Source organism: Aptenodytes patagonicus, chromosome 1 (assembly GCF_965638725.1).
Source record: "Aptenodytes patagonicus chromosome 1, bAptPat1.pri.cur, whole genome shotgun sequence".
NCBI lineage: Eukaryota > Metazoa > Chordata > Aves > Sphenisciformes > Spheniscidae > Aptenodytes > Aptenodytes patagonicus.
In genome coordinates, this window is record NC_134949.1 from 168528480 (window position 1) to 168643381 (window position 114902).

The 114902-nt window shown below is 43.2% G+C and overlaps 2 protein-coding genes across 3 annotated transcripts; one reads left to right on the forward strand and one right to left on the reverse strand.

Moving 5' to 3' along the window:
* The first annotated feature begins 12791 nt into the window (after positions 1-12791).
* On the forward strand, positions 12792-50458 carry DZIP1 (DAZ interacting zinc finger protein 1). Its single transcript, XM_076337645.1, has 18 exons — positions 12792-13373; positions 18019-18103; positions 19666-19790; positions 22935-23096; positions 23838-23975; positions 25287-25349; positions 26605-26745; positions 29194-29242; positions 30579-30635; positions 37952-38011; positions 41092-41237; positions 41567-41762; positions 42125-42254; positions 42446-42496; positions 43331-43533; positions 43913-44043; positions 48965-49136; positions 49929-50458. The coding sequence occupies exons 1-18, from the start codon at positions 12792-12794 to the stop codon at positions 50009-50011; spliced, it is 2574 nt and encodes an 857-aa protein (XP_076193760.1). The 3' UTR covers positions 50012-50458.
* Positions 50459-51962: 1504 nt separating this feature from the next.
* CLDN10 (claudin 10) lies at positions 51963-113875 on the reverse strand. Of its 2 annotated transcripts, none has more exons than XM_076362137.1 (5): positions 113624-113875; positions 59369-59530; positions 59123-59204; positions 52941-53048; positions 51963-52327 (listed from the first exon to the last, which is right to left on the reverse strand). In XM_076362137.1, exons 1-5 carry the CDS (start codon positions 113835-113837, stop codon positions 52213-52215), a joined length of 681 nt encoding a protein of 226 aa, XP_076218252.1. In that variant the 5' UTR covers positions 113838-113875; the 3' UTR covers positions 51963-52212. The 2 variants fall into 2 exon arrangements, with proteins under 2 accessions (XP_076218252.1, XP_076218242.1); XM_076362127.1 differs by lacking the exon at positions 113624-113875 and adding an exon at positions 66256-66540.
* Positions 113876-114902: the final 1027 nt, after the last annotated feature.

Sequence of the window (114902 nt, forward strand, 5' to 3'; positions counted from 1 at the left end):
GAAAGGCTCCTGCAACCTGCAGTTCAGCACAAGAACTTAATTTACATGCTCTAAACTTGCACTTGGAAAAGCTGATCTTTGTCCATGGACTTGAAAGGGAGTGTGAAGGACCAGACTTGTTTAGGGCAAGGCTAGCCTCTGTTAACGCTTTCCCCTCCATATTGCCCTAACAAAATTCTGCACCTATGTCTTCGTTATATCTGTGATGGGAGAAGTACATTTCTGGTGTGGAATTACTTAGCCCTCTGTGCTATGACCTTGTGTGTAGATGCTATATAAAAATACTAGCTATGGCCTGCTATTTATACTGCTATAAATGTGCTTTACATAGCCCATTTGGTCTCATTTATTTTAAGCTTGTTGTAATACAGGTCCTCGAGTCTGCTTTATTCACTAAGCTATATCACTAGTTAATTTACCAACAGGACTGTGTTATATGTAGGACAGAAGTTGGAAAAGGGAAATTAGACATCAGAGTTTCCTTACACTTAAATTTATTTTAAATTTATTTTAATCAGGGGAATTATACTGTGTCTGCAACTTTTCTCACTAGCCATGGTAGCAACAACAAACTCCAAACGTCTCAAAACACATCCACTATCTCCTGCCTAACTTAACCTTCTGATACAATGAAGTGTCAAACAGGGAAGGAGATATTAGGAACCCCATTTTATGCTTTACCTTGACATTTTAGTGTCCCAATTAGAGTTAGCCGAGTAGCAGATACTTCGGGGTTTTTTTGTTTGAACCAGAAAAAGCCTAGAAATAATTCAAATTAAAACCTGATTTCAATTTGAAACAATGCAACCCAAACAGTATTTTTTCTAGTATTTTGATTTAAGATAAAAACGCGCTCTTGTCGATTTTGGGGGGGGGAATTCTTGACAGAAAGCAAAATATTTCATTTATTATGAAAACACATCCCTTTAAAAACATTTATTTTAATTTTTTAAGGCATAGAACATTTTTCAAATAAAATGCTACTCTGAAAGTCAAAAAACTTCACGTCAAACATTAGAATACTGTTATATTTCTGAAATAAAGCATTCTGTTTTGAAAATATATGGAAAATGTTAATATTAATGAACGCTCTTTTTTTTGATTGAAGCAATTTATGAAATTCAGCCTATTTTCATAATTAGTTTTGATTTCCCTGAAACTGTTTTTGGTTTACCTATCATTTATTACAAATATTTTTCTCAGCTCAACTCCGAGTTTCAAACCTACACGATAACTGCAAGCTGTTTGTTTCTCTCGAACGTCTGATTTTAAAAAATGAGAAAAACATCATTGACAAAGTACTGTGCCGTCACTGAAGGTGTTCGTTCCTATCTTATGTCCTGCCAAAACACTAAGGTCAGCAAAGCTCACACTTCCGAGAATGTAGACTGGAAGTTAGAGTGTGTATGTGTGCAACCTTACCTCTGCCTGCTCTAGCAGACACCTCCATACTCTTCCTTCCTAAGTGGAAGTTTCCTGCATCTCTTAAGCAATTATTCAAGCCATTGGGCAACAGAATACCCCTCGTGCACATTTTCACAAGCATGTAAGCCGTTGGCATGTGATGCCATCTAGCATTCTCTTTTACGCACCCACCTCTGAATCAACAGACTTCATTTATCCTCTAACTGCTAACAGCCCAAAAGGCAACAGAATTTGCCTTGCAGGTGCAGCGATGATGGCCTGAGGAAATGAGGCATCCTGCATCTCTCTTATGACCAGATATCCGGAGGCCAAGCAGAGATCATCTATATAGATACGTTGCCTCTCCTCACATTCACAGGTTTGCTCCAGCTAATCCTTCTTACCATTCAGTACAGCAATCTGCAGACAAGTGCAACGTAAGGAAGACAGCGAAGAGCTTGTGTACATCCTGCAGAGTGGCCGGCATGTTGATTAACTCTTCATATCCTTGTTTTCAGAAATTAGAGTTTTGCTGAATCCAGGACTCTCAGAAGTCCTGAAGGGGCACCAAGTTCTAAGGCATGCCCTTAAGTTTTGAGTATGAAGATCGACAACATTTGAAAAAAACAGGAAAGGGGAAACAGATTGCACTTGTATGCTTTGTGACTGAGGTTCTGAGAGATGGTGGTTCATTTTCCTGTTTCATACGGTTTATTTCTTGCCCACAAAAATGACTGTGTCCCAGTCAGTGTAAAAGTACAATGTAGTTGCTAGAAAAAGAACAAATATCTAATGTATGCCATTAAAAATTCACCTGGAGGTTGCTAAGTGTTAAAAACTAAGTCCTTGATTTGGTTTCAGTGTTCAGTGACCTTCCTATTGCTCCAGTTATATCAACGGTTTCTAAATACAAAAAGTTAAATACCACACGTGTCAGACGACGGGCAGTGGATGGTTCTTCTGAGTGCAAATGGCAGCTTGGCTGAGTGGAGCTCAGTGGGTGAACCCCATGGGTCGGAAGAGAGATATCTACCCTGCCTGGAGCTGCAGACCACCTGGAAGCAATGCAAATACAATTCCTGTTTTAGCACTGCGTCCCAAGCTCAATGACAGGGCTCTGGGGTATGCAGGCTGTTTAGTTAGAGCAGACAGTGAGCCAGGCCGAGGCTGACATCACTTGAGTTGCTCTGCTGAGTATCTACAGAGGCTCCTGGTCAATCTCCGTTTGGCAAAGGAATGGCCGGAGCCAAGGGGAATCGCAGTCATCCTGCCTGAGGTCCTGCCTGCAGCCTTCCCTCTCCTCATCACACAGAGTTACGTAGTGTGTGCCGTGAGACTCTTGGCCGTATGTAAATTATGACAGGTCAAGAAAGGGGTTTGAATGGTCAAGAAAGTATCCCTGTGCTAAAACTATGGTACCTGCAATTACCTTATCGTTCACATACTGGGAAAGAAGTTAACGGGAAGGCAAAAAGTTATCAGAAATGAGACAGCAATTTCAGGTTACACTCACCCAAGAAGAAGTGAAAAAGCTTCATGATGCTGTTCTCAGCATATGACTTAGGTGTTCACCACAAATAAGGCAGACAGGACGCTATAAAGATAATACCCATGTGTGGAGTAGATGAAACTCACAATCAGTGTGTTTGCAGACAGTTCTTTAGAGTTAAGTTGAATTCCGTGTTTGGGAGAAAGGAAGATAAATGAACTATGTGGCCGTCTCAGTAAAATCCAGCTAGACCTGTTACTTGAAGACAAACCTTTAAGAGAAACTGTTTTATTTGAAGAAAAGAAGAAGATTTAGTTGGAGAAGAGTCTGAAGTACCCAAAATTGAAAATTAAATATGTTAAACTACATGGGGCAGTGTATCTTCAAACTGCTTAATCACAGCTGGTGCTGTGTGTTGGAATGAAGGAGGCGGCACAGATGAGACAGGAGAGTGGCTCATCCTACCTTTCTTTTCTTTTAAATGCTTTGTTTTCCTGTGATAAAAATATATATGTAAAGAATTTCCTTAGGTAAACTATGTGATGGAAAGATTGAATGGATGGAAGTATTATAGGCATTAAAATTGTGCCATGGAGGGAGTTGGCAGGAAGGAAAAGATTAAATAAACTGAGAATCTGGCTAGAGTCATTATTATACCTGTACCGTGCTACTCAAGTCAACTTTCCACCAGAGTTAATGATTACTGGTATGCGTCACTCTGAGAGTGCTGCAAGAGAAAGATTACTGAAGAGTCTATTTCTCAGTTCCCCAGACAGTTTTTCCACTGCCCTCTCAAATTAAAACATCTTGTAGAACATGTATGGTATCCTCCTCCATTCCACAAACCACACAGATAATTTTTTCACTTAAGGCATTGCATCAGGACCCACAACCCCATGTCAGCCCCCCAGGGCTGTCAGCCCCTGCCACAGCAACACTGCTCCCCACAGTCTCCAGCTCCCCACAGCCCTGTCCTGCCCGGCCATGGGCCCCACCGAGCCTTGACCCATCCCTGTCAGGGGAGGTGCCCGATGCCCAGGGCTGGGGCTGCTCCGGTGCCCCCCGCTGCCCTGCTCCTGGCTGGGTGGTGGGATGGGCCCTGGCTGCCGGATCCTGCCCTGACACCCCATGGGGACCAGCCGGCCCACACTGTGCCCTGACACCCTTGCTACCCAGGACATTTCCCAAATAGCCATGGCCAAGATGCCATCGTATTTCACCCCACAATCAGAATAATCTTTCCTTTTTGTGTTCTCCGGTTGCAGGTACCCTCTATAAGCCTCACAGATACCTTGCTCCAATCAATAGCCTAGGTTTACTTCTCGCACTTTAACTCACTTTCCCCGTCCCATCTTTATTCTTCCTTACCTCTTCTCACCAGGTTTGCATAAAAATATTTCTACTTCCTAGAAACCTCAGTTCTTCCCTACTCCTTTTTCCTGAATTCTACCAAAAAAACCCCATATTCATCATTGCGCTGTGTCAAGAGAACATGGAAAATCCTCCTGGAACAACAGATCATATTTTCATAATAGTTTCATAAAACCATGACACACGCAAACTACCTCTAGAGGACTCTGTTAATTGCCAGAATCCTCTACATTAAGTAGAGGACTTAAGTTACAAACTTAAGTTTGTAAGTCTACAAACGTAGACTTAACATTATTTGATAAATTTGGACCACAAACTGGGAATGATCTTTATTTAAACCATTCCCGGCAGTAGGCTGGCATGTGGAAAATAATGTGTTAGTGCACAATAATGAGATGTACAGGCTAGAATAGGAAAAGTGTCTAAAATTTGGAGTGTGGCTGGGTAGGAGAAGCTGGGAATAAAACAATACAAGGGGAAGAAAAGGCTTTGAGTTAGGACTCTAGAAAGTCTTAAGTGCCTCAGTGCAAAATTTAGGTTCCTAAAATTCCCATTCAGCTATCATCTATTACTGTAAAAAAAGGTCGGTAGCTAACTGGAGAAGCTAGTATTTCACTGTCTCCTAGGCACCTAAAGAAAAAAATACACCACCTTGTCTGAAAATGCCCAAAGCACCATGTCTTCAAGAAATGAGCTGCTGAGAGTCTTTTTCAGTGCTTCATGGTGTACACAAGCTGGGCATACCTTAAGCTAGCTCACCAGAGGAGCATATCCCACATGTTCTCACAGTACGTCTGTTAAATGTGACAATTACTGAACTTCAGAAGGCGGCCAATGGAGAAAGTTTACTGTCTCTCAAGGCAGGAATTCGGAGGGTACATCACCTGTGCAGCTGAGTATCAGCTGAAACCTTCTTGGCAGACATAGGTGCACGTTTGATTTATGGTGATTGCACACCACTGCCTGTTTGTGCATGAACAGTAATCACCCGTCTGCTCCAGCCGGGCTGCTGGCTGTCCTAAACCTCCTGCGTCAAGTCATGCTGATTCGGAAAAGCTAAAATGTTCTTGGTCCTCTCCTAGTAATCTATGCACATTTTAGGAGAGTACTTTTGTCACCAAGCTATATGATATGAGGGGGGAGGAACCAGGCATTAATGTTGGTTAAAGAATACCTGCTCTTGCCAAGTGAGGCTGTACCAGTTACAGCATGTAATTAAAGATTAATCAAGCTCTGGAAGGAAGTAAGGGGGAAAGAATGAGACTCTCTCTAGCAGACAGGGTGATGGCCCTACCCTCACAGAACAGAAAACTTGGTTCTAGCTCTTGTTCCAAGGGCTGCTTGTGTATTTTATATTAAACAGATACTAGAATAAGCGACCAAGATCCAAGTGTTTCTGCGCACTTCGTACAGGTGTCCCCTCATCAACTGATGAGAATCTCCAACATTTTCTCACCCAGTTAGCATTTACTTTGATACAAAAAACAGCTTCAACAAGAGATCCTTAGAAGGCATGCTGAACAGACTATGGTGTTGCTGTTAGGGCATTTTAAGAAGGGCATGGGGTATAAAACTTGCTGCACTTGCACATCTTGCTTTCTAAGTGAGTGCTCCAACCATTCACATAATGTGCTCATCAACTCGTATTACATATTTGCCTCTAGGCCTGACCCATAAAGGCTGTGACTGTTGCATTGCTAGTTTTCAAAGTCCTCTCTTCATTATGTGTTACTGAAGGTTTACCACACTTAAAGCCTTGATATCCCCATCTTCTTCTGGCAATGCCTGCTTTAGTAGCCCAACAGGAGCAGATCTGCAGAAGCAAAAGTCAGTACTGAGGACCTGACATCCACATTTTACATGTGTTCAGGTTTTCCTTCAGACTAGCTCTAGCCTGATCCTCTGGATTGAACGCCCATTAGTGACTGGAGCACGCTGAGGTACCCTTAGGACATTAAAAACTGAAGCATCCAAATGATTACTTATTTTCTTAAAGCTGGTGTACGCAGCATATGTGCCCACATCAACACTGTCGCAACAGAATTTCATGGTTCAGGAAGGAAAGTTGGTGTCTTGGTAAGTCTCTGAGCATGCATGTTGAGAGCCGAAAGTTTTCCAGAGATTATTGCCTATGTAATTTGGAAAAAAATGGTGTCTCCCTGGCCAAATGGAACTCCTCAGTTAGGTGCTGTAAATGTGCAATGGTCACCTCCTCTGCTGAATTTGCCGGCATATTTTATATTAAATACAAATGTTTGAAATTTTCCTCCTTGCCACAAAGGCTGCGCAGCATTTATTTTGGAAAAAACACAATTCAAAACCTTACAGGGAAGAGGAAGAAAATTAGGAGGATCTGATGTAATCTGTAGCCGTTGGAATGATTCTACCTGCACGATACGATACGTATTGTCATTGAACCCAGTTCTCTTCACCTGACATTACTTAGGTTGAAATACCTTCAGGAAAGCATACTCCCGCCTTACCCGCGCACTGGAACTTGGTGTCCTCTTGCACACTTCAGGAAAACACTCGTGGAAGAGCCACCACCCCAACCCCCGCCCCCGCCGCGGGAGCTGGCGTTGCACTCACTGCGGTCCCCTGAGGTCCCCCCTCCAGCTCCGCGGGCAGGCGGGGTCCTGCCTCCGCCCGCGCCGCTGCTGCCCGCCCCGCCGCGGCTGGGGCTCCTCGCTGGGGAGTGCGCTCCTTGACAAGTTTAAATGTATTGTTTTCGGTGACTGCGTGACAAAAAGTGCCTTTAATGTCAAAAGCGAACCTTTCAAAAGCTTCTTTTAACTTCCTTTATATTTAAAAAGAAGAAGGAAAAAAGGCTGCTTTTGGTGGGAGAGGCTCGGGACGCCGCTCCTGGGCTAGGACCAAGACAAAGGACATCCCGCCTGGGCATAAACATCTGCCGGGCAGCCTTCAAGAACCGAGAGTCGGCGAGCAGCGGGAGAGCCCCCGCCTGCGCTCCGCAGCGCCAGCCTCGGCCCCGAGCCCCCCGCAGCCGCCGCCGCTGCCCCGACTCATCCTCCGCGGCCTCGGGGCAGCGGGAGGCGCAGAGGGGATGGGGACGGCGGAGGCGAGGAGGAGGAGGAGAAGGAGGAGGGGAGCTGCCTCCCTCTGCGGCACGGACCAGTAACCGCCCGGGTCGGGGGCGGGGAGCAGCCTCAGCCCCGCCACCCCCTCCGCGACTGGCGGCGGGGAACCGCGCTCCGTGGAGCGCCTGGTCGCCCCCCCCCCGCGGAGCAGCAGCCCGAGGTGAGCGGAGGGGCTCCCCGCTTCACCCCCCTCTCCCGCGCGGGGTCGGGCAGCCGTTGGGGCGCAGGAGGGTGAGGGGAGGGAAGCGCTCGGCGGGGCCTCTCCTCAGGGGAAGGCGGGAGGGAGCGGGGAAGGAGGCCGCTCTCCGAAGCGGAGCCGGAGGTTTTGGCTGAGAGATGGAGCCCGGCTTAGGGGCCTCCCGCAGGCCCGGCCCTGCTCGGCCGGCTCCCGCGGCACCCCGTCGAGCGCCCCGCTGCCTGTCCGCCGGGCCCGGGCCCGGCCTGCGGGCACAGCCGGGGTGAAACGCCGCTTTTCCCTTGTGCCACCCACCCCGGTGGGAAGGGGTGTCCCGGGGAGCAGGCCTCCTCCGCAGCCCACGACCCTCGAGTTACGGCGGTGCCACCCCTAACCGAGGGGGCTCGTGGGTGGGCGACAGCCCTAACTTCGGCACGGGCACAGCTGCAAGGATGGAGTAAATCTGACAGAAAGAGAGAGAGAAAGAGAGAGAGAGAGAGAGAGAAAGAGAAAGAGAGAGAAAGAAAGAAAGAAAGGTGATGGAAACCCGTACGGGCTGAGTCTGCCCTTTTTGATCACTTTGTTTCTGTCTTTCTGCCTGCATTGAGATACCTGGGCAGCTTGTGCCTCTCCTCAGCTTAGTGATGCACCACTGCCAGGTCACATTCAGTTAAAGCAGGTTTAGTTGGAACTGCATGAAATTCCATGTGGACATTGCTAACTAAATACATCGGTCGAGGAAAACAAGCATATCCACGGGTTTGGTTTAACTTTGCTGGCTTTAAATAAGGGGATTTTTTATTAAACCCATGCATCGGTGAGTTGAAGACTCTTATTGCATGTGTGCTTTTTCAGGCTTCTGCTTGACACACAAATTGGTAGTTTACAAAATTCACGTGTTTTCTATGTAAAGAAATTTCTCCTATGTCAAATAGAGCAGATTTTTGGGAGATAGATTTCATTATGTACAACTTAACAGTTCCTTTGACTAGGAAAAGTATCCAAATACAAGTTTTCAAGGTGTTTTAAGGAATTCGAGGCATGAACATTTTGGACAGTAGTCAGTATTTGAGCATTTTTTAAAAATCTAGCTGCTTACAAATAAAAGTGTAATTATACACTGTAAATGGAAGTGAGTCTGCAGTATATTAGAAATAGCTCTAAAGGACATTAGTGGCATATTTTCTTAATACTTCAGGAGTGAGAGCAGTGCAAAGTTCAGTGGTAAACCAGGCAGACCTATATTTGATATATATAAAAAATGTTAAATAAATTTCTTTGAAGGTAGCAATTGCTGGAGGTCCTGTTTGTGGAAAATGAGGTGGCAGAAATGTCACCTTTGCAGGAGAAGACTGCAGTGTTACAAACACCACACAGTATCTTTCTAAATTAAAAAAAATGTCGTGGTAAGTGATGGAAGAATCTGAATGGAAGATGTACTGAACCTTAGGTATTGCAGTAAAGGTTAAAGGTCCAAAAAGCAAGTTGTAGTGCCAAGTATTTTGGAAGATTGCCTTCCAGGGTGGCTCGTGCCAACAGGCAGGAGGGCTCACTGTCCTGCGTTCATGTTATTACCTTCTCTGTTCAAACTTCCAATACATTGAAATTAATTTTGTAGATTAATTAAACCTTGCGCTGGGCCTAGGTATGTTCTTGGAAAGGTTGATTTTCAACCTTTTTACAGAAGTGGGGAAGGCAGAAGGGTGTAACTTTTCTGTATGTGGATAAAGCAAGAGAGGAGTCCTTGTGGTTCTCTGTGGGTATGAAAAGACAGGCGTTTCCTCCAGCTTTCCGTTTGTGCGGGGGTAGGTGTGGGTGTGAAGGAATGGAGAGGCTGGTAAGAGTTGGACCCTGGGTTGCTGAAGGGAGTGATCTGAGACTGATCTGGGTCTCTCTGAAGGTAGCTGAGGGCTGGAGGAAATGCTTGGGTCTGTGCTGTGAAGCAGAGGTGTGTCCCACGGTCATTGTTTTGGGGTGCACGGTGGGTGCGCTGACTGCAAGGAAGACACCTCTGCTGCGGGTGTTCAGTACCAGACCCCCATTTCTTCCCATCAGAGGTCCATCTTTTTGGAGTGTGAATCTGCTATGTGCCCGGGTTTCCTATAGGAGGGACAGGGATGTGCAGCCTGCTCACCTCCTGACGCTGAGTCAGAATGTAGCCAGTGTGCATATGGAGCAGAGCTCATGGGAGGCACCACTGAGTAGATGTTCCAGGGGTTGCCCTGACCGTAGGTTGGATGTATATACAGGGGTGCATCAAACACAGCATAACCAGCCGGTCAAAAGAGGCGATTATCCCGCTGTATTCAGCGTTGGTGCACCTCACCTGGAGTACTGTGTGCAGCTCTGGGCCCCACAATTTAAGAAGGATGTGAAGGTCCTCAAACGCGTCGCGAGGAGGGCAACAAAGCTGGTGAAAGGGCTGGAAGGAATGTCCTATGAGGAGAACGGCTGAGGACCTCATACCCTTGCCTGGTTTGGAGAAGAGGAGGCTGAGGGGTGACCTCATTGCTCTCCACAGCTTCCTGAGGAGGGGAAGTGGAGAGGGAGGTGCTGAGCTCTTCTCCCTGGTATCCAGTGACAGGACGCGTGGGAATGGCTCAAAGCTGTGCCAGGGGAAGTTTAGACTGGACATTAGGAAGCATTTACCGAGAGGGTGGTCAAACACCGGGACAGGTTTCCTAGAGGTCCTGGGTCGATGCCCCAGGCCTGTCAGTGTTTAAGAGGCATTTGGACAATGCCCTTAACAACATGCTTTAACTTTTGGTCAGCCCCGAGTTGGTCAGGCAGTAGGACTAGATGATCGTTGTAGGTCCCTTCCAACTGAAATAGTCTATTCTATTCTATTCTGTTCTGTTCTATGCTATTCAACCTATGTCTGCTAATATGAGGGGAATTCAATGAGGCCAGGTTTGTAGGAAGATCCAGTGTATTTTATTATATCAATTCATGTATGTGGGAAAAGCAAACAAGCTTTTTTGCACAACAACCAACATAAAAACCTACATAAGACTAAGAGCTTGTAATTTGTGAGGGAAACAGTCCTTGCATTAGTGCATATAACAACATTGTTGGTATTTGCATGGAAGTAGATGTATGTTGTAATTAATAGTAGACATGTCACTGTTTATATTGGAAAAGGGCAATGTTAAAAATGTAGGTGAGAGGTGAGGTTCATTGCAAGTTCCTAGGAGATGAATGGAGGAAAATATTAAGGGGGAGCCTGAGGGATGGAGAGAAATTGAAAGGGGACAGAAGAGAGCTAACAGGATGGTTAGGGGTCTACAGCACAGGATCCACTAGAAGAGGTTGAGGGGGCTTGGGCTTGTTTGGTGTGGTGAAGAGAAGGCAAAGGCGCACTCTAATGGTGGCCTACACTTACTTGAAGAATAGTTGCAAAAATATCAGAACCATTTTTTCCTTGGTAGTGGCAGATACACGGTGAGATATTAGGAAAAATGTTTTCATCAGGAGGAGAGCACAGCCACACAACAGGTTGCCCAGAGGGCTCATGGACCGTTTGTTCATCCTAAAAGCCACAGGTGATGGAAACTAGTGTTGGTTGATAGCCCTGTGTTGAGCAGAAAGCTGGACTAGATGATCACCAGAGGTCCCTTGTGAACAACATTTCTGTGAGTCTATGATATATGATGTAGAGGAACCTATGGAATGGAGTGTATGATCAAGTATTTATTGTGTGAATGTGCTTGGAGATTCATGTATCTATGAATGACCAGGAGGATGAGAAACTGAAGCGCCCGTGGAAGGGACTGAAAAGCCAGGTAGGTATAAACATGGAACATGTTGGTAAGGCAGGGGCAGTGTAGGGGACTGAAATATTGAGAAATGGTAACAGGAAGAGCAGGTTTTTGGAGAAGAGTAGTAAGGATGAGTGAGGGAATAGGATAATTTTGTATGATGGAGGAGAAGGATGCTCCTGCCTGGGGACAGTGTTTGAAGCAACAGAGCAGGAGCAGGGAAATGGGAACACTGAGCTGGGGAGTACTAGGAATTGTGGTGAGGCAGGGAGATAGGTGCCAGTTGTTGGTTGCCTTTGAAGAAAAGTATTTGAGCACGGGATGGTGAAGTAGGTGACGTACACGCGCCATGAGATGCTTCGTGGGGATGAAGTGTTTGGGATTGGTGGAGCGAGGCAGGAGTGACAGGCAGACATGGTGAGGTTGTAGGGTTATATGGTTGTAAGAGGTGGTCTGGTGCGTGGTGATACCAGGCGGAGGTGTGTTGGTGTGATGAGTGAAGAGAGCATGTGGAAGCGGCGTGCAAAGGGTGTATGACTGTGTTAGGGTGAGGAAGGTGTGTGAAAGCACCTGGCAGGAGGTTGGTGTGCAGGCGTTGGGAGGGTATGGAGTTGCACTGGAGAGATTGCATGGAGCTACCAGCTGAGGCACACGAGGGTGCAGCAGCGCGAAGCAGATGTACAGAGAAATGGCATACATACCATATGCTGATGGTGGGGAGGTGACAGGTGTCACCACACCTGGGAGATGAGTAGGTGGGACTGGAGAAGGGCATGAACCAGCATGGGGGTAGAGGAGTGTAATGTCGTGGTACAGTGAGAAAGGTTTGTGAGTCAGGAGCAGCATGGAGGAGGGACAGGGCGGTGGGTGGGGAGGCACGTTGATGCAGTGAAGTGAAATGGGTCTACAGGGTGCCATGTATAGACTTCTGTGGTGAAGTGAAGGGAACGTGGAGAGAGAAAACATACGCTGTGTAGCTGTGGCAAGGGTCCATACACGTAATAGCGTAGCTGAGGACATATTTGTAGATGTGAGTAATGTGTGAAGATGGCAAAGGATGTATTGGTACGAGCGTACGGCGTCCCAGGCGGGGGGAGCACTGGGATCCTCCGGAGAGGGCTAGTTAGCATGACGCTGCCAGGAGAACGTGGCGGTGCTGGGGGAAGAAGACCGCGGGACGGGGAAGTGGACGGGATTTGTGCCGAGCACGGAGCCGAGTCCCCGCGGTGGGACACGGGTGCCGCGTGCCTGGGCGGCGTGGCGACAGCCAGCCCGCCGCCTGTCCCGGGGCGCCGCCGCCACCCTCGCGCGGGCCGGGCCGAGCGGGGCGCTGCGGGGCAGGGCGCTCGGGGGGGCGATGCGGCGGGGAGCGGCGGGGCGGGCCCGGGGCGGGGCGGCCGGGCCTCACTCCCGCCTCCCCCCCGCGCAGGCCGGGGCTGCCATAGCGACGCGGAGGACGCCGGCGCCGAGCGGAGCCCCAGGGACGGAGCCCGGGCATGGTGAGCGCCGGGGAGGGCGGGCGGTGGGGCGGGAGTGGGTGCCGGCCCGGGCTGAGCTATGTCTCTCTCCCGCAGCCCTTCACCGAGCGCGCCTACTACCCGCCGGCGGCGGGGGGAACCGGGGCCGGCGCGGGGCCGGCGCCGTTTCCCGCCTTCCAGTTCCGCGGCCGCCATGAGGGCCCGGACTGGCGGCGGCTGAGCGCCGTGGACGTGGGCCGGGTGTCGCGGGAGGGGGACGTGGCGGCCCTGCAGGAGCACCTGGAGCACGTCACCTTCTGCAGCGCCGAGCGAGAGCGCTGCCCCCACTGCCAGGGCCCCGCAGACCCGCTGCTGCTCAAGCTGCTGCGCCTGGCCCAGCTCTGCACCGAGTACCTGCTGCACTCGCAGGAGTACCTCAGCGCCCAGCTCGGCAGCCTGGAGGAGGCCCTGCGGGCGGCCCAGGCCCAGCGCGACCAGCTGGGCAAGGAGGTGGCCCACCGCTCGCAGGAGATCAAGGGACTCAAGGAGGAGTGCCGCCGGAGGAAGAAGATGATCAGCACCCAGCAGATGATGCTGGAGGCCCGAGCCAGCTACCACCAGGTGAGAGGAGAGGTCCTGGTGGCCCGGTCACCCACACCTTGCCAGCTCCGAGCCTGCCGGGGACAGGCAGCAGAGCAGCCCCACTCTGCTGGGGTGCAGTCGCTTGCTGGGCGAGAGGCTGGAGCTGCAGGGACCGGTGACCCTGCAAAAAGGGAGTGCATCGCTTGCAGGTGCTTCACTTCCCATCTGTGTTTCACAGACGTTTGGCTGGTATCACAGACGTTTGGGAGAGCGCTACATCATCTTTAACAAATCCTCTTTTTACTAACAAGTGCTCTTTAATCTTGGATTCGCTTTTGACACATCTGAAAGTGTCAGATACACAGGCATACAAAACCTGTGATAAACGTGTTACTACTTTCTGTTGCTGTCTCTCCTTGCCTATCAGCTACATAGTCAGAATACACACAGGGCAAGTACATCAGAACTGGTGCTAAGCAGTAACCTACCTGTCCGCTAGTTGTCACTTTCCTGCAGTAACGTTCTTCAGGCACAAAGTTTCTTCTTGTGTGTGTGACTCAGAAGTGACTCAGGCACGATGGTAAAGAGTCTTAGTGAGGTAGCTCATACCTAACTCCACAATAATCTGTTCCTTAAAGGTCTTCCCTAAGAGCCTTAGTACATTGCGGTTCTGACTCTCTGTGTCATGGCACTCTGGTTTTTTGGGAGAGGTTTTTGTGTTCTGGGTGTAACAGCTTGATTTAAAGATTTTTCAGCTTCAGCATTTTTCAACAGGTTTCAGGAATGCAGATTGCAGCTTCAAATGTAGTCTGAAGTCTAGAGAGTACACTGGACACAGATTTGACATGATTTCAGGCTAGCTCTTTGTGTCTATATGTTTAAAGTTACCGTTTTCTTCTTTTTTTTTAATTCTTGGGATACTAGCAGTCCTGATTGTTGAAATTCTCCTTAATCATGGAATAGTTGCAGTACAGAACAAATACAAGTTTTCTTATGTACAATCCTATCCCACAGTGTAACACCAATTTCAGCAGGCTGGCAAAGTTTAATTTTTTAAGACATCAGCTAACTTGACTCAAGTGTTTCTGTAAGGAAAAAGACACCTTATGCCCCAAGAGTAGAGCTATATGTATGGTAGACTTCATGGGAACCTTGTCTCAATGCATTCATTTGAATGTTAGTCTTAAGGACAAGCTGCTGATGTGGTATCATTTTGAAAAGCCTTTATGCAACTTACAGAGCAGTTTGTCTGTCCTGTGTGGCAAAAGAAAACCGATTGCATGCATGATTTTATGTGTAAACTTAAATAATTCTCACACTGTGATTGCCAGCTAAATATTACCAAGTTTTCCTGAAACATTTGTAGAATACAACTGTCTTGATGGAAGCTGAAGAACATGGTAGTGAACTTGGCTCATCACTAATCTTCTGTTCAGTGGCATTTACAATAAAGCAGAGATGGAAAGCTATTTCCCATTTTTAATTTAATTTCATATAAAGTAAACGTCTGCCCTCCCCCCTTTTTTCCTCTCTGTTAGTAAATTCTTGTCTCTAAAAGTTATTTAGGTTCTCATGGGAAAAGTGAGTTCAGGGAGTGACATTGAACAGTTCCTGCAGTTCTTACAGTGTTTTCAGGATTCTGAGTGTGAATGCCAGAGATAAATTAAACTCTTCCTAGGGTTTGTAAATGCAGGGCAGCAGTGTGATCTGCAAACAGTAATTGTGTGTTGTTTATCTGTGCCATGATCTTGGCTGATCTGCAGTGCCAGATAATAGGGATTTTGCTTGTGTTCCTGAGAGGGTAGTTCAGATTTCATCCACTTGGCTGTTTTGCAAACAAGCCTGTAAATAGTTACTTGTCTTTTTTAGTGGAGGCACACTTTATATCTAATGTAACCATGCTTTGGAATTCAGATTTAATGCCTTTAATCCACCACTAATGTAAGTTCAACCATGAAATATTATTATAAAATGGTACTGGTACCTACAAGTCACAAATTTGAGACTCGTTGGTCAATGCCTTCATCTGAGTAATACAAATTTAATTTTCAATAATAATTTTTCAGTTTTTTGATACTTTGTTCAGAAATGTACAGGTGTACTCTTAGCTGGGTAAAAAACTGGCTGGACGGCCAGGCCCAGAGAGTTGTGGTGAATGGAGTTACATCCAGTTGGCAGCCGGTCACAAGTGGTGTTCCCCAGGGCTCAGTTTTGGGGCCAGTCTTGTTCAATATCTTTATCAATGATCTGGATGAGGGGATCAAGTGCACCCTCAGTAAGTTTGCAGACGACACCCAGTTGAGCGGGAGTGTTGATCTGCTCAAGGGTAGGAAGGCTCTGCAGAGGGACCTGGACAGGCTGGATCGATGGGCCGAGGCCAACTGTATGAGATTCAACAAGGCCAAGTGCCGGGTCCTGCACTTGGGTCACAACAACCCCATGCAGCGCTACAGGCTTGGGGAAGAGTGGCTGGAAAGCTGCCTGGCAGAGAAGGACCTGGGGGTGTTGGTCGACAGCCGGCTGAACATGAGCCGGCAGTGTGCCCAGGCGGCCAAGAAGGCCAATGGCATCCTGGCCTGTATCAGCAATAGTGTGGCCAGCAGGAGTAGGGAAGTGATTGCCCCCCTGTACTCAGCACTGGTGAGGCCGCACCTCGGATACTGTGTTCAGTTTTGGGCCCCTCACTACAAGAAGGACGTCGAGGTGCTGGAGCATGTCCAGAGAAGGGCAACGAAGCTGGTGGAGGGTCTGGAGAACAAGTCTTATGAGGAGCGGCTGAGGGAACTGGGGTTGTTTAGCCTGGAGAAGAGGAGGCTGAGGGGAGACCTTATTGCTCTCTACAACTACCTGAAAGGAGGTTGTAGCGAGGTGGGTGTCGGTCTCTTCTCCCAAGTAACAAGCGATAGGACGAGAGGAAATGGCCTCAAGTTGCGCCAGGGGAGGTTTAGATTGGACGTGAGGAAAAATGTCTTTACTGAAAGAGTGGTGAAACATTGGAAGAGGCTGCCCAGGAAGTGGTTGAGTCCCCATCCCTGGAGGTATTTAAAAGACGTGTAGATGTGGTGCTTAGGGATATGGTTTAGTGGGCATGGTGGTGTTGGGTTGATGGTTGGACTCGATGATCTTAGAGGTCTTTTCCAACCTTAATGATTCTGATTCTATGATTCTACGAAATCTTACATTCTCATGCACAATGTAGGCATAAAGTGCACATTGTGTCTAACACTGTGAAAAGTAGTTGCAAGAATAATGTTACATAATTAAAAACCTAAATATTCCCTGTGTTAATCCTGTCTCCTGCAGTAAGAACTTTCTTTCACTACCAGCAAGTCAAACTGACATGAAGTTTGTGCTTGAATGGATAACATTATTTCACAGCCAATTTCATTCCATAAATCATGTGCAAACTGTTACACTGTAAGCTCCCTCTTGGTTGGCAGCAATGCTTTGCTACTGTACTATATCTCTTTACTTTGGGTTTTTGTTAGCACTTTTTTGCATTTGTCCAACAAAATTTGTCTTAATAATTCATGGCTTTAGTGTTTGCTGAAAGATATTTATATTTAATAGGATACCTGACTATCAGTGGCAGTATTTTAAATATTAGGTGAAATCTGGGAATTTGATGATGGTGGCAAGATCTTGAATCTGTTAAGTCAGTCTTTTACAGTTATATCACGCTGATGAGGAAAAAGGACTCAGCTGAGTATTTGTGGTTTGTTAAAATATATTTATTTGAAAAGAAAGTATGAGAAAGAGGTAACGAGCAACCCTACCTAAAGCGATTAGGGGCTTTGATTCACAGTCTTACTGCTATGTTGTAAAATCTGCAGATATAGCTCCTGTCCTTTTGATACCCATCTGTTTTTAATATTCTGAACGTTAGTGGAATGTACTTTGAAGGTGAACAAAAAAAATCTTTTAAAATGGATAGGATCCAAATTTGACTTAAAACATGACTTAAAATTCAAATTAAAAAATAACAAGTAAATTATAGGAACCATAATTGAAACAGCTTTATGCTTCAGAAGGATGCTAGGCAGCATACTAATGTATGTACATTTTCTTGCAAAATTCTGTACTGTTACCTTATTTTGGTTGAAATGTCTGAGCTTTTTACAGATCTATGGTCCTTCTAGTATTGTCATCTTACAATGTACATCTTCATACAATATATGAATAATATACATCTTCACTTATGTATACTCAAACCCATCTTTATTGTTTTTTCCAACTGTATGGTGCTCTCCTTTGCCGTGGTACAAGAGTCTTAAGAACACCTGAGCTGCTAGTTGGCTGGAGTCAGTGTGTATTGTGCTGAATAGTGTTGTCTTACTTTTTCCTTATACTTCTTTACCTACCTATATTCATCTCTTATCTGTGGTTTATATTGGAATTTGAACTTGCTTGGTCAGAGTCTTTTTTGTTCTGAGTTTGTACAGTGCTTAGCACAATGGGACTCTAGCCCATGACCATCACTGCGAGACATTAAATAACACGAATAACTTTACAGAAATCGGGCACTGTGAGAATTTTAGTCATTATTCTTGTGAAATGGAATTTATTGAAGTTACCTACTTTTGATGTCTGGGCAAAATGTAATAACCTGTTAAAAACCTTAACCACTATACTTACCAAACACGTTACTAATAATAACTAAAATGCTTTTATCTGGTTTTTGTAGTGTCAGTTTTGTGAAAAGGCTTTTATGAACTATTCCTTTTTACAAAGTCACATGCAAAGGCGCCATCCGGAAGAATCTCAGATTGGTATGTACTTTAATGTTATAAAAAAAATTGGGATAAATAGTTTAGAAAAGTGTAAATATAGTGAGGATGTGCAGTCTATGATTTTGTGTAACTGGGAAGAGTGACTTTCACGTTCCATTTTTAGGTGGCAGATACCAATTTGTGTGAATGCAAGCAACACTGACTGACAAAATCTATTGGGTGACATATGTTTCAGTCTCTGGAAAATAATTAACAAAAGATTGTATGCCATATTTACAGTACCTTTTCAAACTAGCATTCCCACTGAATACTTAGCCAGTAGCAGACTTGAAAGCACAGTTTCTCTTTAGGCGTGTGTGTTATGAAGGTGTGGGTAAACAGAACAAGTTGCGCTAAGGCAAATACATTTTGTGAATACATATGAATTATCAGTATAGAAATAATCCGGGTCACCTGAAATCAGTTTGAATAGGATCAGGCTGTCCTGAACTAAACTGACTGTAAAATATAGTGAGAAAAAGAAACTGTCAATAATAATCTAACTTCATGTATCTGTGATAATCTTAGTTGCTATACCACTAACTTACATACTTTTGTCTCTCTTCGTTGAAAAATGTTTAGTTTGAAAAACATTGCTCTCAAAGTTTGTTTCATTCATCTCTAAATTCTCTCCTTCCTGTTAGGTTGCATGCTTATGATTTATCGCTAAGGACTAACAAGTATTGACACATGGCAGTGATTAGAAATGAGTTCGGGGAAAAGAGTATTTGGGAGGAGAAAGAGCAGAAAGAGTCTAGCGAGGTCTAAACTGTAGCTTGTCAGGGAAATAAAACAGCAGGAACAGTGAGAGGGGTCTGAGTAAGCGTCTGAGGAAGCGTTAATATATTGGAAGAAGAAAGAAGCTGTTGTGCACTTTACACTTGATAAAAATGATAGTGGAAGGTGCTGCAGAACCAGTTGAACTAATTATCATATAAAGAATTAGTCTGAAATGGCTGTATGAGGGAAATACTCCATGCAGTTATTTCTGAAATAATGTTCTGCATGGTGCTCAGATTCCCAGATGATGGGCTAGTAAATCCTTGGTAAATTGATAAAATGTCTCAAGATTAAAAATTGTTATAATTTTTGCATATTTTAACATGTTTTATTACAGTGACATTCCCTCTGACTCATTCCAGATAAATAGAGTTGCATTCCAAATGGACTCCTTACAGAAGTTATGTAGAAAAAATTAAACCTAACAGAATTGAATAATTGAGGTTCACTTTGTCCTTCATATGTCCTTTTTTGAGCCTGTGTTGCTTAGATTCCTTTGAAATTAGATTATATAGTACTTTTTCTTGTAAATATTTCATAAACTGTTTCACATGTCAGTAATATCGGTATTTTTCAGTCTTTGCGGATAATGTTAGCAGTCCAGAGAACATACGCATTTATAAGCATCTTTGGAGAATCATGGTGGTGGGAGGGGAAACTATCTATGAGAGTCACACTTTATGAAGATGTTACTGAAACGCTATAGAAACACATTTGTAGTAAGTATCACATTTCCATAAATTACAACAAACATTTTTAAAATCTGTGTTTCTTTCAAACAGAACAGAAGAGGAAAGCAAAGACGGACAAATTGCAGGATGAGATTGATAAACTGAAGGAGCAGTTGCAGCTCACCAAGTCCCAGTTAGAGGCTGAACAACAGGCTAATATGGTCAGGTTTTCTAAGGTAATATGTACTAAAGAATACGAACCTCTCAAAAGAATTAGTACTTTGGACTGCATTCACTCATTTTGTAACTGGAACAGAACAAAAATGTATCTGCAGCTTGCGTGCCTGGCAGCAATGGTGCTTGGGCATTAGAGCATATCTTCCCCTCACCCCTCCTAATTTTGAACATCTGCTTTCTCCTTACTTTTGTTTTAGACATACTTTAAATGAATACTTAAGACAACATTTCTGTTAGCACTTGACAGTTCATAAGATAACTGTGGCCTATTATTGAAGCAGATAAAATTGCCTTGCTGCAGTGAAATATAAGCTATTTTTAATATGTTACTTTGTGATGATTAAATGTTTCTTATCTATGACTGTGATTTTATATGTGACTTTATAAACTGAGTAAGATTTATTCTTTGCTGTGAAGAACCTTACTGTCTAACAGGTGTAAAGCAGTCAAAGAAGAGCGAGTGAGAAGAAATAAAGCAGTCTAGGCTTTGCATGTTGGTCTTTAAATGCTCAGATTTTGGTTGACCAGAGAGCCAAAGCAGAAAGTAATCTTAGCTACTGCTGTGTGAATAAAAAACCTTAAACTAGAATGATTTAAAAGCAGTAATTATCTGTTTGTAATCACATGCAAGGCTTTGTTTAGGATGATATTAAGCCTTGTGGTAGTGCTTACTAGCTCATAAAGAGAAAAAAAGTCTCCAAGTTACCTGTTTTGGTGTTTTTAAAAGCTTGATAATTTCAGATCATCTCACAGTTTTCATTTCTGTTTGAGTAAATACATTCAGATAATTTGCTGTTGAAATAGGGATGGAAATTTTTTTAAAGGGGGGGGTTGTGATTCACTAAGGAGCAAATTCTTGGCATAAAAGACAAGATACTTCTAATGATTCATTTAGATGCTGATCTTGGTATTGCAGTTTGCCCTGTATCACATTCAAAAGCAGGGGTTTGTGGTTGTTAACATAACCTGTGAGAACCTTGTCTTAATATATCACCCAATATTCAGAACTTCTTAGTGGAGTTTGAGGACCTTCAAACGTAAGACCAACCATTAAGTTTGGAAAGAAACACTACATTTTTAATTTAAAGGGAATCAACAAAACATCGCTATTATTAATTATTTTCTTCCTTGTTTTCAGAGGAAAAGCTGGTCTTCTGTAAAACATGCAGTGTTTCTTTTCCTGAACACAGCTTCAGACTCTCCTTTTTTCAGTCGTCCTGTTCCCCTTCTCCCGGGACCATTCAGCTTCCTGGTTTTCTTCCATTTTCGAAAGTAACTGGATGACCAAATGAAAAGCATGGGTAGTTTCACCTAGGAGTGCAAGCAGGGTCAGAATAATGAGCCTTGGCCCTATGTGGACATCTGCTAGGTATTCTACTCTTTCATTCTGTGCCTCACTTTTGAGAGGTACATCTATAACATACTTCTCCTGCCCTTGAAGCATTGTTTTTCTTATGAGATGGAACTTGGAGTTTTCATAACAGTGCAGCGTAGATTTTTTGGTGCCTCAGGGGCCTATTTTGAAGTCACTTGTCCTGGCTGAGACTCCTAACTACAAGGGGACTGCCTGAAATGTCCTGAAGCTACAGCCTGCAGTGTTACACAACAAGAAGCTTTCAAAGCTTCTGTGTTTTTCTGGGATGTCAGGGAAGGTAGAAATGTGAAGTGTGACTGGGTGCAGTTTGTCTGCCATGACTGACATCCACTGTCAATTCAGGTATCATTATGTTGTTGTCTTTTGATTGAAAGATCAGAAGATCTTTCCCCTGTGTTTTTTTTAGGAGAACCACTACTGGAGGGAATTTGGATAAAAACTGTCATGCTTCCAATTCTTGGTCCCTTCTACTCCTTTGAGGTGGAAGGATACAGAAGACCTGTTCTTCATAAGTGTACAATGATTGCTTGTTATAGTTAGTCAGAGAACAAATTCGCAGTGAATGCTGTGATGGAAAGATGTAGGGGTTGCCTAAAAAGGGGGTTTATTCTGGACAGTGAAATGCAGGACTTTGAACAAGTTGAGGACTATACAAAAATGAGTGACTAGGTAATGGAATGGTAAAAGTAATTTAACAGATAAAGTGGGGTAAATGTATATGGGGAAAAAATAATTTTAACTTCATCTACAAAATGATGGGTTCTGAGCTGAGTGTTACTACTGAAGGGCAAGATCTTAAGGTTGTGATAAGTAGTTCCAGGGAAATGTCGGCCCAGTGGTTAGTAGCAGCCAGCAAAGGAAATAAAATATTACAAATTATTCTGAAAAATCACTGTGCAAGCCACAGCCTAAATACTGTGTGTAGGTCTAGTCCCTTCATCTCAAAAAGGATATGATAGAATTATAAAAGTTATGGAGATGGGCTACAGGGATGATCAGTCTGTATTTAGAATGACTGAGCATGCTAAGAGTTGTCAGTCTGAAAAAGAGACAACAGCTTGGTGGGGATGGAGGGTGAGATACTGATGTCCGCAAAGTCATGAGTTACATAGAGTGAATAGGTATCAATCATTCACTCTCTTTTTCGGTTCAGGGCCTAGCATCCATCAAATGAACCTAGCAGGAGCCAGATTCAAACAAAAAAAAGTACTTGGCTCTTCATGCAACTTGTAGTAGACCTGTGGAGCTCATTGGCAAAAGATGTTGCAGTTGCTAAAAGCTGACACAGCCACAAGGGACGACTGCAAAAGTATGTGAGGAGAAATGTATCAAAGGTTACTAAGTTTACAAAACCGTGTCAAGCTGAGGAAGTCCTCTGAGCTGAAAACAGTTGACAGCCTGGAGACTGTTAAGGAGAACGTGCACGTTTGCTTGCCCCGGTATTACCCTTTCCCACCTATACACTTATGGCCTCTGTGAGAAACAGGATGCTGAACTAGGTGGATCTTTGATACGACCAAGTAAGGTCATTCATGTGTTATTCAATGAAAAATAATGAACTACCAAAACTTCTTGAAGCGTACTTGTTTTGCTAGCAAAATGTATAGTTTGCTACCCCAGAAATCTTCAGAAACGGGTGGTTTTTCATGTTTTTTGACATCACAATGTTGCCCGTTGAAAGTGACTGCCTCCCACACATAGTTTGGGTGCCTGAATTAGTATTGCATGTGGGGAAAAATAACAAATAATGCTTTAAAAATAATTTCAGGAATGTGAACAGCAAAAATCAAAAGAAGAAGAAATTCTACAATCATTTCATAAATGGAAAGAGGAGGAAAAAGAGAAATTGGCTGATGAAATAGAAAAAGTGAAAGAGATGTTTATGAAAGAGCTTAAGGAGTTATCTTCAAGAAATTCAACATTAGAAAATGTAAGTGATTTAAATTTTCCAACATTTTAAGGCATGAATCCCTTACAGTAGATGGTAGTAAACTTCACATATTTGAAATGTGATGTAGTCAGCTTAGAGGTCTTCTTACAAAACTTTAAAAATAATGGTTACATGATAGCCATAATTGTATCTTTGTATATTGGTACTTTATTAACATAATTTCAGTTCATTTTTTTAATAGCATTGTTTTGGATGAATGAATTATGCCTTCAGCAACTGTGTCAATTTTTTCTTACTTCTCAACTTTTGAGTGCTTGTTTATGGATTAGTAGATATTGTTATTATTGCTGTCTGTTAGGTATCCTTATATTAATACTCTTATAACTGGCATGGAGGGGACTAACTTCTGCATTATAGTCCTGACAGCAGAACTGCATGTGTTTTCAATACATGCTCTGGAAATGCTTTCCAGAGTTTTGACTAGAAAGAGAATTGTAAAAGTATAGGTGGGTCAGAAAATAAATATGCACAGCATTACTAGAGCAGCTTATATTTTGTAGCTGCTAGTTCCTGTGTATATTTGCAAGGTATATTTATGTTAGATGTATATATTAATTATTACATGAAATTTGATAAATGCTGAACTCATGAGAAATGTGAGAAGTGTCTGATGCAATCTCTGTGTAGTTATGTTTAAAGTAGATTTTGTATTAAATGACAGTTTTATAAAACAAAATCTGTATACATATTTGGGTCTTCATTTTTCCCCCCGCCTTTTAGCAACTGTTAGAATTACAGAAGTCCAGTATGCAACAAAAATCCAATTTAGGGACGCTGATGGATAGCCAAGAATTTACAGAAGAGAAACCTCAGAGTCCTCAGGATTATCACAATGTGGTTAAACTTCTTGAAAAACAGGTAACACTGTAACTTAATGTATTGCTTTTGACAGACTGCTTGTGTTCTTTTCATTTTTGTACATCTCTGAGTAGGATTTTAAACCCGTAAGTAAAGTTCTCATCCCTCTCAATGTCTAAAATAGCTGTTTTTAAAAATTTACTACTATTTAGTACAATCTCTATAATGGAAACCAAGGAATTACTTTCCTTATCCTTTGTAAATAAATTGTTATTTATTTATTTATATTCTCTTATTCTTTATTGTTAAATATATTTAGCTTTACCAAGTAGGGTTGCAGTTCATTTCCAGAAGGCTCTAATAGATCATTTATGTCTGCTGATCTGTGAGGCCACTTATGGAAAAATTGGAATTTTCCAAGATGAAAAAAAATGTTAAGAAACTTTCTGCCAGGATTTGTCAACCTGTGGCTTTTGAGCCATATGAAGCACTCGAGCTTGTCAGGTGCAACTTCTGTACCAGGCCTATATCATCCGACGAGCACAGATGCTGGTGCTAGCGCAAATCTGTTGGACAATCCAAAGTCCCACCTATAGGAAAGACTGAGTTAGGAAGGGCCACTGAGGCCAAGGTCATTGCATTGCTCTGGGACTCACCTGCATGTCTGGGTTGTTCCTATAAAAAAAGAAAAAAAATAGTTGTGAGGCCCTTGAAAATACCCACAAACCTTTTTACTCTTTTTTTTTTTTTGACGCTTTGAGGCACGCATTATATATTTCATGGTTCTTGGGGTGTGAAGGTCTTTGTATACTGCTGGTATCATCCAGAAGTTTGGTCATTTCTGCTCAAAGATGTGGAAAACTTAGTGAGTTTTACTTTATGGTTTTTATTTATTCAAAGAAAATTCAGTTCACTCAAAAACTCATATATTAATACTGGGTTTTATCATCATTATGCAAAATACATTGTTAGTGAGTGCTTGAAATGACATTATTTTGGGGAAAAAAAACCCTGCTTTCACTACTCTTATTGTTAATACACAGAGACGTATCAAAATACATGTGTATTTCTCACTCACAGTCACTATATATACAAATCAAGGAACAAATACACAGTTTCTGGAGTGATTGGTAAGAAAACCACACTCGGATGCATAAAACATGCTGATGACTGTTCTAGGTCTTAAATACAGGGTTACTCGAGTTTCATATCATGAATAATCTTTTCAGTATTTATGCTTTATTTAGAAAAATAAAGCTGCATATATTGAACTAAATGGTAATGTGTTATCAACAGGAAATAAAGCTGCATATATTGAACTAAATGTTAATGTGTTATTAACAGGAATTAATATTGATTTCCTCTATGCAGGAAAGTAAGTGGACGTCTAGAATACAAGCCCTTCGTCATGACCATGAGACAGAAAAGTCCCTGGTAAGTGGCACAGCAAAACACTTAAACTAAAAGGAGACTTTTTCCTTATTTTCTTACCCTTGCAGTAGTTCTTGATATGCTATAATACATCTGTTAGATTAGAAAGCCTAGATCTCGAGAGTTTATAAGAGTGTGTCCTCTTAGACGTATTTATTATCTCTGTATTTCTGTTATGCTAGGATCTTAACTTTTCAGTTAACTCCAGGGTTGAAACGGAATTTATGATTTAAGAATCTGACAGACACCTGAAACTGTATCTCTCTTTTGAAGAGCTTACAACTAATTCTGTGAGCGCTGTATTACACAGTGTTTTCTGTGTCATGCGGATATGCTGGATAGTTGAGATGCAACTTGCCAACGTGTAGCTTCCATCTACCCTGTACCTTCTGCTACCATGGACCTATGGCATACGTCTCAGTCTTTTTTTCTTTTTTCTATCACTTCTCTGCTGCTTTTTCTGTTGTAGCTTTCTAACGCAGAATCTGTTCAGCTTTCCCAGGAAAAAACACCATGGCGTTTTATTTTGCATCAGTTTATGTATTTTACTATACAAAGCTTTATTCCTCAGATTTTTTTTATGTCTGCATTTCTTTTTAATCTCTTTCCTGCTTTGTTTCTCTTGCTTCTTTTCCTTTCATTTTCCTTTCATCTGCGTGACCATGTAAGAACTGAGCAGATCATAGTGGTCTGACCAATGCTTCTCCTCCTCTGGCAAGAAAGGAGTGGGGAGGAACCATGGAACATTCCCCCAAATGGATGTAGTTAATGGTACACCCACATACAGTGCAAGAATAGAATAAGGGAGGAGTAATGTAAGTATTACTTTTGGGGTGGTGCACCTAAAATATTGTTCCCTTTCTTCTACATTCAGAACTAATATATTAGGTTTATCATGCAAATTCACATCTCATCTCCTTAAAATATCATTATTTGACACTATAACCAAAACGTTTTTGTCGAGTCGTATGCTTTTTCCTGCAATCTTATTTTTGTGCAATCTCAGCAATGTGTTTGTGTGTCCCTTTCTTTGTATTGAGATTTAGGTAGTCTTCCTTGTGTAAATAAAAAGTGATGCAGACAACTGTTTCATAATATATGCAAGTCCCAATGAAATCACAGGAGACATTACGTTTTTGCTAAAAAAAAAAAGTGTTAAAAATATTGAAGCATGACACTTGCTTGTTTAAACTTTATAGCATTAACATATTTTATATAATATTAATATGAAGTTACTTTTCTTCTGATTGCTTTCTAGCTACTGTCACAGATTGAGAAGCTTAAATCATCAGTGAGAGAAGACCTGAATAAAAATAACACCTTTTACAAGAGGAGGATAGAAGAATTGGGGCAGAGGCTTCAGGAGCAGAATGATCTGATTATTACTCAGAAGAAGCAGGTCTGTTTTGTGAAGCACTCCATGTTTCAGAGAGCATAGGACATAGAGGAACATTTTACTGGCATTTGGTCTTTGATATATCTCTGGTTTTGTAGTTAACATTCCAAATTTGTAGTAGTATTACTGTAGTATTTTGGTTATACCTTGGGAATTATGTTGATAAATAAGAATAGATCTGGAAAAGAGACACAGGAATATAAACCAGGAATTAAAACACAATTTAGAAGGAAAGGATTAATAAACCAAATGTTTTTAATAAGTTCATCACAAAGTTAAAAGACTACTAGGTCGCAGTCATCAAAGACCTCTACAGATGAAAAATTTCTGATAGTGAACAGGATCTAATCTGCCACAAAATAATCATAATGAAATCTAATGTTTGAAATCTGAAAATACATGACTTCTCACATTAAAAATAAAGTATCATGTTTATCACTGTGAGGATAATTAATTAGATTATTACTGTATGAAATTTAATGAGCAAGTGCCGGATTCTCCACCTGGGACGGCATAATCCTGGTTATTCATACAAATTGGGGGACAAGAGGCTGGAGAGCAGCCCCGCAGAAAGAGATCTGGGGGTTTGGGTTGAATATGAGTCAACAGTGTTCCCTGGCAGCCAAAAGGGCCAACCGTTTCCTGGGGTGCATCAAGCACAGCATAGCTAGCCGCTTGAGGGAGGTGATTGTCCCACTCTGCACTGCACTGGTGCGGCCCCACCTTGAGTACTGTGTGCAGTTTTGGGTGCCTCAACACAAGAAGGACATCAAACTATTAGAGTGTGTCCAGAGGAGGGCGACCAAGATGGTGAAAGGTCTCGAGGGCAAGACTTAGGAGGAGCGGCTGAGGTCACTTGGCTTGTTCAGCTTGGAGAAGGGAAGGCTGAGGGGTGACCTCATCGCAGGCTACAACTTCCTCAAGGGGCGCAGCAGAGGGAGGAGGTGCTGATCTCCTCTCTCTGGTGACCAGCGATAGGACACGAGGGAATGGAATGAAGCTGTGTCAGGGGAAGTTCAGATTGGACATTAGGAAAAGGTTCTTCACTGAGAGGGTGGTCGGTCGCTGGAACAGGCTCCCCAGGGAAGTGGTCACGGCACCAAGCCTGTCAGAGTTCAAGGACTGTCTGGACGATGCTCTTAGTCATATGGTTTAGTTTTAGGTAGTCCTGCGAGGAGCAGGGAGTTGGACTCGATGATCCTTATGGGTCCCTTCCAACTTTAGATAGTCTATGATTCTATGAAATTATTCGTTTTGAAATGAATTGTTTTTTCTTAAAAATACGCTTTTGTTCAAACATAACTATAGATTTTTTGAGGTGATAAGTAGGTGAAGATCTGGGTGGTCTGGAGTTTAGACTATAGCATAATTATGCGGTCCTTACAACCTATTACTCTATTAGATGGTGCGTTCTTTACAAATCAACATCTGATTTTACACATTTTTCTTGAGATTAATGTTAAACCTATACTTAAGTGCTTAAAGAATTGGTAAGACAAATAGCTTTTACAGCTCCACCTTAACGAATTTGATAGCTGGAGCAATAGAGGACTTAATCCTAGACATATTACTTTCAGTAAAGTGACCTTTTAAAACAAAACAGTATGACCACCAATGTAAAATACGTTCAGAGGGACCTGAGTTTGGTGTTTGTGAAATACAATTGTGAAGACCTACATTCTCAATACCTGGAAACTGGAAGGGCTTGAGAAATAGCTAACACTTTTGTAGAATCCAAACAGAATGGACAATGAAATGAGGCACTACTGGCTATATCCAAATGGATAAATAAAAGAGGACCAGGGTCCAGTATCTTGTGCCAGCTCCAGCTGACATTGAGTGTGTGTCTATATGGTTTGGGTTTAGCTTCTGTTTTGGGAATTGGAGTGCAGAACATTGTTTTAATGATATGGGATTCAAAAGTTTCCTTTTTTCTTTACATCGAACTGCAGCCAGCTTGTTTCCTCTACACTCTCAGTTTTGTTCAGTGCATGTCTTGGGTCTCAAATAGACAAAACTGTACAGCAGACAGGAAAACTGTTTGTATATTTAAAATTGATGTGTAATTAAGTGTTTCCCTGGAGTGGAGCTAGACTTGCAAAATTGAACATGAATTGCTGAAGCAGAAAGTATTGAAACTGTAAGTGCTGAAGTGGCCCATAAGCCCACTCTCATTTCACTTTATAGCTTGTAATAACAGAGTATACAAAGCATGAGTTCACATAAGACAACAAACAGAAGTAAGTCTTCAGCATTCATTAAGCATGAATGAAATATGCATTAGGCAGTAGAACAGAGTTCCACAAAAGTAGTATTTTTCTCCCCAAATCATAAACAATAATTTCTGTTATGGAATAGTACCGAAACTAGGTATTTTGTACTAAATGTTCATTTCTAGATATTGTTCATTTACATTTGTAACTATTCATATATCCGTCTTTTCTCTTTTAGATAAAAGAATTGTCCACGAGATCAGTTGCAAGCATCAAACCATATGATGGTAAGTACAAACTGTAAGAAAAAGCAGATTTTGTTTCTGATTTCAGCAGCTTGGCTGAAACAAATGTTACAATTTATTAAAAAATACAGGCATCAACTTTACTAACTAAATGTTGAAATCAAATCAGTGGTGGCAATTTATTTGTGTTTCACAGGCTACCTACCTGTTTCCATGCCATGATTTTCAAAGTTCATGTTCTGCCGCTGTAAGAACTTCTAATGTACAAAGTTGATCACTTGGGTAGTGAAGACATGTGAAATATAACAACTCTGTTTTGTATTATGTAAACAACTTTTGGCTTTGCTTTATGAAGTGTAATTTTAATTGCTTTTTCATGCTTGACTGTCCATAGGCTGCAGAACTCACAAATGGGAAAATACTGAAAGAGTAGACAAAATTGATTAATTTGTCAGTTAAGATACAGCTGTTCAAAGAATTTTAAGAACTCTGCTATTTTTGTCATTGCAATGCTTTAACATCTGAAGTCCATTACAAATACCAAACCTGATAATAATAGTGTTTGAGGATGTAGTCCTGCACCACAAACACCCATGTAGTTGATGCCGCAGTTGCAGTGACTTGTAATAGGTTTATTGCAATAGATGATGACAGCTGGATTAATTCTAATCCCAGTTTGGAAACCATCTTGCTTTATTAGCAGGACATTGGCTTGAACTGAATCTAACAGCAGGGAGTAGGTTAGTTTGAGGAGAGCATAGTAATAATATGGCTGTATGGCTTCTCAACTGGAGCTGGTCGTATTCAGCCACACTGAAGGACAGACAAGTATGAGACCATGGCACACAAGCAAATTTGCTCTTAGGCCCCAAGCTGATCTGAGGAATGTAGAATTGATGTGATAAATCACTCCAAGGCTACATTCTATAAATTATATAGCTAGGGCTTGCGATAATTGATATGAAGTGTGGATGCAGCAGATCCTCTTCCGGGAATACCAGTGTTGATCAGGCTAGACTTGACTAAGTAGCTTTGGGCCAAGGCTTCTTCCCTGGGACACAAAGACAGCATGCAGACATGACCAAAGAGATGATCTGACTAGTGCAGGTTCACATTCCAGTTCAGTGACAATTTAGTTACTAGTTTCTTTTCCTGGTTCTAGAAGTATTAAAAATGTTAAGCATATCTAGAGATGTACTTTTATGTTGTGAAGTGAATTTTTACTTTGTAAACTGTTTGTTTATTTTTCCCCCATTAAAGCCAGAATTTGCATAATTTATAAATATGATTAAATATTGCTACATTTATGAATCTGTATTTGTCTGTTATTGTTTACTATAATGCATTTACATTATTTTTTACTCTTATGCTATTTTAGTGAACACTACTGTAGAGCACCTTGAAGAATCTAAACCAAGCCTACCAGTGATGCATGGTAAGTTTTTTTTGATAGGTCCAGATCCCATACTTTCAAATCTAAGACTCTGTCTTCTCAAATGTGTTGCTTGTCAAATCATAGCTGTAAGAGTAGTTATATTGAAAGAACGTAATTTGAATTGCTTTGCTGTATGTCAGCACTGAGAATTCCCATGAAGTAATTGTCAAGATGCACTATTGAAAAGAATAAATGAAAAAGAAAATAAAATAATTTGAGAATATTTCCTAGCACATGTATAGTATCGGAGCACTTTAAGATAAATGAAACTAATTGAGGAAACAAAATTATGTTTTCTTCTAGAAAATATGCTGATTTTCTGGTATATGCATGTACTGGATAGCTATATGCATATAATGGAATTTGTACAGAGAAAAATGTGGAGATGTTTGTTTATAAGTCTTGAAAGTGTATTTTTTGTGTGACTTCAAATGTCACGGCGGGAAAATACAGAAAACATGATCAAAATAGTCAGTCATCCCGTCTAGATAGTTCTTCCAGAGTATATCTGTAGTTACATATGGATCATTATTTAGTTATTTTAACTTGTGGCATTGTGATATTGTTTAGTAGTGGGGGGAAGCAATGAACCTCCATTTATATTGTTTGGTGCTTTGTGAAAATAGTTTTCACTTTTTTCTCAGTATGCAAAGTAATGGAGAGTATTGTTACCATACCAATATTCTGCAATCAATTAATTCTTTACTTTCATTTCAAGTAGGAAAGCAATAGGAAAAATTAACTTTGAGCAAGTAAAATGTTTAAAAGTTAAAACCATTTTATAAATTATTTGAGTTATTGAACTATAATTAAATAATAATTTTTAAATTATTATTTCTCTTAGTTTTAAAACCTGTCAAGGGGAGAGGAAATGGAATTTGTCTAAGAAAAATGTAAAGAATTTTTCTTTTTCAACAAATTCAAAAAGTTCTGAAAAGGCAAATGGGGAGAAGGAGCAGTATGCAATAGAAGCTTTAGATAACTTGATGAGGAATGAAAAACTGATGAATACAAAGTGTTGATTTCAAAATATTTGTTGTGTCAAGAATTATTAAACTAAGGAAAAGATTTTTATTATATGATAAAATTATTTTAATATTACAGAGATTTCTTACTAACCTATGCAAGGTAGCTGTTCATTGCTAGAAGCTTTTTGAGTGAAACTATACAGATGAAATGTTGTTGTGTGGAGAAAAGTAATAATATATTAAATATAGATTATTAATAATAGTGTTTTAAATAATCCAATTATTTTGCATTCAAACCAGCTTCATTGCACCAACACAGTAGCGCTGGTTCTAGCTAAGAGATCTCACAGCAAGTAGCTTAGCTATTGCCCTGAATTTAAGGAACGGGTTTTATGAAGAATATTGCTGCTAAGGGCTTAGGCACCAAGCTTGTCAAGCATTGCTTTCTTAGTGCATTTACTTTCATTTGGACTGAGGAGGAAAACAGTTCTGTGAACATTAGTATTTTCTGTACTCTGACAATTTATATCAGCTCATTCAGATCTTTCCTGATTTCTTGCTGCTCCAAATACGAAGTTTGTGACACCTTATGAAACTTCTCAAGATAGAAAAGGCTGTTCCTGCCATTGATATACAAAAGATTCACTATCAGTTTATTATGAAACTTCAAAGAAGGTGTTTCCTTCAAATTCCTTTGCTGATTATTATTTTATTTATCTCTGCAGGTCTCTCTGTCTGTCCCCTTTCTTCCCTTCTGGATTTTTTTTAAACTTACCCTACCTAATTTCTGGATATAAAGGTTAGCAGAAATTACAGTGTCTTTCCCAAAATTTTGATGGCTCTTCAAGGGATTGACTTACATACTGGATTAAGACATCATGGCTGCATCTCGTGCCATTATGAAAATGAAAGTGCTTGTTGGCAACTTCTGTCCACAAATTTGTTTAGCTCAGAGCATCTCTGAAATCACAAGAGCTATAGTTTTCTTACCAAACGATTGCCTGCATATAGAATATCTTCCTTTTCTTTCTTTTTTTCTGTTTGAAAGAAAATTAATTCTGGAAAAGGCTCTCTTATGTGAACTTAAGTACACTTTTCAAAGTTGCCTGGAAGCTTTTGCATCCTAAGATCAGTTCTGCACATCTTAAATCTGCACTATGAAAAGATACCCAAATTACAAATGAGGTATCCTAGGTGTAAAGTCGTGGAATAACTGTGTTAGCCTGGTGCTTTTGTGTTCATGTTCCTGATTTCTTGGGAGAGCTAATAGTCTGCCTTGAATGCCATCCTGGCTGACCATTCTTTTCTCAGTTTCTGAGCTAGCTGTAGGGTTTTGTGCAGATATAACTTAAGTCTTATCTTCAAAGATTACTTAAGTCTCACAAAAAGGCAATGGATTAATTATGATTTTTTTAAATCATATTTTAAAATCAGACTTTGGCTCCTATATTACTCTTGAAATGTTGATACTTGTTCAATATTTAATCTTTGTTAGGTTAATAATAGTAGGTGGAATTGAAGACAGTAGTTAAAAAGCAAAGATATTAATTAGATTGTCCATTAAAACCTATGACTCAGTCTTCAAACTTGGTGCGGACTAAGGCCCAGCTGTCGTTAGGGACATAACTGGAGCATCTGAGGAATATTTAGTCAAAGTAGTCTTCCTAGACAGTTAACAGAGAAAAGGGGCACCTTCAGAGTTTGGTTCAGCTGAACTAAGATCTGAATTGCTCTTTGAAGTTGCCTGTGTCTCTTCGTTGACTGTAGAAGGAGTCTGAGATGACTAGGCTCCTAACTTAGAGGCCTCAGGTAAGTGTCAAAAATTTATCATATTTAAGAATATTGGTTTAAAATTAATATTTATGCTGCTTATGTGCAGTATTTGGCTTCCCGTTGATTAGTTAGGAGAAAACTATATGAAGTGCATTGATTCAAAGATGACGGTCAAAATTACAGGTATCACAGATTGAGTCTGGCAGCTCTTCAGATGTGAAATTTGAGTATAAATTAAAGGAGTAGATAATGACTATAGCCATGGCTTACATTCCTTACATCTTTAGGAAGTGCAGCAATTTGCAGCACACCAGTTTTACGTTTCATCCTTGGTTTTCATATTGCAAGTGCAAAGTGCTTACTGTAGGTGATACTCCACTATAGATAATTGTAACACTTCTGTTCAGGCTAAAAGTACTTTAGCATTTCATATTTCAGAGTAAATAGACAGGATTTCTCCTTTAAATATTGGCCAGAAGACTGCTTTTCCAATAGTACTGTCAGAATATTGGGGTTTTTTTTTAACTAGTAAATAAGAACAGACAAATAATATATGATAAGCTTGGAATATACACAGCCTGAATTCTTCATTATTGTTAGATATATTTTCCTATTCCACCTGCATAGAAATTGTCTTCAAATATTATTTAAAACTGATATTTAATGATTTGTCAAAGTATGCCAGGCACATAATTTTTCAGTAGTATAATGATCCACTGAAGAAATTAAGGCAACCTGTACTTTTGATACATCTCATCTATCTCTCCACACATATTAGCTGGCAGAAAAGATATTCTGGAAGATGTGGGATGACACACACATCATTGTGGAGGTCATCTTAAGGTTGCTGGCCTTAATGATGGCTAGTATTAATATGGCTGGATTCAGGCTAGTGAGATACGAATACGACCAGCCTTCGTTAAGACTGGTGTTGGTAGCTGCTATTTAGCTAGGTTCAAGCCTGAGGCTGACAGGAACTGTTCTTGTGAGAATAAAGCTAGGGTTAGGTTTTGGACTGAGGCTGGCTGATGACATACAGTGAGGATGTGTCCAGAATTTGCCAGTGGGCTAGGTATAGGATTTAGCAATGTTTGGTTAGGGTCAGGTGTGGGACTGTTGGGGAGGACCGAATGAATTAGGTTTGGAGTTAAGGTGGTTCATGCCAGCATAAGAAGCTGATTTATGGCAAGGTCTGCAAAGGGCTGGTATCACCCAGAGACACCTGATTATTGCTGAGCCGAGGTTTTACAGGGATCACTGAACTTGGGTTAGGGTTAGGTTTAGGCTTAGGCAGACATCGATTGGCAAATGAGAGTTATGGTTGAGTTAAGAAGGATCAGTTAAGCAAGGTAGCAGCCGCAGAGCCTCACTGAATAGGTTTAAGTATAAGGTTGAAATTTATCTCCATTTCATAGTCAAGAAAGGGGTGGAGATGAGAGCCACGGTTCAAGTTGTGTCAATGAACAAAGTATAATTGAGGCTGCATCTGAACTGCAAGACTGATGTAATCTCCAGTTCTACCAGTACTCTGGTAGTCCAAAGCAGGTGATCTGCTGGACCACAGCATGCCTCCTGCCTTGCTTCAGCCTCCTGGGATCTACTTCCAGTAAGGCAAGGACACAGTTTTGGTGTTCATCTAGAATGGGGAACAGAGAAGTGACCAGGAGCAAGTAATTTATACCTAGGTATACCCAAAAGGGAAGATAGTAGTCTGTCTAGGTTCAACATTCAGGCTGGGATGAAAGCTAGGAGTAAGATCCTGGCCAGCAAGGTCTGATGTTGAAGATGTTGATGTAGAGCAGCGTCCACTAGGGTCAGCTGAACTAGATTTAGGGCTGATAATTGACAGGAAGGTAACTGGCTCTACTTAAGTCAGAAGTTGTGGTGATTACTTATTTAAGGCTAACATTGGATTGTGGCTTGGTGACATTTTGGGCAAAAAGGTCTGATGAACTAGAGAAGGTTACAATAATTCAGGGTAGTTTGGAATTCAGTCTGCATCAGCAGGATTGTTTTAGATATGAAGTTAGCAAAGACTGCTTTGTACAGATTTGAGGTTTAGCTGAGTAGTCAGACTTAAATGATTCCTAAAAATAAGCTTGCTAAAATTTAGATGCTGCTGATTTCAAGGATGTGCACTACAAGGATGTAAGAGCTGAGAGGTCTGATCAGACAGCTAGAAGCAGCACATCTCTGGTAAACATAAGGAGAGGGGTCCTTAGGGGGGTGATCTCCACACCTGTCTATAAACCAGAGGGGTGCTGGACCAAGCTGCTTTTTCTCGCATTGGATTCCAACATGTTGTTTAATAAATATCTCTTAGAATAAGTGCAGTAAAGAAAAAGAAAAGGCCCACTTACATTGAAGAAGTTGGTGTTTCCAGATGTTGCACTCCCCGTGTCTTAGCATTCGACCTCTGTTGTCATGCAGTGAACAACAATATTACACATAGCAAGTAATACATTTTGGTTTTGCTCTTGCAACTATTCTTTTACTGATTTTAACTTCCTCTGTTTCTAGTATACTGAGGAAGAGAAGCATGTACCTTTATGCCAGATCAGCAGACTATTTTCAGGTCTGAGTTCTGGGGACTGGGCTTTTCCTGTTAAATTAAGTTACTTGACAAGGGCTTGTGCAGAGATAAGTCAGCTCCTTTAAGCAGATTGCATTTGAGTAAAGTACAGGTAAAAGAAGTATAGATTAAATCCAGTTACACAGCAACTGGCTAACTGTCTAGTAGGTCCAGCCAAGAAACTCAGAGGCCTCAATGCCTGTGCAGCTAAATTAAATCCCCCCAGAACATTCCCCATCTGTGCTTCCGGCTCTGTCCTCCACAACAGGCTCACTTGTAGGCTTTTGGGAATTATCCCTAACTGTGCCTGAACATTGTTTTGGAGAATGTTAGCTTGTGTAGGGCAACGGTGTGCCAGGAACAGCTTTAAGAGTTCAGTAGTGTGGAGGATCATATTCCAGTGCCCAGGAATGCTCTGGCCACTGCTAAATTTTACAGCCTTAGAGACTGAAAGTCCAGAAGCCTATTTGTCAATCCGTCTCTGAGTTTTGCTTTTAAGTGTTTCCATAAAATACATTGACGTTTGCATCTTCTTAGCATCTTGTGATGGTGTAAGAAGCATTTTTTTAGAACTTCTTATTTAGTGCAGATTATATGGGAGCAGATCTTAAGTCTTGTAACCTGCTTGGAAAAGCAGGTGAGAGGCTGAGTAGAACCTCAAGTACGGAAAGCACGGAGAGAGCAGCAGCCATACCCAAGCATTTACAGCACCAGTTTTAGTCCCCTTCACATGAGGAATATTGGAGATGTGACAGTAAGTGCCAGTTAGCGCCAAGTGCTTATTTCATTGTGACTATCCATCACAGTGCATCCATGTTTGTACCTAATTGTATAAGAAGTGCTGAAGAGCAGGTATCTTTACTGCAACCTCACTTCCTCCCCTTCTACCCGTACAGCAGAACAACCATTTATAGTGCCAAAGGTTTCTTGTGAAGGCTGGGGCAAATGTAAGTTGGCCCAAAATATTGGCCAATAAATTGTTTTTTCCTATACTGCCAGTAGTTGAATGCTGAAAGTATAGTTTGCACGTTTCTCTGTTTTTATCATAAAACCTAGAAAAAACTAAAATTCTAGTTTTCATTGAAATAAATTTATTTAAGGAAGGTAAATATCTAAATTTTTATTAGTTGACATATAAGCATTTTCATGCTTCTCTTATATCTGAAGTCTATAAAGTTGTAAATAAACTGTACTCTGGCTTCATTTATATAAAGCAAATTGTACCTGACAGCCTATGGAATGATAATTTCAATGTGTTTAGGAAGCTGTTTTCAGCAGAGGACATTTCAAGAGTTCTTTAAAGCACATGATAATACTGGATCTCACTATATTGGAGTGATTGAAGATTTTTTTAAAATTGGTTTTATTGGAAATTATATATATATATAAAATTTCTCTATGTCTGCACGTATGGACTCAGTACTTAATAAATCTCTGGTATAATGAGTTAACATATCTTTTCAATATTTTTTTTGAGGATTTCTATGTCTGTCCATTTTACTTGCCTTTTGTAAACTTTTAGTATCAAATTGCACATAATATTTTTAAATAAATTTAAAAATTAAAATGCTTCTTATGAGAAATGAATGACAAGATTCATTTACTTAATCCTAGGTGGCCTTGTCATTGTAGATGCCTAAAAACATCCCACCTGGCCTCTGGGTGCCATTCCAGAAGGGCACGGGTTTTTCTATAGTTGTGTGATGTATCAGCCAGCCCCATGCCGATGGCTTAAAACTCTGATATATCTGAGATGACACTAGACACCCATGTTTGGGCAACTGAATCGCTCCTGAAGTGACTATTGTATTAGGGTCTCCTCTACAAAAATGTCCCACCAAGGCAGTGAAGAGCCACGTTGCATTGGGTTTGTGATTGTTAAGCAGGTTGTCAGCAATCAGGAAAATTGACATCGGTGTGTTTTTTTGCCTAACTTTCCCACTCTGGACCTTGACCTTCTTCTGTCCTGTTTGTCTGGTGTTCCTGTTCTTCCTCGTTATTAGAGCAGGCACCCTTGGTGCATATGCTGGAACCCATAGAGGAGCTTTCAGAAGAGGAAAAAGGTAATGGTTGATTCAACTCAAAATGTAGTGGCATGTGGTTTTTTGAAAATAAAAATGTAAATATTATTTGATACCTACAGTATTTTTTTATTGTATTTGAGTATGCTTATGTGATTTGGGTGGGAACATTCCTTGTTTGTGTCAGTCTCCTGTTTGCTATTGGTGCTTGTAAATATTATGATTTCCTTATCCAAGTTCAATGTTTTTATGGAAAGCTGGCTAACTCTTTAAAGGAGGCATATTCCATATGTCTAAAGGCACTTGAGCTAAGCAGAGCAAAAACGTTTGATGGGGAATACCCCCGTACTAGGAATTTTTTCGGTGCTGACGCTATTGCAATGTATGCTCACTTCTTTTTCAAACTCTGCGTAAGAGGGTAAAGAGTTCAGATAGAAGAAGGAAGTTGGTGCTGAAGGTTGAAGCTGCCTACTTTCATAGACACACCAAAGATACTTTTGCAAGTAATCTAAGTTAAGTCTACCTCTAAGCAGCCACAGCTCCAGCCAGGGTTGTGCAATTCTGAATGAAATTACGTAGGCCAGTGTTGGCAGCTGTTCTTCTGCTTCATCTGAGGAAAACTTGGAGAAGGCCACGTTTACAGTGACAGAAGATAAAGCATTGGTTCATCCTGCATGGTATTCTTCTCCTGAAGAAGGCTAACAGTACTTTAGATGAAACACCAAACAGCTGAATAGCGTAATAATCTGTACTGTGTGCAAAAATCAAAATCAGTCTTGAACCTTGCAGCCAATGAGTTTAAATTTTGAAGGAATGATGCTGTTTCGAAAACAAAATTGTCGTTTGAATACATCTGTGCGTAAGTGAGAGGTTTCCCCAGGGAAAATCCAGTGACTGAACAATCTGAAATAAAGTCTGCTCGCATTTTTGCTGTCCTTTCTGCTATTTCTCTTGCTTGCCATCTTCTCTCTTGATGGATTGTCTTTGATTCTTCTGCTGTGCCTGAAGGCATGGCCTGCAGTACAAAAGAGAGGAAGAAAGAATGCAGTCTGAAAAGATAGACCAAGATTTTTTTGTTTTCAGTGACAGCCATTTCTAAGGGAGAGTGTGAAAATTCTTGACTTGGCAGATTATTTCATAGGATTATGTAGGAGCTGAGACAGTGGACCAGACTTAAGGTCCCCTGTCTCCAAAGTTCTCAAATCTAGTATTTAGGGGTTTTTTAAAAAACAAAAATGGATAAGAAAACAGTTCCTTAAATAGTTGGCTCCAGCAAAGAGGATTTGGCTTGAGTTAATTAGCAAGAATTAATATTGTCATTAATTAGGATAATGCTGGATAGTCTTGTTACCCATATTAGTATGTAGTAATTATGAATTTTAAAATTATTTTAGATGGATCTATTTTATTGTAAGGATTAACATCTGAAAGGGACAGGATTCTCAGAAGGCTCCTTGGAGCCTTCCGCTTTAAAATGTCTCATGTCTGGCTTTGTGGGAAGATTTCATACTGCATAATGCACCTTTTCCTGTTTGGGGATGGTCTGACAGCTCAATGTTTCCACACGGACCAGTAGTTTGCCTCTTCTAGGACTCAGCTCCCCAGCCAAATTACTTTTAATCCCACCTCTGTCAGGGACTGAGTTGTCCACACAGTTCCCAAAGCCAGTTAAGATTTCAGCCAGATTCTGTCCTCTTCAACACAGATCTTGTAGTATGGTAGCTGGACTCGTTTTCAGTTTTCATTATCTATAGTTCTCTCCCAGGTCCATCGGAAGCCACTGCCTCAAAACAACCTAAATATCATTTGTGTATCTTGAGGCTTTTTTGGATCCTCTTCAGCGTGCTCATCTTTCCCTTAAAGAAAAATGAAAACTAAATGGAACTACGTTTTTAAGCAATCATTGTTTCAAAATAGGAAAAGTGGCACGTTTGTTTTGAAAGAAAACATTTGAAAGTCACAATATGGAATTATTCCTTCATTTATGTCCTTGTCTGTGGGCTAGCAAATGACTCTGCTGCCCTGTAAGGCATACTGGAAAGAGACAAACTCCTGCCCAAGATTTACCTTTTATTTCAGGGGGTGAAGCTGGGAGTGTGGTTTACAGCACGCTTTCCTGGGATGTTGTATACCCCTTTATGTATGCTTTGCCAGCTTTGCTGACCACTGCCAGACAGAAGAAGCTACCGTGGTCCCACTGATTATTGTTTCACTTGGTGTAAGTGGCATTCAGTAAAACTTTGTCTTGCCAGAGACACTTTATAGGCAGGTTCCAAATGGGTATGTTTTGCTGCTTTACTCCCCTGTATGACCTTATAATACTTCGGCCTAACTTAAATGTCAATCTTTAATTTAGATGGAAGAATCTGTCTAGATGGTTCTTTATTTCTTGCATAAGAGTTCATGTCATTACTGACACTTAAAGCAAGGGAAAGAGAGAGAAACTTCTTTCTCTGCTTTTAAGTATGTATGATGTCATAGACCTGCACAGAAGAAAACACAACGCTGAACTTTGTCCTTGAAAGAGTTTTGAAGATAAGTATTATCCGTCATGTATATTCTGTGAAATGGTCTGCCTCAGACTAAGGTTTTGTCTTTACCAAGACTTTCGAAAGTGTTACAACTTTCCAAAGATTTGATTTTAGTAGGTGTTTTTTATCAGAGAACATTATGTTGCTTGAAGCTTTTCTTGAGAACAAGTTTGTCATATTCCTGTTCCAATTCCTGCTAGCGTTCAGCTTTGATTTGAAATACCACTTTTAGAGAACTTAATTATCAGAAGATAGTCTTTCTTTATCAGAAGTTTCCCAGTACAGTTCTAAAAGTGAAGATCTTTGTTGCTAAATATTCAGGCATATATCTTTACAGTGGTTCTGTAACAAGAAAAATAAAAGATACTTGTGATGGTGAGTACGAGGTGCTGAGGTGTAGATTCCAAGTGAGCTGACTTTTGTAAGCTAGCCCAAGATTTTAAAAAGAATACAACTCCATGTAGACAAACAGTGCACATGTATGTCTGTGATGTTTCTAAAAAAAGCATGCTTCAGTGCAGTTTTTAATTGTCTCGTGTACTGTGGATTTTTCAAATGTCTCTTAAATGCATTTTTCCATTCTTATTTCAGAAATTGAGAAAGGTGATCATAAAACAGGTAGAAGTAACCACTATTTAATAAATGCTTTGAAGACCGATCCTTCTTTAACTAAAGAATTACGAGTTGTTTTGGAGCAAGCCCTGGAGGAGAAGCTGGAATCCTTGGGAATTAAAGCAGTAAGATTATTTTGAGTTATTTAAAAGAGGTGTAATCTTTGTTCCACTTTTTTGCTATTCTCTTTCACTCCTGTACCACAACCCTCAACCTATAAAATCCAAAGCTAAATTTTGATGTGTTATAAATAAGTGTAATTCATTAACCTGAGAGGACGTCCATCAAATTACAGCTGTGGAGCATATGGCTACACCTGTGAGCAGTGTTACCAACTTTTGTGAATTTTCTACAAGCTTTGTGATATTTGAAGTTTAAAAGAGTGTATATGACTGTAGGATAGAAATCGCAGAAATCATAGCCCCTGTGTTTACAACACAATTTGTTTCCTTAGGGTGTTCGCGGTATCCCAAATGATCGCTTAAATAAAATTTTGCGTGCTATTGAATCTGCTAGAGAATGCAAACTGAAGCAAGAGCCTGACATTCAGCGAATTCGAGAGCATCTTGAACGCCAAGTTAGCTTTAGGGTTGAAGAGAAATCATCATCTTGTAATAGACCTGTTTCCTGTCCTCAGCTTCCTTCAGAAGGTTAAAATGTTTTTGGTTTTTTTTCATTCTCTTACATTTTATAACTGCTATTTAAGGTTTTATTTAGCAACATTTCTGTATAGCTGCTTTCATAATTTTTCATATAAATATTCTATATAGTTATGGCCAACTAAAGAGTTTCCTTTAAAGGGTTCTTGACATTGTGTTTAACTGCAGAAATCTTAGCTCCTATATTGGCAAGATACATGGTAACTCTGAACTGCTTTGAAGAAAAAAATTACTTTTTTTCTTCTTTTTTGTAAAACTATAATCTGCAGCAGAGACATCTTTAATTTTAGAAATTAAATATAAAAGATACTAAACATTGTTTCTAATAATGAGATCGATAACTTCTCTTGTAGATAAACAGAAGTTCCATCAATTGGGAATTTCCTCATCTGCCACACCACAAAAACCAGTAAAACGGTCTTCAACAGCTGTCCGCCCAGCTGAACAAAGAACAGCCATCGCTGAGAATACATCTACACCAAAGTAAGAGACGCTATTCTCATAGTACTCATACCTCAGGTAACAATCCTATGGGTTTGGGTTTTTGAGACTGATGTGAACATTTCCTGCTAATATTGTAAGAACTGAGCAAAGAATTTACGTTACTCCTATATAAACTTTGTGCTTACTTAGTTGACCGTCAGTCTTGAAATAACTTGTCTTGTTACTTTTAGATCCAGGAAGCTTTTTGGAAATGGAGTTTCCAGAAAGACATCTAGTGTCACGTATGTTTTGTTCCATTGTATTTTTGAAGAAAACATTTTTGGTGACTGAATGTTCACATGCTTGCCACACAAAAGCTATTATTAAGCTGAAATTACAAACACTTTCTGGACTGCCTATTTCATATTTTGTTTTCAGGTATTATTCCATTTGAGTCTGTTGTTATAATCCCTGGAAGATAGCATGTTCTCCTTTCAGCAGATGTATTCTTTATTGTGAACCACAGAGGGACATTCAATAAAATCGGGTAGTATCACTTCCTTTAGTTTTGTTCTCAGATGCTTTTTCTGAGCCAGTTAAAAGCATTTAAACACTTTGGTGACCTTATTTTTCCAGTTTATTGATATTTTCTTACTACGACCAAAATTAAACACAATATTCTAGATTCCACTCATGTCAGGCACATTACTTCGTAATTTCCTGCACTGAAAAATTCCTGAATTATTTTCATCTAACAGAATATCAGAACAGGCTTTCTGTGGTGCAGATTTCTTGACCCTGACTTTTTCTCTCCCTGCTGATCCATGAAAGCCTATCTTTGTTTGCCTGGCAAGACTTGTTATATATTGGTCTGTTGTTTTGTAAAGATAGTTGCATAGATGGAAATAATCATGTCTATAGAAGAGTTCATTTTGTGATAACTTCCTGAATTTACTTAGCAGCATGATTTCTTTTAAATAGTTTTATGGATAGTTAGAATTTATGGGAGCTCCTGTTTTTTTCACATAAGAAAAATGCACCTTACTGGAAAGGAAAATACAAGGAAGCTTAAATATGTATATATCAATGCAGTCACTGAAACCCAGTAAGTCCTCGGGTTGTATGTTTTTGCGTAGAACTCCACCATTCAGTTCAGAGGAAGAAGCAGATGAGGATGATATTAAGCAGTCTTACATATCACCAGAATTATTGCAAAAGCAGTCAAAAACATCAAGCAGCAAAGTCAGTGCTTTTCAGAAGGCTCCTGGCAAAAGCCATATGGATGGGACGGCGGAAAGTGAAATTGAAGAAACTGGAACACCTGCGAAAACTTCAAAAGGTTTTTTCACTACTTTTGTATGTGCGTGTTGTAACAGCTGTGCATGATTTTGCATTTCCTGATAATATTTCTGTGTTAGAAAACATAATGAAGGCAGACCATCTAGTCTTGAGTGTATGTGTATTTGTGTGCGCTTTATGTTTTTGCTAATTTGTTTATATTAATATAGTACCTAGAGATGTCAGTTCAAATTAGATGTGTATCATGCTGTTTTATATAAATGCAGAAAAAGATACAGTCTGTGCCTCAGAGAGACTTCTGTCTAAAACAGTTTTTCTCAGCCTTTTACTTATTATTACTTTGTGGAAGATTTCTAGAGGGTTTACAGTAAAGCCCCTTGTGAATGGAAACTGTCAATATAATTTTTTATGAACTTTAGGAGCAGTTATTCAAAAACTGACCGAACAAGTTGGAAAGAGTCTTTCTAACCACGGAAATAAGAACAAACCAGCTGGAGGGATTAATGTTGCGCAGGCATTTATTAAGAAAGAAGAGGTGCAAGAACTGAAGGTATCACTTTTAATAGCCATTATTATTTCATTAATTAATTGAACTAGATATATATCTATTACTTTTTTTTTTCATGCTGAAACCATCTTGAGGAAGTGAAGAACTTAATTCTCAAAGACAGTTTTGGAATTACAGCTAAGTAGTCTTCTTGGGTACGTCTGCACTGGTATATAGAAAAGTGCTAGCAAGTGAGCTGTGGCAAATGACCTCTTCATCTACACTGCTTATTAGCTTATACCATGACTGTTTTGGATCACTACAGCTAGCCCGAAGTTTGGGCACAATTAGTATAATTTTTACCTCCTATTCTAGCAGCATAGAGAGAGCCCTTCTTTACTTGCTTTCCTAGTATCTTGTTTCGATGGAGAAAAAAATTCATTTGCTTATCTAATATTTTAAAATATTTTTATTTCTAGAGCTTTATCTGATATGGAACTTCTAAATACATTTTAATGAGGGGACAAATTCAATTTCTGAGTATGGTCTTTGCTATGCTGCATCTATTTACAATCATACACTGTTTTCAAACGACATCAGATACATCACTGATGTCTGTTCATTGAGTATGGCATGTGTTCACAATCAGAATACTAACACAAGTTACTCCTTAAACCTCAGGCTCCTAAGGTCCCAGTCTTCCCCTCAGTTTAGAGTTTTAAAATTGGTAAGCCACTTTGATGCAAATTGATCTTTGCCGGAACAATTTTTTAAAAAGAACAAAAGTTACTCCAAATCAGAAGTCAAGCAGATAGTGGTATTTATTTCAGTTTTAGTAGTTGTTATTAGATTGAAGTAGACAACCAGATACTAGTTCTAGCCTTCAAGAAAATATTTTTTCACTAAATAAACAAATAATAATTGCTGATAATGCTGTTATCCATAATAAATCTGATACTGTAGGGCTTCCTAACTAACAGTTAAATCTGAAATTTATCACTCCTTCCAGAAACAGTGACACTTCTATTTCAGATTCCAGAAAGGGGTGATTGTCTTAATCAACTTTAGCTGTAGTGGTAGGGTAATCACATTTAGCCTGTGTGCTTTTAATTGCCACTGGTGACACCTAACTTGTCCATTGACTGTGTGGGAGCTGCAGATCACACCAGATGCAAAATTATCAACTCAGATAACAGACACGACTATTACAGTGTAATTTTCTGTCCAAATGTTACTTTCAAATTCTCTGCAATGCCAAATGATACAAGACCATAAAGTGTTCACAGTTAAATTTAGGGAATGTTACATTTTGTAGAGATCTATAGACGGTTGGCCACTGTCTTAAGGAATTTCGGCTTCAAGAGCAAAAAGCTGTAGCAAAATAAGCCTTAAAAGCTATAAGATGCCATAGTTTTCAGTGGTAACCTCTCTTCCCACATCTCTCAAGCCCCTGAACCTCAAGGCAGGGACTGGGGGAATGAAGTCCCTCCCATCGTGGGAGAAGATCAGGTTTGAGACCACCAGAGGAATCTGAACATACATAAGTCCATGGGACCTGACAAGATGCCGCCCAGGGTCCTAAGGATGATGTAGTTGCCAAGCCACTCTCCATCATATTTGAAAAGTCATGGCAGTCAGGCGAAGTCCCTGTCTGAAAAAAGGGAAACATCAAACCCATTTTTAAAAAGGTTATAAAGGAGGACCCTGTGAACTACCAACCAGTCAGCCTCACCTCTGTGCCTGGTAAGGTCGTGGAACTGAGCCTCCTGGAAAATATGTCAAAACATATGGAAGACAGGGAGGTGATTAGAGACAGCCAATGTGGCTTCACCAAGGGCAAATCGTGCCTGACTAATCTTCTACGATGGAGTGACTACATCAGTGGACAAGGGAAGAGCTACGGATGTCATTACCTGGACACTGTAAGGCATTTGCTGCTGTCCCCTGCAACATTCTTACCTCTAAATTGGAGACATATGGGTTTAATGGATGGACTGTTAGATGGATAAGGAACTTGCTGGATGGCCGCATCCAAGGAGTTACACTCAATGGCTCAATGTCCGAGTGGAAACCAGGAATGAGTGGTGTCCCTCAAGGGTCTGTACTGGGACAAGTACTGTTCAATATCCTTATTAGTGACATAGTGGGATCGAGTGCACCCTCAGCAAGTTTGCAGATGACACCAAGCTGAGTGGTGCAGTTGATGTGCTTGAGGGAAGGGATGCCATCCAGAGGGACCTGGACAGGCTTGAGAGGTGGGCCCATGCGAACCTCATGAGGTTCAACAAGGCCAAGTGTAAGGTCCTGCACCTGGGTCAGGGCAATCCCCAATATCAATACAGACTGGGGGATGAATGGATTGAGAGCAGCGCTGTGGAGAAGGACTTGGGGATACTGGTGGATGAAAAATTGGACATAAGCTGGCAACGTGTGATTGCAGCCCAGAAAGACAACCGTATCCCGGGCCGCATCTAAAGAAGTGTGGCCAGCAGGTCGAGGGAGGTGATTCTGCCCCTCTACTCTGCTCTGGTGAGACCCCACCTGGAGTCCTGTGTCCAGTTCTGGGGTCCTCAGTACAGGAAAGACATGGAGCTGTTAGAGCAGGTCCAGAGAAGGGCCACAAAAATGGTCAGAAGGCTGGAACACCTCTCCTATGAAGAAAGGCTGAGAGAGTTGGGGTTGTTCAGCCTGGAGGAGAGAAGGCTCTGGGGAGACCTGATTGCAGCCTTTCAATATTTAAAGGGGGGCTTATAAGAAAGGTGGAGAAAGACTTTTTACCGAGGCCTGTAGTGACAAGACAGGGGGCAATGGTTTTAAACTGAGAGCAGGTTTAGATTGGATATAAGGAGGAAATTTTTTATGATGAGGGTGGTGAGACACTGGAACAGGTTGCCCAGGGAAGTTGTGGATGGCCCATCATTGGAAGTGTTCAAGGTCAGGTTGGACGGGGCTTTGAGCAACCTGATCTAGTGAAAGATGTTCCTGCCCATGGCAGAGGGTTTGGACTAGATGATCTCTAAAGGTCCCTTCCAACCCAAACCATTCCATGAAAAATATTTTTGCTGTGATTCATTTAGAATACATTGTGCCCCTGGTGTATTAACATAGTGGCGTGTTGCTATATGGACGTGATGAGTTTGAAATGAGTTCATGAACACAGGGCAGGTGTTGCTACTTTGTTTCTGGAATCTTTACAGAACAACACACCATCTTGTATTCTTGCTAATTCTATATGAATGTGCATATATTCATGTCCATATTTGTATGTTTAAATGTAGGCATATAGTTCAAGTTAATTCTTTAAATTTTAGGTGGGACTTTCAAAGGCGCCCAAAGACATAAGCACAAAATGCCATTGGAATGATGGTTTCTCCAAAAATCCACATTTTTTTATTAGCTTAAATACTAATAGCTTAAATACTTATAGCTGCTAATGGTTGTTCTCAAAACCCACAATACCATAAAACCTTTGTAAGGCATCCCATTATCATATGTTTTATGAAGGTCATGTTTTACAGAAGTTACTTCAGAAACATTTTAGAGAAAATTGATTTTGTGCTTACCTGAAGCTGTATGACCGAGTTCACCCGTACCAGACATTGTATGGATTATGGTATTTCTTTGGAGTAAGTCTTTGAATCAATAAAACTGCTCAGCAGTTTTGATTGGTGCTGTGTATTTACACTTAATCAAAACTGAATTCTGTTTGAAGTTGACATTTTTCTCTGTATTTTGTACTTTAAAAATCAGCTGGGACTTAGTGAATGCTTGAGGAAACTCTTCCTCCAGCATTTCTCAATATATGTGACTCTGACTTTCCCATTACCACACCCTCCAAATGCAGATAATTTAAAACAGCAAAATGTTGAATCCTGGTATGTTAATAATACAGCACACCGAGCAGATCTGTCAGTTTTTGAAAAACAGTTTGCAATGTGAAAATTGAATTATGTTGCAAGATAGAGCGTTACTGCGGTCTCTTCCCTTCTTTCGAGACACACGACACGTTCATATTTGTTGATTTTTCTCTAGTATGTACATACCTTACATTGTTTTCTAATAGCATCTGAATCTTTCTTCTGTGCGATAGAAGCACCTTCTGTATCTTACTGTAACATTGAGAGATTCCAGTGAAATAAGGTTTTAGCTTTGTGAGAAACCATCTTTCGCTTTCCACAGTTAAGCTCTTTCATAATGGCTCGATTCCATTGAACCACATCTGATGATTGACAAATAGGGAAATGCTGTAGCTCTTCTTTCAAAAGCTGAATTAAGATATTTAGTTCTCAGGCAGATGAGATAAGAAAGACCACGGACTCGTTGCCTTCAGGTTCATCTGTTTGACTTGACTCTCATTTTGTGAACTCATTATGCAAATCCACCACTTAATTAAAAATATCCCTTTACATGCTGACAGTGAGTCTTAAGAGGAATACGTATTTTAACTTTGAGCACCGTGTGGGTTTTTTAACTTTCGTTATTTAATTTTCTCTTTAAATAAATTAGTTTTAAATTGAAAAGGCCTTTATTGCAATATTAAATTTTTCTAGCGTGAATACAGAATGCTTATATAGCAAACTAAACTGCCAACTTGCATGATAACGTCATGTCTTTATTTTCACGTGAGTAATATACATTCTTATGCTTAAAGGACTTTCCATCTCATTGGAATAGCTAATATCCCAGAAAACACGATCCTTTTTTAAGTTAGACATGTAATACCTAAAAAACAGAACTTCTAACTTTTGCAGTTCCTGACTTAAAAAAACCCCACAACCACTTTTAGCTTTAGAACTATAATAGTGAATTAATATAATTTAGGTAATTGAATTATGTGGATTTTAAAACTGTGGTGATAGATGTCATAAAGGCCATGTGGCAGTGCATTTTTCTTTAGCGGTTTCACATTGTTGAGTTTATGGAAGATCTCAGCACAACTTGAACAGACAGAGGAAAAATGCATGTTTTTTCTTCTCCCTATTAGTTCACAGAAGTTGATGAAGATGATTGGGATATATCATCAGTAGAAGATGACTTTTTATTAATGAAAGATGATAGAGGCCAGAAGGCATTGGCAGTTCAGAAAAATGAGTCAAATGCTGCATCTGTGGTACATGCATGGGGTCTTCCGAAGACAAGTGTACCAAAGGAGGAAGGTAACCTATTCATACTTCTGATTATAAGCCTTAAGCGCCTAATACACCTAGAGGAGAACTTAAGTATACTGTATTACATATTGTAGTTCAATATATGGTATTTTATAAGAAAAGAACAAGTAAGAAAACTGTATGCTTGGTTTTATGTCATATAAATATCATATATGATATTTATGCTACCTATTTAACATGTAAACAACACACACACTTAAATACCCAGAGATGCCAAGAAACTTATGTTTTAAAATCTCAAATTTAGTACTATCAGGCTTCAACCTCGTCTTAAAAATTAATCATCCAGGGTTTTTTTTTAATCCTTTCCCAAACTTAAGGGAGGAGGGAAATTTCCTTACTTTGTCTTGAGAATAATAACAAATTTCAGGTTTGTTCAAGATGTCTAAGTGACCTACCAGGCTGAGATAAATATTTGAGCTACTGGTAAAGTAGTAGCCTCAATCTTACATAGAACTTGTACAGTAGTTTTGAGCCCTAACATTTCAATGTACTTAAAGGTTAAAGCTGTGTCAGTTATATAAAGATACTTCAGGTTATTTTTAAAGGGAAAGTAATGTTGACACTGCCTGCTTGTCCTGTGCATTGCATTCTGTGACAGAAACAGCCTTCATATTATCAACACTTGTCATTCCCTCACCGGTTGAAATTCTGGACTTCCTTAAGTCCACAGGTGTTTCCTCACATAGTATGTGATTTTATCTCATAGATAAATACGGAGTAAAAATACCCCTGAAATATTATTAATAATTGTTAATATTTTTTTCGTTATTTTAACAGGCCTTCATGAAGCTGATAATACAAGCACGTTAAAAAGCAGCTTAGTCACTGTAACAGACTGGAGTGATTCTTCAGATATATAATAGTTGTGTTCCTGGTGGGAGGCACTGCTTTCGGGTTCTGTTGGGGATGAAAATGTAGTTGAAAACGTCAAGTGTTTCCTATTCATTTCTCATATTGGTCATGTAATAACAAGGAACACTGTTTACAGACCTCTTGTGTCTTTCAGTCCTGAATTTGAAACAAGAATATTTACATACCCGTTACTGGCCATGTCTTTCTGGAAATGGAGAGTTAATGCTTCCTTCTTGTGAACTCAATGGTGAAAGCCTCTTTGATTTCACTGAGGTGACGATTTTGCCTCGAATGTTTACATTAAAGATTGAAACTGGTCTTGCAAGAAAGCCTGTTAACCAATGAACAGAATTTACTCCAGAGTATTACTTTATAAAATTTTTAAATGCACATTTTCTTGTATTTTATCATAAACTTTATATAAAATGGTGAACATTTTAAATAAAATATTTCCGTATTAAAATGTTACGTTTCTAACATGGTTTACAATAAACACCAAATGAAAAGGAAAAAAGCCTCAGCTCTAAACCTAGTTATTATTAAATGCCTCCTATTTTGGGAAGTTACTCTTTTTTTTTCTATTAGAGTTGAGTCTTAGTTAACATAAAAGCACAAAAATTGGAAAAGAAATTAAAACGTCAAGCTAAGGTGAGAAAAGTACTGACCTGCTGTTGCGCAAGTACTTTCCTATTTCTGTTTTGTCCATATTGGGTGGCTTCTTAAAAAAACACAGTAGTGTTTTGACTTAAATGAAATACAAAAATAAGGTAAAATAAAAAGAACCTTGACTGGCTTTGTAGTTCTGATGTATTTTAGATGGTATCAGATACAAAACCTTTTCTATCACACTGTGCCATTAATAAATAGGACTATTCATTTTTTACATTTACACCTTTGTCCCAAAATGATACTCCAAGGGTCCATCAGTTCAAACCTCAAGACAGACCTGAGTTTGTGTCTAATTTTAGGGTCCCAGTCTAGAAAGTGTTTTGTGGTTATTCATAATCTCTAATCTCGTTTATTGAATCATTGTACAAGTATTCCCTCAACAGCCATCGCATTTCTATGGACAGGCCCCAAAAAAAAGGTGCTAGCTGAATTTTTGAACTGTTGTAAGTAATTCAGGATTATCTAAAACGTGCTGTTAAGTATTGCCTGCTTTTATGCGGTCAGCCCTTCAGGGATGTCATTGGCAGAGCAGGCCAGCTGGTATTGCCTGGGGTTTTTCCTTCCCTTTCGTAACCCAGTGGCTTGGAGCCATTCTGGAGCCCTGGAGCCGAAGGTGGCCCAGCGCCCTGCCCAGCGGGAGGGAACAAAAACAACCCCTGGGAAGTGACTTGTCACCAGCAGGGGTGAGTGCTGAGGCAGGGCAGGAGCCCAGCAGCACGAAGCAAATGCAGAATGTAGGAACTGTCTCCAAGCCTTGTCTTGCCCACCACAAAACTCCCCAAAGGCTGCAGCCTCAACCTTTTCTCTCCCTGCCGTGCACACGAATGCTCACGATCACATGTGCATTCTTCTTCTCATGCATGCATTCTTCTTAGGCCATGCAAGACCCTCTCTAGTGACTGCTTCCTTAACAACTGGCCCTGACTCTTCTTAGCACCTGCTCCTGCCTCCCCAAATCCCATGCTTCTTTTCACTTCACCCAGTCTCTTCCTTTTCTTACTCCTATGGCACCGAATTGACCAACCTGCACGTTCGTCCACCCCGGCAATGTGATAAGGAGGTAAGAGCCTGCTGATTCCCACTGGCTGTCGTCGTCTGGCGCTGCAGTTACGATGTGCTCTGCAATTCCGACGTCACTGCTAATCAGTGGTGAGATATTTCACACGTTAACCTGCACAGAGTATGGCTGTTTTGTCCAGTACTGAACCCATTTTAGAAACGGTTGCAATGATGCACTGCAGTCAGTGTGATGTGTGCGACGCCATTCCCGTAAGCAATTGACATACTGAGTTGGTAAATACACCGTTTATTTTTTTCAAGAAAGCAACATCAGCTCATGATTTCCAGGTATAAACTTTACAATACCAACATCAATCTTAAAATATTATATAATAAATTTACATCAATACGTAAAAAGCTGCAAGTTAATGTTTTAAAAAGTCATCGTCTTAGTGGTAATTACATTGGGGTGGGGGGAAATCACTCTGCATGAAACGTACAAACTCATTTTTAAAACCCTCTGAATCTTCCAACAGTACCGTTAAACGTAAGCGTTCTTGTCAAAGTGCTTTGGTGGGGTTTTGTCTGGGACGCTGTTGTGGACCTTTGTACGAGTAGACATCACAGATGTGGCTCCATTATATGCATACCCCCTCCTGAAAGGAAAAGAGAGAATCAACCATTCACAGCTCATCCCACAGACAGGTAACACCTCTGTATCCAAGCATTACAGCAGTATAAACCTAGAAGAAATGTACAGGAACGTACCTATAGATTTCAGGGGAGGGGGCGGGGGGGGCACCTTCCTTGCCTCTGTGGTCTCATTCTGGTTTGACATTTCCCCTCCAGCATCTCTCTTTGCAATTCACTCTTACATAAACTCGTATCTCTCGTTCACAGCCAAGTAAATTAGGGCCTGTCCTTCACCTCTCTCACTTTTGAGCTGATGATTTGTGACTAAATAAACTTGTCACATCCGCAAAGTGACCTGACCACTTTTCCTACATCAGTGAATGGATTTTTTTCCAGCTGTAGTAAATTTATCAAGTTTATATAACACAAGTATTTGTTCTGAGTCAATAGCTTTTCTTAATGACATTCATGATAGACAGAGCATTATCCTTAAATCCCATTATTTTCTTTCATCCACACAATCCTTTTCTGAACCTCGCTATAAAGTGTTTTGGAAAAGTAATCAAGCCACATACATGTAGCGGGTACAAATGCGCCAGTATTGATTTCTTTCAGTAAGTACAACTTGTGTTTTACCTTGGAGAATTACTGTTTTCAGCTATTGAGAAGCAGAATATACTGCCACCGATTATGCAGAGTGAAGCTCCAGCCCATCCAATGAACAAAGCTGCTCCCAGTTCATACCTACAGGAAGTTAGTAAATGGGTTTAACAAAAGAGAGCACGAATTTAACAGTTGTTCAGAATAAAAGAACTAAATTTTATTTTTTCCTTAATAACTTTCCATTGACATACACGTCATTCATCGCAAAATCAGCAGCTCTGCCGTTCACCCGTGTTCTTTTCATTAATTCCCTCTTACTCAGGAGGCAAACTCTGTCCCTGCGGCACACTTGGGCAATGCTTATCTCCCCACACAGCCAGCCGAGGTGCCTGGCTTTTCCACATCTCCTCCTGGATTGCTTGGCTGCGGGGTTACATGATTCTTTGACCCGTTTACAGCGCACAGCTCCTGTCCTCTTGGACCATTTCAGGTTTGTTCCCGCTGGCTCCCAAGCTGGACTGGGGCTTTCACTGAGCCGGCGACTAAGGCTGCTGCCTACAACTCTCCTTAACTCTCCCCTCTGGCTCTCAGCATCCCTCTCCCTCCCTATCCACACTCCAGCCTGCTTAAAACATGAGGTTTTTATGCTTACATATAATATGCATATGCAATATGTACACACACACATGCAATATATGCATAAACATATCCAGATGTATCCGATGTATGCATATACAGGTATGCACATACATGCATGCATATGCAGATGTACATGTGTGTATCCATGCACACGTGCACGTGCCGGCAACTTTCTGCTTCTCTAGTCCCTGTGGCTGGACTCAGGCTGGAAGACACCGCTCCCCTCCGAGCCCTTGGGCACAGCTCCAGGTCACCAGCAACGGTCCCCTCGGCCAGCCGGGGCAGCCACCTTTTGTTTGCGGCCAGAAACTGCTCAGTTTGACTCCGAGAGGCGACGGTGGTGCTTTAGGAGCATTATCACACAAGGGTAAGGCCAAGTTTCTAAAGCAACAGTAGTAAATGAAGGAAAAGAAGGGCATGGGGAAGACAGTCTTTTCCTCCCCCTGCTTGAGCTCAGCACCCATAACCTGAGCTCTGGAGCTTCAAGATGAGCAGCAAGCCATGGCTGCCACTTGTCTGCTCCGTTCCCCAGCTCTTTGCCTGCGGTGCCGCTCTTTACAACACTTTCAGGATGACCTGCATTAGACCGCAGGCCCAACAGTCTCGAGGGTCTCATATTCCTCACTATTAGGACAGTGTCTTCTGCTCCTTCTTCTCTGCTCCAGTTCCTCCTTGAGGAAACCTTTATCTCCTGCTGACTACTAGGATCCTGTGTCGAAAACACAGGCCCCTGTCCCCCATCCAGCCGCAGTTATGGGTCAGGTGGCTGTGCTGTTCAAGCCTTTGTTAGGAAGTTTGTTTATTTATTGTAAGCTCTGGTGAGGCAGCCAAATGAAAGCCTCTGCTTGACAGCCTGCCTGTACAACTGAAAGACTGTGCAGTTGATTCCATGTGAACAGATCCTAATTTAACATTAGCTGAAATACTTAACTGAAAACACCTGTAAGCTGTTCTACAAAACTCGTCTTTACGAAGATGACACTGTGGAAACACTCAAAAATTGCCAGTGAGCCTGGACACCCAGAAAATGGTATAGCGACTTCTATAATAGGTCACAAGGGGCAAATGCTGACTGGAGAACAAAAAATGGCTTTTCCATGTTTTCTTGAGATTCCACCCAGAGGTAAAGCACAGACTTTTGAAAAAAAAAAAAGTCATACAGGGAGAAAAAGCCACACTTAGGATATCAGTGCTAGATGCTATGGACACCCGGGTTCAAGTCATATCTGACTCGGGGACTTATTGCCAAAAAGAGATGGAGCCATTAGAGCTCAGAGGTAGGACTCTTCGTGAGGGCTTGCACCTGACTCTTCATGGCCCCGCTAGTGCTCTAACTTTGAGGCTTCTTTTTCATTTTCCGTTCACATCATCCTAAGCAGAGTTCTTATTTATCATCCCTTGCTAAAAAAGGATCAAATTCCCCTAAACATTCTCCATACCCAGTGTGGGACTTAGGCACCCAAGCCCCAAATTAAACTGCTGGAAACCGTAGCTCAGCTGCCTTTCACCCTGGAAAACTCTGCAGCCAGCCCTGTTCGACTTCAAAATGTGCCAAACATGTAAAGCTTTAATTCTAGCTCACATTTCCAACCACGTGCTACGGTTTTTACAAGACTTGAGCAGATTTCTGTCTGTTCAAGGACTGGGGATTCTCTGATTAGAAGCAGATAGCTACATCAGAGCTCATCACCTAGGATCCCGTTATAGTCAACACACAAGAAATACACACGAAGTATACTTCTAAAATACGCAGGCTGCATCACATCCTCAAAGTGCCTCTTTAACGAGCTGTGAAGGCAGATCAATGGGACTAACTCCGACGTGAGGTGAGCCCCATCCCGGGGATCCCTCCATCCCCGCAGGTACTGCCAGAGCACACCTAAGGTACGTGGATCGGGGTTAGGCTCCCCACAAAAGTCAGTGCAGACCACCGTGGTGCTGGAGAACACAGCTGGACCAAGACCCAGGAAAGCTGTTGCTGTAACAACTTACTCGCCAAGACCATTTGCCTAGAAAGTGGGAAACACAAGTTTGTTTCCACATTTCCATCTAACAACATTAAGCGGCTGGCCAGAGGCTGATGTGAGAGAGATAAGGAGACCAATTGCCATCTCCCCTCCTGAAGCTCTCCAGTTGTACAGAAAAGAAATCGAGATTACATTGGGTTTAATTGGGTAGAAAAGGGTTACCTGACTGTTGCCTACTAGTTGGGAAAGAAGATATGGGGTCCGGCCTTTGTTCTTGGGATTGGCTGTATTTTTTAAACAACATTTGTTAGTATAACATGTATAAACAGATTGTATATACGGACCCTTCTCAGGTGACTGCCACGCTGTTAGGTTAATGAGTTGCAGAGCTGGCCTAGTTGGTCTTTCCTCCACATCTTTAAACAGATAAAAGACTTTTTGATTTACACTGGTGTTTATGAGGAAAACTTCAAATTTTCAATTGCATATAAACCTGTGTATGGCTCCCTGGTTTTTATCCAATCCATCTTTTCAACATTTAAGAAGCCAACCCTAACTTCCCATCAAAATCCAGCATGTAAAAAAAAACTTACCACATGAAAAAACCCTTACATACATTGGTACCTCCAGAAAAAAAGGAGAAAGGCTTTTTTAGAAGAAATTTCTGTACTTGCTGTTCTTCCCTTCCCTCTTTATCATTAAAGTCTTTGCAGGAAACACACTCTTCTGTTCTTAGAACTCTTGGTTGCAAGAACCAAAGCAGTCACTCTCCAAAGTCTGTGGCTGCGTATCCACTGTCTCCAATCAGTGAAATCAATCTGCTGAAGGATCACTTAGAGATCGCTGGCAGCTCGGGGGGGGAGCGGGACATTGATGAAGAGGCTAGAGGTGGTGACCGCTGAAGACTAAGAGAATTCAACTGGAGTGAACTGAAAGTCACCTTCAACTACACTGGCCAAGCAGGCTAGGAGCAGATTTTTTACTGTAATCCAGGGAGGTAAAATTCAGTGAAATGAAAAAAGTATAATATCAGCACAGAAAAAAAATATTCTAGTTGTTACATACATTAGGACCATGAAGCAAACTCCCAAGGAAACCAGCAGAAGCTTCATTAGCCAACTGGATGTCAGCATACGTCAAGGACATACCTGCCTACTCAATGGATCTACACAACTACCCAAGGGAAATGCACATTTTTAATGTCTAATTCTTACGATTGTTGGAAAATGAAAAACGGCACAGCGGGACAGTGGAAAGAGGGCCTGTGTGAACTGAGCATGATCCATTCAGAGACAAGAAAGATGAAGGGAAACAATTCTCTATAAAAAAGAACGGGAAGTTAGTCAGATAATTTGGGTAAACTAACTCATCAGTAAGAATGATCATGATTATGGAGTTCAAACTGTGGCAAGGGACAAAAAGGGTAAACTATAAGGGTTTGGGTTTTTTTAATTAAAAGTAGTAAAGTGACAAAATAGTTTCCTAAGAGAAGCTGCGGGAGCAACGTTAGCAAGACAGCAAAGCAGAAGCACAGGTTTTCTCCTATTAGAGGTGTCTGAAGAAAAATGAAATCCATCTTGGCTGCCAGCACCGAGGTGTCCCATGCTGTCCCAAAGACTCTGCACGTGTTATTACACAGGGTCAAACAATTCCTTTGGAGCTGTTTTAAATTGGCAATGCAAACTGTTGCACTTTAGGCATCCAGCCTAAGCTTTCTTTCTAAGTAAGGTAGGTTTCACGGTGTCCTCGTGGCGCCTGCCATGCCTCAGTTAGGTACATAAATTCAAACCAGAAGTTTGATGATGCTAAACATTTCGTGTAGTTCACTTTCTGCGAATGGTATCTCAAGCCTGTCTTTGATACCGCCAGAATAACTTCAGGAGAGAAATGTGCGGCAAAAGGTGAAAGGTGGAAACCCAAAGCAGCACCCTCTCTCAGTGAAGAGCCAATGCCAAATTTTCCACACTACACCCGCAAAGCTTCTGCAATGCATATCAGAGTAAGAGTTCAGAGAAGGCAACGAAATACATTACTCCAACGTATTTTACATTGGTTGAGAGAGAAAGGAGTCGAATGCCACCATTAGCTTAATCTGACACAAGGTCATTGCATGAGCTACACCGTGCGCAACTCAAATTACAACTTCTGGCTCTCCCCTCTGCCTTTATCTTTGTAGTCGCGATTATGTGTGCATGCAGTTGAGCTATGCTGGTTGTTCAGGAAAAAGGTAATTTCTGCAGAGGATGTTTTACTACCTTTATTTCAATATTTAAACTGAACTTCTCATTTGCTCGCAGTAAAACTCTGCTGTGAGGTCTGCCTGCCCTTTTGCAGCAGAACAGTGTAGGAATACAGTGTAGAAAAGCAACTTCTGGCAACAACCATGGTATTTTTCACTAGGAACAGTAAGCCTGATGAATAATTAACTTCTGGCTATATAGCCAGGCTCCATTTTCTTCACGGTACCTCACATCCTTGTTTCTTTTGGAGGCCTTTGAATCCTGTCCTCACCGTATCAAACAAGCAGAAACTATAGCAGAATTATGGAGGAAACTAATATGAACTTGTTTTCGAGACAGGAGAAGCAGTGTCAGCCCTACTGCAAATGTGCATCCAGTTAATGTTATTTATTCAGACTATTTTCTTTCTATCAAGAAGAAATAGAAAGGCTCAGGGTTCCTTACTGAGACCTTACTTGGGTCTCAGGGAAATTTATACCCAATGCTTGACATATTCTGGAATCACCACCAAGAAAACTTTGAAATTCTTGTCTTTAAAGATAATTTTACATTAGGTAAGAAGCCAAACCAAGGAAGTTTATGATGGTGTAATTTACAGCCAATGTTTTCAGACTTGGTGGATAAGATGTGAATCCAAAATCCAAGCACTGGTTCGTGAATTGCTGCCTTTGTAGGTCCTGAGGACTTGCACAGCTTTAAAGGGAGTCTTTAGGGATGCTCGTTATTTCTGGTACGGATCCTGCCATTCTATAAACACTCGCTCCCTTAAATTTAATTACATGTATAGTCAAAGCATTTATGTTAGTGCTTATATGATCGCGGGTGACGATAGGGCTTATGATCCAAATTTCAGTCATCTGGATTTGAAAGTCTGTCAGCAAGAAGTCCACAGAGCCTGCCAAAACCTCTCTTCAAGAGGAGTCAAGATTGCACAGTGCTCGACACCTTTATGGAAACCACCTTCTACCAAGAGCTTGAGGAAATAATTTTCTTCCTTTCCTATCGAATGATGTGCCTAATGAATGCCTCTGTCTCGTGAAATCCTTTTGCTGCATCCCTCATAAACGCGAGCTTCACTCCTGATTAACCCCACTTGCTCTGCTGCAAGCGGGGCAGAACCCTGCCGAGCCGCCATAAGCCTGGGCACAAAGATTACAGAGCAATCACCTCCCCACTGGGGAGGTGTTCGTTCATTAAATTTCAGCACACGGTTACTACAGTTGGAAAATATGAATAAATAAAACTGCAGCCCACTCTCCTCTGCCCGACAGGAGAAGCACCTGCTCTCTGTTTAAATGGCTTCTGGTGCGCAGTATGAAACTTAAGGTCTACTTCTTTGAAAGTTTTATGGGTATAGGAAAGTACTTACTTTTGTGCAACAAAAGAAGGATCAAAGAACTCAGACGTAATCCTGTTTGCATACAGGGAACAACTAGTCATAGAGCACAACCCTGAAAAGCATAAGACAAACCATTCAGTGGAGCCAGCAGAAGAGCTTTGGGCCTGACCCTGAAGCCAATGAAGTCATGGAGAATTGTGTGTGGACTTCTGCGGAAAAGAAGCAGCTCTGGTATGACTTCAAATACCCAAACTTAGAGAAATAAGGTATATTTACCAGAGAGTATGAAAATCAGTCCAGCTAAACAAGCTATTTTTGCTTTAGTCTGATCGGAGCCTCCGACTTTTGTACACTTCATCCCAACCAGTCCAAAAACGGCACCGAAGAAGCCCAGGCAGACGGCGGAGATCATCAGTCCTCTGCAGGCTTGGATGTAACCTGCAGTGAGAAAGAGTAAGGCTAGCGTGAGAACTGGGACCACAACGGGTTTCGCTGCAGCTCCTCTCCCTCTGCGCAGCGTTAGGCATTCACTATTGCAAACCGACTCAGACCTTGGCTGGAGTAATGTCACCTTACCATTGAGTGTATTCTCCTAGGTGATGTATGCCCTTCACAGGGCATCATCACCTGAGCCCAGCTCCTAAGAAACATACTATGGTATTCAGGGCTGCAAAAAATAATCCCGTGGCACTGGGTACAGTATCTGCAAGAGGTTGTACCCATGAGGTTTTGAAGAGCAACTCCACGTGGTCTGTGCAGCGGCTGTCAGAGGTTGCAGAGCCACTCTGTGCACACAAAGCAAGTCTTATGTGTCAGTCTTGTCGTGCGTGTGTGCCGCAGATGTAAGACGACTGGCAGCAGATTGGCAGCACTGACCCTGGCTGGGGTCCTGGGGCTGCCTGGACATGCCACCGATTTGATTTGGATCCAAGAAGGCCCTCGTTCTGCAAGGAAGTCAAACATGTGCTCAGCTTCATGGACAGTAGTAACCCTTTGAGATAAAACAAACTACTGCCATACTTAAGCCTGGACAAACGTGGCTGGCTTTAGCCACATACAATTTTGCTGTGCTGGCTGAGGCTGCTCTGAGCTGGACCTCCCAGGGGCAGGGCCTTTTGGGCAGGACAACGGGTTGCTTGGCCTCTTCTCCCTTCCAAGAATACCTTGTAATTGAAAGACTGTGATTATCTCATATCACCGTTTACAGGCTGGAGCACTGTAATCTTACACAGCTGAATAACCATCACAAGATGTTTTTCTTCACAACCTGTTGTTACATCTCATTTAAAATGAAAATGTACCGCCACTGTTAGGGCATTCATTCTTTTCGCTTTGATCTCCAGTGGATGGAAATGTTCAGAGCTAAACCACGTTTCCACTGCCTATTACACCAAATTTTACATAATAACAAATAAACAAAAAAAACCCCCACCTGCATAAAAGTCTTCAATATATAGGAAATTAATATATTAAAACAGGAACTAGAGGACATCTAATGAAAACAGAAGGCAGCAGAATCAAACCAAAAAGTGCGCTTGTTCATATAACGAAGTTGTGGAACTCCTTTCCACAGGATACGTGGATGCTAAAGGCTTACAGAGATTCAAAAAGAGACTGGATACATTCATGAAAGAGAAATCTGTGTCTGGGTGGCAGGTCCTTGAGCTGCAGATGGCTATCACTGATGCTTGGCCGCCCTCTGCTCTCCTTACTGTCACCCATTTTGGCCGCTGCTGGAGGCATATCAGCTCCAGGATGACCGCTCTGTGTTTGAACAGTATTTTTAAAAACCCCATTGATTCACAGCTTTGAGCAACAAGCAGCACACAAGAAGCAACCTGTACCGCGTAACACCCCGTTTTATCAGTCCTGCCAAATTCAGGTGCTCTGCTGCACGTCTGCGAACGCAACCTACTGCCATTTATCTACATCCGTTGGCATGCATATGGACTTCTTTCATTTGCAACATGCTTCTGTAGCCCATCTGCTAAAGAAACGCGATAGTCAATGAAATAACTGTAACTGTCGTACGCCTCTCATGTTGGAATATAAGAAAGAGAGAGTAATTTCTGCCCGTTGAAGTGTTTATCATCATCATTAGGTCTGTTAAGTCTGAACTATAAGGTCGACTCCTATGGTAGAAGATGAGCCGCCCCCTGGAGAAACCTCCTTTTCTCCATTCATGATAAACGAGGCGGAGAGCCTAGGGTGACTCAGAGTGAACAGCCAGATTGCGGTTACCTAAATTCAGGCGAGATGACCACCTTTCCCATCCAACTGGGCAGAGTAAAATTCCCTCAAGAGTGACATAAAACCGTACTCCCAAACAGTTCAGTTCAAACTCCAGTGATAGGTACACCTCTGCTTTTGAGTCAAAACCCCTGTTCTTACTCCTTTTTCTTCACTCGGGCAAAACCCAAGGGACGTCAGTAGGAAAAGGGCTTTATGAAGATTTCAAAAGGTGGTTCTTAGTTTATAAGACCCAAGTCTGAAGAAAGCAGTCTTGCTTTGTTAATTTTTGCTATAGGCATGGAAAAGTTGGCTTTTACTACTTTTGGTGGCGTGTAATGTATTTCTTGAGGCACACAGGTAAAGCGGGAGATGAAGACTGGCAAGGAAGCTATTATTTTTGACAGGTCCAATTTATAGACACCGTTACTAGCTAATTGACACATTAAAGTGCTGAACCATGAACATATTTACCCAGAGGTCCTCTAAACTTTTATTTATGTCTGAACCTCCTAAGAGAAACAGTAAATGTTCACCCCAACCAAAATAACCAGCATATGTTAGGAACCATATGGCTGAAATTCAGCTGTTCCTGAAGGTCAATACACAGTTTTAGAATAGGTAGAGGGTAGTGAGACAGCAAGAAATAATTAACTCACTCACCCAGAAATCATTTTCAATTATAAACAGCATGAGCTGGAGGATTGCTCAGTTCTGCTGAATGAATAACCTTCCTCACTAAATATTTCACCGAATTGGGCAGGCCAGCCACAGCAGGACTTGTGTCAGTTCACCACAGCAATCATCCAACTGGCACACATTTTTGAAACAAAGTATATGAAAAAAATTCACAATCTACAGCAGTAATGTAGAAGAGCAGAAGACTCTGTTAGTCCCACTAGGTTGACTGGAGCATTAGGAAGCATGAAAGGGTGAAATCAACCTTTTCACCAAATCCAGCCTCCTATTGCTTGGACCCTACGTTAAAACTACGTATAGCATCTGGCTGTAAGAGTAATTAAACTTTTTCTTTGCTTCCTAGAAAGCAAGAACGTTACATTGCTTACCAAGGCTTATAATGCAGAGAAGCGTAAGGGGGAGCTGCCTGTTTCTTCGCACTCCTCCACTCAAGACCAAAGGCTGTCCCCTTTCCAAATATTTATCATTTGCATTTGCACCAGCTCCTGTAGGAAGCTTGCCATGTACACGGTGACCACCCAAATGAAGCTCCCAAGCAACAAAAAGCCGTATGTTTTAAACAGACAAGCAGACAAACATGCATTACTCATAAAGTCATGTTTAGCAGCATTCCAAGAGAAACCTATTTCAAGGTGGTTGTTTTTTTTTTTTTAAACAAATGTGTTTTGTCTTGCATTCAAATTAATCTTGTTAGATCTTCATCTTTCTTGCCTCACTGCTCTCACGCTTGCCTCTCATGCTCACAAAGAGTTAGGAGGAATTCATATATTCATATCATGTGACGCTCAGAAAAAAAACATATGCAAAGTTCTGGGGACTGTCACTTTCACAATAAATGCCTCTGGTGACATCTTGCAGTCCGCATCACGTGAAGTATAAGAGGTTGCCTTACAGATAGAGCGCAGATTCCTTCTAAAAGTACACACCCATTGCTTTTGTATGTTTTTCTAAGCTCTAATACCCTCTTTTAGCTCATAAGTAAATTTTTGTTCAGCTCTGTTCTTGCAAAAGGTCATCAGATCCACCGTTGAAAACACGGTAACTGATACGTCCTCTTTTGGGGAGGTGGTTTCATCACTAAGTTTCTATGTATGACCAGTAGCACACAAAAGTAAACCCAGAATGATTGTCCGTCACGCAGACATCAAGAATAGTTTTGCTTGCATACAGAACGTGAGGCTGAGCCCTTAACGAGGGCTGGCCAAACTGATTTCTTGTACAGGAATGCATAAGGGTGGAAGGGCATCACGTGCAATTTTCCCTGGCAGCCGCTCGTGTGGAGTGATGGCCTGAAAGCCACTGGGGGAGCCCCTTTGCTGTGCCACCCTACGGCAATCTGGGGGACACAGTCCAAGACCACTTCGTGATGCAAACCAAAACAAGGGTAACGGGGAACCATCTCTGGATCACTCCTGACCCGAACTATGACATTGCTTCTGAAGAAGGAAGGACTTCTGCACCCCACAGGAGTGCCCCGGCAACAGCATGGTGATACCCCGATTTCTTACCCCCTTGTTTTGCCTCTGATCCTCTGGTGGACCTGAGCGGTCTCTCCGGACAAGAAGTCCGGCAAAACTCAGAGGTTTCCGATTTGACAAAAAACCATTTCCGTAGAAGAGGAACTGCTCTGCAAGACAAATCCTCTCCAGTTACGTGAGGAAGGAGTGGAGTGGAGCCACCTTTCCCTGGGACAACGAAAAGAGTTCTAGTAATTTCCCAGTCCTGCCCCACCATTTCAAGGACAGCAACACGTTATCCCTACATGTATGTCAATAGGGTTATTGTTTCTGCTCACAAACACTTCAGGGAAAACGGGAAGCCAGATCTGCCCTTTTTTGAGTCTTCGAAGTCCCCCACCTGAGGATGGAGTGAGGAAGTTCCCATGTTCCCGGTCACAGGGAATGGGATCCAGCTTAGCCACATAAGTCTGTGCAAAGTGGAAGGGAGAGGCTACTTGAGGGCCGAGGCAGATTCGGCTTCATGCTGACATACAAACCTTTCTAAGCTATGCGTGACACACTGCAACCCCGAAGTACGCTCCTGCACCAGGGAAGGGTTAGGGCGAAAAGGGGACGTACCCACCCGCTGCCAGGAGGTAACGGGTTCCCAGCAGAGCCCGTAACCGCAAGGAGGGGAGTCTGGGCCAGGCTAGCTACCAAAAGCACCTCTGGTTGTGGTGGCTTCCCCTCCGCCCCGTCCCGGCTTGCCTGGCCTGTGCTGTGGGGGTTACGTTACTCTCTCTCCAGCCTGCTTTTCATCCACATTGTGCCTGGGTAGCAGGATCTGGCCCCATAGCATTTAGAGATGTTATTGAGAAACAATGAAGCCAAGCTTCCTTCCACTACTGATAAACTGTCTGGCCAGGAGGATGGGATAAGGCCCTTCCAGATGTGCATTTCGGATTCACTTCTGTCCAAAATGAGTTAGTGCTCGGATGGCTGTTTCACTGTGCAGCAGGTGCCTCAGAAACTCATTCCTTGGGCAAGTGGAACGTGTGACCCAATGCACAAGGTTTCCCAGACTTGAGTTTGGAGGAAGGGGTGGTAAGGACTTTGCTGTCGTGTTTCTTCTTCTTTTTGGAACTTTCAATGTTCCCAATTCTGCACACTTTGTTTGTAACTACGCTCTTCTTATTCTGAAAACAGATTAACCCAGAACTAAAAGAACAGCTAAACAATAGATTCGGTGGCTCCGAAAGGTTACGCGCTGGCGATCACTCTCTGCCGGCCTGCACACAGCCCACAGCTCCTTGCCCAAGCCTGGAAACCACATTCTCGGCTGCTACACTTGGCCATAGGGTCACTGACGCCAACAGAGTTGAGCCAGCTCTCCCACCCCTTCAGAGGAACCGGCAAACCCCTCTGCCCCCATGGGGCTGGGCTAAAATAAGGTCCGGGGAACGGTACTTCTCCACCTGACGGAAGCATCCCTCAACGGTGACGCTTAAGGGTTGCCTGCGTTACCTCTTTTTAGTACCTTGACCTCTTTTAGCCCCCTGTACATACAGAGGTTAAAGGTTTTCTGATATTGGTATTAATTAGCTTCATGATAATATTCATCCCTCTTATGATAATATTAATCTCTGTTAGTGATTTGATTAACAGACTTTCTTTTCCTTTTAAACAAACCTTTCACCCCAAAATCCACTCCCAGTCTCCAGTGCAAAGGGAACATCTGGCCAGACCATGGACAGTAGACCTGACTTTCTGAGAGTATCAAAACCACTGGGACCCTGCATCGTTTATTCGTTTATGACCACAAAAACTTGGAAAAGGTGCCGTCATTTTAAAAACCCTTCCTCCCTTTCTTTACAGCCACTCCAGAGGCTATAGACCGATGCCATCCCCACTCGCCCTGTTTCTACCGGCCATAATCAACTAAAAGTTTCGTCGTAAAGATTTCCCGCAGTGACCCAGTTTCCCAGTAGGGCTTCCTTAAAGGGCAAAAATGTTTCCCCTTAACCAGGGGAGAAACGCAGCACCAACTCGGGCTTTGGTGTCAGGCACTATAGCAAAACTCTCAGCTTTGCTTCGAAGTTAACACTGCCCTAAAACTACGCCGAGCTATGCATCACTTTTGCATACCTTTGCATCCCTCACTGCCCCGAGCTTTTACACTGTCATTTATCAGTGAAGCAATTACATCCAAGTTAATAACCGCTTAGCAAAAAAAGCAAAGGAACATTAATTAAAACAAAATGACGCAAAGGCTTGTTCTTCTCCACCAACCGTTGCACGGCTGGCAAAACCATAAAAAAGAGGAATGTCACGACAGTCGGAAAATAAATCGGCAAGAAAAATTTGCCTGCATTCTTCTTGTGTCAAATCCACACGCACGGAGCCTTCCGATGGGGGAAAAAAAGCAGGTGGCGACAGCGGCCAAAACAGACACTTAGCCACCACACATAATCTAAACCGGCGGGTTTCAGGGGAAAAAAAACACTTCCACGGGTGTGCACAAGCAGCGCGCTGCCTCCTGCTAGGGGACACGAGGGCACTTGCCCACGAGCCCGCGTGGTCGCTTCCCCCGCCGGGGTCCCCGCCGCCCCCCCCCGGCCCCGCTCGGCGCGCCCCGACCCCCCGCTGCCCGCCAGCCCCGCCGAGGCGCAGCGCCGGTCCCCGCCGGCTCCGGGGCCGGCCCGGGAGGAGCCCCGGAGCCCCCGACTCCCACAGACCGGCACGGGGGGGTGGGGGGGGTGGGGGCGGGATTGGGATGGGGGTCGGCGGGAGCCTGACCGTCCAGCGCCAGCATGGATGGGAAGTCCTTGCAGTTGGAGACGCCGGTGGAGTCGGTCACGCAGGTCTTCCAGAGGTTGGCCCAGAAGGTGGCGGTGGTGATGACCGTGCCGTCGATGGTGGACACCTTCCAGTAGTCGGTGGGCAGCGTGGAGGAGACCAGCACCCAGCCCGAGATGGTCAGCAGGAAGGCGATGATCTCCGCCGACGTGCTCGCCATGGGCCCGGCAGCAGGCAGCGGGCAGGCAGCGGGCGGGCAGGCGGCACGGAGCCGCGGCGGCGGCGGCAGCCCGGGAGCGGCGGAGACCCGGCGGCGGCGGCGGCGGCGGCGGCGGCGGCGGCGGCGGGCGGAGCGGGGCGGCGGAGGCCGCCCCGGGTCGCGCAGCCCAATCAGCAGAGGGAGCTCCCGGCGCCCCCGGGGCCGCCCCCCGCCCCGCCCGGCCCCGCGGCGCCTCCGCGGGGTCCCCCCGGCCGCGCCCGAGCGGTGGCGGGCGGCACGGCGGGGAGGGGAGCGCTGCCCCCGCGGCGGACCCCAGCCCCGCAGCCCTGCGGCGGCGCTCCCCGGGGTAGCAATAAAAACAGTCCCGAAAACAAAGAAACGGCGACGCGAGCTGTAACTGGGCTTTAGTTTCTCCTTCCCCCGGCGGTGGGCGTCGCGGGGCGCGGGAGGGGGCGGCAGCAGCTCGGCAGATGCTTCCTTAGCGTTTTCTCAGTAGTTTCAGGTTTGCGTCTCTTTCTGCATGCAGACACCCCCCCTGCCCCCCCAAAATAGCCTTGCCGGATGGTCGTTTTGAGCAATGCTTGTAGTATACAGGTGTGCCGACCATACCGCCCGCTCCATATTCATACAGGGAGGTAAGCTTTTGAAATACGTAGCAAGGTTTTTTAATCCTCTGAATTTCAGCTGGCCTCCTGTTCTTATCCGGCCACGGACGATACAGCTTTTAATAGCTGGTTTTGCAATGCGAGGTGATGAACTTGGGATTTTCTACCTCGGTCTTAATGCACTGGCATTCGAGCCTGCAGCTCACAGGGGTAAAGTTATCCACCACGGCTTCTCCTCTTGTTCGAAGCTGTTTACTTTCCACATCAGTAGTATATTTGCCATTGATGTGGAAAGTACACTGCTGGTCTTTACTTTCCTCATATTTATTTCAAAACTATTGTTACATTTTCTAAACCTTTTTGCCAGACGGGCAATCACTGGAGGGTAAGAAGCTATATTTACGTCATTATTCTTATGGTGAATGCTCTTTGGTTTTGCCATGTGGACACAAACCCGGATGTAATCACCTTATAGACATTTAAAAAAAAGAAAAAAAAGGAAAAAATAACTGCTAGAGTTAGGCGTACCCTTGGATATGTGTCAAAGCTCAATGGGAACAGGCTGGTTGTTGATCTGCTAATGCCCCAGCAGGATAAAATGGCGTCTGCAGGCACATTTACTGATGTGGTGGCTCTCTGCCCGCTCTCTGCCTCCTTGGTGCCCTCTGACTTGCAGGTGACACACAGAAGCAGTGGCAGGGAAGAGGGAGAGGGGAAAGCAGGCAGTAGGCTTGTTTGGACAGCAGCATTGGGTATGGAGTATGCTACAGCTCCCGTTCAACCTCTGTGCCAAGATGTCCTCTCCTCTCCTCGGGAGGGAAAAGAGAGAGAAAAGAGAGAGAAAGGGTCTGGATGTGGGTGAGCCACACTCTGCTATGGTGTCGGGCTGTAGCCAGAGCTCACTTTGGGACACGGAAAAGTGCTTCCGAGTCAAGGAACAGGGGCATGACTGTAGATCCAAATCTCATCTACATGACATTATGATCTATTTTTTGTAGAGCGTGGCAGCAGAAAGGAAAAAAAAAAGTTTTTTTGACTGTTTTCCCCCATCATAGCACTTTGAGGTCTTGCAGACTAGATTTCTCTTGGTGGTGGAAAGCTAGGTCAATCCAAGCAGCTATCAGCTGGGATCTAATCCAATCTGAGGTAGGAGACTTGAGTCCAAGTCTGGGTCATCATGTTTTCTTGACGTGGGGAGCTCACCTATTCTTTTGTTGATAACGCCGCTTTGGTTGGTGTAAAGCTTGTTGAATCCAGGGACTAGTGTTGGCAAATTTTGGCCGGGGCCCATCAGAAGTTTTCAGTGTGCTGCCACACTATAACCAGAAGGCTGGAGTGAGTGTTGAAGGAGAGGAGCACAGCCTGGGGGCTTCTAGGTCTGAGTCTGAGCCCCGGGGAAGAAGAGGAGGAAAAGGAGCTTCCTGAAACACATAGGCACCCCTTCCCAGAGGGGCAGTGGAAGGGGCAGGCTGGGTGGGTAACCCTGCTGAAGCTGCTGTGGGCTCTGGCTGGGATCTCCAACAACCAGTTCTGCTGTCCCAGACCACTCTGCTTTCAACAGAGCTGGACTTTGGCTGCGATGGCAGTGTGGATCCATGTCTCTCTGACAGGCACCTATCTACTGCCAGGGACTTCAGAGAGAGCCCATGCAGGTGGCTTAGGACAGATGAAGTTAACTCCACCTCAAACCCACTCTGCCTGTCAGCAAGGACCCTTCAAGCAGGGCTAATTTATACATTCATTCCCTTGTAAACCCCGTTTTATCTAGAATGATGTCAAGTGGCCCCAGCGTACATGAGAACCAGGCTCACCTCAGCTTCAGGGAAAGGCTTCTCTTTTCTACTCCTGACACTGCTGCTTCTGAGGATGTTTATGTTACTAGTCCAGTTGCTACGTCTGTCCTGGTTTAACCCCACTGTTTTCAGCACAAATCCAAAACACAGCCCCATACTAGCTACTATGGAGAAAATTACTCTATCCCAGCCAAAACCAGCACACCATCTTTCTCATCTAAAATCAAAGCAAGATGTTGAGCTTCTGATCTCATGTGTGGTGGTGTAAACCCAAAATGACATCGTGCACGGCTGAGTATTCACCCAGGTTGAAGAGTAAGGGAAGTTGCAGGACATACTCTTCCCCTGTGGCATTTTCTTTGTGTTGGCTGGGATCTGCAGGGATTAGACGTTTGAAAACATTCACCTGTGAGGTTGTGTTTCTCCCCTTACTACAATTTCAGCTTCTCTCTCTTGTGCAACTACAAGTCCCTCTGTCGTGAGCTTAACTCGCACGTCTTCTAGCTTCCAGTTTTCCAGAAAACAATGGTCCCTTTTCTCCCTGTTGCTGTGGTAGGAACTTAATATCCATATGAAGACATGCCTTTAACTCCCTTCAACCTCTGTCTTCCTGCCACCATAGCTCTGGCTTTGGCTTTGCTTACTTGGCTTTCTTAGCTATTCTTAACTTGTGTAGTAGAGTGAAAGACTTGGCCTTTGCTTTGTTTCTTGTTCCTGTGTTTTGGGACAAGCTATGACTCGGGAATTTTTTTGAAGTTCCTCAGATCACTGTGGGACTGATTTCTGTTCTTTTCTGTACATAAATTGATCAGATCATTGCATTAACAGTTTTGTGCTGGGTCATTTGAATGAGTGTGGATTTATTCCCTCGGACTGGGAAAGAAAGGTGCTCACACGTTTTTGTAAGAAAACCAACCCTTGTGGTTCATTTTTTGTGGCAAGTCTCATTGGCTCTTGGGCATAAAAATGGCATTTTGGGGGGGAAATTATTAGTAAGTGTTTAGAATAGACTATTTCAGTTGGAAGGGACCTACAACGATCATCTAGTCCAACTGCCTGACCAACTCGGTGCTGACCAAAAGTTAAAGCATGTTGTTAAGGGCATTGTCCAAATGCCTCTTAAACACTGACAGGCCTGGGGCATCGACCCAGGACCTCTAGGAAACCTGTCCCGGTGTTTGACCACCCTCTCGGTAAAGAAATGCTTCCTAATGTCCAGTCTAAACCTCCCCTGGCACAGCTTTGAACCATTTCCACGCATCCTGTCACTGGATACCAGGGAGAAGAGCTCAGCACCTCCCTCTCCACTTCCCCTCCTCAGGAAGCTGTGGAGAGCAATGAGGTCGCCCCTCAGCCTCCTTTTCTCCAAACCAGACAAGCCTATGAGGTCCTCAGCTGCTCCTCATAGGACATTCCTTCCAGCCCTTTCACCAGCTTTGTTGCCCTCCTCTGGACACATTCAGGGACCTTCACATCCTTCTTAAATTGTGGGGCCCAGAGCTGCACACAGTACTCCAGATGAGGCTACACCAATGCTGAATACAGCGGGATAATCGCCTCTTTTGACCGGCTGGTTATGCCGTGTTTGATGCACCCCAGGGTGCGGTTTGCCCTCTTGGCTGCCCGGGCACACTGCTGACTCATATTGAGCCTGCTGTCGACCAGCACCCCCAGATCCCTTTCTGCAGGGCTGCTCTCCAGCCACTCCTCTCCCAATTTATACTTGTGCCCGGCGTTACTCCATCCTAGGTGCAGAATCCGGCATTTGGACTTGTTAAATTTCATCCCGTTAATCATAGCCCAATGCGCCAATCTCTCTAGATCCCTCTGCAAGGCCTCCTGTCCCTCAAGAGAGGCAACAGTACCTCCCAGTTTGGTATCATCAGCAAACTTGCTGATGGTGCATTCAACTCCTGCATCCAGATCGTTGATAGATATATTGAACAGGACTGGCCCTAGAAGTGAACCCTGAGGAACACCGCTGGTGACCGGTCGCCAGCCAGATGTAGCCCCATTCACTACAACCCTTTGAGCTCTGCCCCTCAGCCAGTTCTTCACCCAGCGCACTGTGAACCCTCTCATCCCACAGTTGGACAACTTGTCCAGAAGGATGCTGTGAGGGACAGTATCAAAAGCCTTACTAAAACCCAGAAAAACTACACCCACCGCCTTCCCTTCATCCACTAGGCAGGTGACCTTATCATAGAAGGATATCAGATTAGTTAAACAGGACTTGCCCTTTGTGTACCCATGTTGACTGTGCCTGATGATTGCATTGTTCTTTAAATGCCTTTCAATAGTACCCAGTATAATCTTCTCCATAATTTTTCCAGGAACTGAGGTTAGACTAACAGGTCTGTAGTTCCCTGGGTCTTCCCTCATGCCCTTTTTGTAGACTGGATTAACGTTAGCTACCTTCCAGTCGGCAAGGACCTCCCCAGACTCCCAAGATTTTTAAACTACATATATTTTACAAATCAGAATGGAATATTATTCAATAGTTGGATTTTTATAGTGTACAAAAGTTTATTGTATCACTATGTACAGAAGAGTCCTTCAGAAACGGTTTCGCTCTCAAGTCTAAAATGCAGGATATTATTTTAGCTCTTGCAGGATCAAAATCACAAGCAATCGTTATTGCCTCATAAGTTAAACACTGGATGACAACAGCATTTGTTCTGCAGCCAGAATAAGCGGGCTAGAGTCGTCATGCCTTTGTCCCAGAGTAATTTTTCTTGTAATTTTACCATGCATAGGTTGGGCAACTTCAGACTCTTTCCTGGCTCTGCTGTGTTATGATTTCCAGGGTGCCTAGAGCATTTGTGCAAAAGAAAAAAACCCCAACTTTATTTTTCTAAGGCTGAACGACAACTTCCTTGTTTGCTAGGGTTTCCCTGAGAATTTGAATATTGAAAAGGTAAGGCAGACATGCGGGGAATATAGACAGGCTTGTAAGAGCATCATCACCTGGGCAAAGTCTGCTCTGCTGTCAGTGATAGATCTGGGGAGTACACCTCAAATTGGCGTATGCATCAGAGGAGATTAACACAACTGTAAAATGAGGAGGCTTGCATGGTGTTCTGCATTGTGCAGAACAAAAAGTGACGCCTAAAAAATGAGCAACCAGATCCTCTTCTCCAAAGGAGAGTAGACAAAGGAATGTTTCTGTGTCATCTAAAAAAAATCCATCAGAGTGGGAACATCAGTTAATGATCACCAGCCCTTGCTGGGGTCGCCACCGTTGTTTTTCTTAAGCTATCAGAAATGGAATTAAATTAAATTACTGCACGTCTTTTGTAAACTGCCAGGACAAGAATGATTTTAAGCTATGCGGTTCATATATTACGTAACAAAAAGTAAAAAATTAATAGGAAGTGACAACCCAGAACGTTTTAAAGGAGTGAAAAATTGCATTCCATGAGCCAATAAACTTTCCCCTCTCCCATTCTGTGCAGCGTGTTCGGACATTACAGACTTTGTTTCTTGACACCGAGATTAATGCATTATTTCTTTCTTTTTTTTTTTCAGCTCGGCTTAATTTTGTTGAAAAAAGCCTGTGTTGTTCCCTGAAAGTTTGTAATACAATGCTTTTAAAAATAGATATAACCTGTTTAACAAACTGAGCAGGAAATGTGAAGAAGTGCATCTCCTACTTTACTGGAGGTGCATTCCACCTGGCCAACAGCACAGGTGCAGCTCTTGGCGTTCAGAAGTTGCCTCCACATCAAATTAAGTTTTGCTAAACCCGGGTAGGTCACAGCGGAAAGGAGGGGAACTTTCGGACTGATTTTTAGAACATGCGGCCCTATGTAACGTGATTTAGAAAGTGTTTGCAGAATGAAAGAATACTGTATCTAATGGAATTTAAAAGGATTTAATGGAGGTGGGAGGCAGATAAGCAAATGTCTTTCCAAAGCAGCCAGTGTTCAGAAGCGATCCTTGCAGTGAGCCGTAAAGATGAAGAGGTTGAGTCCTGACCGGTGGCTGAGCTGCAGACCAGGGTTGAGACCTCGGTGTTCCCGGAGCGGGAACGCTTTCCTACCGAGCGCGTCCTCTGCCCTCGTGTGCCGCAGCCGGCCTCTGCCATTTCCTGAGCACTTGGCAGATCTGGGCACGAGGAGTCTGTCATCTTTTACGGGCGCCAGGATAGCTCCCAGTTGGAGGACTCGGAGAAGCTGGAGCTGACCCTCTGGCAGGAGCACAGCAACAGGCCAAGGGGCCTGAGTTGGAACATGGGAAATTCCCACTAGGTATTAGGAAAAAATTGTTTACCGTGAGGATGGTCAAGCACTGGAGCAGGCTGCCCAGAGAGGCTGCGGGATCTCCCTCCGTGGAGGTGTTCAAGACTTAACGGGACACGGCCCTGAACAAGCCCATCTGATCAGACATGTTTTGGACTAGATGACCTCTGGAGGTCCCTTCTGACCTGAATTATTCGATTACTCTGTGATTTTCTTACCTCACTGAAGCAAATAGAGTAGCACTGGGATGCATTTGGCTTATTATAGCTCTAAGTGGTGCACCGGTGCACTAATGATTACGTATTATATGTTATGCTCAGAACATGATTGCATGTGGTCCCTGCTACCCTGTTATTTAGCCCACATGCTGGAATCTTCTTTTCCCAGATATGTGTATTTCAGTTCTTAACAGCGGTACATTTCACTACTTTTCCAGCTGTTTACGCATAGGGAAATGTTTCCAACGGTCATCCTTTTTTTTTTTGAGGATGCCTCTGGATATGCTAAAGAAAACCCAAAGCGGGGAGCATGGCACGGAGGCCTTTTAGCTCTGCCGGTGTAATACCCTTCCCGAGACAGCGGAGCAGGGATGAGGAGAAGAGAGGTTAGGCTAGGCACTACCTAGCCTTCAACACAAATTTGTCCCAGTTTGGGAGGAACGGGAGACAGGTGAAGGTGAGAGTCTGCTTTATGCCTTCCCAGCAGTATCTCTAATTGCAAGGAAGCTCTTCCCCATGCCCTCCTCCGGTTCCTCTCCCCAGTTCCCACAGCAGCCCCATATTTACTCAGAGAAGGGTTGTGTCAGGAAGAGGGTGTTGTGGTTTACCACCTCCGGCCCCACTGTTTATCAGGCACCAGTTGTCCCAGCTGGTGGCATAGAAAGATTTCATTTAACCGAGAGCGTGAAAACCATAACCTGGAGCAAAGCAGCTTCTGTAGCATGACTTAATCTGAGAGCAAATGGGCTGGGATCAAAAAAGGTCACGGTGACAAAGCGGAGTTAAAAGCTGACTTGGATCAACATGCTCAAGCAACTCGGAAACAAAGGGAATAAGGAAATCATATGTGACTTTTTTTTGGTCAATATAGATTCAAAAAATTGATAAACTGCGGTTGAAATTAACATGCATTTGATCCGTCAGCAATACTGCTTCTTTTGATCCTACTGGTTTGATTTGGTTTCTAAAGTGGTGTCTGTGTTTGAAATAGAGGCGATAGCCAGACTGATTTGACAGAAGTGGGTAAAACCCTCCGGCGAAAAGGGGGGCTGCCTGCAGAAGCAGAAGCTCTTGGATGAAGAGGACAGATTTAAAATAAAATTTAAACTTACTGAGCTTAAGGAACCACAAATAAAACTGACGGTAATGAGACCTGAGGAGAAAAAAAACCTTAAAACTTAGATGCCAATGGGAGCGTGCATGTGCTGGGGGACATGGTCAGGTTCCCCCTGTCTTCCCATCCTCCGAGAGCACTGCCTTGTCAAAAATCAAATAGATCAAATGTACTCGGAAGCTTTTTAGTGTACCAAGCGGTGCTGCAGCTCATTTTGTGTGTAATTTGTGTGCAGCACGGGGTCTTTCTGTACCTCAGCGCAATGTCGTGTCCCCGCGCTGACTCTCGAGAAAACAGTCTGCCAGTGCCTACTGCATGTAGTAAATGAAGCAGTATATTACCTGGGAGAAAATTCATTTGGACTGCTTATTTTTGCTGGGTCACAGTTCGGAGTAGCCAACAAGACATTCACCAAGGGCAGGACACAATGTGCTCTGCCTGTTATGTTAATGCTTTCATGTTCCCATACTGAAAATATTTTTCTTTCATTACATTGCAGTAGTTCTACCTTGCCATTGCCCTTGTAAAGAAATAAAGTGTTTTCCACTGATAGTAGAGATTGAGGTATGCACTGTGTTTTTCTGTTTTCCTCTTTGTTCAAGTGTCTTTTCTCAGCCGACTATTTATTTCCATGTCTCATTTAGATGTTCGTTCTAGCTTTTTAATTCATTTTAGCTGCAAGCCAGGTGAAGAAGGGCAGAACCACTTTTGAGAATTTAGCGTTAAAACTATGTAAAGTCTTTTTTCATGTCAGGAATGTATTTCAACTTGTAGAAAAGGAGAAATGCTTAAACAGTTTTGACTTAAGTCCAGTTTGTAAGGAAAGTTTGCAGCACTGAACGATGCCTCATGCACACGGTCAATGTTTCTCATTTTGGTGGTAAGGCCTTTATGTGGATTTAAATATTGCACTGCACTTTTTTTCAGTAAGCAAAGTTGTAAAGTGGAAGAAAATGAGATAATGAAGCAATCTGTTTACTTTGTGCCAGCTCTGGGAAAATTTAGTTTCTTTTTTTTCCCCTTTCTTTCTGGTGTAGTTGTCTTATGTGTTACGTGTAGCTAGGAATCGGGAAACCTTCCAACAGCAAATTCATAAATTTCAGAAGTCTCCATGTGACAAAGTCGTGGCTTTTGATTGTAAATTGCTTGAAAAATACCAACAAAATAAAAATGCCAGCGGATGCCAAACAGTGAGGTTGGCAACACCAGTGCTTATTGTAGTGACTACTCTTTGTTTTTCTACGGGATGGTGCACTATTGACAAAAATTACTTTCGGTGATGTCTGAGGATTAAGGGTTTATTTGGAAAGATGGCCCAGAGCATTTTTTTCATGTGGTATTCTGGGAAGCGTTAACTTTTCTATGTACATACGGGAAAAACCTGATTTGGTAAGAGAGAGTTAGGACGTAACCCGGCATGCAAAAGCTACAGGTTTGCTGCATCCATTAAAGAACCTGACACAAATGTTAAAATTCAGCTGGAGGAAGTGTTTGTGTTATTGCTGGGTACACTGTTAATGCAAAATACTGTACCTTAGCATGAAATGCAAAACATAATTGTGCATGAAATTCAATTCCCAGTCATGAATCCCACCCCACTCCAGTCCCATTAAATACAGGGCATCTCTGGAAGATGTGCAGATTTATGAGAGGAATTTTGTTGCCGGTAAACGAAACCTAGAGTGACTGCCTTAGGTGTAGGCATCACCTTATAGACGCCCGTGCGCAGGCTGGTCAGTGGCAGAGTGCACTAGAGCTTTGTGGAGCTGTGGTCCTGTGCCAGCCATTGTCCTCGCCGGGCACCTTCCGGTGACACGTCACATGCCCTGAGCTGTGAAAATATTGGTTTGGGGATCACGTGCCTGAACCAGTTTCAGTTTTCCTCCCATCCCAAACAGGAGCTAACCTCAAGCTGGGATTTTTGTCAAGCCGGTGTAATGCCCTGGAGGTTGCTCCAAGCCCTTTTGCTGCCTATACTTTGCAGGAGGTTTTACCCACCTCTGCCACAACTGTTTTCCAGCTCTGGCAGCACAAGCCCCAGAGCCGGACACCTCCGCAGGCTGAGGTTTGCTTAAGCATGACCCAAGGCGCCAGTACCTCTTGCCTGCCTGCGGGCTTTCTCTGCAGAGCCCCATAGCAGCTCTGTTTCAAGCCACTGCTCTGGGGGGACGCTGGCCGAAGGTCACCAGCCTCAGGCAGGCGTTACGCCCCAGCTCTACACAGGGTGACCAGACAAATGAAAGAAATGATGTTTTTTGAGGATTGAGTTTAAAGTACAGAAAGGAAAAGCCACAGTTAAAACAAAGGGAAAGTGCAGTCCTCCCCTGTGTTCAACAAAAGTTATTTCTCATATTTTTCTCGGCAGCCTCACTCCTGGAGTGCTGACCGAGCAGCCTCTGCCCGCCCACTCCACCAGCCCAATATTGTCCTGGGCTCTTCCAGGCCTCCCACCTAACCGTACACATCGGCTGCCTGCTCTCCTCCCAGTGAGTCGCGGCATGAGTGGCTCAGCAAACCGGCATCCTCAAGTTTTGAGCTCTCATCCCTCCGCCCCTCCCATGTCTCCAACAGCGAGCATCTTGTGCAAGCAGAAACTGCCCTGTTGCCCGGCGAACCTCACGGGCACCGGTGTGTTTCTTGGCTTTTGGCAGGGACCAGCGGCATCCTTGGACGCACGCCTAGAGGCTGACAGGCTCTTTGCCCAGCTGCGTTTCAGTGATTAATCTGCTACCTCCGTCTGTCAGCTTAGGGGTTTCTATGCCACACCAGAAAGACAGGAAAGTTAAAGATTTGCTTGAACTCTCTGGAGCTGGAATGATGCCCAAGGGTGGGCATCCATCTGGATATTCAGCTAGATATCTACCATGGGGTCAGAGCAATACGGACAGCTGTAAATAAAGCCCATTGCAGCTCGTGTTGCAGACCTTGCTCTCCAAACAAGGCTTGGAGAAGCCAAGGGGCCGTGTTTTCCAAGGGAGGACTGTAAGAGGTCACTCTCCTGTTTGTGCTGCCCCTGAACTCAACCCCTTTTCTGTGAGACACTTCTCGGCACGCCAATGTCTGTTGGCTTGTGAGAATGGCCCCTGCCAAGTTGGTCAGGCGTGGACTAGGTCGTTCCCTTCTTGTTTTTAAAGTGTCGTGGTTAATTTCTAATGAGAAGTCCCTTTGAACTTCTGAACTTTAAACTCAGGGGAGGAAGCCCTCCTTGAGTACATCAAAGCCTGTAGCTACGCTTAGGGGAACAATTCATCATGCCGAGAAATTATCCCAAGTCCTTTATGTGGCACATGCATCACTGAATATATTAATATGCATCATTGAATATATTAGTATATATCATTGAATATATTAATATACATGAGTAAATAAAATAAAGCCATAGACGAGGATGCACGTCCCTGAGAGCAGAATTTGTTCTGCAGGTTATCAAACAGGCTGAAATACCAATCACTGATCTTTCACAAAGAAAATCTCTCACCTCTTAGAACAAAGCAAACAAGCATACTCGTATATATATTTGTATATATTGAAAGAGTGTGATACAAGGACTTTTTTATATCCCTGCCTTATATTATGCCTCAGAATAAGAGAGAGAGATGAGGCTCTTATCAAAACTGCTATTTCCTTGATATAGGAGCAAAATTATTAGCCAACAACCCCACCAACCGCAGTTTCATCTTTTCTTAACAACATTAAACACATATACAGCTCAATAAGTAAGCATTACTGCTACAAACTGATGAAGCCAATTCATAAAATAGCAAGAGAGAAAGAAAGGTTTAGGATAAGTAGAGGAAACTAAAGTAACCCAACCCCCCCTTAGCAGATAAAAATGTTCTTTTCCCTCCCTTTGCAGAAATCTATAACTGGAGACTACAAATGGTGTCTGATGACAGTGCTTCTCTTTATTCACTGAATTTCTTCTGCATTAGATATTCCTAATACTACTACCCACCACCTGTATATCCCTAGGATTTTTTATTACTAGAAGTGGGATGGGCATGTAATAATTACAGCAATTCATTAGCCTTATCAGGGATTATCTAAATTTACTTGCAAAACAGAGAGGTACTTCCTTTGTAGTTTTGCCTTAAAAACCCCTGGCCTAAAAATGCCCATCAGGACATTAATTTCATTAGGATTTTGCTTTTCATTGTCTGTTTTTTTTTTTTTTTCCTTCTACGCTATTTGTGTTCTTGCTAGTTAGAACTTGCTTTAGTGTGTTTAATCCCTTAGAGAAGATTTCTCAAATGAGCCAGTTGTGAATTGCGTGTCGTTATCTTTCACCAGCTCACTCAAACAGCGAGTTACGATGAAGTATGACATTCTGGCTTGGTTTGTTTGTGCAACAGCTGGGATTTTTGTAATGGGGAAGTAAGGTACTTGAGTAATCTCCATTTGTTTTCAACAGGGCTGCAGTAGCCTTGAACGGAGAGGTGTTTCTGAGGTTCTTTCGCTGTTGGTTTCCAGCATCTGATGCCGATTTCACTTTTTTCTTTTATGGCAGCAGTGATGCCTGGCTAGATAAGCTATCTCAAGCCCTTCCTGATACTCAGATGGGCAATAAGGATAGTGTTCAGCATTTCCGTGGGCATGCTCTGTACCGTTGCAACGCAGTATTTTTCACTTTAGAGTTCCATCACCTTCAGTGACTTTAGCTCTACTGTCCCAATATATTTGCAAGCTTGGGAGTACCCAGAGCTTTGATGGCGGCCCTGTATAATCACTCTCTCGTGTGTGTAGTTTTGGAGTAATTGGCACTCATCAGTAGAACTTGCCAGATTTTGTATTATTAAAAGGATGAAGTTGCCAGCTTATGTAAATTTGCTGTATTCCTACCCTGCCTAGTGTCTTCCTTCACTGGTGGTTTGCGCAATTATTTCTGCACTGTGCATCCAGTGACTTCTGTTCTTATTGGAATGATTTCTGCCCATGACCAACTCACTAAATAGTTCACATCCAAAACCAATTGTCAGCAGTTCTTTCTTGATTATAAGCCTGATCCTGGTGGATTTTATTATTATTTTGGAAGCAGCGGAGGATCAACACCATAAGAGGCAAGTCAGTGAGGGATTTACTTTGTTGTTATGTTAATATCGGAGTATTTTAATGTAGGTGTGAAACAGCTGTAAATGCTGTTTCTCCAGCTCCCAAACCCTTTTCTGATGCCCATTTCAGGAAGGATCTCTAAATTGTGATAGTAAGGGTTCACCTTGCCTAATGTATTAGCATGCTCATGAATTTAGCTTAGACTTGCTGCTTCTTAAACTAATACAATGCTACTACATAATTATTAGCTATCCCTGTTTGCTGGGAGCAGGGGTGAGGTTAAAACGCGTTTGTGCCTGGGAAGCAATCTTCAGATGGGAAACCCCAGAGAAATGCAAAATTTCCTCCACCTTTGTAGGCTGAGACAACAGGAGGGCACGCTGTGTAACCTCCCCATTTGCCTGGACCACGGCTAGAAATGTGACGCTCGCTTTGCACCTGAGTACGCAGAGACACCTTAACAGAAGTGGTTTTGTGTGATGACTGCTGCATATATGCTTAAGGGGCAGGGTTACATCTTCGAGCTGAAAGCAACTCTTTGTGAATACATAAATCACAGAAGGACTGTGTTTGAAGATTGTATCATATCCAGTGGAGGTGATACAATCTACGCAGCATGTACATCTCTGAAATGAGTCATTATTTTGAATAATGATCCATGCTTGTTCATTTTCATGTGAACAGTTATGAGGAAGACTTAGCAGGAAGGGCTTACTTCAAGCTTTCAACCCCTCCTCAAGATCTGCCAGCCTGTGAAGTTTAAAGAGCACTGACAAAGGCCATGTGAAATGGTAACAGGGATTGATGACACGTGAATAAACAGAGCTATTGATCTGTGTGACAGCTGGCATAAGTAACAGTGTGGTCTAACCACAGTGACGCTCCTCTTCCTCTCCCTTCCCTTGCCAGCCATTTTCATCATGACTTCTTTAGCATCTCTGCAAGGGGCCCTTCATCCTGGTCTCTGTTGCAACGTTGATAACAGCCCCACAAACGAAGTAATCACAACTTGCCATAAGTTAACTTAAATTTACAATGAATACGATGTAATATGACAACTGGTGTTTGGCACTAAGCACAGTATGGGTAGCCCTGTCCCAGACTGTCACTGCAGAGCATTAACTGGCAAATGCAAGAGGTGGGATTCTCTCTACCTTAGGTGTCCAAAGTCCAGATGTCCACATCTGGCCTAGTCACCCTTGTCTCTATCTAAAATAGGTCAGGTGAATCCTACCCCAGATGTAGGATTCAGTTCCAGATTGTAGACACCTAGATTTAGGCGTTTAGGTAGATGTCCAGGCTCCACAGTGGTCATCGGAGTTCCAGGCAATATAGTCAAAGGAGTCTGGAGAGCTGCTCAGCTCATCAAACATAGGGTGAAATGGGATGAACTGTGTGCTTTAAGTGCTTGTTTCGTTTTACTGACTGTAAAAGGAACCAAGACTGACAGATTCATACGTAGTAATCTACATTATAAACGTCATGGGATGGGTTTTTTACTATGTTTAATGTCGAACCCCATATTTACAAATGGAGATAGAAACAGATAGATAGTCTGAAAAGGTTTTGGCATGCACAAATACAGGCTGGCAGCAACGTAGTTCTTTTGTATTGCTGGAGATAAATTTTGCGCCCTCTTCTGGAAAAAATGTTTGGCACATAGATGTAACAAAATATAAAAAAAGACGTCTGTACAGTGAAGTCCTCTCTTCGTTTTTCCTAGAGCAGACTTGGCACAATGAACAACTTGCTAGACGCTGACTGTTCCTTCAGTTCTGGTTGCTTACAAGTACCGGTACATATGGCTTCTGAATTGTGACTTTATCTGCTGATGAAGTTAATAACCAGACTGTGGTCTCTTGTGAAATATGACTTCCAAGTGAATACACCAAAGTGCGATGAAAGCAAAGATTTTTTTTTAAAAAAAGTCTATTGCTATCTGTTCACCTGGAAAATCCAGAGCAGAAAACGACCCGACAAGTCTGAATATGATCGCAACTATGGCAGTTTTACAGCAACATCGCTCGATTAGCGTCTACACTGTTACGATTTATGCAGCTCTGAGTTCATAATCAGATCCTATATACAGTCACAGGAAAGCAAACAGCAATTATTATTTCACTTGTAAGAAGAAATGGTACTTTTCAGGGCCTTATCTCCCTGAACAAGCTGAAATGTGGCAGACGGATAATGCAAGCAAAAGAAATGGTTGGACCTAGCGAGTCTGACCTTGGAAGAATGGTAATTTCAGCTATCAAAAAAGAGAGAGCTACCAGTTCGCCTGCTTACGTGGGAGATTCATTGTCTGAAACTTGAAATGTGTGAAAAGGAGCATGAGAAGAGTATGGACAACTTTCCAGGTGGGATCTGCACATTCCTGTCTCTGTGTGGTTTCGTCCAATTCAGCTGAATGACACCTCTTCCAAACTTCTCATTTAAGCAGGATAAACTAAAATGGAGCAGGCAGTTACTGGAGTCCCCAGTCCGTATGCTCTCAGCAGAAGCGTTTGCAGGGTATCTGCTTTCTGCCGATATTATGCGGTCATGTGTTGGAGATGTGTGATCGCTCGGAAGCTTGCTGCATGCTGGCTAGGTATCAGCAAGTGAATAGCAAACAAACACTTACATCAACAGATGGATTTACTGTGTTAAAATTGCAAAGATCACAAACTACTCTTTATACTGCTGACAGACCAATAATGTGTATTAACCCTGGTCATAACATCTTTGGCAGAGTCTTAGCCAATGATCTGAAAAGGGTCACTGGAATAATGAGTTCCCTCCAGTCATTTTGAGCTTCAGAAAGAAAAGAAGCTTTGCCAGGGAGAAGAAATGAGATCAGTTTTGTGAAATCAGCTGTCCTTCAGGCCAGTTCTCTTCTCCAGTCTGGATAAAGCAGGATCAAGTCAGACACCAGCCTGACTGTTAGCTTTGCTTTGCTGAGCTGTTAGGTGTTAGCTTTGCTAACTGTCCTCGAAAAGGGAGGAGCAATGGGGCAGCATATGGATATGCAAAGATGTGAACCCACCACCTCTTCTGGGGGAAAGGACTAACACTGGAGTATGTATAAAAATTCCGTGTCCAATCCTTTTGCCATTGCACAAAGAGCAGGCTGGGTCTGCAGCTGCTCTTACCCACAACTGCACAAAAATGGCGTGTTAGAAGTGCCTGTATTTTGCATCAGTAAAGGTCTGGGGTCCTACCGTGCAGCTGTGTCCTACCTGCTCAGTGCTGGGCGTTGCAGCAACCACCAGCATTCCCTGTGTGGCGGGCAGAGGCATGCAGGGTCAGCAGAGCCCCAGTGGCCCCTGCTATCCCCAGAACCGTCATCTGATCCCCTGAAATGGAGACCTTGCAGCTCTGGCCAAGCTCTGCGCCCAGGGAGCCTTGGATGCTCCCCGCTCCCAGCCTTGCCTGTGCGGATTGGTGGCGGCTCCCACCTCCTGCGGACCTGAAGGGCAGTTCAGCTTCCTGCACTCCAGCTGATCTTGGACCCGAACACATTTTGCTACCAGGATCTCACAGCGACAGGGCACCTAGGCTTTCCAAGGATGGGAAAAATCTGTTCTTTGGGAACTGAATTTCCTGTGAGTTCCCAAATTCCGCACTGTGACGGAGGAATAGGTCTGTTCACACTTCGATACTCCGTAAGAGCAACATGGGAGCATGGGGATGCAGAGGCTGCAACAGGAGTGGAAGGTGAAAAAAAAAGGGAGAAAGCAGAAGAAAGAAACAAACCTGTCTCAAACAAACCTGAAAGAAAGAAACCTGTCTCCTGTGGAGGAGTCTCCTGTTCCAGGAGACATGGAAATGTCTGGCACTTCAGAATATGCTGCCCATGGGCAGGGAAAACACAGGCATGAAAAGTAGTAGCAAGCCCTGAGGAAGAACCTCTCAGCACTTAGGAGCGTTTTGGCATGGAGGTAGGAAGGCACAGCAAAATGAGATATATGATCATTTTGTAAGAAAGACTTACTCTCCCCGTAATAGGGCTGTGAATATGGAGGCGTCCATGAGGAATCTGTAATACACGAACCACGGGTCTCACCTATGAGCCACGAGCCTGAGCCACCTACTCATTTTGCATGGGATTTGTCTCTCTTAACTTAGCTGCCTAAAGTTTAGGATTTAGACTAAGCCACTGACTCTAAGCTCCGTGTCTAGTGGATGGACACTTCCAGAGGGTGATCTAGCCCATTGACCGCAGACGCCTTGCCCTCTGGGGACGCCTGTCTGTTTTCACTTATTGCAGAAGGAGTTTAAGATGATTACCTTAGACATCCCCTTTGGACTGCTAAAATTAGTGAGGTGAGTCCCACATCCTAAGCACTGCTCAACTCAAGAGGTAGTGCTGTTGAAATGAGTGACTGTGTGCGCCTCTGGAAGAGCAACTTTCTGGACCAGTGATAAACTGCACATACTGTCCACAGTCTGGTGCCTGTGTCATCTCCTGTCTGTGGACAGACATGTGGTCACACTTGGGAAGGATTTCTCTCCTCTTAGATGATGCCCGCTCCAGCCGTGGTTGGATGAGCCTGGCCATTGACTAGTAACGTATAGACACAACCAAAAAATCTGCTTTCAGCATAACAAGTGGGTTGGCTTTTACGCGTGTGGAAGGGTATGGCCTCAAATTATGGTGGAATCAAGATATCGTACTGCAGACAGCTTGAACGCAGCAGAAATGTCACATCAGGAAAGGGGAAGGAATACACCTTTGTTCATTGTCTTCCCAGGAGCTGCTGGTGTTTATGTAATTCACTGGCTGTGTGTGCCCTGGCTGCCAGAGTACGCAGCTTTTGAAGCATCTTTCTTTACCCAGGCAGACAGCAGGTGGGATCAGTGGGCAACATGGTCATCCTCGCAGCAGGAGTCCCTCCGATCTGCCTTTCAGGGGTAAGGAGCGGGGATGCTACATTTCCTCCACGTCTGCCCTTTAGGGAAAAGGATGTGTCTGACCAGTATCTTGGGAAATACAACATTCGCATTTACTGTGTTATTTATGACAGGGTGAAATTTCGCACTGTCTTGCAAGTCATGTGGAATGTGTTTGCCTTGGCATGTCCTCTTACTGCCCTCGGTTGAATTGCGGCCATCTCTTCAGATATCTATTCACGTAGATCTCGTTCATCGAGTCATTCGCTGCCACTGGGAGGAAGTCATGGCAGGCTGCTGCCGCTCTGGTCTCCGGTACAGGGTCCTTCTGGGGCTCCATGGGTGGTGAGGGAGGGAGGCGTAGGAGAGCTTTACCACTCGGCGCTTGCAGAATTGGGATCTGATTAACATACACAGCACTGGCCCTGTTCTTGCCACCTGTTAAGAGACTGCTACATTTTTTGGTGTAGAATGGGAGGAGTTTGTAGGAGATTTTGAGACAAATGTATTCTGTGCAAAGTGATCTGTATGGAAATGTCTGGGTTTTTTCTGTTCTTTGGCATTCAGCGGGATAGTAGGGAAGCTCCAGTGTGAATGGTTTTGTCCTAAAAATAATGCTTTTCCCAGGTAAGGTCTACTGCTGCAAACTTTGCCATGTGAGTAGGCCTGGATTTTTAATGAGTGTTTGTTGGTCAAACCATCATGATTCTCTTCAGCTAAGTTATCTGACAGGCTTTACATGTTTTCACACACACTTCATGGCATCTCTGTGGAGGAGGGAACGGCTTTTCACCTGCTTCATTTCCTACCTGAAATCCTTTGCTACATTTTTACTCTTCTGTCATCACTTTTGTTTTTCTTGCCTATTTATTTTTTCTCTTCCACAGCCCTAAGCCAAGAATATGGATCATTCCTTCCCTCTGTACTGACTTGTTCTACTTTACCCCACCTGGTTACTCTTTATTTTTTCTCTTTTAGGTGCCTCATCTGTCTCTGTGTTGTGTTGAAGAGTTTCAGATGTTACAGAGCAAATTACATGTCCCCTATGGTAGTGCACCTTATAGTTCAAGGAATATATGGCCTTTCTGCTCTTGAGGATTCATCTGTCTCAGCTATTGTAAAATGACTGCAAGAGTTTTCTGGAGGCGGGGATTCATTCTTGTTTTGATGATAGAGAGGAACACAGGAATAAACATGCTGGTAACAGCATAAAATGGCCATCTGCCTCCCTCTCACAAGGTCCCATAAAGCTGTCCCTCACCATCACTTCTAAGTCAAGCTCCATTCAAAGTGGCAGCCGGTAGCACATTGCTCCCTGGGCAGGAGGCATGCCGTCGCTCTTGCAGGGGAGAGACCTGTGTATGTGGGAGATGTTCTGTCGCTTCTCCCCTGCTATTATAAGAAGCTGAGACAACACGGTATTGATTTGTTACACCTACTCATTTTTTCCAGACAATTTATTTGCCTGATCCTCTTGGTGGAACTTTTTAAATGCTACTTTTATTATTTGGAATTGGTGAACGAGTCTGCTTGACCTCCCAAGCATCAGTTCTCCAGGTATTATTACATCTCGGCCTTTCAGCAGAATTGAAAGTAAATCATAGTAAGTGACCTGGTTGGTGGTCCTTTTGAGGACATGAAAGCTTTTGTCTTCCTCCTACCATATCGTTTTGTTTCTCACATCTGAGCCTTACAGTATTTGAAACACAATTCTGTATCTTTTCTCAATGGCTTCTGTATTTACCTTTTTTCTTATGAGTAGATCTTTCTCTCAGTTGCACCAATATACTATATTCTCCCTTTCTAAAACCTTCCCTAACTTTATCTAGGACTTGACATCTACCAGGCAGTGCGTAACAGGCTGGACTTGACGATCTACAAGAATCCCATGTTTGAACATCCCAGCACTAGTGCATGGAGCTGCTCCTGCCTTCTGCTCAGCCTTTGTAAGGGGTGGTCTCTGTAGGCACCAGGGGGAACAAGGCAAAGCTGCAGAGCAATGCACGTGTTAAATGCCTGGAGTTCAAATCTGGGGCAGCGCTACAGATTCATTTCCCTAACCTTGAGCACTTCACTGAGGCATTTCTGCAAGGAATATTTAAACCTTTATTTAAACTCAAACTTTTTCCCCAGGTGATGGAGGGGAGCCCCACTAGTGGGATAATGTTTGTGGCCCTGTGCTATCTAAAGGGCTTAGACGAGGCAAGGGTCTTGGTGGCCCTGACTTGGTAGTGCTTCAGCAATTCTCAACTGAGGCACTTGTTGTGATACTTTGGGTAACTGATCTTGTACCAACCACTCCTAAGATAACCAAACTGTGCCTCTATGAGCTTTCTTCTCAAATTTACCGGACCATTTTTTGGCTTGAGTACAGGGCAATTTACTCCCTGGAAACCTTTACTAAAATTAGGCTTTGCAACTCCTTCGTACTCCACGCTCCTGAGATGCAAACTGTCTGGGAACATAACATACAAACTTTACAGCTGGTGCTTTCAGATTATGGAGATAAAATTATCTGCACAGGCAGCTATGGAAGGCGCACAGGTACCAAATGACCATTACAAATAGCACACACTGACCATCTGCCAGTGTCACAGATAGGGAACTAAACCTCCCTTTCAAGAGGTGGTCATCCTAGCTCCAGGATGAAGGACTGCTGAAGAAACTTGCACTGTTAAGATGTGTCTCATCTAGCCCAGCTTGAGCAGACTAAAATTTCAGGGGGTGGTTTATGCCAATTCTCTAGGCTGTCTATAGGCAAGACAGAGACAACAGAGGGGGAGGGACATCATATCCAAAAAATAGTTGTCTGAGATAGGTGAGGTGAGTTGCCTCTTTCTTTCTCTTGACAGTAGGGAGAACGGAAACTAGTTATTTAATTCTTATTGTCCTCTTTGCATCCATTTTTTGGATGATAGAGGATTTCCATCTTCAGCTGTGACAACCTGATACCTGCACTCACACAGTATTTGAAAGAAGGTAGTATCTTTTTCTTTATGTTTGCAGGATAGTGATCTACCTGACTGGGGAGAGATAGGAGTAGTTGTTTGCACTTTCTGCACGCTTAAATGGACAAGAAATCCCTGATCTTCAGTGACCTTGAGATCTGTCATATATCTTTGAGAACAATTTTCCCCCAAGCCAGCCATACCCTGAGCAGTCCTTTCTAATGAACCTAATTACTAACCTGTTTATCTCCTTATTCCACTGCACTGAGCTACTGTTGTAGGCAGCTTTGGGTCTATAAGTGACAAAATCTCACTGGTTTTATATAATTTCTTTCTATAAACAGCTTCTTGGTAGAAGATTTATCTTACAGCCTTTCCCGTTTTAACACCTCTTTGTGCCCCCATCGCCTGCCGAAGAACACAATGTTTTCTGTAAATAATACTTACCTGTAGTCAGGATATCTCATTTTACTGTATATTGTTCTCTGTTCTCACAGAGGTGTCTCACAGAGGTTTGGACTCTGCAGATACTCTGGACACAGTTCTTGCAAAACTGGTTATGTCTAATGTTTTGTAGCCATTCCAAAACACCTTCGGCAATATCTGCTCTCTCACCTGTTTTAACAATTTCTCATTTATTAAGTTTGAATGTTCTGTTGCTTGTACGGGCTTTGTATTTTTGGGCTGACCTCAGAAAGTGCGAAGCATGTGGCAGCACTCTCATTAACAGCAGGAGTTAAGCGCAGAAGATTGCAGGGCGGGCTGCGTGGATGCAGAAAGCAAAGATGAGCAGTCTTAAGAAACACTGAAACTGGATTCTGGATCAACATGAAGAAAAAAGGAGGTGCACCCTCATAAAATGATACAGTAGCTCAGGATTCAGATCTAGTTCAAAGTACCTAAATCACTAAGGTGGCTTAATTTTGAATTTGTTCTGTCTGCTTTGAAGAGGGTGGAGATCCGCAAAGGATTTCCTTCGCAATACCTTTGTGACTAATACCTTCGGCAGGTTGCCAGTAGCAGTGGCTTTGCTATGGACTGGGAGAGTGGTGTTGTGCGCTGCAGAGTCAGCTGGGCTGGCTGCTGTGAACACTGCGTTCATGCACAGCTTTGGTACCTTCCTAAGGCGTAAGAATTATGGGCTGCCTCTGCATAGCTGAAGGCAGCTAAAGGCACTCCTGGGCATGAGACGGTGCTCTCAGGCCGAATTTTACAGGGTGGTTTATATCTGCCCACTAGCTATCACTAAAGCAAATTGTCCAGGATCTCATTGTATATCTTTTGGTTTGGATCTCTTCCAGATCTGATGTGATGGCTCTAAGACATAATTATGAATTTTAAGGTGGGTTTTTTCGGTGTTTTTATAGCATGAAACTGAATTTAAGGTTTTCACATCCCAGTATAACATGTCGACATGTGTGGGAGAAAGTGTTGCCTATGGGTAAAGCCAATCTGTGGAGCCTGCTGTCCTCAAAACTACATTCCAGTTTATGTTTTGGTCAAATTAATTAGTTATCTCCAAAAGAGATCCTGGAAGTTGTCCTGGTTTCGGCTGGGATGGAGTTAATTTTCTTCATAGGAGCTGGTACAGTGCTGTGTTTTGGATTTAGGATGAGAATAATGTTGATAACACACCGATGTTTTAGCTGTTGCTGAGCAGTGCTTACACTAGTCAAGGACTTCTCAGCTTCCCATGCTCCACCGGCTGAGGAGGCTGGAGGTGCACGAGAAGCTGGGAGGGGGCACAGCCAGGACAGCTGACCCAAACTGGCCAAAGGGACATTCCATACCATGTGACGTCATGCTCAGTATATAAACTGGGGTAAAGCTGGCCGGGGGGGGCCGCTGCTCAGGGACTGGCTGGGCATCGGTCGGCAGGTGGTGAGCGACTGCATCGTGCATCACTTGCGTTGTATATTCTTCTTATTATTATTACTATTATTATTATTAGGATTTTATTTTATTTCAACTATTAAACTGTTTTTATCTCAACCCACGAGTTTTCTCACTTCTACTCTTCCAATTCTCTCCCCCATCCCACTCGGGGGGGGGGGGAGTGAGTGAGCAGCTGTGTGGTGCTCAGTGGCCGACTGAGGTTAAACCACGACAAAGTGAACTAAATGATATAGTGTGGACAATGATGGTGAGGATGATGAAGGGCTTGATGAAGACCCAGTGGCAGTGTGGGCAGCTCTGCACCTGGAGACTTCAGTCTTTAAGAATAGGACCCCAAACAGCTGGGAGCCATCTGGAGTCACTACGTTGCATCCGGAGGGAGCTAAAGCACTACTAAGGAGCCCTGCTGCTGCGTTCTTATATTGGGGCAGGGTGCAGCTCAGCCAGCTTTAGCTAAAAGATTTACCACAAATTTGTCATGCAGATTCTTATAGTTTGCAGAGAGAGAAAGAGGCAATCCCAAAGGACAATTCCTTCTCTGGTTAGGGCAATTCCAGTAAACAAAACAACTAAGAAGCAATGCAGGTACACAAATGTTTGTGGCTAGTGCCATTTTAATTGCCCTAAGGCATCCTCCAGTGCCCTGACTGCGGGATGTGGGTCTCCTGTATCATATTTGCCAGGCCTGTGGAAAGTCTCAGATATTTTAAGGGCTTTTAAGATGGCCTCTGTTTAAACACCTCAGTTGTTCCCGTCTCTCTAAGTTGGATGAGCCCTCCGCTCATGTCCCGATTCATCCAATTTAATTCAGGAGTGTAACTGCCCTGTGCTCCCCCTGCAGAGCGGACTGGAGAGAGGTATTCAATTTACCTAAAATTTGATCCCCTCTCCTCTGGAGATGTCTATACAGTGCTGAAGCTGAGCATAAATGCTGGTTGACATTGTTTATTACTCAGATTACAAGTATGCTTAGAGATTATCCTATTTCTCACGGTCTGCCCAAATAACAAACACGTAAACTTTAAACGCCTCCTTTTTTTTTTTCCTAACCAAGCAGACAAAATGACCAACTTCTCAGCGTGCCACTCCAGCTTGGGCTTCTCTTTATCCACTGAGTGCAGTGGGAGTCCAACACCTCAGTTAAAGGTCTCCATTTCATGGCACATCTGACCCTCTCAGCTGAAGGAGCAATTCACCTTTTGAGATAAGACACAGTCTGCCCAAACTCTACTACACCAGAAAGTTCCTTACCTGGGATCACACAAAACTGCAGCAATACTGCAGCTATGCCTGAGAGGTCGAACGCCCCAGCGTGTTTGGAGAGAGTCACGTACTCCTGTGAGCACAGGGCTGGGAGCAAGGATGGCCAGATCCCAGTTTCTGCCTGGGACAAGCCAGTTCACTTTTGTGGTTCACTTTTCTGTACAATAAGGTTCTACTTCAAAAGCATGTATGCTTGAGACTCAGTTTTAGATAAATTTTATCATGAAAACCTCTGCTTGCTGATAAAATCTCTGACTTTACTTAAACATTATTTCTTTTTAGCTGTCTTACAACAAGAAGTAACCCTTAAAGTATTTATTCCTCTCCTTCATAGAGCTCAAACACCTCTCCAGATAAGGAATACATCTGAGAATTGATTTTGCGTTAAGACTTGATTGACATTCAGGGCAATGCCATAATTCACTGAATGGCCTTTAGAGGGAAGCAGAACCAAAGAATCCATGGAGAGAGAAAAAGGCAAGCCTTTTGCAGGAACAGACTGCCAGATCTTGGTAAACTGAGACACTTGGCTTGTTCTCTATGTCCCTGCATAGTACTGGGTGAGATTTGAACACCTCTCACATTATTCCAGTCTGAAAGCTCTCACAGAGCAAAGGAAGCCAGGGCTAAGTTATCTGAATCTGCTAGTGTCAGAAGACCTTGCTGCTTTGTTATCTGGTTCCTTTAGCCTTCAAAAGCTCCCTTGAGAGTAGGATTTGGGGATGATAGAGAACCACAGGAGCATCCAGGCACTATGCGAGTGGTACTCATCAAGTCTGGAAAGAGGTACCTTCCTGTCTGACATTATAAGGCATGATTTGAAGTAAATCTGTGACCTGAAGCTTCCTGACTTCTGTCTGTTCTCCTGTGAGGGATCAGGCAAAAATGTTGTCTGAAAAATACCTAGATAGAGGCTCAGAGCCAAAATCATAAAGGGTGATTTTTAAATACTGCATATTTGAAAGGCTGTGATATGTGTGACTTTGTAATTCTACCTGTTTGAAGCATTCCTTTTACACTGAAAAGTGTTTTAAAGACAGAAGATTACTTTAAAGATCTTTAAAGATCAGAGGTGGCAGCAAAACCTCTATGGGTAAAGTTCTCTGCCCTTGCTATGTCCTCTTTATGTCTCGGTGGCACGCTGATGGGGCAGGAATTCCCCAGGGGACGTTCGGCCAGGGCAGTGCACCTGTGTGCCACACTTCTGGCAGACCAGAGCTGCTGTTTTATGGGGAGAAGGCCGATGTCCTATATATAGCCTGGAATGAGATAATGAGTTTGAAGCAGTCTTAGAGAAGTTCACGCAATTGTCAGTACATGCATACTTCTAGAGAAAGAAGGTCCAAGCAATGAGCTCTGGTGTTGGATTTCTGATTGCCAGTTGCACAACTTTATGGCTCAGTTTAGGCCACAGCAACTGGCTCTCCCCAAGACATATCTGCTCTGGAGTGTGCCCTGAGCAATCCTGAACACCAGTCTGGCCTGTTTTATTTCATGCCATAGACAGAGCCTTCACGGGCTCATGGGGGATTTGTAAATGGCAGAAGCCTGGAAAAGGACAAACAGGGCCAAACTTAAAAGAAAACAAACAACACAACAGAAACATCGAGGAATTAAAAATTCATACACCTAATGACAATTGTTGGAATTTTTGGGGACAGGTAGTGGAATAAACTATTTTTAAGTACCTGTAAGACAATGAAGAGATGTGTAACAGCCAGTACAGATAAGTCATGTCAAATCAATCTAATTTCTTTCCTGATAGAGTAGAAGGCCTTCTGGGTAGGAAGCTGTACTTAAATGTTGTATACCTTGAGTTTTTTACACTCAATAAAAACAATATGAAGTTTGCTGAAATCACCCTAAAGCAGAGACCCCAAACACCCGCTGAATCATCAGTGGCTTTCTGTCCATGATGCCCTCAGAAGGGGTCCGCAGGGATCCGTGCTGAACCTGCTACTTTTCGGTCCTTCGTTAGCTTAGCTAGCAAATAGGAACTCTGTTGTTGCTGGCCAAGCTACAGCGTGACCTATTGAAACTATGTGCGTGTAAATTAAAGTAGTCCCAATTCTGTCACATTATTTACAAGATTATTTTAGACTTGCACCTAGCTCCCTGGCAGCCCCTGCCCTTTCTGAGTGCAGGTGTTGCCCTAGCTGACACACCATGGTGCTCCCAGCTAAGGCTCCTCTGGAGTTCCCAGGCTTATGAAAGGAGGTGCTAGCCCCCTTCTAAATGAGATGTCATGCCCCAGACTTACATAAACCCAGGTTAATTACATCAGTCTCAGTGTATACCTTTTCACTGATACTGCTGAGGGAAGCTATAAGCAGATTAACGAGTGCTGGGTGTAAGTTTAAACTTTAATCACATATGCTAACATCCAAGGGTTGTGCAAGATGACAGCGTTTCAAATGAAACATGTAAACAACGTTTGATAATATTTTACATGTTGTGGAAACCTTACCAGGTTTGTATACTCTTACATGTCTTCGTCATAATTGGACTGAACATCCTAACAGACAGATTTTAGGTTTTTACTGATGAACTTTTGAATCTCTAGAAATAGGAGTTAAATTAATAGAAGAAAAAAAAAAAAAAAGACAAACAAGAAGGTTCACATTCTTGGGCATTTCAGGGACAAAAAGGATTATCCACTGTAAAACCTCTCCTCCTTCCAGATAAAGTCCAGTTGAACATGCCAGCACAAAGAGCTAGAGGCACTGGAGAAAGAAGAAACACCTGTGCCCAGGTAATGCGACACTGTCCTCGCCTTTTTGTCTGTAGGTGAGAAAGATTGTTTTTCTGTGTGCACAGTAATTTGGGGATCCCAAAATCAATTTTTTAGACATGTTTATCCCAGAAGATCACATCAAAATTTTTAATCCTGCCACCAAGCCAATTCTTGATGCATTTACATAAAGTTCTTCCCCTAACGGTTGTTTCTTGGACCCTAGTTTCAGCTGTAACTGGCTATATAAGAGCTTCTGTCATATACATGTTAATGGACAATGATGAATTATTAGCACAAAAGCAAGACACAAACTTAAAGAAATAATCTGTTTCTTCTTAGGTATAACACAGAAGCTCAGAAAAGTGGCCAACTCATTCCTGCTCAGATGCTTAGGACCAGACTGGTGTCTATATTGAAACCTACTTCCCGTGCTTGCAGATTGATTTCGCCCAACATGTTAAAAAAAAAGAGCACAGTGTGAGATACATGAACTGTACTGAAGGGGAAAATCCAAATTGTTTTATGGGATAAAGGTTTCAAATTATGCAATTAAGAGCACATTATCGATGAGGACTACTATCTTTATCTCTTCCTAGGTTATATCAACTGACAACCTCCTCGATCATTTTGGAGGGACAGCATGGGGAATCTCCACCACTGAGACTTTTTCCCTCCATGGTGGTTACTGAGAATCTGTATGAACCAGATGTCAGTCTTTATCCATTTATATAAATGTTCCCTACACATATTCTTAGCCTCAGATTTGTTGTCTGAATAGAGTAAAAGTTAGAGGCATCTTTCTCCCGGGAAATCTCTGTTGTCTTATGTCCTCTCCTCAAGAAACTCTAATTATTTTAATCCAAACCCTCTCTTTAAAAGCATTATCTGTGTAAAATAGACTGGAGCTAAACAGTCAAACCCTTTATGTGTTTAAGTTATTTCTTCCTTGGAAAACAGATAAATCAATTTAAAATATGACTTGTCTGAGGTGGTGAGTGGAGGTACCATTTGAATCTTTTTTTGTACTGATACCAGAAAAGTATTCTGGTGCTATCGCCAACTCAGAAATCATTAAACAGTCTGAGAAAGCGGCCATGGGGTTTCAGAGCTGAGTTTTTCTCTCTTTCATAATTAGTCCCTTTTTCACAAGCTTGTTCTTGAGCTCCAGTGTCGATCAACCACCCGAAAACACCCTCTCACCATGCAGACTATGTTTTGCCCTAAGATGCACTAAGGCTTTGTGTGAAACTCAAGAGCTGGAGAGGACTGGATCCAGTTTCCCATGTCTAACGCTCTGCCGCTCGCGGGCTGGCCACCTGCACAGCCCAGCAGAGGAAGGTGCCCTCCGCAGTCCCGCGGGTGCTGCAGAGCAGGAGGGGGCTGCCGAGCCCCCGGCTGCCGCCGTCGCTGTTTCCTATCCTGCGGTCATGCTGTGGCGAGCGGTTCTGGCTCCCGTCTCATTTCTGGGTGCGGTCTGACTGGACATTTTGATCCTTTTCTTCAAGACGCCAAATAACTATAAACTATAAAACATTTCAAAAGGAGAGCTGGGGTGCTGTACCTTCTTGATTTTGACAGAAATTATTCCAAGCTGGGAAATGCAGCGGTGACTGGTGGAGTAACTCCCAGCGCCCCGGAGGAACAGCCTGACAAAGAGCCTACAGACCCCACCACTCCAAAGGATTTTTTTTCCTTTCGCTTTTTGTGAAGCAGCGTGATCAAACAAGCTTGATCTTCTTCTTCCACCTCCTTCTTCCTCCTCCTTTATGGCATAAATCTACCTGCTTCTCTTGAAGTTTGCTCCCTGGATTATAAACGCTTTGGGACAGAGCTGTCCTTTGTGTTCTGTGTTTGCACAGCGCCAATTACAAGTTGTACTCCTAGAAGCCAATAATAATAATAAAAAATAAACATTTGTTCTGGTTTCAGTGGTTTCTGATAAGTGCAAACAGAGCACAATGCTTGCGTTTGGTTCCTTTGTGGAGCGCTGCGTGAGAGAGATGTAATCCCCAAAATATGTGAATATAGCTGACCATCAGCAGAGCAGTGAAAATATCTCATGAAGCAGAATCAGATTCACAAATGCCCTAAGCACCCTATGGAGCAATATTTTCCTTCTAGTCCTTGTCAGTTCTAAAATCTTTGTTGTTTATGGTAATAATGAAAGTGGCACAGCCTTTCCAATGCAAATACAGTATTGACTTCAGTCTGATTCTTCAAGAGAAAGAACGCAACGTTATTGCTGGAATTAAAATGTAGATATGGAATTCAATAGTACACAAGATACTGTAAAAGGGAAGCGGGACTTGAGTCCAGAGGCTTGGACAACCAAAACCACTGAAAACTGCATCCTCTATGCACAAGGCGGGTTAGTCTGCTTGTTTATCTGACATTAGGCACCCAAAGTGTAATATTTTGGGCTGAGATAGCAGCTATCAGGAAACAAACACTACCTAGATAAGAAAAACTTCCTCAAAACATTTTTAACTTCCTCCACCCATTTAAAAGCAGTGCTTCTTCCCTCCCACGAGATGCCGCCTGGTCCTACTGCTGCAACCAATGGTCTCTTTCTCATGCCCTACTCCTCCCCTCCCGGGACCTGGGTCCTTTGCCAGACTGACAGGCATCCCAAGGAGTGGGGTAAGGACACTGGAAAAAGAAGCAGCTTTTTAAAAGTATTTTATATGAAAATAATGATTAATATATAAGCTAAACATAAGGATAACTGGAATAATTATAAAGGTATCATTGTTATTATTTTGTCTGTATTTTAGGACAAGAAAAATTTAAAAGAGTTCAGGTTGTTTGTGTATTTTAGACCTAATAAGGTAGATTACTTAAGGCAACGTGTTTGGGATAAGACAGTCAAGTTGCTGGCATTGCACTTCTTCCCCAATGTTTTTGTTGTAGAATGTGATTTCTATAAACTTATCATGACATTTTCTTTTAAAAATATATGACAATACATTTTTAATAGGACTAAGTTCTGAAGGCCTGATTCAGTCTGAGTCTGGTGTAACTCCATCAAAATCTGTGGAGTTTCCCTGGCATCAAAACTGCAGTAATTTAGGAATGACTCAGGCTTTGAATTTCTTGGATTTTGCCGGTAGGAACTTGGAACCAGCAATTCAAAAATTACTTTTAATCGCATCCGGAGATCCCCATTTACTTTCAAAGATACGATCTTCATCGTCACATACTCTGGAACAGCACACTTGCATTCATGTTTAGAAGCTTAATTATGCATCAATTACATGGGGGAATTTTAAATAAGATTTGCTGATCCTTTTGTTTCATGGATTTGACTAAAACATTCTGTTTATTTTGGTATCACTCTCATAGCTGGCATGACTGATTTATCTGATGACTAATTTATTTGACTCCAGCCAGAGATATACTGCCAAAATTTCAACAAAGGACTCCTTTGGAAAGGGTTTATATTGTCTCAGTACATTCTAGCTATTAAACACTTTACGAAAATGTCCATTGATTCCCAAAAGCTGCTTGGCAACGATATAGCCTTAAACAACTGAGCTTAGCCAGCCCTTCCTCTTGATTAGCCTTTCTGCCTGCTGTAACTACTTCTCCACCAGCCTGGTATTAGTGAAGCATCTTTCAAGAAGGATAGCATTATTTCTGCACAAGGAAAATGAGGGACAGCTTGACTTTGTGTGTGCACACACGCGCACACAGAGCATGTTTTATGTAAAAGCTTGATCAAAAGAATAAATGGCAGGCTTAGTTTTTGAAATAGCTGGCGTTATCTCTTGCGTGAGTGAGATCCAGGCTGTCAGCGAATGCCTATCAGAGACTTGTTTTCCATACTCATGCCCATCATCGCACTATGGCTAAAGAAGAACGTGGATTTCATTGGGGCATCCAGGCTGTGTGGAAAGAGGGCGTGACAAGGCTTTGCACATCAAGGCCAGTTTGAGTCCTGGTCAGCTAAAGGTCTATTCAATGTAGGATGGAGAGGGGCTTCTCAATCTGAGGTGACATTTTAAGGGCTGCAGTGCTCTACCCTGCAGCGGCTTTGGGTGAAAGTGTTGCTCCCTTTGGGCACAGACTGGGAGAAGGGAGAGATGTGAAATATGGGAAAATTAGCTGCAGGAGGAAAGGAGGAAATTGCTCTCCATGTGCACTCTGGTTTGGATTGAAAGTTGTGGGTATAAATTACATCCAACCGATTGGAGGTAGGGTAGGATTCACTTGCAGGCATCTACTGAGTCAGGGTGGGGTTCAGTTGAATCCTGCCCAGTATGTCCGTACCTTCACTAATCCACCTGTTTTACTGTCAGTTGGCATGTCTAGACTACCCCTCTGACTCGGTGTCTCCCAGGGATAGGATGGATCCTGTCCCTGTTGACCGTAAAGGGGATCACAGGGTGACTAGCTCCCACACAGCATTTTACACCACAGCTGTCTAAAGTGGTCTGGGATAAATCCTGAACCTATGCTTAAGATCCAGCGCAGCAATTTTAGCACCTCATCTGTGCCCAACGTTAGGTGCCTGATGAAAGCAGGACAACATCTCCTAGGTAGGAAGAAAGGAGAACTATGGGACCCACACCATTCCAGATTACTAATGCGTGATTCTGTTATGTGCACAAGATTGCAATCTCATGGCAAATCTCAGCTATTACAGAGGACATGAAGCTTATTCAAAGCATTGCCTCTCCTCGCCAGCCTCACTTGACTCTTCCCTGAGCTGGCCATTAACTGGATGTTTTTTGTTCAGATTCCAGTCTAAATGCTGTTTATGTTTGGTGCAAGGAAGATAACGTACAGGTTGAGTACTTCAAGCACTTTGGCCTATATTGTCTCCCCGCCTCCTCTGTTTTGGGCTGTTTCAGATATGTTAGGACAATATTGTCTGGCAGTGAAAATAGCACAGAGAAGTGAAATGGGATGAATGTGAGTGTGCTGCCTTTGCTCAGGGCTGTAGATATCTCAGCAATATCTAGGCCAAATCATGGGCATCGAATGTGTTACACAGAGCTACGTGGTCTGCAAGCACAGAGCAAAACACCTACTCCAAATTCAGACAAAAAGTAGGAAATGTATATTAAAAAAGCGCAAGAGGATTTAATACCAACCAACCTTTGCAGACCAAAAGTCCACTAAAAGACCTTTGTAGACCACAGACTACTAACCAGTGGACCTTAGATACGTTATAAATTATATTTTCTGAATTACAGCTTTCCACCTAAGCAGGCTGCAAGGGGGAGTCCGAGAGAGAAGAGGCAAGGATTTCACGGGGACACATTTCACTTCTGGCAGCTAGAACTGACCACGGGGTATAAGGTCGAGCTGATTCAGGTAACCACAGAGTAAAACTACCACAGAGTAACAAAGTTAAGCTAAGGCTTAGATGTAGTCTGTCCGTAGGCAGACAGAAAAGGACAGTTGTTTTTAGGGTATGACGCTAAAACTGCTAATAGTCTTTGTGGTAATCCAGGCTCACCATTTCTTGTGGTACTGCCACTGGACATGGGGAACTGATTATGCTCTTCCTGTTTGCAGCCACTTGTTACGTATTTGGAGGCTATTTTTGTGCCTACAGTTAGGCTACTCTTCTTTAGACTAAACAGAATTAACTCTTCCAGTCTTTCCTCATAGATCATGTTTCGTAAACTTGAGGGATTCTAGTTGCTCTTAACTGTGTGCTTTCCAAGTGCTCTGCATCTTGCTTCAAGTGTAGTACCCAAACTGGACACAGTACTGCAGCAGAGGCTTTGCTTGGGCCAAGCAGAAGCCATCTCACATCTTACAGACAAGCTCTTTTTTTTATAAAGACTTGGGTTTTTATTTTTGCAACACAGTACCATCTAGATGTTATGCATTGCCTGATCCCAACTGAGAGGATCCTGGATATTGGATTGGTCCCTGCTGGTCCATCTACACAGATCCAATAGCTGACTAGAATCTTGTGGAAATTTTTTTCTGTTGAGTTTCCAGTAAGTTATTTAGAAAGGAGAAGGTAGATATTTTGAGGCAAAGGAGGGGATAGATTATAAAAACTTAACATCACTTGAGCAACAGTACCAGGTCAGACATAGCACTGAACTAATTTATGATCCTGTCTCTGCTAGCGGCATGACAGAGACAGTAAGGCTGCAAAGATGTTGAGAGAAAAGAAAAAAAAAAGAAATAAACTCATTTAGAAAATATTGCTGTTGGTAGACCTGAGTGAAAGCAGATGTAACCCAGTGAACTTCAGACCCTGAAGTAATGTTATTTCTTTTGCTTACTGAGAAAAGTGAGCAATGCCAGTGAAAAAAATCTCTGGCTCTAAAAATCACTTTGCATGACTCATGCATAATAGAAATGAGTCTTGTTTGGAAACAGACTTTTCCTCGTCATTCCTTCTTCTTTTAAAGAGGTACTCAGGAGTCTTGCACACCTAAAATATATTTCTTTGCTTCCTAGTTCCTCTCCCTTGTTCAGCAGTGCTTTCCCTTCAGCATTATGAATTATGACCATCTTGCTGCAAGGCTGTGTGAGCAACGAGCACAACATGGAAGTCTGTTGCTGGACACAGATTTTTATTTGAAACGATCCAAGGTGGTAAAATTGTAAAGCACAGGTGGTTGAAAGCACTCAGATTCCTTAAATAATGGCTCCCACTCATTCTTTTTTATTAAAGTGCTAGAAGTTTTTGGAAATTATCTAATTCCTCCAGTGGAGCAGTTAGCCTTCGCCTGGTCCCTCTTGTACTGAAAGCAATGGCCAAAGGGTCACTACCAGGTCAAGGCAGAGCCTTGCACCTTGCAAGCTCACTTTCTGCTTTCCTAATGACCTGCTTCCATCGAGCTGTCTGATGTATTTTGGGTGGCTGTGGCCTATGTGTTTTGTCAAGAGCTCTCTGCCTGCCCTGTGCCCCAGCTGTTGCATGCTGGACTCCCTTTCCTTGGCTGCAAGCGTTTTGTCTCCTTGCAAACTGTTCCCAGGAAAGAGGAGTGCAAGAGAAAGCCGTTCCTGTCTCCCTGACTCTCCTTTCACCGGGGCACATCTGAGTCTTGCACACTCAGATCTTGCTGATCAACTGCAAATCCTGTCAACTGGCCCAGACAACCAGTCGTGCCTTACTGTGCCCTGGGCTTGCCCTTAGGTGTCCGCAGTAACCAGAGCAATCACCACACTGTAGCACAACTAGCGGGTGACCTTAGGAAGTGCTCAAACATTTGCATATTATTGCAAACATAAAAATAATAATAAAAGTCTGTGGGATGTGGGCTGGTGTGGAGTATCTCTTATCAACAGGCTCCACAAAAGCTCCTTCTTTTGTTTATAAGGAACTGCAGACCAGAGATGCCTGGATTTGCAGACAGGAAGGGTGAGGGGGGAAAACATCCCCACTTATTTTCTCCTTTGAGCAACAACATTTCTCTTAACCTTAACCAAAGAAGGTAGCGAAGCCACTTGGCAAACAGACTTGTGTTAAGTACCTAGGCTGGAAACGTTTATGCTTGTTCCTGTAACACACACACACAGCGCTCTGCTCCGTGTGTGCTGACGGGAGGGAGGGGAAGGACTTGCCACCCCACGCAGCCATCCCCCTCGCAGCCCGTCATACCCCTGCACTGTGTGTCCAGGCAGGAGTTCACCCACAGATGGTAACTACTGCCTGCCAGGAGGGATGCTGGCTTTGGCTGCCCGTCTCTCCTCCTGCCTCTCTCCCCAGCTGTGCCAAGCACAGGGCACCACCACCACCCAGGGCAAGGGAGCTTCGCTGCTCAGAAGTGAGTTAGCTGAGCCGTGGTTTGGGGGTGTCTGCACCCCCAGTGAAGGCCAGGTTGTGGCAGTGCAGGATGTCCTAGCCACAGAGACCCAACTGGCCATTGAACCTCTGAGAGTGAGCCCTATCTTGTACCAGAGTCTGGAAAGCGGCCAAGATGCACAGAGCTGGAGAAGCACAGCCCCTTCACTCCCTGCTATACCGCTGCACTGAACCTCACCATCTCCAACCACTCTGCGTCTCATTTGCTGTAGGGGAAGGTGGCTCTACTGTATGTGGCCTCCTGCTCCCTCAGGGACATGCATTTCCAGCTGTAGATTATTTCTTTGTTTTTGACTATCCCACCTTGTACCTCAGCTGGGCTCCCTGTGCCTCCTGGAAAGATGTACCCATCTCAAACACCTACACAGAGGCAGCGGTAACGTGATGGTCCCTCTGCAGCCTGTGCTGTCGGACTCCAGTGTTGGCCAGAAACACAAGAGGAGCCCTGTGGCAGTTTCAGCTGTAGATGCCCTTGGGAGAATAGGGCTGAGGGAGAAAAGCAAAGAAGATGAAGGCTGTCGGATTGGCAGGGGATGTGCAGGATGGCCATGCCGTGTTCACAGTGCCACAGGCAGTGACCTCCCTAGCAGATCTCGGTGAGCAGTGCCAGCCTGCCGTGCTTGCTCAGCCTCCGAGATTGCAGGGCGAGAAGCCCTGGCTGCCGTCAGCTGGCTGGGACGGCAGCGAGGCTTTCTGACTCAGCAGGAATTGACCCAAATCCCTGGCAGGGAGGAAAACAAATTTTCTGCCTTCCACTCATACCCTGTCCCTGGCTGCAGTGGGTGCCCTTGTTTTAAAAGTTGAGGTCTACGGCTCTGACTAGGATGCTGGGTGACTTCTCAGCTGGTGTGTTTTTTTGGTCAGGTCGCATCACCTTGGGATTTCAACAAATCCCACCTCTGGGTAGAGCCGATGTGGAGATTTTGTAGCCTAGCAAGATGACACTCAGCTCAACAGGAAAGCTGAAGAAACTTTGGCTTTTGCACTGAAAGGATGTCTCCACAGGGAGCTTAGATCTGAACCAGGATGCACTCATGAGGGTCAAAAGCCCTGTTGGGTCCCAGCCCTGCACCAAGCCAGGCAAATAGGTCTGCTCGAAGGGGACCTGAGCCTTGCTGCACACAGAGGCTCAGGAGTTACTGACACTTTAAAATGCTGAATTTCTGTGAAGATTAAATGCAAACCACTGAGTTTTTAGAGAGAATATTAAGTAATCATGATATTGGAGATTTTATAATAGCCACTGAGTAAAGCAAAACTACTTGCGGCATGAAGATGTTGAAAGGTGGTGTAAATTAAAGTAAAATTGTCCATTGCATTGGTTTTTCTGGGATATAATGGTATCATCTGTTTTGTAAGCTGGAACATTTCCATTAAAAATATGCTATGGAAAAGCCAGATGCCATTAATGATTATTTAGTTAATTAAATTACCGCTTTTCCCCACTTTGTGAGATAACTACTTCTGTTATTAACAAAAGGTGGCTGACTCTGGGCCCAGTATGTGGTGTGATGCTTGCTTGGGATGGGATGCCAGCCTGGGGCAGCAGCTTGGGCTCGTGGTGGGCTTGCAGTGGAGAAGCTCTTTATACCTCGGGAGAGTCCTGTTCTCCTGGTCACCCAATTAAACACTGTACTGAGATACGGTTAGTGAGTCACTTTCACTGTTTCTTAGTGGCTTGGGTTTGGTTTCTGTTTTTGCTGCTTACAGGATGAAATATCAATAGGCAGGCTTTTATGTGACATTCTGTGTTATTGTTTAGAAATTCATTTGTGAAGAAGGAAAAGGCAGTCTCCAAATAACAGAAGATTTTGGCGGATTTCCATCTGCAGCGGAAATTTAGAACTTCTGAGCTCTCATTTCCTTTGGAAATATGAATCAGTGTGCGTTGCCCTGAATATGAGCCTGAGACACGTCTTTGTGTCTGACTGGTAACTACAGAAGAGTAACCTCACATCTTAGCTGGATACAAAAATAATAGCAAGTATAAAAATTGGTAGAGTGGACCTGGTAGGAAACCAGTATATATTATTATGAAAGCAAATTCGTGAGAATCTTCAAGTATTCAGTTTTGCTTCTCATTTTGACTGTCAGGTTATGTAATTGTATTCTTTCAAATACTAGTAGAGTCTGTGTAATTAACTTTTGGGAAAATGGGGGGCTAGAAGGGAAATTTTGGAGTCTAACCTAAAATAATCTTATAAAATAAGATTAATGACATATCCAGTTGATGGTGTACAGTATTAAAATCTACCACATGGAAGCCTTGATTTATGGAAAACTGTTCAATAGTACAACATAAATCTTAGCTCAAGATGTGGAATTTAAAAATTCTATCTTTAAGCAGGTTAATCCTGAGGATGTGTTTTACTAGAGCTTGGTTAATTACCTCCAGACTAACATATGTTTTCTTTAGAAAAGTTAACACAGTAAAAAAGAAACATAACTGTAAAATGATCACATCAGTAGACTGTTGAGCATGGTCTTTAGAAGTCTTCAATGCCTCTGCTTTTTTAACTGTTTCAGATCCTTTTTTAGAAATTTACAGGGCAAATGTCTGGGTGACCAGTACAAGGTATTTAAGGTGAGAGATGAACAAAATATTCTCTGTAGACTTTGCACGGGCCTGAATTTCAATATGTGCTTTGCCAAATTAAGACCATAAAGGTTTAAGTTCTAGATTTTTTAATATTTGGGCAGGCAACAGTGTCTCCCAGCATCCCATAAAAGGTCACTGTCAGGGCAGAACAAGAATCTGGCTTTCCAGCTCTCTCTCCAGGCCAGCACATTCGCTCATCCCCTGTCAGTCTTTCCTCGGCATGAAGCAGATATACGGACACCTTGTTCTACAGGTCCATCCTATTTAGCCACTATCCTTGTTCTTGAGTGACCTCAGCTGGCTAAATGCCAGTTCGTAGGATCTACACTAACAGATTCTGGTAGAGGTCTGCTCAGTGTCGTTGGTTATCTGTGCCACCTCACCAAGTGACTCTTTTTGACATCTCTTATTTTGTTTCCTTTGACCCTGGTTTCATGCCTTTCGGTTCATTTCTCTCTGACAGAAAGCATCCCCTGGAACAGAAAGACTGTGCTGGCTTATTATTTAACAGTGATGAAGGTTTGAATGCTTGGCTTTGTGACTTGGATTTTGTTTTGAATATATGTGTGTTTTAAAAAAACGAAAAGTAACAAAATCCAGGAAGATTTTAATGACACAAAACCATTATTAAATCCAGAAAACCATCAAAAGGGAGGTGCTGCTTCTTCACTTCAATAGTGAAATGTCATCAGAAGTGCCCCTTTCCTTGCCAGGTACCCCACTGCCAGGCCTGTCCATCTCATATGTTCAGCTTGGGACCCTTCTCAGCTGCCCAACTTCCAGGCCTCTGCCTCACCTCCTGTACCCCTGGCTGCTCGCTCCCATGCTAAGATCATTTGGTCAGCAGCTGCTGCCTGGCTGTGCTGGGCAAATAAGGCCATGGACTGAGAGGTATGGAGTGGGAAAAGAAAGTGCCCTTGCACATAACAAAGCCCTGCTTTAAGGCACAGCCATCTGAGCTGATGTGCTCTCTCCTGTGTTAGGAAATGCATTCCTGGAGAGGAAAGCCATGCAGGAGCCCTGGGCTTCAATATCTACTCTGTAGAGAGAAGACTGAGTGGATTGCAGGTATCTGCTGGGCACAGCCAGAGGTCCCTCACAATACTGGCACCAGGACTGAGTCAAGGAGTAAGCGCCCTGAAAAAGTGGGAATCTGAAGCCCTCAGTAACACCCCTGGTGACACCTCTGCACCAAGCATTTGATCTCATTTGAATCAGTGAAACACCCAAGAGGATACATCAGTCAGCCTCTAAACCACCAGAGATCCCCATGGCACCCACTCCAGGGAAGGCTTATGAGGATAACTGGACACTGTATGACTTGATGCACATGGGATATGAAGAGGAATCCCATGTGCAAGCTCCACTAAAATGGCTTCGCTCATCTGGCATCTTTCTTGACATTGCAAAACTATGTGTAAGTACCATGAGACGTAGAATAACACTTGCATCCAGGGAATTAATACGCCTATTGTCTGTGTAGTGGTTTGTTTACCAAGTTGGCACTTAAATCACACCTGCCCAGCCAACTCCACGTGGTAGCCACAGCAGAGATTTTTATGTACATAGATTTTTATCTCTACAATTTCCCCTCTCCTGCCCATTGGCTACACTCATTCTCCCATACCCATTCCCAGGTTGTTTGCTGTTCAGCCTCTCTCCTCCCCCTTGCACTGCTCCCTGGAAATGTCATATGTGCTAAAAGGCTAAAGATTTAAAATCTTACATCTCAGCAGTGTGAATTCCAAAATCATCAGCTTTAATGATTTGTACTTCAGTCTCCTTCTCTCCCCCATCCGCCTACCACGGCTGTTTTTGCCAGGTCTCCTCTCCCCTCCTGCTGCAGGGACTTTCAAAAATGAAAAGGATTGTATCTCTGTAACTTTGAATGAAGCTCTGGTTGCAGCATGACTGCTAAAAAAATTAGAAGAGGTACATTGGCCCTAGGCTCCTCAGTGCACACTACAGGGAAGCTCTTCTCACCCACCTCAGTGCTTGCAAGGCAGACCAGGGTACAAAACCTGTTTGAACAGAGGTATTTTAAAACATTGGCTGCATACCAATTACTGCTGAGTCCTATTCATTTTGCAGTACACTCTCTGCTGCTATGTAGGAGTAATCAAAGAAAGCTAAAAGCAAAGCAGAGATAACAATCTATCCTGGCATGAGTATTAGAAGATGAAAGAGCTTTGTTATTAATGCCCTAATAACAAGCTTTGCATTCCCATCCTTGCACCAGCTGCATGGTAACCGCGCTAGCAGATAGCAGCACTTTGCACCTTCCAGATTTCCTCACTGATTTTCTGCAAATGAAGACCACCTCTGGGGGACTGTCCACCAGGCAGAAATCTGTAAGGATGACTGAAAAGAAGCACAAGCAGCATTAATCTCGTCGAGGTCTTGACAAAAGTGAAAAAGACCTCAGCACCGTAACCTCTGCCCTTGTACAGAGATGGGAAGACAGAAGGCTTATAGCACAGAAAGAGGATTACAGAGATGCTGTCAAATTGCCAGGTGTAAACAAGAGCTAAAGAGGAGGGCTGGTCTGCAATGCCTTATGTTTTTCTGGAATCCTGCAGATTTTAAAGCCGTGTCAGAGTCTGTCCTTTGTAACCTGCCATTAGCTTCTCTTCCAAAACTGGCAGCTGGCTGTGAAAGCCTCCACCCTCAGTGTTTTCCAGCTGGCCCTGTGCAGTCTAGTCCTGCAGTTCTTGGATTCCCTTTGTGTATCTTTCTGGCTGCAGATCCCCCAGTAGGCACACCTCTTTCCAGTCTGCCCCATAGCTCTGGACTATTCTGGTTCAAGTAATTGGCCAGAGCCAGACAGTCTTCATAGTAAATAGCAGTAAATAGTGATGCGTTGTGGTTTAGATTAATGAATTTTCAGAGCTTATAGATTAAAATCTTGGAAACAAAGAGCTCGAAGAGAAAACAAAATTTGGCAGCAGGATTCCTTGTGAACCACCTCAAAGTCTCTAACCTATGTTTCAGCTCTGAGATCCAAAATTCCAGGTTTCACAGAGTTGTCCTGCCTCTTGGGGACTCTTCGGCTCTGGACGCTTCCTCTTGAACTTACCACTCCCACGGAAGCCCTGGGTTTTGGTCTGTATCTACTGCAGAGCTGCTGCTGGATCTCCCTGGGACAAAATCTCTTGATTACTTGGGAGTTATCCCCCTCCTTCAGTTCATATCTGTTCTGCCAGGAGCTGCTAGGTCAAACATGGCGCTCTGCTTCGTGAATGGCTCTGCTGCATATGATTCAATTCCTTCCCTTACTTGAAACTACCCTGATAAGACCCATTATTCCTCAGACTAACTCCTACCTAGGCTGAACTGTTTAATTTACTTTCTTCTTTCACTTTTGGGGGAGGGGAGAGGGTGAGCAATAATATACAATATATATAACAGATTCCAAAAATGTTTGCTGTATAGTGTCATGACATCTCACGACCTCTAGTGCATTACCAGCTCTGTGGACCAAACATGCGTTTCAGGCTATCTTGTTTGAGCGGAGAGCAGACCTAGTCATCTAATGTCAGAACAGAGGACATGAGCTTGGAAAGTGGCTTGCTACGATGGAGAGGCAAACTGTGCCAGTTGAGAACCTTTTGTTGCCAAGATTTAACACCCTATTTCTCTGCATGCACAAAAGTCCCCAGGCTGGAATCAGCATTTCAATCAGTCCAAACAGTGACTGTCATGGTTTAACCCCAGCCAGCAGCTAAGCACCACACAGCCGCTTGCTCACTCCCCCCTGGTGGGATGGGGAAGAGAATTGGAAGGGTAAAAGTGAGAAAACTCGTGAGTTGAGATAAAGACAGTTTAAGAGGTAAAGCAAAAGCCACACACGCAAGCAAAGCAAAACAAGGAATTCATTCACTGCTTCCCGTTGGCAGGCAGGTGTTCAGCCATCTCCAGGAAAGCAGGGCTCCATCACGTGTAATGGCTACTTGGGAAGACAAACGCCATCACTCCAAACGTCCCCCCACTTCCTTCTTCTTCCCCCAGCTTTATATGCTGAGCATGACGTCATATGGTATGGAATATCCCTTTGGTCAGTTGGGGTCAGCTGTCCCAGCTGTGTCCCCTCCCAACTCCTTGTGCACCCCCAGCCTACTCGCTGGCGGGGTGGTGTGAGAAGCAGAAAAGGCCTTGACTCTGTGTAAGCACTGCTCAGCAGTAACGAAAACATCCCTGTGTTATCAACACTGTTTTCAGCACAAATCCAAAACATAGCCCCATGCTAGCTCCTATGAAGAAAATTAACTCTATCCCAGCCAAAACCAGCACTGTGACCCTTCTGCCTACTGAGAAATGGAGAGCACTTTGGAATTAAGCCATAAAACTCTGAGAGAAGTTCTGGCCATGCCTCATGGTCACCATTCCCAAATTTGTGCTACTGATCCTACTGTATATTTCTTTTTATATTGATGCAACTTTGCCAATGCTGTTTTGACTTTGTTTTTCTAAGTCAGCAAATGGATATTGTACTCATTGGGCAGAACGACTTAACGGAGGGGTGGCTCAGTCTACTGAACACAAATCAACCCCACCTCCCTTCAGTTAGCATTTTTCCTAGAAGGATTTGCTTGCTACAGAAAAGTTCTTAGACACAGTTGTCCTCTAACCTCAATATCGGACCCCCGTGACTCTGTCCCTTTGCCTACCTGGAGTATCCCCCAGCAGAGTCCTCTGTGGCTGGCCGTCAGTCTGAAGAAAACCTCCCCGATGGATTTCTCCCTTCCCGCTGATGGCTGTGGCCGTTCACCCCAGACTGACGGCCGGGCCCTCTCCCCTTTTGACCTCCCAAAAGCACACTTTGCTGCCGCTGCTGCTCTGCCATGGCTCTGGGTGCAGTGAAACCGCTCCTCTCCTGTGGCCGCTCACCCGGGGGAAGCCGGGGCCGAGGTACGCTGCCTTTCCAGGACGAGAGGGAGCTTCTTGCCCCCACCCGGGGCGGCGCGGCACCCGCCCCCGGGCACGGCCGGGGCTTCCCCGGGGCCGCGCCTGCAGCACCATGGAGAGAGGAGCGCGCTCGCCTCCGGCGGGCGGGAGCGGGCAGCGAGCGGGCAGCGAGCGGGCAGCGGGGAGGGTGCGGGCAGCGAGCGGGAGGGGAGCGGGCAGGGAGCAAGCAGCGGCGGGGGAGCGGGCAGGGAGCGGGCTGCGGGCAACGGGCAGGGCGCGGGCATCTGGCAGGCAGCGGGGAGCAGGAGCGCAGTCTCTGGCCCCAGCCCTCGCTCAGCCTGCCCCCCACGTAGCCCCACTTGTGATGAGTACAGAGCAGCGGCGTTGAGCGCTGAGGGATTTATCACTAAGTTCCCTCCCCATAGGCTCAGGAGAAGCCTGGCCTTGGCTGCCACGCAGATACCTGGCTGGCTCGCTGTCGACTGGCAGTAATCAAATGACTAGTGTTTTCCCTGGCAGTAAGTTTCTGTCTAGTGAGGGAAACTCTCACGTCAGTCCTTTCCTGCTCTAGGTTGAGCCCTCTGGGAACGTTGCTAGTGTCACCCCGAAGCACGGCTGGCATTGCTCTCCACACCCAGACAAACTCTGGTTTGTCTTAATTAAAGAGGAGATAGTTCATGCAGTAGCCCTTGGGCCAGTCCAGGCAGGACAAGATGTAAAAAATGTGCTCTACACCGCAGCCGGGGAGAGTGGCCCTACCTGGAGCCTCTGGCAGAAAGCACCAGGGGAGACTCGAGGTCGACCCCTAGGGTTTTGGAGTCGGGGATACAGAGGATCCGAGGCCCGCTATACTCCAACTGAAAAAGAGATATTGGCAGCATATGAAGGGGTTTGAGCTGCTTCGGAAGTGATCGGCACTGAAGCACAGCTCCTCCTGGCACCCCGACTGCCGGTGCTGGGCTGGATGTTCAAAGGGAAGATCCCCTGTGCACATCATGGAACTGATGCTCACGTACCCAAGAGTCGGGCCACTGAAGAACATGAAAACAACCAGCAGGCGGATCAGGCTGCTAAGATTGAAGTGGCTCGGGTGGATCTGGACTGGCAACATAAGGGTGAATTATTTATAGCTCAGTGGGCCCATGACACCTCAGGTCACCAAGGAAGAGATGCAACATACAGATGGGCTTGTGATCAAGGGGTGGAAGTGTTCGACTAAGCAAGGCTGCTCTGGGTACAGGTGCTGCAACAGTAGTTGCCTTGTTTCAGCTCCATTCCACCTCTTAGCTGTATTACAGTGGCAGCTTCATGAAACGGCAGCTCTGAATCTGTCTGTCTGTCGATGTGACCCAGAACGCCAGGGCATTGCCCTTTCCATATTGGCTACCATCAGGATAGCACTGCTTGCCCCACCTGGCTCCATCAAAACAGGCACTGGCAAGACTAAGGGATGCCAGCAGAAGATCTGAGGCTCAAAGGTTCAAGGAAGCACAATTCTTCTCTTTCTGGTACACCTCCCTGAATGCATGGCATGGAAAACCAGAGAGTCCAGAGGAGTCATGAAAGAGCACTGTAGGCTAGGCATGCCAAATGCTGAACCAAGTATTTGAAGAAGCCTTGACGGACTAGGGAGGTGTCATGGGAAAGGGATGTGGGCACAATTCAGTTTGCTAGTTACACTGATGGTTTTTTTATGTGAATGAATCAGCTTTCTCTAGCATCACCAAAAGCAAAATACTTGAATAAAGTATCTAAGCAGTGCTACCATAGACAACTAAAAGCTAGCTCTTGTCAAATCAGGAGGATTCTGGGACTGTAAGAATTCAGGATGATAAACATGAGAGGAATGAGAAGAGAGATAACTACTGCCTGTGGACCACTAAGGAGTTAGCAGGAGATGGGGTGGGTAGAAATTCTGCTATAAAACGTCAGTATCTTTTTGAAGTCCACAACAGCTCTGACTCTAGTGAAGTTAGGAGCTTTAGTTCCCAGGCTCACCCTTTGAAGGTACTTTGTGGGTCCTTCTTATTGATAAGGACTGAGAGGTTAATCAGAGATTAGTGGTTTTGTTAAACAATATTGTCTGTTAGTTTTAATTTCTGGTGTTTATTGACTGTGTGAGTTTATGCCCGTGTGTAATGGTCCCTTGGTTTTGATCATATAATTTCCATGAGTATATCTGGTGCACTGCTAATCATAACCAAGTTAACTGAAGAGGCAATGTTCCCAGATAATATTTAGCTTGAAGCTTGCTGTATTTGTGTTAGATCTGATGAATGACTTCGTTGCATACTTCTCCCAAAGCAGATGATTTAATAAAAGATATTGCTTCTCCCCACAACCATTGCCTTAAATGACTGTAGCTACACCACTATTACTATTCATGCTACAGTAAATACATCGTACTCCTCCAGGATCTTTCATCTGAATGTTTCAGTCACTGCAGCGGAGTATACTGTGGCTATACATGTAAACATACACGTACATTTGGCAACAGCCCAGCTAGCTTGGATACCGTTAGTGTGCCCTGCTAACCCAGACTTCCAGAAACTCAAAACCCTCAAGATCTGTAGGTGGGCTGGGTTACAGAAGCTGAGCAATTACTGCCTTGGCTGTGCTCCTATCAGCACAACTAGTCCTTTAACTGAAAGTCACTTCTGGCATATTTCTACATACTGCCAATGACCGCAGGGTAATCCTGCTAAAAGAAAGACCTCTGGAGTCTGCTTTTTGTTTACTGTGATTTAAATAGAAAAAAAAAAAAATCTTAAAACTTCATAGAGCTTATGTAGAAGCCTCTCCTGCAGAATCCCCCCAAAAGTGCAATCAAAACTTTAATGATCGAATGCATCTGCTTTGGAGTAGAAGTGACTTGTGTTATTTACTGCTAATACTTTCTGTGGGGTAACCTGAATATGGATTGGTAGGAATGGAGTGAGGAGCTTGTGTAACAGAGTTATCTTTGGCTGTAGGACAAATTGCAAATAGATTCCATAAAATCATAATGTGCAGAAGAAGAAGTTATATTGCCAGCCCTCCCTAATGTCGGTATGCCAGTAATGATGGTTTATTGAAGCTCTGAGGACAGAGATGGGAGTTCATTACTTCTTTAATCTGAGCGCTTTATTGTTTTACAATGTAGGACAGAGTGAGAGTGCAAAGCTCTTTCCATGCTGAACTCTTGTTTTCCTTGGATTACCAGGAGTTTATGTTTAGCAGGTTTTCCAAACAAAATACCTCACTCTTTCTCAGTAGTGTTTATGCTACATGTAACATTACCCTTTGCTGGTGCATGCACTAGCAGGTTAAAATTAGACTTCCCAAATGTCAGTACAGCAGCTTGCTACTCGCTTACTTTAACAAGAGCGTGCTACTTTAATTTGTTGTGACTTTCTTGTCTATGTTACTCTAAACAGCAAATAAGTAAAATCTTACTCAGATGCTTAAGTATATATTCAAAGGATGCACACATAATGATGCGTATTTTGTTTATTCAAGTTTCAATCTGTCAGTGATCAAAATAATAGTAACAATACAAAGTGGCAAATGGATTACAGCTGATTATTCTGAAAGCAGCTTTTGTATTACTAATAATAGCAGTAATGGTAGTTACTAGTTACTGAAGTACTTTACATTGCTTTAAACAAATTTGATCATATATGCCTGAGAAGAAGAGTTGGGTTTTTTTCTCTAAATCTTGGCAGAAATAATGCATAAATGGTGATTTGCAAAGATATAATATTAGCTTTTAAAGCATATGTGTGAGTTTCTATGCCTTTTAAGTAATTTTTGATGAACAGCATTCTTTCAAAGAAGTAATTCTTATCCATTCACATCCCTTACATGCGATTTGTGATGGTTTGGAGCAGGGCATGATAAAATGCGTACAAAAATGATGCTGAGTTTTATGTCAAAATCCTCTGTACGTATGAGTTGATCTGTATGTCCCAGCATGCAGTCTGATGTGGCAGGGGCATGAAAGGCAAGAAAAGGTGTGGATCTGTAACATCCCTGCGTTTCCATGTTTCCTTGTGTGTGCGAGGTGTGTGTGTGTGTATGACCCTGTTTATGTAATATGGTAACAACCATGCCACAGTACGGTTTATATCTCGTTCAGCCCCTGGCTGTTGATACCTTATAACTGTGCTTTTTCCTGGTCTCATAAAAGCTTTGAAAGACTGGTTCCATCTAGCCTGGATTTCTTTTCTGGTTCCCTAAAATACCAGTGTCTTAGCCCATTTTTTCCTACTCTACTTTTCTGACTCCATCTTGCTCGTGTGCTGCTCACATCCAGAAGCGAGCAGTCCCTCTGCCCTTGCCCTCGTGAGTGCTTACACACAGTTTCACTGAAAACACTATCTTGCCTACTGTCTCAAGGCTTAACAACAAATAGAAAACAAACCTCTTCATTTAGTGCTTTATACACAGAGCAAAACAGGAAACACATTGCGTAGTAGACTTTTAGTTAGTCCCTGTCTCTGAGAAAACCCGTTCCTGATATAAGGCAAGAAGACCCCATTTGTTTTTACGCTCTGATAGACGGCTTCCAAATCCAATGCTTTCCATTAAAATGGACATTCTGAAACAGCACACCTTTGATCTTTAAAGTTAAAATATTAGCCTGTGATACAGCAAGTATATACACGCGCACTTAATTTCCAGCATGTGAATATTTGCATAATATTCGTGGATGCGGTTCTTTGCTATCTAATTTCCTAAGATACTAAAAAGAGCACCGATAGCTGTCACAGACCTTGCTATCTTTCCTCCTCTCCCCATCCAGCAAGCAGGACACTTATTTTTGCATGGAAATTAGAGCTGGAAGACAGTTTAGTCCATCTCTCTGCTAACAGTGGTTTGTTACTGATAGCTTATTTACTGGAACTTTGTCCAGTATACTTATCGCATATTACCAAACACAGAGTAGAGCTTACCGTCTTTCTTGGAACACATATCATTCCTGCAAAGTTGTTTCTGATATTCTGCCTACAATATCCTTTACTTATATTCATCACAATGCTTTAATCATAATCTCTTGCACAAGCCAAAATAATCTTTTTCTCCTCAGGCTCACATCTTGCAATACACATAGCTCTCCATATGTTCCAGTTAAATTACACTTACTTACCTTCTACTTTGAAGATAGTAAGGTGAGGTCTGCAGTGAAAAGCACCCAGTGCATTGCCGGCACAGTTCATCCAAAGACCCTGGAAAACCCAGGTTGCAGTGATAACAGACGATGCTCGACTAGTGACTTTCCACTCATTCGATGCAGTAGCAGCAATAGCAGCTCCCAGCCCACAGAAACAAAATATGAAAGCTATAATCTGTATTCCTAGCATGTTTCTCTGTAACTCAGGGACTTAGTAATGCCACTGCGTGGAGAGAAAAGTACTTTAGTCATGTGAGTAAGCAAAAAGGCATAACATAAGCAAATTATACTTGAACAAGTTCAGTAACACTTGCTACAGAAAGTTAATGTCGCTGAAAGAAATTGTCATGCTTGAGTGATTTAAGAAAGGCCCTAGGCATTACAAATGTTTAGGAAGAAAGTCAAGGTACAACTTTATGGGAGCTAATTACTAGTTCTTACTTACTAATTTCTAATTGTAAAAATTAATTAAAACATTTTCATATTTTTTTCAATTAAGGTGTTCCAGTTAATGCTTAATTTTTAGTTAATTGGAAACTTACAACCATTGCATCTAGCAAAATAAGTTCAGAGTCCAAACTGTACAGTGCTATTTAACAGATTACCATAACATTTTAGAAGGATCACACAACACTTGAAAAATAAATTTTGAAAAGGCTGTGAAATTAATTCAGCCATAACTAGCCACCATACAAGCAGCTCTAAAACAGTAGCATCTTGGAGGCAGTGTCTGTGGATGTATTTGTAGAATAGCAAATCTAGAGCAGCAACAGAAACAGCGAGTGGTCCCTGAGCAGTGACGCAGCTGCAGTAGTCAGCAGAATGAACCTTGTGTAGCCCCCCTTGAGACTTCTTCTGTGGTCAGTGTAGAAAATTTACTGCTTCTTACGGTATGTTTGCTCTGCACGATGACCACAGCGCAGAAACATCTGTCCCACCACTGACTGAGCTCCTGCAACCTCATGCCATGAAAAATCCTCAAAGACTATCACTGATTTAATAAAATGTCATCTTTAAAGTAGTAGGCACTGACAGCACCACACTGAAACAGCTGTTCTACTTCCAGTTCCTGAATATACTATCATTACTGGTGTGGGACCTACACATGGTTTTGCAGACATGTGTGGCCTTCGCTCTTTTAAGATGACAACTTCCAGCTTTATTCATGCCTCTCCTCATTCTCTGGTCCTTTTGGCCTCCTCTCTGAAGAAGGAGCATGCGTCTCTTCTCTTTGGTGTTGCTGTATGCCATTTGG

Coding starts and splice junctions, on each gene's coding strand:
- DZIP1 (XM_076337645.1), top strand. CDS start 12,792: ATGGTGAGCGCCGGGGAGGGCGGGCGGTGGGGCGGGAGTGGGTGCCGG. Junction 19,791..22,934: donor ATATGGTCAGGTTTTCTAAG/GTAATATGTACT, acceptor AAATAATTTCAG/GAATGTGAACAGCAAAAATC. Junction 26,746..29,193: donor TTATTACTCAGAAGAAGCAG/GTCTGTTTTGTG, acceptor TTTCTCTTTTAG/ATAAAAGAATTGTCCACGAG.
- CLDN10 (XM_076362127.1), bottom strand. CDS start 66,475: ATGGCGAGCACGTCGGCGGAGATCATCGCCTTCCTGCTGACCATCTCG. Junction 59,205..59,368: donor ACTGATTTTCATACTCTCTG/GTAAATATACCT, acceptor TATGCTTTTCAG/GGTTGTGCTCTATGACTAGT. Junction 53,049..59,122: donor CCTTCTTTTGTTGCACAAAA/GTAAGTACTTTC, acceptor AACTTCCTGTAG/GTATGAACTGGGAGCAGCTT.